Source organism: Salvelinus alpinus, chromosome 12 (genome assembly GCF_045679555.1).
Source record: "Salvelinus alpinus chromosome 12, SLU_Salpinus.1, whole genome shotgun sequence".
NCBI classification, from domain to species: domain Eukaryota; kingdom Metazoa; phylum Chordata; class Actinopteri; order Salmoniformes; family Salmonidae; genus Salvelinus; species Salvelinus alpinus.
This window is the reverse complement of record NC_092097.1, coordinates 42,626,682-42,761,596: the sequence shown is the minus strand read 5'-3', so window position 1 is coordinate 42,761,596 and position 134,915 is coordinate 42,626,682. Positions and strand designations below refer to the sequence as shown.

The 134,915-nt window shown below is 43.6% G+C and overlaps 4 protein-coding genes across 7 annotated transcripts; 2 read left to right on the top strand and 2 right to left on the bottom strand.

The window, feature by feature from the left end:
* Positions 1 to 22,717: 22,717 nt before the first annotated feature.
* On the top strand, positions 22,718 to 73,376 carry ell2 (elongation factor for RNA polymerase II 2). 4 transcript variants are annotated; one of them, XR_011667267.1, is made up of 13 exons: positions 22,718 to 23,052; positions 30,129 to 30,176; positions 31,007 to 31,128; positions 31,349 to 31,500; positions 35,470 to 35,729; positions 44,480 to 44,604; positions 44,716 to 44,788; positions 45,010 to 45,739; positions 47,847 to 47,910; positions 48,101 to 48,272; positions 56,096 to 56,140; positions 67,447 to 67,670; positions 68,018 to 73,376. XR_011667267.1 is itself a non-coding variant. In XM_071336444.1 (12 exons), the coding sequence occupies exons 2-12, from the start codon at positions 30,153 to 30,155 to the stop codon at positions 68,132 to 68,134; spliced, it is 1,884 nt and encodes a 627-aa protein (XP_071192545.1). In that variant the 5' UTR covers positions 22,720 to 22,946; positions 30,129 to 30,152; the 3' UTR covers positions 68,135 to 73,376. The 4 variants fall into 4 exon arrangements, 3 of the variants coding, with proteins under 3 accessions (XP_071192545.1, XP_071192543.1, XP_071192544.1); XM_071336444.1 differs by lacking the exon at positions 67,447 to 67,670 and having other exon boundaries at positions 22,720 to 22,946; XM_071336442.1 differs by lacking the exon at positions 67,447 to 67,670 and having other exon boundaries at positions 22,720 to 23,052.
* A 3,639-nt stretch (positions 73,377 to 77,015) lies between these two features.
* glrx (glutaredoxin (thioltransferase)) lies at positions 77,016 to 79,368 on the top strand. Its single transcript, XM_071336448.1, has 3 exons — positions 77,016 to 77,925; positions 78,621 to 78,753; positions 78,867 to 79,368. The coding sequence occupies exons 1-2, from the start codon at positions 77,722 to 77,724 to the stop codon at positions 78,732 to 78,734; spliced, it is 318 nt and encodes a 105-aa protein (XP_071192549.1). The 5' UTR covers positions 77,016 to 77,721; the 3' UTR covers positions 78,735 to 78,753; positions 78,867 to 79,368.
* A 645-nt stretch (positions 79,369 to 80,013) lies between these two features.
* LOC139536180 (uncharacterized) lies at positions 80,014 to 86,572 on the bottom strand. Its single transcript, XM_071336446.1, has one exon. The coding sequence runs from the start codon at positions 85,735 to 85,737 to the stop codon at positions 84,742 to 84,744; it is 996 nt and encodes a 331-aa protein (XP_071192547.1). The 5' UTR covers positions 85,738 to 86,572; the 3' UTR covers positions 80,014 to 84,741.
* Positions 86,573 to 91,786: 5,214 nt separating this feature from the next.
* On the bottom strand, positions 91,787 to 124,609 carry rhobtb3 (Rho related BTB domain containing 3). Its single transcript, XM_071336445.1, has 12 exons — positions 123,976 to 124,609; positions 123,293 to 123,521; positions 112,337 to 112,529; positions 108,704 to 108,861; positions 108,153 to 108,261; positions 106,174 to 106,578; positions 100,749 to 100,858; positions 99,955 to 100,064; positions 98,774 to 98,943; positions 97,529 to 97,695; positions 94,150 to 94,246; positions 91,787 to 93,305 (listed from the first exon to the last, which is right to left on the bottom strand). Coding segments are annotated over exons 1-12 (1,869 nt in total). The 5' UTR covers positions 123,978 to 124,609; the 3' UTR covers positions 91,787 to 93,186.
* Positions 124,610 to 134,915: the final 10,306 nt, after the last annotated feature.

The following is a 134,915-nucleotide window of genomic DNA, read 5'->3' as shown; positions in this document are numbered from 1 at the left end:
ATGAAAAGCCAACTGACATTTGCTCCTGAGGTGCTGACTTGTTGCACCCTCGACAACTACTGTGATTATTATTATTTGACCATGCTGGTAATTTATGAACATTTGAACATCTTGGCCATGTTCTGTTATAATCTCCACCCGACACAGCCAGAAGAGGACTGGCCACCCCTCATAGCCTGGTTCCTCTCTAGGTTTCTTCCTAGGTTTTGGCCTTTCTAGGGAGTTTTTCCTAGCCACCGTGCTTCTACACCTGCATTGCTTGCTGTTTGGTGTTTTAGGCTGGGTTTCTGTACAGCACTTTGAGATATCAGCTGATGTAAGAAGGGCTATATAAATACATTTGATTTGGTTAAGACAGGGTAAGCAGGTCCGGAGGGGAATCCAAGGGAATAGTAGAGTGGGGAATCCAGGACAGAGTAGCAGGATGACGAGACGTGGAGACTGGAGACAGGGACCAAAGTCAGAGTGGGCAGAACTGTAGCGGAGAGGAAAACGGCGTCGGTCAAGGAAAACAGGCACAACAGGATCTGAATAGTAACAAACGGCTAGAAACGTAGACTGACTGAGCAGAGATTACGATCTGGTAGCGTGGAAGTGGCAGGGCTGAGTATTTGTAGTGGTCTTGATTATGGAACAGGTTAGCTGGTGGGGATCTGCTCTGACTCCAGCACACCTGTCTCCACACACACACACACACACACACACACACACACACACACAGAGAGCGGCAGAGGGAGAGAGCACTGGGGGAGTGGCGGCAGGTCAAGGAGACACAGGATAAGCAGTAGAGGGCATTGCAGGAGCAGATGTGACAGGACAGTGAAGCATTTTTTGTTCTTTTGGCTGTAAACTTATGGGACCAAATACTTAATTTTTTACTACTTTAAATACACATAAGTGAATTTGTCCCAATACTTTTGCTCTTCTAAAATGGGGGACCATGAACAAAAAGTGCTGTAATTTCTAAACGATATGGATGAAAATACCATCAAATTAAAGCTGACTGTTATTTTTCATAACTTTTTTACAAATGTTCCAATTTTTCTTCCACAAGAATAACATTTTAATCCTACTTTGTAACACAGCAAAATTTTGAAAAAATCAAGAGGTGTGAATACTTTCGGAAGGCACTGTATGCTATCTGCATATCTGTTGGTTTAATCTTCAAACAAACAGCTACGGTCCTTTTTATACACTGATTAACGTTGAACACTGATTAAAGGGATAAGTGATTTAGACATGCTACTTGAAGAATGCTGACAGGGGTCCTATACCACTAGTTTTAACTCAATAATGCTAAGCTGTTGCTTAGACAAACCCAGATGTAGGATCACGGACTCTCTCTCCTTAGCCTACTTTCTCATTACATGATATGACTAGGTTAGACCAGTTGTACCTCACCTTGCAGCCTCTAGCATGATGGCCAGCAGCCTCTAGAATGATGGCTAGCAGCACACGGTGACTGATTGATGTAAATAATTTCACATTTCTTTAAATGTGGTTCTGTCAAAGGGGCATTTTATTCTGACAGAAAACATATTTTGAGAACGATACATCTCAATAAACACGACCACAAGAAAATTCATCGTTGAGCACACTTTTTCCCCCCCAATAATTCTGTAAAATCTATTATTGGGCCAACTAAGAACTATTCATCATTGCATTTATGACCTGGACAAGAGTCTGAAACTCTTGAGGGTCTCAATTTCAGAATAAGTACAAAGGCGGCCTATAAACCCATATGAAAACATACTACAGTTTGCTATAGAATTCTGTAGTAAACTGTAGTATACTGCAGAATACTATACTACAAATTGTAGTATCCCTTGATCATGTGTAGTACTTACTATATAATGCTGTAGTATACTGTAGAATACTATAGTAAATACTACAGTGTTATCGACAAAAAAACACTGCAGTAAATATTACAGTAATGTTCGCAAGAACGCTACAGTCCACAAAAACAGTACACTTTTTATCTATAGTAAATACTAAAGTATTTTATTTGCATATATTCCCTACAGGTTATCCGTTCAGACCCCAGTCCTAACTACCTACAGGTTATGGTACATTATTTCTCCAGTAGGTGTCCTTAAGGAGAAAGCCTCCACTTCTATGTCAAAGATAATAAAACAAAAACACTATAGTAAATACAACAGTAATGTTCGCATATATACAACAGTAAATACTACAGTATACTACAACCTACAAAAACTGTAACGGGCTTCCTCCTTCTCCTCATCCGAAGAGGAGTAGCAGGGATTTGACCAAAATGCAGCGGGTTGTGAATACATATTGATTTAATAGACAAAACGGAAAAACACGACAAACACTTGAATAATTACAAAACAAATAAACGAATGTAGACAGACCTGGACACGAACTTACATACAACGTGAAGAACGCATGAACCAGGAAAACAGACTACATAAAACGAACGAACTAACAAAAAACCGGAACAGTCCCGTGTGGCGTAACATACAGACACTGACACAGGAGACAATCACCCACAAACAAACAGTGAGAACAACCTACCTTAATATGACTCTCAATCAGAGGAAATGCCAAACACCTGCCTCTAATTGAGAGCCATACCAGGCAACCCTTTAACCCAACATACAAACACAACACATAGAAATGCCCACCCCGCTCACGCCCTGACCAATAAACACATACAAAACAAGAGAAAACAGGTCAGGAACGTGACATAACCCGCCCCTTAAGGTGCGAACGCCGGGCGCACCAGCACAAAGTCTAGGGGAGGGTCTGGGTGGGCATCTGACCACGGTGGTGGCTCAGGCTCCGGACGCTGTCCCCACACCACCATAGTCACTCCCCGCTTCTGTATCCCCCTCCCAATGACCACCCTCCAACTAAACCCACCTAAATGAAGGGGCAGCATCGGGATAAGGGGCAGCAGCTCCGGGCTGAGGGACCCTGGCAGGTCCTGGCTGAGGGACTCTGGCAGGTCCGGGCTGAGGGACTCTGGCAGGTCCGGGCTGAGGGACTCTGGCAGGTCCGGGCTGAGGGACTCTGGCAGGTCCGGGCTGAGGGACTCTGGCAGGTCCGGGCTGAGGGACTCTGGCAGGTCCGGGCTGACGGAAGGCTCTGGCAGGTCCGGGATGACGGAAGGCTCTGGCTGATCCGATCTGGCGGAAGGCTCTGGCTGATCCGATCTGGCGGAAGGCTCTGGCTGATCCGATCTGGCGGAAGGCTCTGGCTGATCCGATCTGGCGGAAGGCTCTGGCTGATCCGGTCTGGCGGAAGGCTCTGGCTGATCCGGTCTGGCGGAAGGCTCTGGCTGATCCGGTCTGGCGGAAGGCGCTGGCTGATCCGGTCTGGCGGAAGGCTCTGGCTGATCCGGTCTGGCGGAAGGCTCTGGCTGATCCGGTCTGGCGGAAGGCTCTGGCTGATCCGGTCTGGCGGAAGGCTCTGGCTGATCCGGTCTGGCGGAAGGCTCTGGCTGATCCGGTCTGGCGGAAGGCTCTGGCTGATCCGGTCTGGCGGAAGGCTCTGGCTGATCCGGTCTGGCGGAAGGCTCTGGCTGATCCGGTCTGGCGGAAGGCTCTAGCTGATCCGGTCTGGCGGAAGGCTCTAGCGGCTCCTGTCTGGCGGACGGCTCTGTAGGCTCTTGGCAGACGGGCGGCTTTGCAGGCTCATGACAGACGGGCAGCTTTGCAGGCTCATGACAGACGAACAGTTCAGGCGCCGTTGGGCAGACGGGCAGTTCAGGTGCCGCTGGGCAGACGGGCAGTTCAGGTGCCGCTGGGCAGACGGGCAGTTCAGGCGCCGCTGGGCAGACGGGCAGTTCAGGCGCCACTGGGCAGACGGGCAGTTCAGGCGCCGCTGGGCAGACGGGCAGTTCAGGCGCCGCTGGGCAGACGGGCAGTTCAGGCGCCGCTGGGCAGACGGGCAGTTCTGTAGGGAGGAGACGGAGAGACAGCCTGGTGCGCGGTACCGGAACTGGAGGCACTGGGCTGGAGACACGCACCATAGGGAGAGTGCGTGGAGGAGGAACAGGGCTCTGGAGATGCACTGGAAGCCTGGTGCGTGGTGTCGGCACTGGTGGTACTAGGCTGGGGCGGGAAGGTGGCGCCGGATATACCGGACCGTGAAGGAGGACACGTGCTCTTGAGCACCGAGCCTCCCCAACCTTACCAGGTTGAATGGTCCCCGTAGCCCTGCCAGTGCGGCGAGGTGGAATAGCCCGCACTGGGCTATGCAGGCGAACCGGGGACACCATTCGTAAGGCTGGTGCCATGTATGCCGGCCCGAGGAGACGTACTGGAGACCAGATACGTTGGGCCGGCTTCATGACATCTGGCTCGATGCCCAACCTAGCCCTCCCAGTGCGGCAAGGTGGAATAGCCCGCACTGGGCTAAGCACGCGTACTGGGGACACCGTGCGCTTTACCGCATAACACGGTGTCTGACCAGTACGACGCTCTCTCACTCCACGGTAAGCACGGGGAGTTGGCTCAGGTATCCTACCCGGCTTTGCCACACTCCTCGTGTGCCCCCCCCCCAAGAAATTTTTGGGTCTGACTCTCGGGCTTCCAGCCTCTCATACGTGCTGCCTCCTCAATCCACCGCTCCTGGGCTGTGGCTGCCTTCTTCTCCTCCCGCGAGCGGCGATTCCCACCAACCTTAGCCCAGGGTCCTTCTCCGTTGAATATTTGTTCCCAACTCCATTCCTCTTCTCTCCATTGCTTTAGTTCCTTTCCTCCGGCTCCAATCCGCTTGGTCCTGTTGTGGTGGGTGTTTCTGTAACGGGCTTCCTCCTTCTCCTCATCCGAAGAGGAGTAGCAGGGATTTGACCAAAATGCAGCGGGTTGTGAATACATATTGATTTAATAGACAAAACGGAAAAACACGACAAACACTTGAATAATTACAAAACAAATAAACGAATGTAGACAGACCTGGACACGAACTTACATACAACGTGAAGAACGCATGAACCAGGAAAACAGACTACATAAAACGAACAAACTAACAAAAAACCGGAACAGTCCCGTGTGGCGTAACATACAGACACTGACACAGGAGACAATCACCCACAAACAAACAGTGAGAACAACCTACCTTAATATGACTCTCAATCAGAGGAAATGCCAAACACCTGCCTCTAATTGAGAGCCATACCAGGCAACCCTTTAACCCAACATACAAACACAACACATAGAAATGCCCACCCCGCTCACACCCTGACCAATAAACACATACAAAACAAGAGAAAACAGGTCAGGAACGTGACAAAAACGTTCATTACTATGGTATACAGTGCCTTCGGAAAGTATTCAGACCCCTTGACTTTTTCCACATTTTGTTACGTTACAGCCTTATTCTAAAATTGATCAATTCGTTTTTTCCCCCTCATCAATCTACACACAATATCCCATAATGATAAAGCAAAAACAGGTTTAGAATTTTTTGCTAATTTATGGTTAAACCGGATATATGACATTTACATAAGTATTCGGGCACTTTACTCATTACTTTGTTGAATCCCTTTTGGCAACGATTACAGCATCGAGTCTTTTTGGGTATGATGCTACAAGCCTGGCACACCTGTATTTGGGGAGTTCTTCCCATTCTTCTCTGCAGATCCTCTCAAGCTCTGTCAGGTTGGATGGGGAGCGTTGCTGCACCAGCTATTTTCAAGTCTCTCCAGAGATGTTAGATCGGGTTCAAGTCCGGGCTCTGGCTGGGCCACTCAGACATTCAGAGACTTGTCCCAAAGCCACTCCTGCGTTGTCTTGGCTGTGTGCTTAGGGTCATTGTCCTGTTGACAGTCTGAGGTCCTGAGTGCTCTGGAGCAGGTTTTCATCAAGGATCTCTGTACTTTGCGCCGTTCATCTTTGCCTCTACCCTGACTAGTCTCCCAGTCCCTGCCACTAAAAAACATCCCCACAGTATGATGCTGCCACCACCATGCTTCCCCGTAGGGATGGTGCCAGGTTTCCTCCAGACGTGACACTTGGCATTCAGTCCAAAGAGTTCAATCTTGAATTCATCAGACCAGAGAATCTTGTTTCTCATGGTCTGAGAGTCTTTAGGTGCCTTTTGGCAAACTCCAAGCGGGCTGTAATGTGCCTTTTACTGAGGAGTGGCTTCCTTCTGGCCACTCTATCATAAAGGCCTGATTGGTGGAGTGCTGCAGAGATGTTTGTCCTTCTGGAAGTTTCTCCCATCTCCACAGAGGAACTCTAGAGCTCTGTCAGAGTGACCATCGGGTTCTTGGTCACCTTCCTGACCAAGGCCCTTCTCCCCCAATTGCTCAGTTTGGCCAAGTACCCAGCTCTAGTAAGTCTTGGTGGTTCCAAACTTCTTCCATTTTAAGAATGATGGAGGCCACTGTGTTCTTGGGGACCTTCAATGCTGCAGTAACTTTTTGGTACCCTTCCCCAGATCTCTGCCTCGACACAGTCCTGTCTCGGAGCTCAATTCCTTTGACCTCATGGCTTGGTTTTTGCTCCGACAACAGTGGGACCTTATACAGACAGGTGTGTGCCTTTCCAAATCATGTCCAATCAATTGAATTTACCACAGGATGACTCCAATCAAGTTGTAGAAACATCTCAAGGATGATCAATAGAAACAAGATGCATCTGAGATCAATTTCGAGTCTCATAGCAAAGGGTCTGAATATTTTTTAAATATTTCTTTTTATACATTTGCCCCCAAAAATGTTAACCTGTTTTTGCTTTGTCATTATGACGTATTGTGTGTAGATTGCTGAGGATTTTTTTATTTAATACATGTTAGAATAAAGCTATAACGTAACAAAATATGGAAAAAGTGAAGGGGTCAAAATGATATAAATGAGATAACAACAAAAAGCAAGCTGTCGATGAAAACAAAAAGTCCACTCACCATTTTGATTATCATTTAAAAACGAAGTTCATTCTCCTGTCCTTCTTTATGAAATGGGCAATGGCAGGTTCATATAGATTGTCTTTTGATTTTAAATCCGAAATAAGTTATATTTCGATTGCGATCAAAGCCAGGGCTGACAGTCGGGCCTGTCCAGTGGTGTTCCTGGAATATGTCTTGATCCATTTTAGTGCAGAAAATGTTATTTCTACTGATGCAGTGGACACTGGAATGGTCACAACTAGACAGGTAAGCAGATACAATTGGTGCATACTATCAATTAGTCTCTTCTACTGGAGAAAGTGGAGCAGATCAGCCAGGCTCTTACCCTCGAAGTCAGACATTGAGTACATAACGTTGAGTTCTGTTTTAAGCTGCGGCAAATCAAAATTAGGGCCATAACTTTCCTCAAGACTTGAACACATTGTTTGGAAAGTTTGGTGTTTCCCTATATATTGGGAACTTTTGTGGGTCAAGGAGGGCAAGGAACATGAGCCTTTCATGGTCATTGAACCTGTTTCTTAGCTGAGTGAAAATGTTGTCGATGATCGCACTGTGTAGCTGTTGGTACTGCCCGCAAACGTCTCGTTGCATATGTGTCCTGCGCCCCTTTGGAACTCCGGTCTCACTCACAGTGTCCTCGCAGATGGAATCGAATTTTCCTTTTTCCCTTTCTGTGGTGTTGCAGAAGTCGTCCACCCTGGACAAGCAGAACTGCATGTCAAACTCCCTGTTCTGCAATATTCCAAACAGCATGTCGAAGAATGCAAATATGGAGTAGAACGCGGATAGCAGGAAGTAGAACTCTAAGCTTGTCAGGTGCATCATGTATCCAACTGCGCTGTGATTGATGTCTTCATCAGAGTCATCGTGATGGTCCACTATGTATTCAAAGAGTTCAGTGGGTTCCGCCTTTTTTTTCATACACAGTGCAAACTAACGGTGAGGAAAAGTTCCATCGTGTTGGTGCCACTCTGGGTAGTCTTCGCTGGCATATTTCATCTAGTAACTTAACTTCCGGCGCCGACAGAGATGGCCGCCTCGCTTCGCTTCACGTTCCTAGGAAACTATGCAGTATTTTGTTTTTTTATGTGTTATTTCTTACATTGTTACCCCAGGTAATCTTAGGTTTTATTACATACAGTCGGGAGGAACTATTGGATGTAAGAGCAACGTCAACTCAACAACATTACGACCAGGAATACGACTTTCCCGAAGCGGATCCTGTGTTTGGCCTACCACCCAGGACAATGGATCGGATCCCAGCCGGCGACCCAAAACAACGACGCCGTAGAAGAAGGGGCACATCACGCACCGCTTCCGAGCATACTACTCGCCAATGTCCAGTCTCTTGACAACAAGGTAGACGAAATCCGAGCAAGGGTAGCATCCCAGAGAGACATCCAAGACTGTAACGTTTTTTGTTTCACGGAAACATGGCTCACTCGAGACACGCTATCTGAGTCGGTACAGCCACCTGGTTTCTTCACGCATCGCGCCGACAGAAACAAGCATCTCTCTGGTAAGAAGAAGGGCGGGGGTGTATGCCTTATGATTAACGAGACGTGATGTGATCATAACAACTAACAGGAACTCAAGTCCTTTTGTTCACCTGACTTAGAATTCCTCACAATCAAATGCCGACCGCATTATCTACCAAGAGAATTCTCTTCAGTCATAATCACAGTCGTGTATATTCCCCCCCAAGCAGACACATCAACGGCACTGAAAGAACTTCATTGGACTCTATGTAAACTGGAAACCACTTATCCTGAGGATGCATTTATTGTAGCCGGGGATTTTAGCCGGGGATTTTAAAGGCTAATCTGAAAACAAGTCTCCCCAAATTCTATCAGCATATCGATTGTGCTACCAGGGCTGGCAAAACCCTAGACCACTGTTATTCTAACTTCAGCGATGCATATAAGTCCCTCCCCCGCCCTCCCTTCGGAAAAGCTGACCATGACTCCATTTTGTTTTTCCCTGCCTATAGACAGAAACTAAAACAGGAAGCTCCCGCGCTCAGGTCTGTTCAACGCTGGTCCGACCAATCGGATTCCACGCTTCAAGATTGCTTCGATCACATGGACTAGGATGTGTTCCACATTGCGGCGAACAACAACATTGATGAATACGCTGATTCGGTGTGCGAGTTTATTAATAAGTGCATCGGTGATGTTGTACCCACAGCGTCTATTAGAACATTCCCCAACCAGAAATTGTGGATTGATGGCAGCAATCGCGCAAAAATGAACGGCGAACCACTGATTTTAATCAGGGCAAGGTGACCGGAAACATGACCGAATACAAACAGTGTAGCTATTCCCTCCGCAAGGCAATCAAACAAGCTAAGCATCAGTACAGAGACAAAGTGGAGTCGCAATTCAATGGCTCAGACACGAGAGGTATTTGGCAGGGTCTACAGTCAATCACGGACTACAAAAGAAAAAAACAGCCCCGTCGCGGATCACGATGCCTTGCTCCCAGACAGACTAAATAACTTTTTTGCTCGCTTTGAGGACAATACAGTGCCACTGACACGGCCCGCTACCAAAACCTGCGGGCTCTCCTTCACTGTAGCCAACGTGAGTAAAACATTTAAACGTGTTAACCCTCGCAAGGCTGCAGGCCCAGACGGCATCCCCGGCCGCGTACTCAGAGCATGCACAGACCAGCTGGCTGATGTGTTTACAGACACATTCAATCAATCCTTATCCCAGTCTGCTGTCCCCACATGCTTCAAGAGGGCCACCATTGTTCCTGTTCCCAAGAAAGCTAAGGTAACTGAGCTAAATGACTACCGCCCTGTAGCACTCACTTCCGTCATCATGAAGTGCTTTGAGAGACTAGTCAAGGACCATATCACCTCCACCCACTCCAATTTGCTTACCGCCCCAATAGGTCCACAGACGACGCAATCGCCATCACACTGCCCTAACCCATCTGGACAAGAGGAATACCTATTTTAATGCTGTTCATCGATTACAGCTCAGTATTTAACACCATAGTACCCTCCAAACTCGTCATTAAATCAGCAAACTGGATGCAGTTTATCACAGTGCCATTCGTTTTGTTACTAAAGCACCTTATACGACCCACCACTGCGACCTGTATGCCCTAGTCGGCTGGCCCTCGCTACATGTTCGTCGTCAGACCCACTGGCTCCAGGTCATCTACAAGGCTATGCTAGGTAAAGTGCCGCCTTATCTCAGTTCACTGGTCACGATGGCTACACCCACCCGCAGCACGCGCTCCAGCAGGTGTATCTCACTGATCATCCCTAAAGCTAAAACCTCATTTGGACGCCTTTCCTTCCAGTTCTCTGCTGCCTGCGACTGGAACGAATTGCAAAAATCTCTGAAGTTGGAGACTTTTATCTCCCTCAACAACTTTAAAAATCTGCTATCCGAGCAGCTAACCGATCGCTGCAACTGTACATAGTCCATCTGTAAACTACCCACCCAATTTACCTACCTCACCCCCCATACTGCTTTTATTTATTTACTTTTCTGCTCTTTTGCACACCAGTATCTCTTCTTGCACATGATCATCTGATGATTTATCACTCCAGTGTTAATCTGCTAAATTGTAATTATTGGATTTATTGCCTACCTCATGCCTTTTGCACACATTGTATATAGATTCTCTTTCTTTCTACCATGTTATTGACTTGTTTATTGTTTACTCCATGTGTAACTCTGTGTTGTCTGTTCACACTGCTATGCTTTATCTTGGCCAGGTCGCAGTTGCAAATGAGAACTTGTTCTCAACTAGCCTACCTGGTTAAATAAAGGTGAAATTAAAATTTTTTTAAAAAATTAAGCTCGAGACCCTGGGTCTCGACCCCGCCCTGTGCAACTGGGTCCTGGACTTCCTGACGGGCCGCCCCCAGGTGGTGAGGGTAGGTAACAACATCTCCACCCCGCTGATCCTCAACACTGGCTCCCCACAAGGGTGCGTTCTCAGCCCTTTCCTGTACTCCCTGTTAACCCACGACTGTGTGGCCATGCACGACTCCAACTCAATCATCAAGTTTGCAGAAGACACTACAGTGGTAGGCTTGATTACCAACAACGACGAGACGGCCTACAGGGAGGAGATGAGGGCACTTCAGCTGAGGGAGCAGCCCCCTATCTAAATTGACGTGACAGTAGTGGAGAGGGTGGAGAGTTTTAAGTTCTTCGGGGTACACATCACGGACAAATTGAAATCGTCCACCCTCACAGACAGCGTGGTGAAGAAGGTGCAGCAGCGCCTCAGGAGGCTGAAGAAATTTGGCTTGTCACCAAAAACACTCAAACTTTTACAGATGCACAATCGAAAGCATCCTGTCGGGCTGTATCACCGCCTGGTAGGGCAACTGCTCCGCCCACAACCGCAAGGCTCTCCAGAGGGTAGTGAGGTCTGCACAACGCATCACCGGGGGCAAACTACCTGCCCTCCAGGACACCTACACCACCCGATATCACAGGAAGGCCATAAAGATCATCAAGGACAACAACCACCCGAGCCACTGCCTGTTCACCCCGCTATCATCCAGAAGGCCAGGTCAGTACAGGTGCATCAAAGCGGGGACCGAGAGCCTGAAAAGCACCTTCTATCTCAAGGCCATCAGACTGTTCAACAGCCATCACTAACATTGAGTGGCTGCTGCCAACATACTGACTCAACTCCAGCCACTTTAATAATGGAAAAATTGATGTCACAATTTGTGATTGGTTGATTCTACTGTCATTCCAAAATGCTGCTCTAATTGAAGTCAATGTCAATGACGTTGGCTGGTGCCTTCTATTCAAAGCCTGAGGACCTAGTCAATGAGCATTGAGCCCAGCTAGATTATTTCTACCAAGAGACTACCAAAGAAGAATTCTGATTGGATATTTTTTTTCTCTTGGATATTAACCCTTCTTTTTCCAACACAAATTGAAGAACTTCAATAGGGAGATCATTACAATTAAGACAAAAAAAGATTAAATCAATGAAAACAAAATCACAAATTATAAAATATAAAAATTCAGATTTGTATCTATCCAAAGGCCCTCTCTGAGGGCGTAGAGGGCCCTGACGGTTCTCCACTGGTGAATACTACAGTAAAGTCAGCAAAAACACTACAGTGAATACTATAGTACTTATACCATATTATAAACTGGGTGGTTCGAGCCCTGAATGCTGATTGGCTGACAGCCGTGGTATATCAGACCGTATACCACGTGTATGACAAAACATTTATTTTTACTGCTCTAATTATGTTGGTATCCAGTTTATAATAGCAGCAAGGCACCTCGTGGTATATGGCCAATATACCACGGCTAAGGGCTGTGTCCAGGCACTCAGCTATGCGTCGTGCATAAGAACAGCCCTTAGCCGTGGTATTTTGGCCATATACCACACCCCCTCGTGCCTTATTGCTTAAGTATACAGTTGTGGCCAAAGGTTTTGAGAATGACACAAATATTAATTTCCACAAAGTTTGCTGCTTCAGTGTCTTTAGGTATTTTTGTCAGATGTTACTATGGAATACTGAAGTATAATTACAAGCATTTCATAAGTGTCAAAGGCTTTTATTGACAGTTACATGAAGTTGATGCAAAGAGTCAATATTTGCAGTGTTGACCCTTCTTTTTCAAGACCTCTGCAATCTGCCCTGGCATGCTGTCAATTAACTTCTGGGCCACCTCCTGACTGATGGCAGCCCATTCTTGCATAATCAATGCTTGGAGTTTGTCAGAATTTGTGGGTTTTTGTTTGTCCACCCGCCTCTTGAGGATTTACCACAAGTTCTCAATGGAATTAAGGTCTGGGGAGTTTCCTGGCCATGGCCCCAAAATATTGATGTTTTGTTCACCGAGCCACTTAGTTATCACCTTTGTCTTATGGCAAGGTGCTCCATCATGCTGGAAAAGGCATTGTTCATCACCAAACTGTTCCTGGATGGTTGGGAGAAGTTGCTCTCGGAGGATGTGTTGGTACCATTCTTTATTCCTGGCTGTGTTCTTATGCCAAATTGTGAGTGAGCCCACTCCCTTGGCTGAGAACCAACACCACACATGAATGGTCTCAGGATGCTTTACTGTTGGCATGACGCAAGACTGATGGTAGCGCTCACCTTGTCTTCTCTGGACAATCTTTTTTCCGGATGCCCCAAACAATCGGAAAGGGGATTCATTAGAGAAAATGACTTTACCCCAGTCCTCAGCAGTCCAATCCCTGTACCTTTTGCAGAATATCAGTCTGTTCCTGATGTTTTTCCTGGAGAGAAGTGGCTTCTTTGCTGCCCTTCTTGACACCAGGCCATCCTCCAAAAGTCTTCGCCTCACTGTGCGTGCAGATGCACTCACACCTGCCTTCTGCCATTCCTGAGCAAGCTCTGTACTGGTGGTGCCCCGATTCCGCAGCTGAATCAACTTTAGGAGACGGTCCTGGCGCTTGCTGGACTTTCTTGGGCGCCCTGAAGCCTTCGTCACAATAATTGAACAACTCTCCTTGAAGTTCTTGATGATCCGATAAATGGTTGATTTATGTGCAATCTTACTGGCGGCAATATCCTTGCCTGTGAAGCCCTTTTTGTGCAAAGCAATGATGATGCAACGTGTTTCTTTGCAGGTAACCATGTTTGACAGAGGAAGAACAATGATTCTAAGCACCACCCTCCTTTTGAAGCTTCCAGTCTGTTATTCGAACTCAATCAGCATGACAGAGTGATCTCCAGCTTTGTCCTCGTCAACACTCACACCTGTGTTAACGAGAGAATCACTGACATGATGTCAGCTGGTCCATTTGTTGCAGGGCTGAAATGCAGTGGAAATGTTTTTTGGGGATTCAGTTAATTTGAATGGCAAAGAGGGATTTTCCAATGAATTGCAATTCATCTGATCACTCTTCATAACATTCTGGAGTATATGCAAATTTCCATCATACAACTGAGGCAGCAGACTTTGTGAAAATGAATATTTGTGTCATTCTCAACTTTTGGCCACGACTGTACTATAGTATTTTTTCATGTGGGAAGTGGTTTTAGTAAAACCCTGTGAAGGTGGGGGGAAACACAAATTAATATATCCACATTCTGGATGTGTTACAAATGATATTTCCAATCCAAATTCAGGCTTGTGATGAAACATCAATATCCTAGAATTGACCTCAGTTCTGGGACATAACCCATTCATTAACAGCACCTCTGGGTATTGGCAATGGAGAAAGAACATCTTTATCTCTTTGTGTACTGATTAGAGGCTTCAGTGGCAGTCCAGTGAGCATGTACTGTTGTTGATTATCACCGATGAGGGAACCTGTCCAAATAGCACAGTGATTAATGATTGACTTCTCTTGTCCCTCAAACTAGAATCAGGTGGGAGGAGAGTCTGAGTGCCAGACAGGTGGAGAAGGAGTGTGTATTACAAAATGAATGACAATTGTAAGAAAAGAGTTCTACTATGTGCATATGGATATAGCCCATTCAGCCACAACCTGTCTCTCTGTGATGCACATTTCCCAGCTGTCAAGAATCATTGTGCTGAATTTTACCTACCGGCATTCACAACACATTGTGAAATTAGCATAATGATTCCAAAGAAGCCATTTTGGATAAAAAACTGACAAAGACAATTTAGGGTTAGGCTATGTATTTTATTATTAGTTCGGCATATTTAGGTCAATGTCATGATCACTTTCACTATAAAATCAACATAAACAAAGAGAGGAGTGCTCAGTACTCAAACGGATGTCTTTCTTTGTCTAACATTATGCAAATGTTAATGAATTATGCCCAAAGCCTTGTTGCTTTCTTCAGTGACACACAGTGTACAGTAGATGCTGTAGGATGGGTTACGCTGTTGTAAAAACAATGGCTGTTAAGTGAATTAGTCCAATCCCATCCATTGCACATTATGTGCCAGGCATGGGTGCCTGGTTGGGATAGGAGCAGTCTTCAGGACCTCTTCTGTCCTCACACAGTACTGACAACCTGGGACAATGAGCACTTGTGTCATCAAAGAACGGGCACGATACAGAGGAAATGTAATCATTTGAGATGACGTGACTGTAATCAATGTAGTCATATGAGATTATCTGAATTTCACTCTGTGATAAGAGTCACTGACTCAAAGCCACAAGAGTGTAGAACATATTTAATTATCACTGTAATTGTGCAATAATTCCTGTAAGACAATGAGGACAATATGTCATCCGGGTATGTTGGTTGGTTGGTTTATCGAGTCCGGATGACTGTTTCAGGTAGGTGTGTGTGTGTGTGTGTGTGTGTGTGTGTGTGTGTGTGTGTGTGTGTGTGTGTGTGTGTGTGTGTGTGTGTGTGTGTGTGTGTGTGTGTGTGTGTGTGTGTTCTTGTCTGTCTTTTCGTTTGAGTAATCTGCTGGATTCAAACAGGCTTTCCCACACCCTGCCTGAGGCTACACCACACCAAAACACTCCCTTCTGTAGGGACTGACAGCAGGGAGAGATAGTGCAGGTGTGTACAGACAAGGAGATGTGCTTTAATGACCTTTTGAGTCCACTTCCCAAGCCTGATTTTAAAAAATTGCATTATACACCAGCGGTTGTCAACCTGGGCTAGCCTAGATGGACCCCTGGAGGTACTTGGCCTATCCACAAAAGGTACTTACTTGCGAATAAGTTTCAAGTTTCATGTTTTATTGTCACATGCACAAGTACAGTGAAATGCCTTTCTAGCTCTTTCCCAACAATGCAGTACTCAATATCAGTAGTACTATAAAACAAATTAAAGTAGAACAAAAACACATCGGAAAGAACACGATATATGATATATATATGATGATCGTATGTGAGTGAGTGTGTGTGCGTGCGTGTGTGTAGAGTCAGTATGAATGTGTGTGCGCGTGTGTGTGGGCATATCAAGTGTTTTTGTGTGAGTGTGTGTGTATGTGTGTTGGAGTGTCAGTATGAGTTTGTGTGTGTGAGTGAGTGTGTAGAGTCCTGTGAGTGTGCAAAGTCTGCAAAAATAAAAAATAAAAGGGTCAATGCAGACAGTCCGTATAGCCATTTTGTTAGCTATTTAGCAGTCATGGCTTGGGGATAGAAGCTGTTCAGGAGCCTGTTGGTATCAGACTCGATGCTCCAGTACCGCTTGCCATGCAGAAACAGAGAGAACAGTCTATGGCTTGGGTGGCTGGAGTCTAACAATTTTCCGGACCTTCCTTTAGAGGTCCTGGATGTCAGGGAGCTCGGTCCCAGTGATGTACAGGGCTGTCCACACCACCCGCTGTACGACTGTGTGCCTGGACCATTTTAAGTCCTCACTGCAAAAAGTTAAATATAAGCAAGCCTAAATATCTTATATTGAATCTTGAAATATATCTTCAAATAAGATACATTTCTTGTATTAAGCCTTTTTTAAGTTAAAATTGTCGTGCAATCAGACTTGTCTATATGTGAGTAAAATAACTACTAACCGTGTATCTTTATGAAGGCTAATGTATTGCTAACTTGACGTTGCTTCACATTACAAGCCACAATGAGCGAGAGAGACGCTTTCCTCGTGAACCCCTAAATTCCCACAAGTCTGCATTAGCATATGGCCAATCAGGATGCAAAAAGCAAATAACACCACATCTCCCCTTTTCAGAGAACAAAGGGTAGACTGCCTCAAGGGATTATTCAAATCAAATGTATTTATATTGCCTACAATAAATGTGCTTTAGCTGTAACACTGATATATCAAAGTGCTGTACAGAAACCCAGCCTAAAACCCCAAACAGCAAGCAATGCAGGTGTAGAAGCACCTGCATTGCCCTTCTGTCTCTCTTCCTGACTAGTTACATAGTCATGAACATAAAATAATTTTTGTAAACTTGAACCCAAAATGCATCTCACACTTCTGTTAACACAAATCTACCCTACAGGTAAGTTAGAACTGTAACAACTTGTCAGCTGTTTAAAAAAAAAAAAAATCCTTAAAGCTCAGTCTTTTGTTCTTGTTTGCTGACTTATAAGTCCAGTCTTTGAGGTTTAACTAATGCTCGCCCAGACCTTGTTCTGAGTGTAGCAGGTACATCCATGATTACCTTGTGTGTTGGTGGTATAAGAATATTTTGAAGATAAATACACAATGCAGAGGATGAGAGGATGAGAGTACTAAAAACTAAATAGAGTACTCACGGTCAATAGGGAATTGTCAATGTAAATAGGAGTTGGTTTTCAGTTCAACAGCTGTTTAGAATCTGTGGAATCTCAGTCCTGAACTCAGAGCTACATGTGCTACGTGTACTATGTTCTGTACATTGAGTCTGGAGCAGGATACTTGTTATTTGGCCATTGTCCCAGTTGTACTGCAAGGACTTCTGATTGGTCAACCCCAGGCTAGGGTGGGGGGTTATAAGTGGCATCCTGTTTCTTTGTTCTGGGGAGAAAAGCTGAGGACAGTTCTGGATCTGGCAATTCTGTGTGTTAGAGTGGTGAAGACACTTGAATCTTCTCCTGCGTAGCGTTGTTGTTCTTGGGTCCATCCATAGAGATGAGGTGATGTCTGTTCCTGCGGACAGACCCATGAAGAACTTCCATCATGTAGGATCGTGGTGCTGCATGTTCCCTCAGCACTGTTCCCGTGACTTTTGAGTCAGTCACTGCTCAGGTAGCTGACTCTGTGATGCTTATTGAAGCGTTGCTGATCTGCACTCCTTCTTTCCTTTTCCTTTGAGCTGACCGCAGCTGTGTTTCGGAGTGATGGATTTAGCAGCGATGGGAGTGTTGGCACTGTGGTACGAAACTGTCATCTCATCAGTTGCACCGGGTTAAAGCCATTCTGGAGTGGAGTTGACAGATAGGCCAGCAAAGCAAGGTAAGGGTCAGCTGCTTTCTTGAGGAGGTTCTTCACGGTCTGAACGGTGTGTTCCGCATCTCTGTTGCTTTGCGGGAACTTTGGACTGCTGGTGACATGGAAAAATCCATACTCTGCAGCAAAGTCAGAAAGGGGTCTTCCAGAGAACTGAGGCCCAGTGTCCGTAACCAGGACCTCAGGTACCCCATGCGGGCGAAGATGGACTTCAGATGGAGTACGATGTCCAGAGACTTTGTTAGTGACAGGTTTGTGATTTCCACATACCTTGAGAAGTAGCTCACAACTAGCAGGTAGGTGGTGCTTTTCAGAGTGAACAAGTCCGCTCCCAATCTTTGCCAGGGTCTCACAGGAAGTAGTGATGGTATGAGTGGTTCTGTGTGGTTTGTGTGCTCTTTGATTCATGTCCTGCAGTTATGCACAATTAGTTCAGTTGCTGGATGAGTCCAGGCCAACACACAGCCTGTTGAGCACATTCTCTGCACTTGACCACACCTTGATGACCCTCGTGCAGCTTAGTGAGGACATCATTTTGTAAGGCTGATGGAATGTTCTTGTTCCTTTCAACAGGAGACCATTGTGCACTGTGAGAAAAGCACGTTCTGCCCAGTAGAGTTTCAGTGGTCCTTCGCATTCAGATCATCCTTCCTGACACATTGTCATGACTTTTGAGCACACACTGTTGGCTTTGAGTTGTTCTCTCATATTATCCATGTAGAAAACACTCACTGGAAGCTGTTTTATGATGGCATCTACATAGATATTTGTGCACAGTAGCTTTAGTAGAAGACTCAGGAGAGGTTTGTGATCAGTTCCCAACAAAGTGTTGATCAATGAGAAAGTCTTTGAGTCTTTCACATGCCCATGTCAGCTTCAGAGCTTCTTTTTCCACTTGAGCTTATCTCTGCTCGGTCGGTGTGAGAGACCGGGAAGTGTAGGCAATGGGTCTACATTCCTCACTATTCTTCTGCAGCAGCACTAGTCCTAGTCCGTAGGAAGAGGCATCGGCTGACACCTTGATCTCTTTGTTTGGGACTTACAGGGCTAGCACGGGTGTGGATGTCAGCTCCTTCAGCTCTTTGAAGGCTCTGACTTGGTCGGCCCCCCAGTACCAGTGTTTTTTCTTTGAGAGTAGGTCTCTGAGAGGTTTGTCCTTTTCTGCTAACTGAGGGATGAACTTTCCCAGCTGGTTCACCATTCCTAGGAAACTCCGCAGCTCGCCGACTTTGGATGGCTCCGCCATCTCCTTGACAGCCTCTGTCTTTGTCGGTCGGGCTGTACTACTTTGTCCAAGATAATGAGGCCCAGGAACTTGTTTATTTATTACAAGTTTTGATTTGGTGCATCGGTGGAGAGAAGACCAAAGTCTCTTTTCCTGTACTGTCTAGAGACACTTTGTTTTGTTCCCTGTTGGGTCATCAGATTATGGAGGTGAGTTGTCTTTGTAATGTATGACAGTGAGAAGTTTTGAGGCGACATAATCATGTAAAAGTCCATAGTTGCAATTCTCTGCTAGGGCATATAAGGCTGTGACAAAATAATTCAGTTTAATTTCCCCTCTGTCTCCACATGTTAAAGCGGGCTCACTCATAGATCACATTCTTTTTCACAATAAAGAATGTATGTATCTGTCTCTTACTTGTCCATACTGTTGTTGCTCGAGTTTGTTTAGGTTTGGACCTCAAAACGTCACCTGCTTCATCGCCCAAACAGTATATGAGGTTGTTCCCCTGATTCTCCTCGGTAGATGTGTGAAGATTACTCATCTGACAAAAGCGCTCGCAACTCCTAATCGGTTTAGAAAAATCAAACAGCTCTAGTGGCTGTAAACTGAATGTAGCACTTGGGCCTGTATGCGTGAGTATCTGTGCCCCTCCCGCTGCACATTGAACAGGAGCCTGGCCTCTTCCTCTACCCACTGCTGCCAGTGGCTGCTGCGCTTCTCCTGCGACGTCTTCCATGCTGATTAGCCTCTTCAATTTTCTTCCCAAAACTTTTCAACCCGGTAAGCTAAACTCTGTTAGTAAATACGCTCGTTTTAGTCCACTTCTGAAACCATATCGTGTAATCAGACTTGTCTATACGTTCACATTACAAGCCACATGAGAGAGAGAGAGAGACGCTTTCTTCATGAACCTCTAAATTCCCACTTCATTAGCATATGGCCAATCAGGATGCAATATGTAAATAACACCGAAAAAATGACATTAGATCATTTCACTTGGTATGAAAAAACAAGAAAAAATGACATTTTAAGAGAATTATAAATCACTATAAGATATTTAGACTCGTTTAGATTTCACTTTTTGCAGTGTAGGGTTTGGACACCGAGGAACTGGATGCTCTCGACCCGCTCACCTACAGCCCTGTTGAGGTGGATAGGGGTGTGCACGCCCCCCGTTTCCTGTAGTTCACGATCAGCTCCTTGGTCTTACTGACGTTGAGGGAGAGGTTGCTGTCCTGGCACCACACTGCCATGGAGAGGCTATACAGACACCTTGGTGCCCAAATTGATGATGTATGTCGTGTAGCTGAGATCCAAGTCTGGAGATGAATGGATTCGGTTCAGTTTTCCTGATGAGCCCTTCCCAGCTAGCTAGTTTATATGCAGGGCTGGCTAGCTGGCAACAACAGCATCATGGCGCTAGTTAAAACGTGTTTAGTTTGATGGGAGAGGTCCACCTTCACATTTACCGCTACCCCAGTAATCACTCCTTTCAATGGGGCCCTGTTCCTAAGAGCAAAGCAAGAAACCGATCTTGCCCTGAGTTGCGTGACACAAAGCGCCTGCTCCGTCTGGTTGGAAGAAAAACACAAATATCACAAGCCCACTACGGGTTACTTTAACTGACTCAACTGCACCCAACTCCTTTTCCATCCACCCTGAAACCACAAATGGATCTGCCAAAAGGCAAGGATCTACTTTTCAAAAATGTCACTCCTACTGGACCAGATTCTTCTTTCTCATGTCCATCGATGCAAGGCTCGGGCTCTGAGCTCTTCACCACACCTTCCCCTTCACGTAGCTTGCCCTAACTAACTTCCATTTCACCTCTAGCACTCGACCTGGCATACTGCTCACTCTGTTTGTACTTGCCACCAGTCTTCACCCCCCTATCTCCCTTTCTATCACCATTTTCATCAAAATCAACCTCAACCATCCTCATTTTCTTCAATGCCTCCTTCCTCTTTTTCCTCTTCCATTCCTCACAGCTGAAACAGAAGACTGTCTCGTGCAGCAGTAAGTCCCCACACTCATAACAGAAGTTCCTGTGGTTCCCGCTTGTCTCTGTAGCCTTTTTACACTCAACTGTCCCCACAAAATCAACGCTCTTCTGCTCCTGCAGTAAGGAGAGGGAAGTACCTAGATAGTGCCTCCAAAATCAGGCCAGTGTTACAGCTAAAGCACATTTATTGTAGGCAAGTTATTTTCACAGAAAATGTACAAATCATTTTTTTTTTTTTACAATTACACTGATAATAATTGAATGATTCTGAACACTCTCCCAAGTCCCAACTTTGGCAGACAAGTTTCAAATTCTTGCTGAAGCCACAAGCACCAACTAGCTAGCTGGGAATGGCTCATCAGAACGACTGACTGAACCAAATCCGTTCCGTCTCTACTCGACTCTTGCTGCGTGACATATGTCATCAACTTAGGCACCAGGCGTGTCCATTTAGCCTCTTCCACACTGCCAGGTCACTTTTTGCTTTCAAGACATCTGGGAACTCCAAAAGATCTGAGGTCAAATCATGACGTCAGTGATCTTCAAGTCAGAAATTCAGACCTCTAGAAAGATGCCTGAGTTTCCGTCTTGGAATTCCGAGTTTGATGAATGTTCAAAAAATAAATCCCAGTTTGGATCTTTTTTATTTCTCCCAGAGTTCACAGTTGTCTTGAATGCACTGAAGTCAGAAGTCGGAGATCTGAGTTCCCTGTTGTTTTGAACGCGGAAACAATACAATCATCAAGTTTGCGGATGACACGACGATGGTAGGCCTGATCACCGGCAACTGGGAACTTGAATCTGGGAAATCTCTGACTTCCAACTTCAGTCCGTTCAAGACAACTGGGAACTCCGGGAAAAAAACAAGCTCCGAATGGGACTAATCATTTTGAACTGTCATCCAAGTCGGAATTCCAAGTCGGAAACTCTGGCATCTTTCGAGAGCTCTGATCTGAAGGTCACTGACATCATGATTTTACCTTGTTTATTCCCAGAGTTCCCAGTTGTCTTGAAAGCACCATTTCAGTCTTGCATGGCCACCCGCAAGTTAGCGTTTTTCGGCATAAATCTTGTTCTGGAGGCAGCTCTGCAGAGTGATCACTAGCCGGCACAGCCACAAAGTCATAAAATCTGATTTTAAACCTAACCCTGACCTTAACCACACTGCTAACCCTAATGCCTAACCTTAAATTAGGACCAAAAAGCTTTTTTGTTGTCATAATATTTTACAATAAAGCCAAATTTGACTTTGCGGCTGGCATATCTAAGGGAAAATGACTCAGTTCTGCCTCCAGGGCAATACCTGCTGGCCACACAGTCTTGGGTGAACAAGCAGTACAGGATGGGACTAAGCACACCCCCTTGAGCTTCATAACAACATAGGCCTACTGGTAAATGCACGAGGGGGTACTTCGGGGGTACTCTGGTATAAGCAAAATATGTAACCAAAAAAGGTTGAGACAACTGCTCTTCCATGGTTACTGGTTTGGCCAGTATGCCTCTAATATTCTTTACTATGGGGGTCTCATCTTTATGAAACCCTACAATGAATATATATTGTTTTCACTATAAATTATTGTAAGAGAATCTGGATCGTGTCATTGAAAAGCAATGGGAAAAAATCTTTGAATTTAATGTAATACCTGTCAGTAGTAAATAAATGTCAACGATAAAAACGTTGTAGGTGTCAGCAGCATACATTTCCACTAATTCCAAGTGGACATTATGATACCGTATTTTTCTATGACATAGTAGTGGACAGACCACAGCTGATTCGATCCATTACTTTCACTTCTCAAAAGAAAGTTATACAATGACAAACCCTAGCATTCATACACTGAAGGTGTGAAGACTGAGTAGGGCTGAAATTACATATGGAAATCACAAATTACATATGGACAAAAGAAAATTGAACAAGCCCTTGGGGGAGTCCCTCCCTTGAATTTGTGTTAGGTAGAGTATCTAAATGCTCGGACATAAGACCAAGACGATGGTAGAGGGTTGGTAAAGATGGCGGCGCTCTCCGTGGATGGAAGGTATGGACTGAATTGTGGCCGACGGAATACAGACCAAGTCACTGTATTGCACGTAAAATTGACAGAGACAGCTTTCAGAGCGATAGAAAGGTACCAAACCTCTAAGGTAAGTTGAATACATGTCTTATAGCTTACCTTATACAACTACCGATGCTATCAAAACTGGTGAACTAACTGCCACGCACAGTCAGGTTGGTCAAACGTTATTCAAATTACCTTGCTAGTTAACGTAACTTACTGTCATACCAATAATGCATATGCCATGAAGTGAGTTAGCAATTTGTGGATTACAAATCAAAGTTTGAGAGAAATGGATTTGTGTAGTCGATGTACTATAGTTAGCTACATTTGGTAATGTAGTTAACGTTAGCTGGCTAACCAAATGTAATTTCCCCAACAACAAAAAATTAACGTTTTCCCCAGCCAAGTCCACTTTTTTTCCTACTCAAGTCAGTACTGAAATGTGACGACAATTGCACTGTTTGGTGAAATCGATGACTATTTTGATGGCAATTTCGCGTGACATCTTTACTTAACTTTAGCTAACTTACCGTATGTTCTTAAGCCAAGGATTGGCACTGTAGTCAGTGTTTTGGAGATGTTAGGAAATATATATATATATATTTATTATTATTATTATTTTTTGGCTAGCTAAGGTAACTATCGTAACCCTTGATCATGAATGACTCTGTTCCATTACACATTACAGTAGCTAAGTCATTGGACGAAGGCGTCTTCTGTACGGGGGAGTTTTGTTAAGCGCACCGATGCTTGGTCTGAACATTAACACGCATCAGTTGTGGTAGCATGATAAGGACCTTATCTTTCATATCAGCGAGAAACAATTTTCAAAAAACATAACGTTAAATGAATACACGCCATTATAGGGTTAGTGTTCCCACACGGCCATATCCCCATGTTACAGCGCGTGTTTACGGAAGACGGCCAAAACAGCAAAATACTCCCATCTAAACGTGAAGTCGAATATCAATTGCGATATGGTTCTAGAAACATAAAGCCCTTTACTTTCATATCACATCAAAATAATTTCACAAATTCAAAATACACACATACTGTACTTTTCAGTGACAACACCTTTTTGGCTGCCTTCCATTACACACAGGAGTTCAGAGCATGCTAGATAGTAAATTAGCAGTAGCTCTGAAAATAAGATAGAATAAGGTCCTTGGACCTTAAAGGTGCAATATGCAGAAAACGTTGCTAAAATCATAATAGTTTGCCTAATGTCAGTTTGTGACAAAACAAGCTGTCATTGTGTGGAAAATAATTGTACCATCTGCTGTGAAATATATTTTCCATAACAGAAAATATTGTATTTTCAGTTGTTTGAAGCTGGTGTACAAAACCGAAAGTAAAAGATGCAAAAACAAAATAAGAACAGGAAGCATAGAAATAACGCACATAGAACAGATCTACCGCACCTGCTTTCAATGAGAATGACAGCTTTATAACTCACATTTCTATGTGAATTTGGTCAGGTCACCCAAAAAGTTACATATTGCAGCTTTAAGGAGTAATGGTAACAGGCTCCTAAAGAGTACATCTTTGGTTAGGGTCTATCGGTGACAAACGTCCTATAATACTATAATAAAGGAGATTGCAATCATAAGCTGAATTTATGACAATAGTCAAAAGTTAGACCGCCAATCTAGCTAGTTCAGAAAGCAATTATTCTGACTAGCTAGCTTGCTAGTTAACATCAACTTGCTGGCTAGCTATACTAAAAGTTTTAGTGGATACATTAAAGTGACAGTCCACTTAAATTATAAAATAAGTTGGCTAATGTTCCTTTTACCTTGAAAGTAGTCAGGGGTACTGTTGTCAACAGTGGATGTTAGTTTACTTAGCTAGCCATTGTCACCAGCTGCTACCATTAGGTCAAACCTGTTTAAGATTACTAAATGTGTATTTTACAAATTCACACCACCATGGTCTACCATTTTTTTAAATTATTATTATTATTTTTTACATGTGTAGCTAGCTATGTTAGCACGTTTTATGAAATTCTCACCCAAAAATCACCTTTTATACAAAAAAAAGTCTAATTCACTCCGTTGTTACTTCTTATCATCTTATCTAATTCACTCCGTTGTTACTTCTTATCCGTTGTTACTTCTTATCATCAATACATTGGTTTCATGCCAAACTATTTTTGGAATAGCAATACACCTTATTATAACAATATTTTGGCTACAGACCTATCCAGTTCCTCCACACTGAGTTTGTCAGTGTACGTTATGTTCATGATTCAACTATGTTCATGACTTAATTCTTGACTTAAATGTGAATGTTACATTGGCAAGCTCCCCAGGCAAGAAACTTTATTGCCAATCTTTATAATAAGCATATAGCATAGGCTACTTGACTGTGTTTTTATATAGAAATTATAGGCCTATTTAATGTTTGATCGGGTTATATGCTGTTTTCTTCAAAATACTCGTCGCTAGGGTTTTCACTCCTTTTACTTCTAATCTTGTGCTTGTTCTCTTAAAGCTACAGTAAAAGTTCATGACAGCATGAACCCTTTTAAACTAGTGCTTTTCAAGGACTTTCTGGATGGGAGAGGTTCCATTTGCACACAGATTAATATAACTAAGCTATTTTATGGTAAGAAAACATTACATATGTTTGCAAAACAGTTCACACATTAGACCTACAAGATATTCACAGAAAAGGGCTAACAGCAATATATATTTTTTAACATAGTTTTGCCCAAATTTAGAAAATCTGAGGCTAAAATGTTTTTTCTTCTGTATTGGCCAATACATTTCCTCTGTCTAATCTAGTGTCCTGGTGGGCAGTAGTGTTGGTATGTGATTTGGATTTGGTCTCATTCCATGGCTTTGCATACCAGGCTTTTCTCAGTGGCAAACACAGAATCATGACTCAGGGAAAAAAAATGTTGTCACAGTTGCGCAAATTCCTATCACGTCAGCCTCTGGTGATTGTGGGCCCTTACGGACTCTTACCAAACCAATCTGTCGGGACCAAATAAAGCTAGCGTGTTAATCCCATGGCCGTACAACCTGTATTATCTGGAAGCACCTCAACAGAGATGCACTTAACGGGCCTCTGGGGCCTGTGATTAACTGGGGCCAGGAGTCCTGGGAAGTTCAATGGACTGTCAACAACACTTACATAATTCCAGAAACAAGCTAGTCAGACTCTGTAGCATATTCCCAGAATGTTCAGGCCATGGACCAATAAAACATTTTTTTTAAATCCTAATCCAAATTATTGGATTTGAAGTTGAGAAACTGGGCCTAAAGGATTTCATTCAGGGACGGTTGGGACTTAAAGTGTGTTGAATTAAGAAGTTAAGATCTTGGCCTGTTAAGTAGCCTAATTCAAGTCAGTGGTAGAAAGGGTGTCAGGAGGGGTGTCAGGAGCTGCCTTGGCCAATAGGAGCTTAGAACAAGCTGACAACAAGCCAATCGAAGTTGGAAGAAGAAGATGGCGCCGAAGAACATGGCTGACGTTTTACATTCTCCCAACCAATTGTGCAATTATTATTATTTTTGCATTTTGTGTAACTTATTTTTTAACCTATTGTGTACATAACGTTGCTGCTACCGTCTCTTATGACCGAAAATAACTTCTGGACATCAGTTTCACACCTTTTGTGTGAAGAAAAGATGCCGGAAAAGGGGACGCAGATCGGGGATCCTTCTGAGAAGCCGGAGGCGAGCGAGTGAACTTTCAATGCCTTCCTCAAACATGCCCACCCCTTCCACATTCCTCAAACATACAAGTATTATACACCATTTTAAATATAAACTTCTTGTTAATCCAACAACAGTGTCCGATTTCAAAAAGGCTTTATTGCGAAAGCATACCTTGCGATTATGTTAGGTCAGCGCCTAGTCACAGAAAAACACAGCCATTTTCCAGCCAAAGAGAGGAGTCACAAAAAGCAGAAATCAAGAAAATGAATAAACAAACCTTTGATCTTCATCAGATGGCACTCATAGGAATTCATGTTACGCAATACATGTATGTTTTGTTCGATAAAGTTAATATTTATATCCAAAAATCTCAGTTTACATTGGCGCGTTATGTTCAGTAATGTTTTGCCTCTAAAAACCATCCGGTGAATTTGTAGAGAGCCACATCAATTTACAGAATTACTCATAAACTTTGATATAAGATGCAAGTGTTATACATAGGATTAGAGAAACTTCTCCTTAATGCAACCGCTCTGTCAGATTTCAAAACTTTACGGTGAAAGCACACCATGCAATAATCTGAGTTCAGCGACCAAAACAAGCCATACAGATACCCGCCATGTTGTGGAGTCAACAAAAGTCAGAAATAGCGTTATAAATATTCACTTATCTTTGATCTTCATCGGAATGCACTCCCAGGAATGCCAGCTCCACAATAAATGTTTGTTTTGTTCGATAAAGTCCATATTTATGTCCAAATACCTCCTTTTTGTTCGCGTTTAGTTCACTCATCCAAATGCACAAGGCGTGAGCACAAAGTCCAGACAAAGTCAAAAAAGTTCCATTACAGTTTGTAGAAACATGTTAAACGATGTATATAATAAATCTTTAGGATGTTTTTATCATAAATCTTCAATAATGTTTCAACCGAACAATTCCTTTGTCATTAGAAAGGAAACGGAATGGAGTTCGTGCTCACGGCCACGTGCGATAAACAACTCATAGCTTTCAGCTGAGGCACCTACTGTGACTGGTCTTATTCGCTCCCCTTTCACAATAAAACCCTCAAACAACTTTATAAAGACTGTTGACATCTAGTGGAAGCCTTGGGAAGTGCAATCTGACCCCATTTACACTGTCTATTGGATAGGCAATCACTTGAAAAACTACAAACCTCAGATTTCCCATTTCCTGGTTGGATTTTTCTCAGGTTTTTGCCTGCCATATGAGTTCTGTTATACTCACAGACATCATTCAAACAGTTTTAGAAACTTCAGAGTGTTTTCTATCCAAATCTACTAATAATATGCATATCCTAGCTTCTGGGCCTGAGTAGCAGGCAGTTTACTCTGGGCATGCTTTTCATCCGGATGTGAAAATACTGCCCCCTTGCATAACAGGTTAAATTAAGGTGAAATAAAATAAATAAAATAAAATCGTGATGGTAAGCCTGGTATGTGTATTGTGACAACACGAGCAAGTTTACTTGCGCTTATCATTTTTAGTGTACACTGTAAAGGGACATTTGCTGAAGGGAAGTTCCTGAAGTTTCAAAACAGCCAGGGAAGAACCTATTCTGCCGTGCCAATGTTTACTCATGTAGCTACCATTATCCGCAACCTGTTGATGTAATCTGACTACATGTGATTTACTTTATTATGATCAGACATACAGTGCCTTCGGAAAGTATTCAGACCCGTTGACTTTTTCCACATTTTGTTACGTTACAGCCTTATTCTTAAATGGATGAAATAAAAATACATCTTCAGCAAACAGGTTGATGTAAATCTTTGCAAATGTATTACCTAAGTATCCTGCTTCCATTGATCACCCTTGAAATGTTTCTACAACTTGATTGGAGTCCATCAATCTTAAATGGAAGAAGTTTGGAACCACCAAGACTCTTCCCAAGACTTTCAGACCATGAGAAACAAGATTATTTGGTCTGATGAAACCAAGATCGAACCCTTTGGCCTGAATGCCAAGCGTCACTTCTGGAGGAAACCTGGCACCATCTCTACGGTGAAGCATGGTGGTGGCAACATCATGCTTTAGCGATGCTTTTCAGTGGCAGGGACTGGGAGACTAGTCAGGATTGAGGGAAAGATAAACGGAGCAAAGTACAGAGATCCTTGATAACCTGCTCCAGAGTGCTCAGGACCTCAGACTGGGGTGAAGGTTCACCTTCCAACAGGACAACGATCTTAAGCACACAGCCAAGACAACGCAGGAGTGGCTTTGGGACAAGTCTGAGTGGCCTAGCCAGCGCCCGGACCTGAACCCGATCGAACATCTCTGGAGAGACCTGAAAATAGCTGTGTAGCAATGCTCCCCATCCAACCTGACAGCTTGAGATGATCTGCAGAGAAGAATGGGAAGAACTCCCCAAATACAGGTGTGCCAAGCTTGTACTGAGTAAATGGTCTGAATACTTATGTAAATGTAATATTTCTGTTTATTTTATAAACTAGCAAAAATGTCTCATCCTGTTTTGCTTTGTCGTTATGGGGTATTGTGTGTAGGTTGAGGGGGGGGGGATGTAATCAATTTTAGAATAAGGCTGTAACCTAACACAAAATGTGGAAAAAGTCCAGGTCTGAATACTCGCTAATTCTGAGGTAATGCTGATATGTGACCATTTTGTCTGAGATGCCTATTATTTACACCGCTTTCAACATAAGAGGGAGTTCCATATTCCTACTCTTACTGTACTTTTTGCTCGTTGCAAATTCATGAAACTATAAACATGCTTTTGCTAGCTAGCTTCTTAGCTAGTTGATTTGCCAGATGAAACACAATATATGCTTACCAATAGCATATCAGCTGTGACTGGTTGACAGAATGGCCTGCTTTTGTCACTTAATGAGAAACGTGTAACGATACTCTAAATCCTCCTCCGACGAGGAGAGGAGAGAGGGATCTGAAGACCAATGTGCAGCGAGGTATGATGACATGATTTATTTAAGACACGACAAAACAACGAAGACAGAAAACGAACTATACTTGAATAAACTACAAAACAAATAAACGATGAAAACAGACCTGGACACGAACTTACATATAACGTGAAGAACGCACGAACAGGTACACGACTACAAACAAACGCTACAGTCCCGTGTGGCACGAACATACATACAGACACAGGAGACAACCACCCACCACAACCAATGTGAAACAACCTCCCTATGTATGTCTCTCAATCAGAGGAAAACGAAAACACCTGCCTCTGATTGAGAGCCATACAAGGTCAATTAAACCTGACACTTAACATAGAACAAACAACACAGACTGCCCACCCAGCTCACGTCCTGACCCACTAAACACAACAATACAAAAGGAAAACAAGGTCAGGAACGTGACAAAACGGCTCTTTTTTTTGTGATAATCCAGTTGTAACTGAGTGACATTCACATTATTGTTATGATGGAACAACTTACAATCAATGCTTATATTGAAAATGTGATTGTAGAGTCTAATCCCTTCCTCTCTTTTTCAGAATGTAACGTCCTCGCGGCCAACAATGCAATTCACGGGACTCCAAGGGGTAAGTATGTTCACATGTCAAATCTTCATTTTGACTTGAGAACTACAGTACTAGTTATGGGTCAACCCTGTGGGGGGTAAACCAAAATTTTAATGCAACCATTATTGAAGACTTAAGCAACCTATCATTTGAGCGCTGGTGGTATACACATTAAATACAATTCCTACCCTAGCTGGTGTAGACCCAAGGTTTTGTGTTTTCAGTGAAATATACATTTGTTAAGCTACGAGTTATATTTAGAGGCTTGTGGCCTAACTCTTTCCACCCTTCTAAAAGCATCTGGTTAACCTCTGACTACCTGGGCTGTACACTATGAATAGTTGAACTCTCCAATGTGTCTATCTATAAATACTTCTCTGGCAGTCTGCAGCTGTGCCCAGAGCAGAGGGAACACACACACACACAGAACAACTCAGACCTCTAAGATCTGCTTGTGTCATGCAAGCTCACGTTCTAATTAGTCTCAGATATCACCTCTCAGATCAGTCTATATTGACAGATGCAACACACTGAACATCACTGTAAAGGGTTAATGTTACAAGACCTTGAGAAATTAGACCCAGTTGAGTGTTTTTTACAGATGGTTTGCTATTTGGCATGACTGACTCTGTCACATTCAAATATGAGCAAAATCTCTTCTTCCCGCCACCGGGCACTATAGCAGTAGAGGGAAATGAAATCCCATTTCCCTTCAGAATGATCGAGTACCTCTGTGCAATATGTCACTCCTGGCAGTTTCATGCATATAGGGAAGAGAGATGCTCCTTGTTTTCTGTGGTTGATTAATATTTTTTTTATTAATTGATCTCCTTTTGATGTGAACCCCACAGCGTATTAAGATCCCAAGGACTGACTCTCCAGATGGATCTCAGAACTTTGACTTCTACCTATCCAATGTGGGCAAGGACAACCCTCAGGGAAGCTTTGAGTGCATCCAACAGTATGTGTCCAGGTAAGCACCCTCTGGAATGAAACCAAGCATGTATCAAATGCTCGCTACTGAAGACCCAGTGTAAATTGTTGTAAGCTGTTTCGTTAACTGAAATAATTGTCACTCTGGTGTCAGAATTTAATGTCATTGAGCCTTGTTAATGAGTAATTGGTTGAATTGAGATGGGTCCATGTTGAGAAACCCTGTGCTGTATGACTGAAACCCCCCCTGTCCTCTCCAGTTCGGGGACACCCCACCTGGTGTCCCTGGGGGTGGTTCAAGACAAAGTCACGTTGTGTGCCACCAACGACTCCTACCAGGTGACTCGGGAGCGCATGACGCTGGCTGAGGAGGATGGGACCAAAGTCCTCAAGCCTGGAGGCCAGTTCAAAGGCAAGTTCCATCCATTTAAGCCCACATTTCCATTGTTTGCGCCTGACTAAGCCCTTTGGGTCCAGCCCTTTTTAAGGCTTGTTCACATTGGCAATTTGAAGTGAATCCACTCCAAAATCTTTGCATATCCGATTCAAATTTGTTGTTTTTCCTGCAGTCTAAACAGCCAAAATGCACATGGAATCAGATATTTCAAGACCCATTTCAAACCACATTCGTAGGTGGTTTGAAATCGGATACAAATCTGATTCCTGGCCATGACTTGTCTGAATGCATATAAATCAGATGTAAGTGGTTTTTAGAACTATTTGGCATATCTTGTTGCTTGCTAGCTACTCTGACAGTTTAACAAGAACGTGTGGTAGTTAACTAGCTTGTTAATTGTTTACGAACAAGTTAGTAAATGTGCTAGAAAGCTAGCTAGGTAGCTGATTAGCTTGTTGACTGCTGTGGTTAGCCAAAAAGGACTGATTTTGAAAGCTAGCATTAGTGCACTAACATGCTAGCTGTTCCCATAGACTTCCTATCATTGAATGACTATCCATTTAAAAGCGCGTCTCGGCAGATATAATTACGTATTTTTTTTGTAGCGGTGGCAACAATTCAGCAGTGTTTGGCCACCACTCCTAAATTAATATAGGGGAAACACTCACTTTGAGTATTGACACTGTCTGCCACCACAGCCATATCTGGGTTAGTCGCACTCTGCAAATAGTTCTTATTTAACGACAACACTGGTCTACAGCCAAACCAATTGTCTTGCCTTTCTATTTCTAATACACTACGACTGGATTAAGGTCGGCCACGTGTAAACGGGAAAGTAAATCTTGGGCTAATCTAATTTGGCTCACTCATCACGTTTTGCCGGTGGAGATACGCTGCACATTCTCTCAATCTCCTTTCCCCTCGTAACAGCTCACTGTTGCTGTAACTGGCCATGCAAAATCTACCTCCACTGACCTGGGAGTGGACGGAGTTCTCCCACAGCAGAGGGCCATAAACTTAGTTTCACTGGCAAAGATTTTTTCTTCAAGCGCCATGCAACAACATAGATTTGATGTCACCCAAATGGCCCATTTGCCACCAGTTATGTTTTTCTAAAAGGCAGTGTGCCCTATAGGCTTCTTTGTATGTGATTATAATTTTAGTACCTTGTGTTTTGCGCAACTATTTGACATGCCTGGATTTCAAACGTTTATTGAAAGATTTTTCATCAAACTGTTCGCTTTTCATTATGCCAGATGGTCCAGCACCATCATCAGACAATTGCTTTAATTTTTGGTGTGATTCTCATTACGGGATAAGGCCTAAAATACAGGATAAAATTTTTCTATGTCGCATGATTGCTCAAAACACAGCCAAACACAGTCTGAATAGGCGTTACAGTTTAGACGATCGTATAGCAACGTTCGTAAAGGGGTAGATGTTCAGGGCTTGTCCACAGTTTCTAATAGAAATAGAGTTCCAGTTATCTACATGAATTGGTATTGTTTATTTAACATGGCATTGCATGTTTTCTCAACAGTAAGCAGATGTGCGTCTTTGCTGGGATGGTTTTTACCTCCTAGGGCTGCTCTGGAACTATATTTAATTCTGCAATATGCAAGTTTAGGTGACCTGACCAAATTTGCAGATGTGTTTTTAGAAATGTCATTCTCAATGAAAGCAAGTCTAAGAAATGGTAGATCTGCTCTATGTATGCTATTTATATGCTTCCCATTCTCAAGTTTTGTTTTTGCATCTTTCACTTTTGGTGTTGTACACCAGCTTCAAACACCTGAAAGTACAATATTTTTGCTTATGGAAAATGTATTTCACAGCAGTTTAGATGGTACAATGATTCTCTACACTAGCTTGTTTATTCACAAACCGAAATTAGGCAAACTATTAGAATTTTAGCAACCAGGAAATGGCTGGATAGTGCATCTTTAACTGCAGGAATCCATGAAATCTTTGCTCTCCGTACTCTCAAACTAGAAAAGTCAGTTAAACCAACCTTTCGGTCTAGTTTCTGCCTGTGGGGATTAATTTGCATATTGTGTCCCAGATGGAAACTGAGAGGGGAGCAGAGGAAAGGGGTAGAGTTTGGGCATGTAACAGCTGGCTCAGTAGAAGCACTCCTATTAACATGTGAAAAATTAGCCCTAACCTTCATTTATTTAGTTTGTTTAGGCTTTGTCCGTTATGTATGTTGGCCTGGGACCTTATGCAATGTTTGTTTTAAATGGGAGACCCATTTACTTGATGCCATTCAGAGTTTAGTACGCCAAAGTGAAATCATAAACACACAGCACTGCTACACGACACGGCAGGTCTGTTGGTTTGAATGACATGCATCAAATTTTATTGGTCATGTTGTGAATTGTTAGATACTACTGCACTGTTGGAGCTAGGAACACAAGCTTTCGCTAAACCCGCAATAACATCTGCTAAATGTGTGTATATGACCCATGAAATTGAATTTGATGCATGTCATGGCAGAAACTGTAATTCTGATAGCAAGCCAACAGAGCTGCTGTGATGGGTAGCTGTGTTTTTATTGTCTCCCATGTAAAGTCACTAGGCTGGCCAGCGCTGAAAGCAAAGCTGATTAGCAGCTGACGCAAGCAACTCACCTACTCCAGTCACTCACCAGGCCTTGAGACAGCAAAAATGTATGTGTGGTTTGTGCACATAGACTGCGAGATCTCTATCAGCATTTGCCCGGAGGAGGCGGCAGACAAGGGTACACGTTTTTCTCTAACCTTTAATCTTGTAGAGCGCTTTAGAATTTCATAATCACTGGAGAGCATTATGGAGAAATGTCAAGGCATCCTGACTAATCAGACAACTTATGAGCTGGGGGCCAGATTCTCTGGATCCTCTTAATGACATTGACTTTTACATTGGGAACTCAGTCTCTCCAAATCAGGCTTCTATGATGTATCTTGTACTAGTAACGTACAGTCAGTTCAAATTCAGTCCACATACAGTTCCGAACACACAATAGTTAAGTAGCAACTTTGACTCTTTAGGGCAGGGTTCCCCAACTGGCAGCACCCGGGCTGAATTTGGCCCACAGGTGGTTTTATTTGGCCCAACAACAAATAACTCTGAGCATTTAAAAATATATATTTTTATTGTTTGTCATAAGACTGTAAAAACACCAGGGAATCATCTCCAAGTGATTTTAATTTTGGAAATCTATTCAAGTATTCCCACGCATAATAGTGAGATACATGATCTTATGCAAATGTAAGCAATATTTGAAATTGTTTTAGTCATATTATACTTAACGAAAATATAAACACAACATGTAAAGTGTTGGTCCCATGTTTCATGAGCTAAAATTAAAGATCCCAGAAATGTTCCATACATACAAAGGTTATTTCCATAAAATGTTGTTCACAAATTTGTTTATCCCTGTTAGTGAGCATTTCTCCTTCACCAAGATATGCCACACCTGTCAAGTGGATTATCAAGAAGCTGATTTAAACAGCATGATCATTACACAGGTGTACTTTGTGTGGGAACAATAATGGCCACTCTAAAATTGTGTTTATATTTTTGTTCAGTGTATATCTGTTTCGACTTTCAATTTGACCAACCATCCACTCAAGAAGAAATCTGCCTGCTGCTGAATGTAATTGATTTATCCCTGCTCTAGTGTTCCAAGTGCCTGCTGGCTTTCGTACTCATCTTTCAGTCAGTGTTCAATAACATTATTATGTTGTCATATTAATAATAAAAACGTTTTAGTTAGTGACTAAGCTGCTAGTTAGCGAGGAGTGCCGTTTCTGCTGTAAACTCAATTGAGGTAAGCAATACAACATTTAACTGATTCATTTAAATGTCAGTGAAACAAATGATCAAATAAATGGATTGTGGACTTCTTAGGTTCCATAATGCCATGGTCTCAACGGATATTGGTTTTGGGCAGATTGTGTGCCATTTTTCTCAGCGTCACCTCCTTCGCCCCTCTAACTTCAGGTAAGAAAGTCCAGATCCGCAAGCCAGCGCCGTCAGGCTCTGAACCAGTCGCGGAGCGCAAGCGCTCCACCCCTATCAACCCAGCCAAGACCATCCGCAAGTGCCTTGCCAACAACCTGGTTTCCCAGCGCCCGTACCGCGACCGCCTCGTCCACCTGCTGGCATTGCGCTCCTACAAGAAGCTGGAGCTACTGGCCAGGCTGCAGCGGGACGGGGTCAGTCAGAAGGACCGCAGCTCTCTTGGGAGCACCCTGCAACAAGTAAGGCTAAGGCTAGCGCCTTGCAACAAGTGAGGCTGAGGCTAGCGCCTTGCAACAAGTGAGGCTGAGGCTAGCGCCTTGCAACAAGTGAGGCTGAGGCTGGCGCCCTGCAACAAGGCTGGTCTGAAAATGTGGTTTGATGCTCCGTATAGAGGGTGTGATGTAATTGCGGCACCTACAGAGGCATGCAGAGGCCAAAATTAAGCTCCGCACTACTGTGCGCCTTCCAAATTTTGTAACAATGTGGAAGGGCTAGCTCCGCATTGACATGATTGGTTAACGGTAGGTGGGGGCGGGAGGTCCTGTATAAACACAAACTCACTTCCTTCACAACTGCTCTGCGAAGCGCAAGAAGTATGAATGCCCTGCCTTCTGCAGAGGCAGTATCGCAGTAAATGCTGTACGCCACTGCAGACACCAGATTGACCATGCAAATCCTTTGAGGCTAGTAGTACCCCTGCAACAAGTAAGGAGGCGGCTAGTACCCCTGCAACAAGTAAGACTAGCAGCCTGCAACAAGTTTGGTTACAACTCTGCAACCATTATGGCTAGCATCCTGCAACAACAAAAGGGGGGTAGAACCCTAAAACAAGTAAGAGGGAGGAGAATAGTACTTTATTGGTTTCATATGAAACTGGGGGGGTTCCTAGCTATTTATGGCAAGTATGAGTAACTGGCAGCACTGTGTATTTTACATTTACATTTAAGTCATTTAGCAGACGCTCTTATCCAGAGCGACTTACAAATTGGTGCATTCACCTTATGATATCCAGTGGAACAACCACTTTACAATAGTGCATCTAACTCTTTTAAGGGGGGGGGGGGTTAGAAGGATTACTTTATCCTATCCTAGGTATTCCTTAAAGAGTTGGGGTTTCAGGTGTCTCCGGTCGTTCCAAGATGGCTTAGCAGTTCAGACGTCATTTCTGTTTCGTATTGTCGTGTCCTGTATATATATATATTTACACCTTTCTTCGCATATCTTTTATATATTTTATTATCCAAGAACTCAACTACAAAAGCTTCCCTGCAAAAGCTTTCCTGCAACCCGCTTCACCAATTACAAAAAAGTATTATTTACCTCAAATCTGAAAAACCACCGTGGAAGCTAGCCAGGGGCTAATTCAGAAGCTAGCCAGAAAGCTAACCAGAAGCTATCCGATAGCTAGCCAAAAGCTAATCTGTAGCTGCCCAGAAATTAGCCGGTCTGCTGGCTAGCGTTGGTGTTTCAGCTGCCCACGTTTTGTGGTCATCAGCTATTCCTTTAGCTCGATAATCTACCGGCACTTTTGTGCAACGCGACTCGGACCGGAGCATTCCGGGACTTTTTTTCTCTCAGTTTCCCCGGATTTCAGCCGCAGGCTCTGGACATTTGCAGCTAGCTAGCTGCAAACCGTGTGACTACTGGCTTACGTCGATCCCGGAGCAAACTCAAATCATTCCGGAGCTAGCCAGCTGAGGAGTTCCATCAGCCATTCCTGGGCTACAGCCACCTATCCGGACCCGTTTTTTTTGTTGTTTTGTTGTTGCTGCAGATACGGAGCCCCACCGGGCCTTCACGACTGACTGCCGACGTTATCTGCCCGAGGGAGTTATCCAACTGGCACCTCCGTCCCGACGTTACCTGAACGCTCATCTGGGGCCCGCTAACCGTTAGCTGTCTTATCGGCTGCTATCTGAATAAGTATATCGGACAATTATTATTATTCTTTTTTTTTTCTTTTTTTTTTCTTGGGTCACTATATCTATTTTGCCAATTTGGATTGATCCCCTCTACCACACGGAACCCCACTAACCTACCAACGGAAACGCACGAGGTATCTACAAATAGACTTCCATACTATGCTATCTTGCTACCGATAGCCATCTACCCGGCCAGCTGTCTGGATCGCCGTGACCCCAACCAACCTCTACTCACTGGACCCTTATTGATCACTCGATTAAGCATGCCTCTCCTTAATGTAAATATGCCTTGTCCATTGCTGTTCTGGTTAGTGTTTATTGGCTTATTTCACTGTAGAGCCTCTAGCCCTGACCACTATACCATATCCAACCTCACAGTTCCACCACCCACATATGCGATGACATCACCTGGTTTCAATGATGTTTCTAGAGACAATATCTCTCTCATCATCACTCAATACCTAGGTTTACCTCCACTGTATTCACATCCTACCATACCTTTGTCTGTACATTATTCCTTTAAGCTATTTTATCGCCCCCAGAAACTTCCTTTTACTCTCTGCTCTAGAAGTTCTAGACGACCAATTCTCATAGCTTTTAGCCGTACCCTTATCCTACTCCTCCTCTGTTCCTCTGGTGATGTAGAGGTGAATCCAGGCCCTGCAGTACCTAGCTCCACTCCTATTCCCCAGGCGCTCTCTTTTGATGACTTCTGTAACCGTAATAGCCTTGGCTTCATGCATGTTAACATTAGAAGCCTCCTCCCTAAGTTTGTTTTGTTCACTGCTTTAGCACACTCTGCCAACCCGGATGTTTTAGCCGTGTCTGAATCCTGGCTTAGAAAGACCACCAAAAATTCTGACATTTTCATCCCCAACTACAAGATTTTCAGACAAGATAGAACGGCCAAAGGGGGCGGTGTTGCAATCTATTGCAAAGATTGCCTGCAGAGTTCTGTTTTACTATCCAGGTCTGTTCCCAAACAATTTGAACTTCTACTTTTAAAAATCCACCTCTCTAAAAACAAGTCTCTCACCGTTGCCGCCTGCTATAGACCACCCTCTGCCCCCAGCTGTGCTCTGGACACTATATGTGAACTGATTGCCCCCCATCTATCTTCAGAGCTCGTGCTGCTAGGCGACCTAAATTTTGATGCCCTCAATCTCACACAAATTATCAATGAACCTACCAGGTACCACCCCAATTCCGTAAACACGGGTACCCTCATAGATATCATCCTAACAAACTTGCCCTCCAAATACACCTCTGCTGTTTTCAACCAAGATCTCAGCGATCACTGCCTCATTGCCTGCATCCGTAATGGGTCAGCGGTCAAACGACCTCCACTCATCACTGTCAAACGCTCCCTGAAACACTTCAGCGAGCAGGCCTTTCTAATCGACCTGGCCGAGGTATCCTGGAAGGATATTGATCTCATCCCGTCAGTAGAGGATGCCTGGACATTTTTTTAAAATGCCTTCCTCACCATCTTGAATAAGCATGCCCCATTCAAGAAATTTAGAACCAGGAACAGATATAGCCCTTGGTTCTCTCCTGACCTGACTGCCCTTAACCAACAGAAAAACATCCTATGGCGTTCTGCATTAGCATCGAACAGCCCCCGTGATATGCAACTTTTCAGGGAAGCTAGAAACCAGTATACACAGGCAGTTAGAAAAGCCAAGGCTAGCTTTTTCAAGCAGAAATTTGCTTCCTGCAACACAAATTCAAAAAAGTTCTGGGACACTGTAAAGTCCATGGAGAATAAGAACACCTCCTCCCAGCTTCCAACTGCTCTGAAGATAGGAAACACTGTCACCACCGACAAATCCACTATAATTGAGAATTTCAATAAGCATTTTTCTACGGCTGGCCATGCTTTCCACCTGGCTACCCCTACCCCGGACAACAGCACTGCCCTCCCCTCTGCTACTCGCCCAAGCCTTCCCCATTTCTCTTTCTCCCAAATACAGTCAGCTGATGTTCTAAAAGAGCTGCAAAATCTGGACCCTTACAAATCAGCCGGGCTAGATAATCTGGACCCTTTCTTTCTAAAACTATCTGCTGAAATTGTTGCCACCCCTATTACTAGCCTTTTCAACCTCTCTTTCGTGTCGTCTGAGATTCCCAAAGATTGGAAAGCAGCTGCGGTTATCCCCCTCTTCAAAGGGGGGGACACTCTTGACCCTAACAGCTACAGACCTATATCTATCCTACCCTGCCTTTCTAAGGTCTTCGAAAGCCAAGTCAACAAACAGATTACCGACCATTTCGAATCCCACCATACCTTCTCCGCTATGCAATCTGGTTTCAGAGCTGGTCATGGGTGCACCTCAGCCACGCTCAAGGTCATAAACGATATCTTAACCGCCATCGATAGGAAACAATACTGTGCAGCCGTATTCATTGACCTGGCCAAGGCTTTTGACTCTGTCAATCACCACATCCTCATCGGCAGACTCGACAGCCTTGGTTTCTCTAATGATTGCCTCGCCTGGTTCACCAACTACTTCTCTGATCGAGTTCAGTGTGTCAAATCGGAGGGTCTGTTGTCCGGGCCTCTGGCAGTCTCCATGGGGGTGCCACAGGGTTCAATTCTTGGACCGACTCTCTTCTCTGTATACATCAATGATGTCGCTCTTGCTGCTGGTGATTCTCTGATCCACCTCTACGCAGACGACACTATTCTGTATACTTCTGGCCCTTCTTTTGACACTGTGTTAACAACCCTCCAGGCGAGCTTCAATGCCATACAACTCTCCTTCCGTGGCCTCCAATTGCTCTTAAATACAAGTAAAACTAAATGCATGCTCTTCAACCGATCGCTGCCTGCACCTGCCCGCCTGTCCAACATCACTACTCTGGACGGCTCTGACCTAGAATATGTGGACAACTACAAATACCTAGGTGTCTGGTTAGACTGTAAACTCTCCTTCCAGACTCACATCAAACATCTCCAATCCAAAGTTAAATCTAGAATTGGCTTCCTATTCCGCAACAAAGCATCCTTCACTCATGCTGCCAAACATACCCTTGTAAAACTGACCATCCTACCAATCCTCGACTTCGGTGATGTCATTTACAAAATAGCCTCCAAAACCCTACTCAATAAATTGGATGCAGTCTATCACAGTGCCATCCGTTTTGTCACCAAAGCCCCATATACTACCCACCACTGCGACCTGTACACTCTCGTTGGCTGGCCCTCGCTTCATACTCGTCGCCAAACCCACTGGTTCCAGGTCATCTACAAGACCCTGCTAGGTAAAGTCCCCCCTTATCTCAGCTCGCTGGTCACCATAGCAACACCTACCTGTAGCACGCGCTCCAGCAGGTTTATCTCTCTGGTCACCCCCAAAACCAATTCTTCCTTTGGCCGCCTCTCCTTCCAGTTCTCTGCTGCCAATGACTGGAACGAACTACAAAAATCTCTGAAACTGGAAACACTTATCTCCCTCACTAGCTTTAAGCACCAGCTGTCAGAGCAGCTCATAGATTACTGCACCTGTACATAGCCCATCTATAATTTAGCCCAAACAACTACCTCTTTACCTACTGTATTTATTTATTTATTTTGCTCCTTTGCACCCCATTATTTCTGTCTCTACTTTGCGCTTTCTTCCACTGCAAACCAACCATTCCAGTGTTTTTAGTTTTATTTTACTTGCTGTGTTGTATTTACTTCGCCACCATGGCCTTTTTATATTTTTATTTATTTATACATATATTTGTTTGCCTTCACCTCCCTTATCTCACCTCACTTGCTCACATTGTATATAGACTTATTTTTTTTTCACTGTATCATTGACTATATGTTTGTTTTACTCCATGTGTAACTATGTGTTGTTGTATGTGTCGAACTGCTTTGCTTTATCTTGGCCAGGTCGCAATTGTAAATGAGAACGTGTTCTCAATTTGCCTACCTGGTTAAATAAAGGTTAAATAAATAAAAATAAAATAAATAAAAAAGGTGGTGATTGACTCCGCTGACCTGGCGTCGTGAGGGAGTTTGTTCCACCATTGGGGTGCCAGAGCAGCGAACAGTTTTGACTGGGCTGAGCGGGAACTGTACTTCCTCAGAGGTAGGGAGGCGAGCAGGCCAGAGGTGGATGAACGCAGTGCCCTTGTTTGGGTGTAGGGCCTGATCAGAGCCTGAAGGTACGGAGGTGCCGTTCCCCTCACAGCTCCGTAGGCAAGCACCATGGTCTTGTAGCGGATGCGAGCTTCAACTGGAAGCCAGTGGAGAGAGCGGAGGAGCGGGGTGACGTGAGAGAACTTGGGAAAGTTGAACACCAGACGGGCTGCGGCGTTCTGGATGAGTTGTAGGGGTTTAATGGCACAGGCAGGGAGCCCAGCCAACAGCGAGTTGCAGTAATCCAGACGGGAGATGACAAGTGCCTGGATTAGGACCTGCGCCGCTTCCTGCGTGAGGCAGGGTCGTACTCTGCGAATGTTGTAGAGCATGAACCTACAGGAACGGGTCACCGCCTTGATGTTAGTTGAGAACGACAGGGTGTTGTCCAGGATCACGCCAAGGTTCTTAGCACTCTGGGAGGAGGACACAATGGAGTTGTCAACCGTGATGGCGAGATCATGGAACGGGCAGTCCTTCCCCGGGAGGAAGAGCAGCTCCGTCTTGCCGAGGTTCAGCTTGAGGTGGTGATCCGTCATCCACACTGATATGTCTGCCAGACATGCAGAGAACCAGGTGGTGAATCGCATATCAGAGGGGGGAAAGGAGAAGATTAATTGTGTGTCGTCTGCATAGCAATGATAGGAGAGACCATGTGAGGATATGACAGAGCCAAGTGACTTGGTGTATAGCGAGAATAGGAGAGGGCCTAGAACAGAGCCCTGGGGGACACCCCCAGGAACAGAGCCCTGGGGGACACCACTCGCCACGCCACCTGGTAGGAGCGACCTGTCAGGTAGGACGCAATCCAAGCGTGGGCCGCGCCGGAGATGCCCAGCTCGGAGAGGGTGGAGAGGAGGATCTGATGGTTCACAGTATCAAAGGCAGCCGATAGGTCTAGAAGGATGAGAGCAGAGGAGAGAGAGTTAGCTTTAGCAGTGCGGAGCGCCTCCGTGACACAGAGAAGAGCAGTCTCAGTTGAATGACTAGTCTTGAAACCTGACTGATTTGGATCAAGAAGGTCATTCTGAGAGAGATAGCAGGAGAGCTGGCCAAGGACGGCACGTTCAAGAGTTTTGGAGAGAAAAGAAAGAAGGGATACTGGTCTGTAGTTGTTGACATCGGAGGGATCGAGTGTAGGTTTTTTCAGAAGGGGTGCAACTCTCGCTCTCTTGAAGACGGAAGGGACGTAGCCAGCGGTCAAGGATGAGTTGATGAGCGAGGTGAGGTAAGGGAGAAGGTCTCCGGAAATGGTCTGGAGAAGAGAGGAGGGGATAGGGTCAAGCGGGCAGGTTGTTGGGCGGCCGGCCGTCACAAGACGCGAGATTTCATCTGGAGAGAGAGGGGAGAAAGAGGTCAAAGCACAGGGTAGGGCAGTGTGAGCAGAACCAGCGGTGTCATTTGACTTAGCAAACGAGGATCGGATGTCGTCGACCTTCTTTTCAAAATGGTTGACGAAGTCATCAGCAGAGAGGGAGGAGGGGGGAGGAGGGGGAGGAGGATTCAGGAGGGAGGAGAAGGTGGCAAAGAGCTTCCTAGGGTTAGAGGCAGATGCTTGGAATTTAGAGTGGTAGAAATTGGCTTTAGCAGCAGAGACAGAAGAGGAGAATGTAGAGAGGAGGGAGTGAAAGGATGCCAGGTCCGCAGGGAGGCGAGTTTTCCTCCATTTCCGCTCGGCTGCCCGGAGCCCTGTTCTGTGAGCTCGCAATGAGTCGTCGAGCCACGGAGCAGGAGGGGAGGACCGAGCCGGCCTGGAGGATAGGGGACATAGAGAGTCAAAGGATGCAGAAAGGGAGGAGAGGAGGGTTGAGGAGGCAGAATCAGGAGATAGGTTGGAGAAGGTTTGAGCAGAGGGAAGAGATGATAGGATGGAAGAGGAGAGAGTAGCGGGGGAGAGAGAGCGAAGGTTGGGACGGCGCGATACCATCCGAGTAGGGGCAGTGTGGGAAGTGTTGGATGAGAGCGAGAGGGAAAAGGATACAAGGTAGTGGTCGGAGACTTGGAGGGGAGTTGCAATGAGATTAGTGGAAGAACAGCATCTAGTAAAGATGAGGTCAAGCGTATTGCCTGCCTTGTGAGTAGGGGGGGAAGGTGAGAGGGTGAGGTCAAAAGAGGAGAGGAGTGGAAAGAAGGAGGCAGAGAGGAATGAGTCAAAGGTAGACGTGGGGAGGTTAAAGTCACCCAGAACTGTGAGAGGTGAGCCATCCTCAGGAAAGGAACTTATCAGGGCGTCAAGCTCATTGATGAACTCTCCAAGGGAACCTGGAGGGCGATAAATGATAAGGATGTTAAGCTTGAAAGAAAGTGTATGAGAAGACAAATGTTCCTGTTTACCCTTAGGACCCATTACCCTTCTTAGGCATTAAACACCAAATGCAAATCAGTCTAGGAGACCAATTCCCTGTAATACAAAGACCTTCATTCACAATTACTGAATTGTGAATGAAGAACCAAGCAGCAAGAACCAAGCAGCCATACATTAAAGTCAGTAGTCTTATTAGACACACACACACACACACACACATATAGCAAGAACCAAGCACGCACAGATCACACAGCAAGAATCAAGCACACAGACACACTTATACTAGCTATTGGAGATGATGTACTGAACTACTCAGACTGGTTTACTTTGCAACAGCAACTGTGGTAAGCTGACTATCCATGCTTGGTATACAGAAAACACAATACTCATACTTTGTTTGGGGATTTGCCTAGTGTTGTGATTGAATACAGAGATGCTGGATTTGAAATGCAGTGATTTCATACCCAGGTTGAGATGCAAGTAGGGCAGGCATTAATGGAAGAAAAGTCTAACTCTTAGGGAAAAAAATAATACCAGCGGTTGTATTTGAATTGCTTTTAATGCTCCCAAATGATTGGAGAGCACTTTTTTTCAAATGGAAATCTTTTTTGTGGGTATATTTGTTCACAGGTGGCCAACCTGAACCCCAAAGATAACTCGTACACTATGAAGGACTTTGTGTACCGTGAGGTGCAGAGGGACTGGCCAGGCTACTCTGAGGACGACCGCGTTCAGGTTAATGGAATTCTGGCCCGGTAGGTCACAATACATTTCACCCTCCTGAACAGGCCCCTGCATTTCTTGCAAGCAGAACCTCGTGGTGACTATGTAGCAGCGACTCACAGTTGGTTCTCCCTCTCTCTCAGGAAACTGGGCCTTCCCACTGAGCCGCTTTCCTCCAGCAGTCCTCCTAAAGATGGCTTCCCGGGCTCCCCACAGGTAACGCTTCAACTCTACACTCTGTTAGACACACACCTTCAGTATTACTTGCACAAACCAGCGTGTAAGCTAACAGACAAGCCAAACCTGATGACCAGGTCTCCTGTAAAGAGACATTTTATCTCAAACCAAATGCTAATGTTTACTAAGATCAAAAATAGCCTTTTATCACTAATTCACAAAAGAGATATTTTGTGTTTTGAATTGTTTGTGTCTTTCAGAAGTGCCAGGCCGAGTTGCCGAGTCACTTCACTGACCCCTTGATGCCCAAGAAGCCCCGCATTTCCCATGTCACCAGCCAAGGGCCACCCACCGCCCCCCCCTCGTCCTCTAGAGAGCGCCGCAGCGCCACTAAGGGGGACAACAGCCACCACAGCTCCGCTGCCACCACCAAATGCTCGTCTCTCCCAGCCAGGCCCACCACGGCTGGCCCGCCCCTCAACCACCTCCCCCCTCCCTCCCAGCTGCCCGTTTCTCACCGCCGTCGTCTGTCTCATCACCCTGGCCTGGACTCCAACTCCAACTCGCCCAGCACGCCTGAGGGCCGTGGCACCCAGGACCTGCCCCTTGACCAGAGCTCAACCTGCCTGGACCACTCCTTCTCACCGATAGCCAGGCCCCCAGGCAGGACCGCCAACCGCTATGGCTCCGGCATGCCGCCCCCGGCCAGCTCCAGCCGCCCAGCCCTCACCATCTCCTCTTCATCATCCTGTTCCTCTACCATTATCCCCCCTCCCTTGCCCAGCAGTAGCAAGAAGTCAAATAAGCACAAAGAGAAGGACAGAGAGAAGGAGCGGTGTAGGGAGGGGCGCAGCATCACATACGATGGCGTCAGCCCCCGAGAGGTACAGGTTGAGGACGGCCAAAGGCCCAGGAAGAGACACCGCGCCAAGGGGGAGGAAAGACGAAGGCCAGTCATCCCCGCCAAAAGCCCAGTCTGCTCAGAGGAAGGTAGTCTACCTTAATGCCTTGGTTCGGCTCCATGCTTGAATGCCTTGTTAAGAAGGGAAAGGGATGAGTGCTTGCTCATCATGCAAGGCCTGATTCCAATCCATGGTTTTGTAATGACAGCAATGCACTACTGTATTAGACAACCAGGCATTGAAAGTGCACTGATGGTGTGAATGCTTGGAAAGGGCAAAGTGTATGCATGCTTTGAACACGATGGGCTGCTTGCGTATTGGAGTACGTTTCTCACTTGAGTTGTATGTATGTATGTACAGTTGAAGTCGAAGTTTACATGCATACACTTAGGTTGGAGTCATTAAAACTCGTTTTTCAACCACTCAACAAATTTCTTAACAAACTATCGTTTTGGCAAGTCGGTTAGGACATCTACTTTGTGCACGACACAAGTAATTTTTACAACAATTGCTTACAGACCGATTATTTCACTTATAATTCACTGTATCACAATTCCAGTGGGTCAGAAGTTTACTGTGCCTTTTTTAAACAGCTTGGAAAATTCCAGAAAATGATGTCATGGCTTTAGAAGCTTCTGGTAGGCTAATTGACATCATTTGAGTCAATTGGAGGTGTACTTGTGGATGTATTTCAAGCCCTACCTTCAAACTCAGTGCCTCTTTGCTTGACATCATGGGAAAATGAAAAGAAATCAGCCAAGACCTCAGAAGAAAAATTGTAGACCTCCACATGTCTGGTTCATCCTTGGGAGAAATTTCCAAACGCCTGAAGGTACCACGTTCATCTGTACAAACAATAGTACGCAAGTATAAACACCATGGTACCATGCAGCCGTCATACCGCTCAGAAAGGAGACGTATTCTGTCTCTTAGAGATGAACGTACTTTGGTGTGAAAAGTGCAAATCAATCCCAGAACAACAGCAAAGGACCTTGTGAAGATGCTGGAGGAAACGGGTACAAAAGTATCTATATCCACAGTAAAACGAGTCCTATATCGACATAACCTGAAACGCCGCTCAGCAAGGAAGAAGCCACTGCTCAAAACCCGCCGTGGAAAAGCCAGACTACGGTTTGCAACTGCACATGGGGACATAGAAATAGAACTGTTTGGCCATAATGACCATCATTATGTTTGGAGGGAAAAGGGGGACGCTTGCAAGCCGAAGAACACCATCCCAACTTTGAAGCACGGAGGTGGCAGCATTATGTTGTGGGTGTGCTTTGCTGCAGGAGGGACTGGTGCACTTCACAAAATAGATGGCATCACGAGGAGGAAAATTTGGTGGATATATTGAAGCAACATCTCAAGACATCAGTCAGGAAGTTAAAGCTTGGTTGCAAATGGGTCTTACAAATGGACAATGACCCCAAGCATACTTCCAACGTTGTGGCAAAATGGCTTAAGGACAACAAATTCAAGGTATTGGAGTGGCCATCACAAAGCCCTGACCTCAATCTTATAGAAAATGTGTGGGCAGAATTGAAAAAGCGTGTATGAGCAAGGAGGCCTGCAAACCTGAGTCAGTTACACCAGCTCTGTCAGGAGGAATGGGCCAAAATTCAAGCTTGTGGAAGGCTACCTGAAATGTTTGACCCAAGTTAAACAATTTAAAGCCAATGCTACCAAATACTAATTGAGTGAATGCAAACTTCTGACCCACTGGGAATGTGATGAAATAAATAAAAGCTAAAATAAATAATTTCACATTCTTAAAATAAAGTGGTGATCCTAACTGACCTACGACAGGGACTTTTTACTAGGATGAAATGTCAGGATTTGTGAAACTGGGTTCACTCTGACAACTGTTTCAAGACCAGTACTTTTGAATAGTTTGTTTTACATTTATGTTAGTTTAGTCATTTAGCAGGAGCTCTTATCCAGAGTGACGTATAGTTCATTTTAAGATGGGTGGGACAACCACATTAGTCATAGTAAATACATTTTTCCTCATAGTAGCTTTCAGCAAATTTAGAGCTAGTAAGAGGGAACAGAGTCAAGTGTGAGTGTTAGTTTACAAAAAAGAAATTGTGTGGGGGGGGTGCGAGTCATTATTTTAAGGCTAGTAAAGAGAGCTGTTCTGATGTCAGTTGATGAAGAATTATTGTCCGATGTGTGTCTTTGTTATTCCCCAGACAATAAAAAGAGGCCAGTCCACTCCACAGACTTCTCCACCACTGTGATGCCAGATTACATATGGTGATTACTTTTATTTACTGACTTAATCCTCTTTGTTCTATGTTGAACATGAAGCTTCCATAAGAATGCCACTGCTGCCAATCAACCTTGTTTGGGATGGTACCCCCTTTTAGCCCTCTCAAATACAATTGAATGGCACGTGTGTGTGAATGTTTCCTGATCACTGTCCTGTGCTGCTGTCCCCCTACAGTAAGTACATGGCAGTGGTGTCCATGGACCAGAGGCAGATTTACAAGGACAACTTCAACGCCGAGTATGAGGAGTACCGCATCCTGCATGCCCGTGTGGAGAAGATCACTCGCCACTTCACCCAGCTAGACGCTCAGTGCAGGAGGCTGCCGCCTGGCACCAGAGAGTACCAGGTCAGATTATAACAAACTACACCACAGAACACCAGGTCAAAATACAAGACTACACCACAGGTACAACCAGGTCAAAATACAAGACTACACCACAGGTACAACCAGGTCAAAACACAACAAGCTATGCCACATAACTTGAGGGGTATACTACAATGCAGGTTCAATGAGTTAGCCAGCTAATTTCATTAAACAACCAGAAATTACTATTGATTTTCTGGTTCATTTAAGAAAGCTAAACTTTGATACTTTTTTTATTTCACTTTTATTTAACCAGGTAGGCTAGTTGAGAACAAGTTCTCATTTGCAACTGTGACCCGGCCAAGATAAAGCATAGCAATTCGACACATACAACAACAGAGTTACACATGGAATAAACAAAACATAGTCAATAATACAGTAGAAGAAAAGAAAACAAAAAGTATATATACAGTGAGTGCAAATGAGGTAAGATAAGGGAGTTAAGGCAATAAATAGGCGATGGTGGCGAAGTGATTACAATATAGCAATTAAACACTGGAATAGTAGATATGCAGAAGATGAATGTGCAAGTAGAGATACTGGGGTGCAAAGGAGGAAGATAAATAAATACAGTATGGGGATGAGGTAGGTAGATGGGCCAACCAACGAGAGCGTACAGGTCACAATGGTGGGTAGTGTATGGGGCTTTGGTGATAAAACAGGTGGCACTGTGATAGACTGCATCCAGTTTGTTGAGTAGAGTGTTGGAGGCTATTTTATAGATGACATCACCGAAGTTGAGGATCGTTAGTATGGTCAGTTTTAAAAGGGTATGTTTGGCAGCATGAGTGAAGGATGCTTTGTTGTGATATAGGAAGCCAATTCTAGATTTAATTTTATGATTGGAGATGCTTAATGTGAGTCTGGAAGGAGAGTTTACAGTCTAACCAGACACCTAGGTATTTGTAGTTGTCCGCGTATTCTAAGTCAGAGCCGTCCAGAGTAGTAATGCTGGATGGGCGAGCAGGTGCGGGCAGTGATCGGTTGAATAGCATGCATTTAGTTTTACTTGCGTTTTAAGAGCAGTTGGAGGCCACGGAAGGAGAGTTGTATGGCATTGCAGCTCGTCTGGAGGTTAGTTAAGTGTCCAAAGAAGGGCCAGAGGTATACAGAATGGTGTCGTCTGCGTAGAGGTGTATCGGAGAATTGCCATCAGCAAGAGCAACATCATTGATGTATACAGAGAAGAGAGTCGGCCCGAGGATTGAACCCTGTGGCACCCCCATAGAGACTGCCAGAGGTCAGGACAACAGGCCCTCCGATTTGACACACTGAACTCTATCAGAGAAGTAGTTGGTGAACCAGGCGAGGCAGTCATTTGAGAATCCAAGGCTGTCGAGTCTGCCAATAAGAATGTGGTGATTGATTGAGTCGAAAGCCTTGGCCAGGTCGATGAATACGGCTGCACAGTAATGTCTCTTATCGATGGCGGTTATGATGTCGTTTAGGACCTTGAGCGTGGCTGAGGTGCACCCATGACCAGCTCTGAAACCAGATTGCATAGCGGAGAAGGTACTGTTGGATTCGAAATGGTCGGTAATCTGTTTGTTAACTTGGCTTTCGAAGACCTTAGAAAGACAGGGTAGGATAGATATAGGTCTGTAGCAGTTTGGGTCTAGAGTGTCACCCCCTTTGAAGAGGGGGATGACCGCGGAAGCTTTCCAATCTTTGGGAATCTCGGACGATACGAAAGAGGTTGAACAGGCTAGTAATAGGGGTTGCAACAATTTCGGCAGATCATTTTAGAAAGAGAGGGTCCAGATTGTCTAGCCTGGCTGATTTGTAGGGGTCCAGATTTTGCAGCCCTTTCAGAACATCAGCTCTCTGGATTTGGGTGAAGGAGATATGGTGGGGGCTTTGGCAGGTTGCTGTGGAGGATGCCGGGCAGTTGACCGGGGTAGGGATAGCCAGGTGGAAAGCATGGCCAGCCGTAGAGAGATGCTTATTGAAATTCTCAATTATAGTGGATTTATCGGTGGTGACAGTGTTTTCTAGCCTCAGAGCAGTGGGCAGCTGGGAGGAGGTGTTCTTATTCTCCATGGACTTTACAGTGTCCCAGAACTCTTTTGAGTTAGTACTACAGGATGCAAATTTCTGTTTGAAAAAGCTAGCCTTAGCTTTCCTAACTGCCTGTATATTTGTTCCTAACTTCCCTGAAAAGTTGCATATCACGGGGGCTATTCGATGCTAATGCAGAACGCCACAGGATGTTTTTGTGCTGGTCAAAGGCAGACAGATCTGGAGTGAACCATAGACTCTATCTATTCCTAATTCTACATTTTTTGAATGGGGCATGCTTATTTAAGTGAGGAAGGCACTTTTAAAGAATAGCCAGGCATCATCTACTGATGGGATGAGGTCAATGTCATTCCAGGATACCCCGGCCAGGTCGATTTAGAAAGCCTGCTCGCAGAAGTGTTTTAGGGAGCGTTTGACAGTGATGAGGGGTGGTCGTTTGGTCGCAGACCCATTACGGATGCAGGCAATGAGGCAGTGTTCGCTGAGATCTTGATTAATACAGTGCCTGGATATCTGAGCATGTCTTTCTCCAAGCTGATACAGTTTCTTCAGAAAGTATTCACACCCCTTGATTTATTCCACATTTTGTTGTTGGAGCCTGAATTCAAAATGGATTACGTTTGTTTTTTCTAACCCATCTACACACAATTCCCCATAATGACAAAGTGAAAACATGCTTTTAGAAATGTTGTAAATTAAATACTTTGTCATGTAGTCTGTGGACACCTGCTTGTCGAACATCTCATTCCAAAATCATGGGCCTTAAATGGAGTTGTTAACCCCCCCCCCCCCCCCCCCTTTCTGCTAAAACAGCCTCTACTCTTCTGGGAAGGCTTTCCACTAGATGTTGGAACATGGATGCGGGGACTTGCTTCCATTCAGCCACGAGCATTAGTGAGGTCAGGCACTGATGTTGGTCGGTTAGCCCTGGCTCACAGTCTGTGTTCCAATTCATTCCAAAGGTATTCAATGGGGTTGAGGTCAGGGCTCTGTTCAGGCCAGTCAAGTTCTTCCATACCGATCTCGACAGACCATTTCTGTATGGACCTCGCTTTGTGCGCTGGGGCATTGTCATTCTGATACAGGAAAGGGCCTTCCCCAAATTGTTGCCACAACGTTGGAAGCACAGAATCGTCTAGAATGTAATTTTATGCTTTTACGTTAAGATTTCCCTTCACTGGAACTAAGGGGCCTAGCCCAAACCACGAAAAACAGCCGCAGACCATTATTCCTCCTCCACCAAACTTTACAGTTGGCACTATGCATTCGGGCAGGTAGCATTCTCCTGGCATCCGCCAAACCAGATTCATCTGTCGGACGGCCAGATGGTGAAGCGTGATCCATCACTCCAGAGAATACGTTTCCACTGCTCCAGAGTCCAATGGCGGTGAGATTTACACCACTCCAGCCAGCACTTTGTATTGGGCATGGTGATGTTAGGCTTGTGTGGCTGCACGGCCATGGAAACCCATTTCATTATGCTTTGGTCATTTTCCTGTTGGAACGTAAATCTTCGCCCCAGTCACTTGCATTCTGAAGCAGGATCTCGTCAAGATCTGGTCACATGTGCCGAATACAACAGGTGAAGACTACCGTTGTTGTAAATATTTAACGCAATAAAATAACAATAACGAGGCTATACAAGGTATCAGTACCGAGTCAATGTGCAGTGGTACGGGGTAATACAGTGTATAAACATTATGTAGGTGTAAAAGTGACGAGGCAATCTGGATATTTAAGAGTTTGGCTCCATTCATTGTTCCCGCCATCCATCCAGTCCCTGCCGCTGAAAAGCATCCCTATAGAATGATGCTGCCACCATCATGCTTGACGGTAGGGACGGTGTTTGACAGGTGATGAGCTGTGCCAGGTTTTCTCCAGACGTAATGCTTTGTGTTCGACCAAAGATAAACTTTTTACCATAATCTTTTGCCTTTATGATCGGTGTCTTTCACTGGCCTTTTTGCATACTCCAGTCGTGCCTTTTTCTCAGGACTGGCTTCTGTCTGGCCACTCTTTCATAAAGCCCAGATTGGTGAAGTGCTGTAGATTGTCCTTCTGGCAGGTTCTCCCATCTCAGCCAAGGAACTCTGTAGTTCTGTCAGGGTGGTCATTGTGTTCTTGGTTATCTCCCTGACCAAGGTCTTTCTTGCCTGGTTGCTCAGATGGCCAGCTCTATGCGGAGTCTGTGTAGTTCCATCTTTTTTTTTCAATTTCCCAATGATGTAGACCACTGTACTTCAACATTTTAGAAATTGTTTTAAACATTTTCCCAGATTGATGCCTCATCACAATTCTATCTTGAAATCCAAGGAACTGTCCGTAGATCTCAATGGTATAGTTTCTGCTCTAACCTTTTTTTATTTTAGACGTGTGTTTCTTTCTAAATCATGTCTAAACAATTGAATTGCCCACAGATGTACTCCAAGTTGTAGTGACATCTCAAGGATAATCAAAGGAAATTGGATGCACTGGATCTCAATTTGGAGCATCATAGCAAAGGGGTGTGAATACTTATGTAAATATAGATTTATGTATTTCATTTTCAGTTAATTGGCTAAACATTTTTTGCATGTTTTCACTCTGTCGTTATGGGGTATTATGTGTGTGTCGATCTCTGAGAGAAATAATCCATTTTGAATTCAAGCTGTGAAATGTAAGGGGTATGAAGTCAAGGGGTGTAAATTAGAGGTCTTCACGGATCCACATTTACCTAAATACCCGAACTGGTCCGGATCCAGAATTATAAATGTCACGGGTCTGGATTGGATCTAATATGATTGTCTCAGGTATGTGTAATTTGAACTGACTTGTCCGGAAGGGCCCGTACAGATCCGAACGAGACTGCTGCAGTAGAGGGGGAGAGAGAAATTAGATATTTTATGTTGATGCTCTTGCTTTTTCATGAGTATGGTGTGTAGCTTGTTGTTGGCCAATCATAAGTTATCAAAATCATCCTTAGCGCCTACTAACTTGATGAGACTCTCACAAACATGCAGTGATGGAAAAAGTACCCAATTGTCATACTTGAGAAAACAGTATAGATGCCTTTTTAATAGAAAGTTTCTCAAGTAAGTCAGCCAGTAAAATACTACATGGGTAAAATTATTTGGTTTTAAATATACTTAAGTATCAAAAGTAAAAGTATAAATCACTTAAAATGCCTTATATTAAGCAAAGCAGACAGCACCATTTTCTTGTTTTTAAAATTTAAGGATAACCAAGGGCACACTCCAACACTTACAAAAGATGCATTTGTGCTAAGTGAGTGCGCCAAGCCAGAGGCTTGCTCTAGGACACCCACAGGCCTCACAAGACTCGTCTGAAGGTCCCCCAGTACCAGTTGAAAACATTAATGGAAGTATATGAGACCGTTTTTAGTCCCAAAAAGAAGGGGTTAAATACATGTAAAATAAAAAATGGAGAGGGAGAGACTGAACAAGTTCCACAGATGTGGAATAATGTGTCCCTGAACAAAAGGGGAGGGGGGGGGTCAAAAGTAACAGTCAGTATCTGGTGTGGCCACCAGAGCATTAAGTACTGCAGTGCATCTCCTCCTGATGGACTGCACCAGATTTGCCAGTTCTTGCTGTGAGATGTTAACCAACTCTTCCACCAAGGCACCTGCAAGTTCCTGGACATTTCTGGGGCGAATGGCCCTCACCCTCCGATCCAACAGGTCCCAGACGTGCTCAATGGGATTGAGATCCGGGCTCTTCGCTGGCCATGGCGGAACACTGACATTCCTGTCTTGCAGGAAATCAAGCACAGAACGAGCAGTATAGCTGGTGACATTGTCATGCTGGAGGGTCATGTCAGGATGAGCCTGCAGGAAGGGTACCACATGAGGGAGGAGGATGTTTTCCCTGTAACGCACAACGTTGATTGCCTGCAATGACAAGCTCAGTCCGATGATGCTGTGACACAGCATGACGGACCCTCCACCTCCAAATCGATCCCGCTCCAGAGTACAGGCCTCGGTGTAACACTCATTCCTTTGACGATAAACACGAATCCGACCATCACCCCTGGTGAGACAAAACCTCGACTCGTCAGTGAAGAGCACTTTTTGCCAGTCCTGTCTGGTCCAGCGATGGTGGGTTTGTGCCATTAGGCGACGTTGTTGCCGGTGATGTCTGGTGAGGACCTGCCTTACAACAGGCCTACAAGCCCTCAGTCCACCCTATTGCGGACAGTCTGAGCACTGATGGAGGGATTGTGCGTTCTTGGTGTAACGCAGGCAGTTGTTGTTGCCATCCTGTACCTGTCCCGCAGGTGTGATGTTCAGATGTACCGATCCTGTCCGTCCTGTCTCCCTGTAGAGCTGTCTTAGGCGTCTCACAGAAAGACATTGCAATTTATTGCCCTGGCCACGTCTGCAGTCCTCATGCCTTCTTGCAGCATGCCTAAGGAACGTTCACGCAGATGAGCAGGGACCCTGGGCATCTTTCTTTTGGTGTTTTTCAGAGTCAGTAGAAAGGCCTCTTTTGTGTTCTAAGTTTTCATAACTGTGACCTTAATTGCCTATTGTCTGTAAGCTGTTAGTGTCTTAACGACATTCCACAGGTGCATGTTCATTAATTGTTTATGGTTCATTGAACAAGCATGGGAAACAGTGTTTAAACCCTTTACAATGAAGATCTGTGAAGTTATTTGGATTTGTACAAATTCTTTGAGAGACAGGGTCCTGAAAAAAGGACATTGTTTTTGTGTTAATTTTTTTTATAAAAAATATATTTCCTCAGCTTTTTTATATCCTAAATATAGGACAAACACTTCAAAACCTTGTTATTTTTTTTAACCTTTTTCTGTTTATGAATGTTATTCAATGTTTTTCTGGGCTATAGTAGTAAAGGCCAAATTCAATATTTGAAGAAATTTCTATTTAAAAAAAATAAAAAAAATAAAAAAAATGTCTTTACCTAAAGTCCTGAAATTCCAAATCGAATAGTATGACTATGGATCATATAGCTATCTTAAAACAATTCCATATGTCAGCTTAGAACCCTCTGTCTCCCAATGGACTTTTAAGAATTAATTTTCTGACTTTTTATTTGAAACTATAGGCTGAGAATGCGCATGCACTGCAGACTCAATTAGCCTAGCTAGCTTAACTAGCTTTTCCCAGTTTGATGCAATCAAGACATACTACATAATCATATTTGATGATAAATAACCTAGCTATGATAGCTATTAGTCTACTGTAGCGTGAGTCGGCCTGGTTGGTTGCTGTCTCTTCCACCCTGCTCCCCGTGTCACTCGCTCACAGTATAGCCCTTCCCCCGCCTGCTAGAGCTACACCTATCTCCTTCCTCTCGGGCTTTATCAGCTCCGATTTTAATAAAGTAGCTTAAAATACATATTCTGCTTCCCGCACTCTGATCGGACCGGGTCTGGATCCGACCAGGTCTCTATAAAAAAAATAATAATAATAATAATGCATATCGGGTCTGGGTGGGAAAGCCCCAGGTCCATTTCAAAATGGGTCCAACTTTTTGGACCCTTGAAGACCTAGTATGATTACTTTCTGAAGGCACTGTATGCATTTTTGGTTGTTGAGTCAATTATACCATGTCCATTTTCAAGCTTGTCTTTCAAAAAATATATATAATTAAGAATATTTAGACAAATTTAGCTGGCTACCTCATTGATCCTGCTTTGTAGTATACCCCTCAGGTCATATAACAACTAGGTCTACACCAAAGAGTACCAGGTCAGATTTAAAGTCTGGTCTCAATGGAACACATGCTCATGTAAATGAAAGCAACGTTTTTCAACTTTTGCAGGAGGTACATGAAGACGTGGTGAAAGAGTACAACAAAATGAGACTAGTAAGTAAAACAAATACTTAAATAGCAAACTTAGTCAATTAGCTAGCTAATGTGTGTAAAACTGAATTTGCTAGGCAAAATAGTGTTTCCTTGCGTAGTTGCATCAAGACCCAATTTTGGGTCAAGCACTTGTTTTTGTGATGCAACTACGCAGCATAGCCATTTTGCGTCTTTGCATTACACACTTAGTGCATTCGGAAGGAATTCAGACCACTTGACTTTCTCCACATTTTGTTACGTTATGGCCTTATTCTAAAATTGATTAAATAAAACATTTTTGCTCATCAATCTATACACAGTACGCCATAATGACACAGCGAAAACAGGTTTTTATAAAATTATACAAAAAAAAGTACTGCTGTGCTAGCTGTACCACTAGAGATTCTGGGTTTGAGTCCAGGCTCTGTCATAGCCAACCGCGACCGGGAGACCCATGGGGCAGCGCACAATTGGCCCAGCGTCGTCCAGGTTAGGGGAAGCTTTGGCCATCAGGGATGTCCTTGTCCCATCGTGCACTAGGGACTCCTGTGGCTGGCCGGGCGCAGTGCACGCTGACACGGTCGCCAGGTGTATGGTGTTTCTTCCTGACACATTTGTGCGGCTGGCTTCCGGGTTAAGTAGGCATTGTGTCAAGAAGCAGTGCGGCTTGGTTGGGTGGTGTTTCGGAGGACGCACGGCTCTCGACCTTCGCCTCTCCCGAGACCGTACAGGTGTTCCAGCGATGAGAAGACATTAACTGCCAATTGGATTCCACGGAATTGGGGAGAGAAAGGGGTAAAAAAAATATATATATATTATACCTTTACATAATTTCAGACCCTTCGCTATGAGACTCGAAATTGCGCTCCGGTGCATCCTGTTTCCATTGATCATCCTTGACATGTTTCTACAATTTGTTCGGAATCCACCTCTGGTAAATTCAATTGATTGGGCATGATTTGGAAAGGCATATCTGTCTATTTAAGGTCCCACAGTTGACAGTGCATGTCAGAGCAAAAACCAAGCCATGAGGTCAAAGGAATTGTCCGTAGAGCTCCGAGACAGGATTGTGTCGAGGCACAGATCTGGGGAAGGGTACCAAAACATTTCTGCAGCATTGAAGGTCCCCAAGAACCCAGTGGCCTCCATTCCTAAATAGAAGAAGTTTGGAACCACCAAGACTCTTCCTAGAGCTGGCCGCCCTGCCAAACTAAGCAATCGGGGGAGAAGGTCCTTGGTCAGGGAGGTGACCAAGAACCCGATGGTCACTCTGACAGAGCTCCAGAGTTTCTCTGTAGAGACAGGAGAATCTTCCAGAAGGACAACCATCTCTACAGAGCTTCACCAATCATGCCTTTATGGTAGTGGCCAGACAGAAGCCATTCCTCAGTAAAAGGCACATGACAGCTCGCATGGAGTTTGCCATAAGGCACCTAAAGACTCTCAGACCATGAGAAACAAGATTCTCTGGTCTGATGAATTCAAGATTGAACTCTTTGGACTGAATGCCAAGTGTCCCGTCTGGAGGTATGCTGGCACCATCCCTATGTTGAAGCATGGTGGTGGCAGCAGCATGCTGTGGGGATGTTTTTCAGTGGCAGGGAATGGGAGACTAGTCAGTATCGAGGGAAAGATGGACGGAGCAAAGTACAGAGATCCTTAATGAAAACCTGCTCCAGAGCGCTCAAGACCTGACTGAGGTGAAGGTTCACCCTTCCAACAGGACAGCGAACCTAAGCACACAGGCAAGACAACGCAGGCGTGGCTTCGGGACAATGTCCTTGAGTGGCCCGGACTAGAACCTGATCGAACATCTATGGAGAGACCTGAAAGTAGCTGTGCGGCGACACTTCCCATCCAACCTAAAAGAGCTTGAGAGGATCTGCAGAAAAGAATGGGAGGAAGTCCCCAAATACAGGTGTGCCAAGCTTATCGCGTCATACCGAAGAAGACTGAAGGCTCTAATCGCTGCCAAAGGTGCTTCAACAAAGTACTGAGTGAAGGGTCTGAATACTTATGTAAATGTGATTTCCATTTTTGCTTTGTCATTGTGTGTGTGTGTGGATTGATGAGGGGACATTTTAGAATAAGGCTGTAATGTAACAAAGTTGGAAAAAGTCAAGGGGTCTGGATACTTCCCGAATGTACTGTACATGTGGTATAAATTAGCAATGACACTAATCACTAGCTACACTAGCGTTCAAAAGTTTGAGGTCACTTAGGAAATTGCTTGTTTTAAAGAAAAGCACTTTTTTGTCCATTTAAAATAACATCAAATTGATCAGAAATAGTGTAGACAATGTTGTAAATGACTATTGTAGCTTGAAACGGCTGATTTTCTAATGGAATATCTACATAGGCGTAGAGGCCCATTATCAGCAACCATCACTCCTGTGTTCCAATGGCACGTTGTGTTAGCTAATCCAAGTTTTATTATATTTTAAACGGCTAATTGATCGTTAGAAATCTCTTACTGCCCTAAATGCCTCTGCTGATCCTACAGCTATTGTATGCAGTAATCATATGCCTATGAATAAGAGTAATACTGTTAGCATGGAGTTGGTGTGCCCAATTAGGAAGTCCATTGTGTGCAGCTCACCCTGCACTAATAAAAATAACCTGAACATGTCTACCTCTGCTAAGTTTCCCATTAAAGCAAGAAAACCCATTAAGCGTCCCAGAAAGTGTTTAAATATAGCCCACATTAACATACAGTGGGGAGAACAAGTATTTGATACACTGCCGATTTTGCAGGTTTTCCTACTTACAAAGCATGTAGAGGTCTGTCATTTTTATCATAGGTACACTTCAACTGTGAGAGACGGAATCTAAAACAAAAATCCAGAAAATCACATTGTATGATTTTTAAGTAATTCATTTGCATTTTATTGCATGACATAAGTATTTGATCACCTACCAACCAGTAAGAATTCCGGCTCTCACAGACCTGTTAGTTTTTCTTTAAGAAGCCCTCCTGTTCTCCACTCATTACCTGTATTAACTGCACCTGTTTGAACTCGTTACCTGTATAAAAGACACCTGTCCACACACTCAATCAAACAGACTCCAACCTCTCCACAATGGCCAAGACCAGAGAGCTGTGTAAGGACATCAGGGATAAATTGTAGACCTGTACAAGGCTGGGATGGGCTACAGGACAATAGCCAAGCAGCTTGGTGAGAAGGCAACAACTGTTGGCACAATTATTAGAAAATGGAAGAAGTTCAAGATGACGGTCAATCACCCTCGGTCTGGGGCTCCATGCAAGATCTCACCTCGTGGGGCATCAATGATCATGAGGAATGTGAGGGATCAGCCCAGAACTACACGGCAGGACCTGGTCAATGACCTGAAGAGAGCTGGGACCACAGTCTCAAAGAAAACCATTAGTAACACACTACGCCGTCATGGATTAAAATCCTGCAGCGCACGCAAGGTCCCCCTGCTCAAGCCAGCGCATGTCCAGGCCCGTCTGAAGTTTGCCAATGACCATCTGGATGATCCAGAGGAGGAATGGGAGAAGGTCATGTGGTCTGATGAGACAAAAATAGAGCTTTTTGCTCTAAACTCCACTCGCCGTGTTTGGAGGAATAGAAGGATGAGTACAACCCCAAGAACACCATCCCAACCGTGAAGCATGGAGGTGGAAACATCATTCTTTGGGGATGCTTTTCTGCAAAGGGGACAGGACGACTGCACCGTATTGAAGGGAGGATGGATGGGGCCATGTATCGCGAGATCTTGACCAACAACCTCCTTCCCTCAGTAAGAGCATTGAAGATGGGTCGTGGCTGGGTCTTCCAGCATGACAACGACCCGAAACACACAGCCAGGGCAACTAAGGAGTGGCTCCGTAAGAAGCATCTCAAGGTCCTGGAGTGGCCTAGCCAGTCTCCAGACCTGAACCCAATAGAAAATCTTTGGAGGGAGCCGAAAGTCCGTATTGCCCAGCGACAGCCCCGAAACCTGAAGGATCTGGAGAAGGTCTGTATGGAGGAGTGGGCCAAAATCCCTGCTGCAGTGTGTGCAAACCTGGTCAAGAACTACAGGAAACGTATGATCTCTGTAATTGCAAACTAAGGTTTCTGTACCAAATATTCAGTTCTGCTTTTCTGATGTATCAAATACTTATGTCATGCAATAAAATGCAAATTAATTACTTAAAAATCATACAATGTGATTTTCTGGATTTTTGTTTTAGATTCCGTCTCTCACAGTTGAAGTGTACCTATGATAAAAATTACAGACCTCTACATGCTTTGTAAGTAGGAAAACCTGCAAAATTGTCAGTGTATCAAATACTTGTTCTCCCCACTGTATGTAGCTTAAGAAACAAGGTTCATTAAATCAATTATTTTGCTATTAACAGATGACATTCATATTCTGACAATCTCTGAAACTCACTTAGATAATACCTTTTATCCAGGGGTTAGCAATACATGGTCGTAAGACCTATTGAAAAGACAGAAATGCCAAAGGTGGAGGTGTGGCTGTTTTTTAAATTCAGAACCACATTCCTGTAAAGCTTAGCGAGGATCTCATGTTAAATACCGTTGAAGTAATATGGCTACAGGTTCATTTGTCTCACCTAAAGCCCATTCTGGTGGGATGCTGCTATAGACCACCAAGGGCTAACAGTCAGTATCTGAATAACTTGTGAAATGCTTGATAATGTGTGTCATACCAATAGAGGGGTGTACTTTCTGGGTGATTTTAAATATTGATTGGCTTTCATCAGGCTGCCCACTCAAGAGAAAGCTTCAAACTTTAACTAGTGCCCGCAACCTGGTTCAGGTTATCAATTAACCTACCAGGGTAGTTACAAACAGTACAGGAATGACATCATCAACATGTATTGATCATCTCTTTACTAATGCTGCAGAAATTTGTTTGAAAGAAGTATCCAAATCCATTGATGTAGTGATCACAATATAGTAGCCATATCTAGGAAAACCAAAGTTCCTAAGGCTGGGCCTAATATTGTGAATGAGGTCATACAAGACATTTGTAGTGATTCCTATGTTGTGAAGAATATTTGTTGGTTCGTAGTGTGTAATGACGAGCAACCAGAACACTGCCCTTGACACATTTATGAAATTGCTTATCCCAGTTACTAATAAGCATGCACCTATTAAGAAAATGATTGGACTTAAATCCCAGTGGATTGAGGAATTTAAAAAGTGTATGGTTGAAAGAGATGGCAAATAGGTCTGGCTGTACAACTGATTGGCAAACAGTGCAAATTTAGAAATCATGTGACCTAAACTGAATTTAAAGAAGAAACTACACCAAAACAAAGATAAATGACAAAGAATGCTAGTAAAAAGCTTTGGAGTACCTTAACCTCTCTGGGGCAGGTGGGACGCAAACGTCCCACCGGCCAATAGCCAGGGAAAATACAGCGCGCCATATTCAAATAACATGATATAAAAATCTAACTTTCATTAAATCACACATGTAAGATACCAAATTAAAGCTACACTCGTTGTGAATCCAGCCAACATGTCAGATTTCAAAAAGGCTTTTCGGCAAAAGCATAAGATGCTATTATCTGATGCTAGCACAACAGTAAACAAACAGAGTAGCATATTTCAACACTGCAAGCACGACACAAAACACAGAAATAAAATATAAATCGTGCCTTTGACGAAATTCTTTTGTTGGCACTCCAATATGTCCCATAAACATCACAAATGGTCCTTTTGTTCGATTAATTCCGTCGATATATATCCAAAATGTCAATTTATTTGGACCGTTTCATCCAGAAAAACACAGCTTCCAACTATCGCCACTTCTCTACAAAATATATCAAAAGTTACATGTAAATTTTACCAAAACATTTCAAACTAATTTTGTAATACAACGTTAGGTATTTTTAAACTTTAATAATCTATCAATTTGAAGACGGGATGATCTGTGTCCAATACAAAAGAAAACAAACTGACGCAACTTTTTTCGTAACGTGGCTCTCTCAAAAAATGTACTTCATGTGACCCTCATTTACTTCTTCAGTACACAAAGGAATAACCTCAACCAATTTCCAAGGACTGGTGACATCCAGTGGAAGCGGTAGGAACTGCAAGCAAGTCCATTAGAAATCTGTTGTCTCTAAGATAACTCATTGAAAAGACAGTGACATCAAAAAAATACAAATTCTGAATGGTTTGTCCTCCGGGTTTTGCCTGCTACATAAGTTCTGTTATTCTCACAGATATGATTCAAACAGTTTTAGAAGCTTCAGAGTGATTTCTATCCAAATCTACTAATAATATGCATATCTTATATTCTGGGGATGAGTAGCAGGCAGTTGAATCTTTGCATGCTTTTTTCCCGAAAGTGAAAATGCTGGCCCCTGCCCACAAGAAGTTAAATTACATTTTTCGCAAAAAGCCAAACTTCGCTCCATCATTCAATGAATCAGATGGCTCATTCATCACAGAACCTACTGATATTGCCGACTACTTTCAATGATTTTTTTTAATTGGAAAGATTAGCAAACTTAGGCATGACATGCCAGCAACAGACGCTGACCTATATCTGACCAAATTATGATATCTGACCAATTATAAATTATTATAAGTCTAGCATTGTAATTTTGAATTCCGTAAAGTAAGTATGGAAGAGGTGAAAAAATTGTCTATCAACAATGACAAGCCACTGGGGACTGACAACTTGGAATGAACATTTCTTGAGGATAATAGCGGATGATATTGCCACCCCTATTTGCCATATTTTCGATTGAAGTCTACTAGAAAGTGTGTGCCCTCAGGCCTGAAGGGAAGCAAAAGTTATTCCCCTACCCAAGAATAGTAAAGGCCCCTTTGGTCGACTATTTGAGCCAGTAATCAGCCTGTTATCAACCCTTAGTATTCCTTTGTAAAGAATTGTGTTTGACCCAGATACAATGCTATTTTACAGTAAACAAATTGACAACAGACTTTCAGCACGCTTATAGGGAAGGACATTCAACAAGCACAGCACTTACACAAATGACTGATTAGCTGAGAGAAATTGATGATAAAAAGATTGGGGGCTGTTAGACTTCAGTGCGGCTTTTGACATTATGGATTTACACCCCCAGCTATATTTTGGATAAAGAGTTACCTGTCTAACAGTACACAGAGGGCGTTCTTTTAATGGAAGCCTCCAAAAAAATCCAGGTAGAATCAGGAATTCCTCAGGGCAGCTGTCTAGGTCCCTTTTTTCAATCTTTACTAATGACATGCCAGTCTGTCTATGTATGCGGATGACTCAGCACTGTACACGTCAGCTACCACAGCGACTGATGTGACAGCAACACTTAACAGTTAGTTTCAGAATGGGTGGCAAGGAATAAGTTAGTCATACATTTTTCAAAAACTGAAAGCATTGTATTTGGGACAAATCATTCAGTAAACCTCAACTAAATCTGGTAATGAATAATGTTCAGTCGTGTGGTCAGGTGCCACAGAGGGACTTAGGAAAATTGCAATTGGCTCCGAACAGGGCATCACGGCTTGCCCTTGTAATGTTAGCTCTCTGTGTACATCCAACTATGCATGGCAATCTCTCCTGGCTCAAAGTGGAGGAGAGATTTAACTTCCTCACTGCTTGTATTTGTGAGCGGTGTTGAATGCACTGTCTGTTTGAACTACTGGCACACAGCTCGGACAACCATGCCCCACAAGACATGCCACCAGAGGTCTCTTCACAGTTCCCAAGTCCAGAACAGGCTATGGGAGGCGCACAGTATTTATTTGATATTTTTAAGGGGTGGAATCAGCTTTAATATTGTGGATAGATTGTTGCTTCCATCAATGTAATTGTCTGCATCATTTCCAATCCCCCATATACAGTGGGGAGAACAAGTATTTGAAACACTGCCGATTTTGCAGGTTTTCCTACTTACAAAGCATGTAGAGGTCTGTAATTTGTATCATAGGTACACTTCAACTGTGAGAGACGGAATCTAAAACAAAAATCCAGAAAATCACATTGTATGATTTTTAAGTAATTAATTTGCATTTTATTGCATGACATAAGTATTTGATCACCTACCAACCAGTAACAATTCCGGCTCTCACAGACCTGTTAGTTTTTCTTTAAGAAGCCCTCCTGTTCTCCACTCATTACCTGTATTAACTGCACCTGTTTGACTCGTTACCTGTATAAAAGACACCTGTCCACACACTCAATCAAACAGACTCCAACCTCTCCACAATGGCCAAGACCAGAGAGCTGTGTAAGGACATCAGGGATAAAATTGTAGACCTGCACAAGGCTGGGATGGGCTACAGGACAATAGGCAAGCAGCTTGGTGAGAAGGCAACAACTGTTGGCGCAATTATTAGAAAATGGAAGAAGTTCAAGATGACGGTCAATCATCCTCGGTCTGGGGCTCCATGCAAGATCTCACCTCGTGGGGCATCAATGATCATGAGGAAGGTGAGGGATCAGCCCAGAACTACACGGCAGGACCTGGTCAATGACCTGAAGAGAGCTGGGACCACAGTCTCAAAGAAAACCATTAGTAACACACTACGCCGTCATGGATTAAAATCCTGCAGCGCACGCAAGGTCCCCCTGCTCAAGCCAGCGCATGTCCAGGCCCGTCTGAAGTTTGCCAATGACCACCTGGATGATCCAGAGGTGGAATGGGAGAAGGTCATGTGGTCTAATGAGACAAAAATAGAGCTTTCTGGTCCAAACTCCACTCGCCGTGTTTGGAGGAAGAAGAAGGATGAGTACATCCCCAAGAACACCATCCCAACCGTGAAGCATGGAGGTGGAAACATCATTCTTTGGGGATGCTTTTCTGCAAAGGGGACAGGACGACTGCACCGTATTGAGGGGAGGATGGATGGGGCCATGTATCGCGAGATCTTGGCCAACAACCTCCTTCCCTCAGTAAGAGCATTGAAGATGGGTCGTGGCTGGGTCTTCCAGCATGTCAACGACCCGAAACGCACAGCCAGGGCAACTAAGGAGTGGCTCCATAAGAAGCATCTCAATGTCCTGGAGTGGCCTAGCCAGTCTCCAGACCTGAACCCAATAGAAAATCTTTGGAGGGAGCTGAAAGTCCGTATTGCCCAGCGACAGCCCCAAAACCTGAAGGATCTGGAGAAGGTCTGTATGGAGGAGTGGGCCAAAATCCCTGCTGCAGTGTGTGCAAACCTGGTCAAGAACTACAGGAAACGTATGATCTCTGTAATTGCAAACAAAGGTTTCTGTACCAAATATTAAGTTCTGCTTTTCTGATGTATCAAATACTTATGTCATGCAATAAAATGCAAATTAATTACTTAAAAATCATACAATGTGATTTTCTAGATTTTTGTTTTAGATTCCGTCTCTCACAGTTGAAGTGTACCTATGATAACAATTACAGACCTCTACATGCTTTGTAAGTAGGAAAACCTGCAAAATCGGCAGTGTATCCAATACTTGTTCCCCCTACTGTATATATTTACCCCCAAAATATAAGCATATACACTTTTTTTTAATATACCTTTATTCCCTGCAACCCCCCCCCCCCCCCCCCAAAAATGAAGTAAACTAATAAACAGTAACACTTTTTATTTTTTATTTATCCATTATTTTACCAGGTAAGTTGACTGAGAACACGTTCTCATTTGCAGCAACGACCTGGGGAATAGTTACAGGGGAGAGGAGGGGGATGAATGAGCCAATTGTAAACTTAGGCTTCTACCTTCAGATTATACATATTTTACAGACACAATAGTTATATATTGTTTGTTTTTAGTCCTTCCTCTATTTCTGATGTGCATCCATCTATTTGTAACTGTGCTATTTCACAAAATTTCTGAACCTTTTATACATTTTTCAAACACCGTATGTTTTACAATGGTTATCTTGTTGTTATTAGTCCCACCCTTCAGCTCCATTCAACCCCTCACATCTATCTCTTCACACCATCCATTTTGGATTTCTATTTGCCATATTTTTCAACTGTGCTGTGATGCTTCACAAAAGTACTGAACCTTTCTATTCTCATAGCTACTACAGATTGTAAATTTAAAGAAACATTTTTGCTAAAATAATGATTTATATTATTGATCGATTGACTGACTTTTCAAATCACCCAGTATTGTTATCTGCAGCGTTAGTACTTGGTAAATGATGCAAATCTTCAGCCGGACCTGTGACCAAAAACGAGCTACATATGGACAGTACCAAAATAAATGATCTAATGACTCTGCCTCTTTGCAGAAAAATCTGCAGAGCTGGGAAGATTGTATCCCCCATATATAACGTTCTATTGGTTGCAAGAATTTTGTATAATTTAATATTTCGAAGTTTTGAATCCGACGTTGTTTTGCGTGTCAATTCATAAACCATGTGCCATGGAATCGGTACATCAAAAATCGCAGTATTACATAGAGCCATGACTACATGGAACTCTACTACACCAAGTAACTTGTGCCAGTAAAATGTTCTTTAAAATGTGATAATACACCTTATGGAACAGTGGGGACTGTGAAGCAACACAAACAAACATAGACACATGCATACAAACACACGATAACATACGCATTATACACAAATGTACACACAGATTAGATATGTGAGAGTAGAGGCCTGAGGGCATTTTAAAAATGTATAATTGCCTTAATTTTGCTGGAGCCCAGGAAGAGTGCCTTGGCAGCAGCTAATGGGTATCCATAATAAATACAAATACAGCCAAAGGGTGGGCTGGCTGGCTAGCTAAAGTACTCATTATGCATTAGTTTGCTAGTAATTAGCGCTGGCCACATTAGCTAAATATTAAAGGGATATTTTGGCAATGAGGCCGTTTTATCTATTTCTCCAGAGTCAGATTAACTCATGCATACCATTTTTGTGTCTGTCCAGTATGAAGGATGTTAGAGGTAGTTTCTGGAAGACTATGGGTATCTACTAGCATGTTTGCGAAACTACCTAGAACTTACTTCATACTGGACATTGAGACACACAAATGGTGTACACAAGTTTATCAGACTCTAGGGAAATAGATAAAGGGCCTCATTGCCAAAATCCTGACATATCCCTTTAATGACTTTAAAAATGGGCTAACCAAGGCTAAATCTTAATCATTCATTGGATTTATATAGCGCTTTTCTGTAACTTTACATGGTAGGGAGAAACTCCCCTCATCCACCACCAATATGTAGCACCCACCTGGGTGATGCACGGCAACCATTTTTGTCAGAACGCTCACCACACATCCGCTCTCAGGTGGAGAGAAGTGAGATATGCCAATTAGGAATGAGGTTAGGTTGGGAACTTATCGTATGAGTGTTGACCCCAGGGTCATTGATAAGTGCCATGGGATTTTTTTATGACCACAGATTCAGGACACCTGTGTAATGTCCCATCTGAAAGACTGCACCCTATGCAGGGCAATGTCCCCTTCACTGCCCTAGGGCATTGGGATCTCCTTAGACCAGAGAGAAGACTGCCCCCTACTGGCCCTCCAACACCACTTCCAGCAGCAGCTGGTCTCCCAACCAGGACCGACCCTGCTTGGCTTCAGAAGCAAGCCAGCAGTGGGATGCAGGGTGGTATGCTGCTGGTGTGTTCTGTTGATGGTGTATTTATTTATTTTTCAATTTATTCCTCGTGTAATTATTTTTATTTGTTTCTCTCTGCATTGTTGGGAAGGGCCCGTAAGTAACATTAGATGATTAATTGACTTTGCTAAGCTTGGTTACAGCTGTCCAGGGAGGCAGACAAACAAAACAAGCATTCTGTACAGTTCAAGGCACTGTGTTTTATGAACCAAACACGACGTCGGAACGTTGAGCGATCAAGTAACAGTAATTCAACCCCCCCAAAAAAACGTTATGAATGGCTCTCTAAACACTGCATATCAGGTAACATTATGGAGTCTAATTTCTTTGTGTATGTGTCACCCTGCAGCACAGCCCAAACTACCAGGTGGAGAAGCAGCGCTGCGAGTACCTGCATAACAAGCTGGCCCACATCAAGCACCTCATCGCTGACTTTGACCAGCGCAGTTCCCAATCCTGGAGCTAGAGCACCAGTTTCAAGACCACACAGTTTTGAGGTGGTTTAAGGGGTGTGCGGAGCAAGGGGGTTTCAACTGGCTTTTATTTATTCAGACCCCCTTGTCTCTGCTGCCCCCCCTTCTCGTAATGGTTTCTCCTGAAGCTCCTCTTCAATTCTACAACACTGGTCTACGAGGAAGGGAACTACATGCGTGTGGGGGTAGGGGGGATACTTAACACTTCTTGCTTACGAAGGACTTTATCCAAAAATGTAACTTATTTTTGAAAGCAGAGAAAATATTATACTTGTATTTAAGTTTTTAAAAAAGGGAGATGTATTTATTTTGGACTGTTCAGATGTGTGTGTGGTCCACACATGATTTATTGTTTAAAAAGTTTATATTTTCCGAAACCAATGCAAAAAACATGGGCCTTATGTGTTTGACTTTCTGAAGCCATTTTGCACACGAGAGGAGATCCCGAGTGGCGCAGTGGTCTAAGACACTGCATCTCAGTGCTAGAGGCATCACTACAGACACTGGTTCAAATCTAGGCTGTATTGCAACTGGCTGTGATTGAGAGTCCCATAGGGCGGCGCACAATTGGTCCAGCGTCGTCCGGGTTTGGCCGGTGTAAGCCGTCAATGTAAATAAGAATTTGTTAACGGACTTGCCTAGTTTAAAAAAAGAAAATCCAATGTATCGTCCCAATTGTCAGAAGTTGCTTATCTTCCCTTCACCCTCTTCCTTCATGGTGAAGTAGATGGAGAGGAATCCACTTTAGACCATTGAGACGCAACACCAATATGTGTGTATGGGTTATAAGGGCCATGGGGGGGGGGGTAAATTTAGGAGTATTGTCCCCTGATAGCAGGGGGGCGCTACCCTGTGCAACATCAGTGTTTCTGTTCTCTGTGCAAAAGGGTGCCTTAAGGTGTTAGTTTACATGGGGGAATTACAACCACCTGGCTACAGGTCTCACACACACCAGCATGTGGGGGGGGGGGGGGTCAAAAAGGGAATACAAAGGTCAGGGAGGTTTGTGTGTGAATGTGTGTGTGGGCGGCTATGTAAAATGGGGGGAGTAAGAGATTTTGGGGGGAACACGTGGGGGGGTGAGAAAATAGCTAGGTTTCCATCCAATTCATGACCGATTTTCTTGCAAATATTCTGAAATCGTCATTTTCCCACCAGACATGTTGCGGATAAAAGTCTGCGTGATGACGTAGTGCACATTTATTAAAACAAAAAAAAAAAAAAAAGTTTAGTTGGTTTCCATCGCATTTTCAACTACTGATGGTTTTGTCAGAGAAATGTTCCACTGGCAGTGGCATGTGCGCTCTAGCCAACAGCTAGCAGATACAGTGCTAGTAGGCTACCTACATGAGAGCGATTTTATTATTTTTATTTGTCAAACGGCAGCCAAGCATCGATCATTGTTACTAGAATAAGACCCTCAATATTTATTGGAAAAGAGCATCAAGCTCATCACTGTGCACTTTCACCAGCCTGTGAAGTAAATACCTTATTTCATCTGTAGCATAAACTGTATGCTTTCCCGAGGTGTAGTGGGAGGACCACATGATATGATTGCGTGACTCCCAAGTTTACATCGATATGATGGTTATATCAATATTTGCGCATAAAGGCAACCGCCATTTCTCACATCAATTTTATTGAAACAAAAAGATCCCACCTTGTCTAGTGTATTTTGTTTTGTCGACATTTGGAAAGTTGACCGACAAATAAGTTGTTGGATAGAAAGCATGTTGGGGAAAAAGCTGCTGTAGTCTTTTTTTTGTTTGACTAGCCAGAGCACCCAGGATCAACCTGGCTAAGGTTCGTGTTCGTAATTGGGGGGCTGTTCTAGAGTAGCCAATCTCTGGAAGGACTAGAGCGTTTCTTCGCCAGTTTATTTACTGGAAAACAGGCTGTTCTGTTTGATAAATTAATGCATCCACTAGAGGACAAATCTGTATTACGAAGACAAATGTATTATTTTCTCCTTGATTCCAGTTTTGTCAGTGCAGCAGAACTATGGAAGAACTGCGAATAGCATTTCTGTTTTAGTTTTTGAATTCAACTCATGCCGATTTAGTTTGACAGACAGATGAAGGCATGGATTGAGGATGAAAATCAACATCTTTATTTCATGATATCATTAATAAACAAGGTCTTGAGCTCAAGGGAAATATTATGTTTACAAACCTGTGTTAGAATGTTTGTCCCCAAAAAAATGAAATACTGTTCTGGTATATATCTGCATACTGGTTCAGCCTTTATTTATGAGACACTGATACTGGAGACAGGATATAAAATGTGTTCCCTGGAAGATGACATTTCTGTTTTGGGGTAGCATTCTAGTACTTATTTGAACTTTTTCTCTCTCTGCGTTCCAAGTGGGTGGGAAGGAACAAATCCAAAATTGTAAGTAAGAAACTGAAGATGATGCACTCTTGTGCATGATGTAAGGTCTGATAGTACTGTCGTCATATGATTGGGGCTTCTTTTGGATGGGTCTCTGCAGCAGAGGTAGTGTCACTTTTTAAAACAGGAAGGCCCTCTTCAGTCACAATTCAAACTATATTCCATCGTTACTACATTTCAGTTTGAAAGTCAAACTCTGCAAGGACCATGAGCTCAACATGCTTTAGAGGGATTTGTAGACATGAAAAATACTTATTTGGAGATCTCTGAAGCATCTTGACTAGAGGTCGACAGATTATGATTTTTTGACACCGATACCGATTATTGGAGGACCAAAAAAAAAACGATGCCGATTTGTATTATTTGTTTTATTTGTAATAATGACTGTTACAACAATACTGAATGAACACTTATTTTAACTTAATACATCAATAAAATCAATTTAGCCTCAAATAAATAATGAAACATGTTCAATTTGGTTTAAATAATGCAAAAAGAAAGTGTTGGAAAAGAGAAAAAGTGCAATATGTGCCATGTAAGAAAGCTAACGTTTAAGTTCCTTGCTCAGAACATGAGAACATATGAAAGCTGGTGGTTCCTTTTAACATGAGTCTTCAATATTCCCAGGTAAGAAGTTTTAGGTTGTAGTTATTATAGGAATTATAGGACTATTTCTCTCTATACCATTTGTATTTCATATACCTTTGACTATTGGATGTTCTTATAGGCACGTTAGTATTGCCAGTGTAACAGTATAGCTTCCGTCCCTCTCCTCGCTCCTACCTGGGCTCGAACCAGGAACACATCGACAACAGCCACCCTCGAAGCAGCGTTACACATGCAGAGCAAGGGGAACAACCACTCCAAGTCTCAGAGCGAGTGACGTTTGAAACGCTATTAGCGCGCACCCCGCTAACTAGCTAGCCATTTCACATTGGTTACACCAGCCTAATCTCGGGAGTTTATAGGCTTGAAATCATAAACAGCGCAATGCTTGAAGCACAACGAAGAGCTGCTGGCAAAACGCACAAAAGTATGGTTTGAATGAATGCTTACGAGCATGCTGCTGCCTACCACCGCTCAGTCAGACTGCTCTATCAAATCATAGACTTAATTATAACATAATAACACACAGAAATTTGAGCCGTAGGTCATTAATATGGTCGAATCCGGAAACTATCATCTCGAAAACAAGACGTTTATTCTTTCAGTGAAATATGAAACCGTTCCGTATTTTATCTAACGGGTGGCATCCATAAGTCTAAATATTCCTGTTACATTGCACAACCTTCAATGTTATGTCATATTTACGTAAAATTCTGGCAAATTAGGTGGCCCAAACTGTTGCATATACACTGACTGCGTGCAATGAACGCAAGAGAAGTGACACAATTTCACCTGGTAAATATTGCCTGCTAACCTGGATTTCTTTTAGCTAAATATGCAGGTTTAAAAAATATATACTTCTGTGTATTGATTTTAAGAAAGGCATTGATGTTTATGGTTAGGTACACATTGGAGCAACGATACGCACCGCATCGATTATATGCAACGCAGGACACGCTAGATAAACTAGTAATATCATCAACCATGTGTAGTTAACTAGTGATTATGATTGATTAATTGATTGTTTTTTTATAAGATAAGTTTAATGCTAGCTAGCAACTTACCTTGGCTTACTGCATTCGCGTAACAGGCAAGCTCCTCGTGGAGTGCAATGTAATCAGGTGGTTAGAGTGTTGGACTAGTTAACTGTAAGGTTGCAAGATTGAATCCCCCGAGCTGACAAGGTAAAAATCTGTCGTTCTGCCCCTGAATGAGGCAACTATCATTGAAAATAAGAATGTGTTCTTAACTAACTTGCCTAGTTAAATAAAGATTAAATAAAGGTGTAAAAAAAATAATCGGTGTCCAAAAATACCGATTACTTGAAATCGGCCCTAATTAATCGGTCGACCTCTAATCTTGACACTCATGAGTCCCAGCAGACTACTACAGTACAGGGTCCACTCCCAGCAAAATGGTGACTTTGTTGGAGCCTCACTCAAATAACTTGAGTGAATGGCTCGGTTTTATTTTTTTTATTTTTTTATGCTAGGCTACACACAACTCCCATGGTCTAGTCCGTCTCACTGCTCCCTCCTTCCTCCTTTTAAAGACTGCTCAGAAAACGCAGCAGCGTTGCTACTAACAGTGCGTTTACACTAGGAAGCGGCATTGCGTGTGGAAACATTGGAAGCCATTCACTCTCAATGGAAGGAAAGCAAGAGAAAGTGGGCAGGGGGACCGTTGAGCGACGCGAGCATGGCCGAGGGAGCTATACAGGGTGGTACTAAAATTGGGGAAAGCTGAACTTCTATTCTAATCCTCTGCAATATCGTGACACGAATGACCAATCGAAGCGCACCGTAGCTTCCAAACCCTACTGGATTGGCTGACAATGGCTGTTTATACGTTTCACGACCTAGCTTGCTTGTTAGCACCCACATGAGGGTGAGGCTAGCGTGAGAGGCTGGGGGAGAGGCTGTCCTCTCCGCGACCCTGCAGCAGCCAATTGACTGGTCAAAGGACATTCATTTAATGGGTCTTAGCAGCCTGCCATGTTAAGTGACTCATCAGAACTGCCAGGAAGGAAGGAGGGCTGGGGGAGCAGAAGCGGATTTTTTTTGGGGGGGGGGTTCAGCAGTCTTACTGAGAAGTTGTAAAGGGCAAACAAGTGTTTTAAACACATCTCAATGTTTTGGTGTGAAAGATGACTCAGAACTGTATGGATTGTGAAGGAGTACTGAACCTGCCCACCTGAAAATGCATTAAATCTGTCAAATAAAAGTCTACTTGGCTTTACATTGAAGATTGTAGACTTTCTTTTCAGTTGTATGCCATCTGCATATCCGTGTGATTATGGGCCTTGACCCCTGGTTAAGAGTTCTGTATGAATGCAACCCATGGTTATGAAGGCATGATTGGAAGCTTTGGAATGTTGTTTGATCATTTCCATGGTTATGAAGGCATGATTGGAAGCTTTGGAATGTTGTTTGATCATTTCGGGCTACCGAGACTTCACATTTTGTTTCATCATGATTAATGTGAAAAATCATACTGTTTAATATACTTGTCATGGAATGAACAGTCAGTCTCCTGGTTAGAATTGTAGACTGTTGAACAGCAGCAAACTGGACACTCCCACTGGCTTAATCTGTGCAAAGGTATGCAGATACTGCACTAGTGCACGCATGGAAAGGTCTTTTTTTGAATAGTTACAAGCAACATTGGTTGTACAGGGATTTTTGGGGGGGTTGTCCTTAAAATGTCCTTTAATATTTTCACACATGCAATGCATGCATGTTCCAGGGATTTCAAATTCTAGGACTGAGAAAATAATTTTCCATAATATATTTCACTTAACTATTGTAACTGAGGTGGTTCAGTGAACCACAGGGATGAGTAACCTTGCCTGAAGATGTGCTGGCTCCTAGAGAAAATGCCTACAGGCTTTAGCTCTACGGCCTAGCAGACTTATGGCACACAACTGACCCGGGTTCAAATCCAGCTAGTCACATTGGTGCAGCAACTTTGATTAAGTCAGTTGATTCCGAGGAGGTGGTCAAAAGCGGGTGAATTGTAGCAGAGGTAGTTTGGTGAACCACCCTCATGAGTAACCAACCTTTCCTGAGATCTGAGGACTTGCGTTAGTTCCCCTAACACAGCCTTGTGCAGATGAGATGGGTTCAAAGTCAGTCACACGCTATCAACAAATATACAGTGTACAAAACATTATGAACACCTGCTCTTTCCATGACAGACTGACCTGGTGAATCCAGGTGAAAGCTATGATCTCTTATTGATGTCACTTGTTAAATCATTTTCAGTCAGTGTAGATGAAGGGGAGGAGACGGGTTAAAGAAGGATTTTTAAGCCTTGAGACATGGATTGTGTATGTGCCATTCAGAGGGTGAATGGGCAAGACAAATATTTAAGTGCCTTTTGAATGGGGTATGGTGGTAGTAGGTGCCAGGTGCACCAGTTAGGGTCAAGAACTGCTACGCTGCTGGGTTTTTCACACACAACAGTTTCCCATGTGTTTCAACAATGGTCCATCACCCAAAGGACATCCAGCCAACTTGACACAACTTTGGGAAGCGTTGGCGTCAACATGGGCCAGCATTCCTGTGAAATGCTTTCGACACCTTGACGAAATGAGACTGTTCTGAGTGCAAAAGGGAGGGTGGATGCAACTCAATATTGGGAAAGTGTTCTTAATGTTTTGTACAGTCTTTTTTAAAATCATTATTCCTTATGGCACCAGCGGTGGCCAACCCTGCACTAACACACACCAGGAATGTGCAATGCTGTCATCAAAGGAAAGGGTGGCTACTTTTGAAGAATCTAAAATATATTTTGCATTAACGCTTTTTTTGGTTACTACATGAGTGTGTTATTTCATAATTTTGATATCTAAACTTTTTTATTTATTTTTATTTCACCTTTATTTAACCAGGTAGGCTAGTTGAGAACAAGTTCTCATTTGCAACTGCGACCTGGCCAAGATAAAGCATAGCAATTCGACACGAAACAAAACATACAGTCAATAATACAGTAGAAAAAATAAGTCTATATACAATGTGAGCAAATGAGGTGAGATAAGAGAGGTAAAGGCAAAAAAGGCCATGGTGGCGAGGTAAATACAATATAGCAAGTAAAACACTGGAATGGTAGATTTGCAGTGGAAGAATGTGCAAAGTAGAAATAATGGGGTGCAAAGGAGCAAAATAAATAAATACAGTAGGGGAAGTGGCAGTTGTTTGGGCTAAATTATAGATGGGCTATGTACATGTGCAGTAATCTGTGAGCTGCTCTGACAGCTGGTGCTTAAAGCTAGTGAGGGAGATAAGTGTTTCCAGCTTCAGTGATTTTTGTAGTTCGTTCCAGTCATTGGCAGCAGAGAACTGGAAGGAAAGATGACCAAAGGAGGAATTGGCTTTGGGGGTGACCAGTGAGATATACCTGCTGGAGCGCGTGCTACGAGTGGGTGCTGCTATGGTGACCAGTGAGCTGAGATAAGGCGGGGCTTTACCTAGCAGAGACTTGTAGATAACCTGTAGCCAGTGGGTTTGGCGACGAGTATGAAGCGAGGGCCAACCAACGAGAGTGTACAGGTCACAATGGTGGGTAGTGTATGGGGCTTTGGTGACAAAACGAATGGCACTGTGATAGACTGCATCCAGTTTGTTGAGTAGAGTGTTGGAGACTATTTTATAGATGACATCACCAAAGTCGAGGATTGGTAGGATGGTCAGTTTTACGAGGGTATGTTTGGCAGCATGAGTGAAGGATGCTTTGTTGCGATATAGGAAGCCAATTCTAGATTTAATTTTGGATTGGAGATGCTTAATGTGAGTCTGGAAGGAGAGTTTACAGTCTAACCAGACACCTAGGTATTTGTAGTTGTCCACGTATTCTAAGTCAGAGCCGTCCAGAGTAGTGATGCTGGACGGGCGAGCAGGTGCGGGCAGTGATCGGTTGAATAGCATGCATTTAGTTTTACTTGCGTTTAAGAGCAGTTGGAGGCCACGGAAGGAGAGTTGTATGGCATTGAAGCTCATCTGGAGGTTAGTTAACAGTGTCCAAAGAAGGGCCAGAGGTATACAGAATGGTGTCGTCTGCATAGAGGTGTATCAGAGAATTGCCAGCAGCAAGAGCAACATCATTGATGTATACAGAGAAGAGATTCGGCCCGAGGATTGAACCCTGTGGCACCCCCATAGAGACTGCCAGAGGTCAGGACAACAGGCCCTCCGATTTGACACACTGAACTCTATCAGAGAAGTAGTTGGTAAACCAGGCGAGGCAGTCATTTGAGAAACCAAGGCTGTCGAGTCTGCCAATAAGAATGTGGTGATTGACAGAGTCGAAAGCCTTGGCCAGGTCGATGAATACGGCTGCACAGTAATGCCTCTTATCGATGGCGGTTATGATGTCGTTTAGGACCTTGAGCGTGGCTGAGGTGCACCCATGACCAGCTCTGAAACCAGATTGCATAGCGGAGAAGGTACGGTGGGATTCAAAATGGTCGGTAATCTGTTTGTTAACTTGGCTTTCGGATGACCTTAGAAAGACAGGGTAGGATAGATATAGGTCTGTAGCAGTTTGGGTCTAGAGTGTCACCCCCTTTGAAGAGGGGGATGACCACGGCAGCTTTCCAATCTTTGGGAATCTCAGATGATTGAAGCAACATCTCAAGACATTAGTCAGGAAGTTTGGTCGCAAATGGGTCTTCCAAATGGGACAATGAACCCAAGCATACTTCCAAAGTTGTGGCAAATGGCTTAAGGACAGCAAAGTCAAGGTATTGGAGTGGCCATCACAAAGCGAAAGATAGGTTAAACAGGCTAGTAATTGGGGTTGCAACAATTTCGGAAGATCATTTTAGAAAGAGAGGGTCCAGATTGTCTAGCCCGGCTGATTTGTAGGGGTCCAGATTTTGCAGTTCTTTCAGAACATCAGCTATCTGGATTTGGGTGAAGGAGATATGGTGGGGGCTTTGGAGGGTGCCGGGCAGTTGACCAGGGTAGGGGTAGCCAGGTGGAAAGCATGGCCAGCCGTAGAGAAATGCTTATTGAAATTCTCAATTATAGTGGATTTATCGGTGGTGACAGTGTTTCCTAGCCTCAGAGCAGTGGGCAGCTGGGAGGAGGTGCTCTTATTCTCCATGGACTTTACAGTGTCCCAGAACTTTTTTGAGTTAGTACTACAGGATGCAAATTTCTGTTTGAAAAAGCTAGCCTAAGAAAAACCCTTGAATGAGTAGGTTGGTCCAAACTTTTGACTGGTACTGTACACGCCTAACATGTAAATGGGAAGTAAATCAATCTGTAGAGATAGTGAAGCCTTATGACTGCAGCTGCAGCTGCCTACATTAGATGTGGTTGAATGATTTGTTGTTGTTTTTTCTTTACACTGCCCCCCAAAAAATCGGATAACAAAATTGCTATTTCAGTGTTCTAATTGGAAAAAATGACAGGGTATCAAAAATAATACCATACTGCAGCTTTAGTAAGTGGGATATCCTTCGTTATATAAACACACCTTTTTTTAGACGCTATACCGAAGTTGACTGATCAATAGTTTGTCCGAGCGTTTCATATAACATTTCCAAGACATTATTTGTTGTCTTTTAACCAACGTCAGAATGGCACAGGAATTTGTGGAAACTAAACTTAGGGTAGACAGAGTTACAATATTTCTAAAACCATTGTGCCCGTATTGCGTGACGGCTAAAGAGATCTTGTCAAAGTATACATTCAAAGCTGGGCATTTAGAATTTAGAATCACAGGACGGAGAGATATGAGCAGTTTACAGGACTACTTTTTGGAGATAACTGGGGCTCGGACGGTGAGTTTCTTATTCGAGTCTTGTCAGTATTTCAATACCTTATTCATTTGTTGTTGTGGGTGCAATACTGCATGCAAATTTGTATCTAGACAGTTGCGCGCGAGTTCAAATATAGATGTCGCTCAATTTAAGCTTTTTGAGAAGTACTTTTCGGAGTTCACGACGAGCGTAATAACTCGACGTCTCATTTTTTTGCAATGTCATTTGTATTGTTGTTCCAACAATAAGCAAACGAATATTGTACATGTTTTTATTTTTTTGTTTGTGTTTTGATCAGCCATCTCAATGACAACGCAATCCATGAACGTTGATTGGCTTGAAGCTCATAAACTATTCATATTCATTTCACTAGCCGTCATCACTGAATTCTGAATCCGTAATGAAGGTAGCATTTTGCTCATGCACAGCTTCACATTCACCTGTCCTCAAGTAAATTGTCATGCTTGCATGGATACATTACACAGTAATTTGATATATTGATTTCAGTCTGTTACATATCCCATCAACAATGAATAGGGCAGCGATCATCAAACTATTTGTTCTAGTCCTCCTAAGTGTCATTTTTGGTTAATGCTGGCCAGTTGATGGACATTATGAGGATTCCGCATCTCATGAAGAACTTTACATGGCCTAAGAAATGCTGGTTCTGCTTTTGCGATTCTTAATGACATTTTGCTGTGTGTGTGTGTTTGTAGGTCCCACGGGTGTTTATCGGTGAGGAATATGTGGGAGGGTGCAGTGAAGTGGCAGAGCTGGGTGAGAGTGGGAAATTGGAGGGGATGCTGCAGTCCATTGGCGCTCTGCAGTGATGCACACACACTACCCCAGGTATGTGCACAGACACACACGAAAGGGAGTGAGGAGAGGGAAGCGCAAAGGATTAATTTGTAGAGCTGGAAGATGGGGAGAGAGTATGAGGGAGTCATTTGTCTCTTTGGTAGGCCCCCAGACTGGGTGGAGCCGTGGTGGTGCTTCAGGAGGCTGGAGACCAGAGTTCAGGGACCAGAGAACCACACCACCTGCTGGCCAAACAGGTCCTCTACAACCACCTTGGGACAACACATAGCCTAAGTCCCTAATGTAGATTTAAATAATATTTCTGTCCTTTTAGTTTACCCTTTTTGGCTCAGGATTGCCCCCAGAGGCAAAACTTCTCTATATTTTCTTTGTCATAAGCTTCCACCAAGGTACAGCATATGGATATTCTTCTCCAATAACTGAATAAAAAATGCATGGGTTGAATTGTTGGTAGCATCGGTCCAGCCCTCCTCCTTCAGAGCAAATGTGAGATTAGTGAGTCTGGCAACGCAAGATTAGATTGTTTGCAATGCATGTGCCATACGCAGTATATAAGGCAGAATGAAGTGAAGAGTGAAACAAGCTCTTTTACCTGCATCAAGGTATCCCTCAGCCTCTGTGCTTCTATGATTTTCATTTATTGGATGAAATAAAATGCATCACAACATGCATTTTCAGGATGCCCAGCCCACATAGGCTTATAAGACACTGTATTTGCTGTAGCAAAATAAATATTTGTATATGCATATGTAACAGTATAACTTTAGTCCGTCCCCTCACCCCGACCCGGGCGCGAACCAGGGACCCTCTGCACACATCAACAACAGTCACCCACGAAGCATCGTTACCCATCGCTCCACAAAAGCCGCGGCCCTTGTAGAGCAAGGGGAACCACTACTTCAAGGTCTCAAAGCGAGTGACGTAACCGATTGAAACGCTATTATCGCGCACCACCGCTAACTAGCTAGCCATTTCACATCCGTTACACATAGAGATCCCTATGTACATACAGTATGTCTAATATACACCAGTTGAGCTGTCAGTCACAACTGCTGCCATGGGCGGATTGGTCGTCTGGCAATTCTGGGCTGGTCGAAATTCACAAAAAAAGAAATATATATATATTTCATTTTCACACATTCTCACACACACACACACACACACACACACACACACACACACACACACACACACACACACACACACACACACACACAGTTGAAGTCAGAAGTTTACATACACCTTAGCCAAATACATTTTAACTCAGGTTTTCACAATTCCTGACATTTAATCCGAGTACAAATTCAATCAATCAATCAATTTTATTTTATATAGCCCTTCGTACATCAGCTAATATCTCGAAGTGCTGTACAGACACCCAGCCTAAAACCCCAAACAGCTAGTAATGCAGGTGTAGAAGCACGGTGGCTAGGAAAAACTCCCTAGAAAGGCCAAAACCTAGGAAGAAACCTAGAGAGGAACCAGGCTATGAGGGGTGGCCAGTCCTCTTCTGGCTGTGCCGGGTGGAGATTATAACAGAACTATGCCAAGATGTTCAAAAATGTTCATAAGTGACAAGCATGGTCAAATAATAATCATGAATAATTTTCAGTTGGCTTTTCATAGCCGATCATCAAGAGTTGAAAAACAACAGGTCTGGGACAGGTGGCGGTTCCATAACCGCAGGCAGAACAGCTGAAACTGGAATAGCAGCAAGGCCAGGCGGACTGGGGACAGCAAGGAGTCACCACGGGCGGCAGTCCCGACGCATGGTCCTAGGGCCCAGGTCCTCCGAGAGAAAGAAAGAGAGAAGGAGAAAATTAGAGAGAGCCAAGATTTTCAAAATTTCCATAAATGACAAGCATGGTCAAATAATAATCAGGAATAAATCTGTTGGCTTTTCATAGCCGATCATTAAGAGTTGAAAACAGCAGGTCTGGGACAGGTAGGGGTTCCATAACCGCAGGCAGAACAGTTGAAACTGGAATAGCAGCAAGGCCAGGCGGACTGGGGACAGCAAGGAGTCACCACGGCCGGTAGTCCCGACGTATGGTCCTAGGGCTCAGGTCCTCCGAGAGAAAGAAAGAGAGAAGGAGAAAATTAGAGAGAGCCAAGATTTTCAAAATGTTCATAAATGACAAGCATGGTCAAATAATAATCAGGAATAAATCTCAGTTGGCTTTTCATAGCCGATCATTAAGAGTTGAAAACAGCAGGTCTGGGACAGGTAGGGGTTCCGTAACCACAGGCAGAACAGTTGAAACTGGAATAGCAGCAAGGCCAGGCGGACTGGGGACAGCAAGGTGTCATCATGCCCGGTAGTCCTGACGTATGGTCCTAGGGCTCAGGTTCACAGAGAGAAAGAGAGAACGAGAGAATTAGAGAGAGCATACTTAAATTCACACAGGACACTGGATAAGACAGGAGAAGTACTCCAGGTAACCAACTGACCCTAGCCCCCCGACACAAACTACTGCAGCATAAATACTGGAGGCTGAGACAGGAGCGGTCAGGAGACACTGTGGCCCCATCCGAAGAAACCCCCGGACAGGGCCAAATAGGAAGGATATAACCCCACCCACTTTGCCAAAGCACAGCCCCCGCACCACTAGAGGGAAATCCTCAACCACCAACTTACAATCCTGAGACAAGGCCGAGTATAGCCCACAAAGGTCTCCACCACAGCACAAACCAAGGGGGGGCGCCAACCCAGACAGGAAGATCACGTCAGTAACTCAACCCACTCAAGTGACGCACCCCTCCTAGGGACGGCATGAAAGAGCACCAGCAAGCCAGTGACTCAGCCCCTGTAACAGGGTTAGAGGCAGAGAATCCCAGTGGAGAGAGGGGAACCGGCCTGGCAGAGACAGCAAGGGCGGTTCGTTGCTCCAGAGCCTTTCCGTTCACCTTCACACTCCTGGGCCAGGCTACACTCAATCATATGACCTACTGAAGAGATAAGTCTTCAGTAAAGACTTAAAGGTTGAGACCGAGTCTGCGTCTCTCACATGGGTAGGCAGACTGTTCCATAAAAATGGAGATCTATAGGAGAAAGCCCTGCCTCCCGCTGTTTGCTTAGAAATTCTAGGGACAATTAGGAGGCCTGCGTCTTGTGACCGTAGCGTACGTATTGGTATTGTACGGCAGGACCAACTCGGAAAGATAGGTAGGAGCAAGCCCATGTAACGCTTTATAGGTTAACAGTAAAACCTTGAAATCAGCCCTTGCCTTAACAGGAAGCCAGTGTAGGGAAGCTAGCACTGGAGTAATATGATCAAATTTCTTGGTTCTAGTCAGGATTCTAGCAGCCGTATTTAGCACTAACTGAAGTTTATTTAGTGCTTTATCCGGGTAGCCGGAAAGTAGAGCATTGCAGTAGTCTAACCTAGAAGTAACAAATGCATGGATTAATTTTTCTGCATCATTTTTGGACAGAAAATTTCTGATTTTTGCAATGTTACGTAGATGGAAAAAAGCTGTCCTTGAAACAGTCTTGATATGTTCGTCAAAAGAGAGATCAGGGTCAAGAGTAACGCCGAGGTCCTTCACAGTTTTATTTGAGACGACTTTACAACCATCAAGATGAATTGTCAGATTTAACAGAAGATCTCTTTGTTTCTTGGGACCTAGAACAAGCATCTCTGTTTTGTCCGAGTTTAAAAGTAGAAAGTTTTCAGCCATCCACTTCCTTATGTCTGAAACACAGGCTTCTAGCGAGGGCAATTTTGGGGCTTCACCATGTTTCATTGAAATGTACAGCTGTGTGTCATCCGCATAGCAGTGAAAGTTAACATTATGTTTTCGAATAACATCCCCAAGAGGTAAAATATATAGTGAAAACAATAGTGGTCCTAAAACGGAACCTTGAGGAACACCGAAATGTACAGTTGATTTGTCAGAGGACAGACCATTCACAGAGACAAACTGATATCTTTCCGACAGGTAAGATCTAAACCAGGCCAGAACTTGTCCGTGTAGACCAATTTGGGTTTCCAGTCTCTCCAAAAGAATGTGGTGATCGATGGTGTCAAAGGCAGCACTAAGGTCTAGTAGCACGAGGACAGATGCAGAGCCTCGGTCTGACGCCATTAAAAGGTCATTTACCACCTTCACAAGTGCAGTCTCAGTGCTATGATGGGGTCTAAAACCAGACTGAAGCATTTCGTATACATTATTTGTCTTCAGAAAGGCAGTGAGTTGCTGCGCAACAGCTTTTTCTAAAATCTTTGAGAGGAATGGAAGATTCGATATAGGCCGATAGTTTTTTATATTTTCCGGGTCAAGGTTTGGCTTTTTCAAGAGAGGCTTTATCACTGCCACTTTTAGTGAGTTTGGTACACATCCGGTGGATAGAGAGCTGTTTATTATGTTCAACATAGGAGGGCCAAGCACAGGAAGCAGCTCCTTCAGCAGTTTAGTAGGAATAGGATCCAGTATGCAGCTTGAAGGTTTAGAGGCCATGATTATTTTCATCATTGTGTCAAGAGATATAGTACTAAAACACTTAAGTGTCTCTCCCGATCCCAGGCCCTCGCAGAGCTGTGCAGATCCAGGACAGCTAAGCCCTGGAGGAATACGCAGATTCAAAGAGGAGTCCGTAATTTGCTTTCTAATGGTCATGATCTTTTCCTCAAAGAAGTTCATGAATTTATTACTGCTGAAGTGAAAGCCATCCTCTCTTGGGGAATGCTGCTTTTTAGTTAGTTTCGCAACAGTATCAAAAAGAAATTTTGGATTGTTCTTATTTTCCTCGATTAAGTTGGAAAAGTAGGATGAGCGAGCAGCAGTGAGGGCTCTTCGGTACTGCACGGTACTGTCTTTCCAAGCTAGTCGGAAGACTTCCAGTTTGGTGTGGCGCCATTTCCGTTCCAATTTCCTGGAAGCTTGCTTCAAAGCTCGGGTATTTTCTGTATACCAGGGAGCTAGTTTCTTATGACAAATGTTTTTCGTTTTTAGGGGTGCAACTGCATCTAGGGTATTGCGCAAGGTTAAATTGAGTTCCTCAGTTAGGTGGTTAACTGATTTTTGTCCTCTGACGTCCTTGGGTAGGCAGAAGGAGTCTGGAAGGGCATCAAGGAATTTTTGTGTTGTCTGAGAATTTATAGCACGACTTTTGATGCTCCTTGGTTGGGGTCTGAGCAGATTATTTGTTGCGATTGCAAACGTAATAAAATGGTGGTCCGATAGTCCAGGATTATGTGGAAAAACATTAAGATCTACAACATTTATTCCATGGGACAAAACTAGGTCCAGAGTATGACTGTGGCAGTGAGTAGGTCCAGAGACATGTTGGACAAAACCCACTGAGTCGATAATGGCTCCGAAAGACTTTTGGAGTGGGTCTGTGGACTTCTCCATGTGAATATTAAAATCACCAAAAATTAGAATATGATCTGCTATGACTACAAGGTCAGATAGGAATTCAGGAAACTCAGAGAGGAACGCTGTATATGGCCCAGGAGGCCTGTAAACAGTAGCTATAAAAAGTGATTGAGTAGGCTGCATAGATTTCATGACTAGAAGCTCAAAAGACGAAAACGCCATTTTTTTTTTTGTAAATTGAAATTTGCTATCGTAAATGTTAGCAACACCTCCGCCTTTGCGGGATGCACGGGGGATATGGTCACTAGTGTAACCAGGAGGTGAGGCCTCATTTAACACAGTAAATTCATCAGGCTTAAGCCATGTTTCAGTCAGGCCAATCACATCAAGATTATGATCAGTGATTAGTTCATTGACTATGACTGCCTTTGAAGTGAGGGACCTAACATTAAGTAACCCTATTTTGAGATGTGAGGTATCACGATCTCTTTCAATGATGGCAGGAATGGAGGAGGTCTTTATCCTAATAAGATTGCTAAGGCGAACACCGCCATGTTTAGTTTTGCCCAACCTAGGTCGAGGCACAGACACAGTCTCAATGGGTATGGCTGAGCTGACTACACTGACTGTGCTATTGGCAGACTCCACTAAGCTGGCAGGTTGGCTAACAGCCTGCTGCCTGGCCTGCACCCTATTTCATTGTGGGGCTAGAGGAGTTAGAGCCCTGTCTATGTTGGTAGATAAGATGAGAGCACCCCTCCAGCTAGGATGGAGTCCGTCACTCCTCAGCAGGTCAGGCTTGGTCCTGTTTGTGGGTGAGTCCCAGAAAGAGGGCCAATTATCTACAAATTCTATCTTTTGGGAGGGGCAGAAAACAGTTTTCAACCAGCGATTGAGTGCTGAGACTCTGCTGTAGAGCTCGTCACTCCCCCTAACTGGGAGGGGGCCAGAGACAATTACTCGATGCCGACACATCTTTCTAGCTGATTTACACGCTGAAGCTATGTTGCACTTGGTGACCTCTGACTGTTTCATCCTAACATCGTTGGTGCCGACGTGGATAACAATATCTCTATACTCTCTACACTCGCCAGATTTAGCTTTAGCCAGCACCATCTTTAGATTAGCCTTAACGTCGGTAGCCCTGCCCCCTGGTAAACAGTGTATGATCGCTGGGTGATTCGCTTTAAGTCTAATACTGCGGGTAATGGAGTCGCCAATGACTAGGGTTTTCAATTTGTCAGAGCTAATGGTGGGAGCCTTCGGCGTCTCAGACCCCGTAACGGGAGGAGTAGAGACAAGAGAAGACTCAGACTCAGACTCCGACTCGCTACATAATGGGGAGAACCGGTTGAAAGTTTCTGTCGGCTGAATGAGCGACACCGGTTGAGCATTCCAACAGCATTTCCCTCCAGAAGCCATGAGAAAGTTGTCCGGCTGCGGGGACTGTGCGAGGGGATTTATACTAACGTTACTATCTGTACTTACTGGTGGCACAGACGCTGTTTCTTCCTTTCCTACACTGAAATTACCCTTGCCTAACGATTGCGTCTGAAGCTGGGCTTGTAGCACAGCTATTCTCGCCGTAAGGCGATCGTTCTCCTGTATATTATGAGTACAGCGACTGCAATTAGAAGACATCATGTTAATGTTACTACTTAGCTTCGGCTGTTGAAGGTGTTGACGAACCATGTCCAGATAAAGCGTCCGGAGTGAAAAAGTTGAATGAGGGAAAAAAGTTGCGATGGAAAAAAACTAAAAATATAAACGGTAATTAAAAACAAAAACAAAACAAAAAAACGTAAAGTTGTCAGCTAGCAAAGTAAAGTTGGCAGCAAAACGCACAGCAACAAAACGCACAGCAACACGTCTGCAGATTCCTTGTCTTAGGTCAGTTAGGATCACCACTTTATTTTAAGAATGTGAAATGTCAGAATAATAATAGAGAGAATGATTTATTTCAGCTTTTAATTCTTTCATCACATTCCCAGTGGGTCAGAAGTTTACATACACTCAATTAGTATTTGGCAGCATTGCCTTTAAATTGTTTAACTTGGGTCAAACGTTTCAGGTAGCCTTCCACAAGCTTCCCACAATAAGTTGGGTGAATTTTGGCCCATTCCTCCTGACAGAGCTGATATAACTGAGTCAGGTTTGTAGGCCTTCTTACTCGCACATGCTTTTTAAGCTATGCCCACATATTTTCTAAAAGATTGAGGTCAGGGCTTTGTGATGGCCACTCCAATACCTTGACTTTGCTGTCCTTAAGCCATTTTGCCACAACTTTGGAAGTATGCTTGGGTTCATTGTCCCATTTGGAAGACCCATTTGCAGCCAAACTTCCTGACTAATGTCTTGAGATGTTGCTTCAATCGTCTGAGATTCCCAAAGATTGGAAAGCTGCCGTGGTCATCCCCCTCTTCAAAGGGGGAGACACTCTAGACCCAAACTGCTACAGAACTATATCTATCCTACCTTGCCTTTCTAAGGTCTTCGAAAGCCAAGTTAACAAACAGATTACCGACCATTTTGAATCCCACCGTACCTTCTCCGCTATGCAATCTGGTTTCAGAGCTGGTCATGGGTGCACCTCAGCCACGCTGAAGGTCCTAAACGATATCATAAACGCCATCGATAAGAGACATTACTGTGCAGCCATATTCATTGACCTGGCCAAGGCTTTCGACTCTGTCAATCACCACATTCTTATCGGCAGACTCAATAGCCTTGGTTTCTCAAATGACTGCCTCGCCTGGTTCACCAACTACTTCTCAGACAGAGTTCAGTGTGTCAAATCGGAGGGTCTGTTGCCCAGACCTCTGGCAGTCTCTATGGGGGTGCCACAGGGTTCAATTCTCAGGCCGACTCTTTTCTCTGTATTCATCAATGATGTCACTCTTGCTGCTGGTGTTTAACTAATCCACCTCTACGCAGACGACACCATTCTGTATACCTCTGGCCCTTCTTTGGACACTGTTAACTAACCTCCAGACAAGCTTCAATGCCATACAACTCTCCTTCCGTGGCCTCCAACTGCTCTTAAATGCAAGTAAAACTAAATGCATGCTCTTCAACCGATCGCTGCCTGCACCTGCCCGCCCGTCCAGCATCACTACTCTGGACGGTTCTGACTTAGAATATGTGGACAACTACAAATACCTAGGTGTCTGGTTAGACTATAAACTCTCCTTCAAGACTCACATTAAGCATCTCCAATCCAAAATTAAATCTAGAATCGGCTTCCTATTTCGCAACAAAGCATTCTTCACTCATGCTGCCAAACATACCCTCGTAAAACTGACCATCCTACCGATCCTCAACTTCGGCGATGTCATTTACAAAATAGCCTCCAACACTCTACTCAACAAATTGGATGCAGTCTATCACAGTGCCATCCGTTTTGTCACCAAAGCCCCATATACTACCCACCACTGCGACCTGTATGCTCTCGTTGGCTGGCCCTCGTTTCATACTCGTCGCCAAACCCACTGGCTCCCGGGCACCTACAAGTCTCTGCTAGGTAAAGCCCCACCTTATCTCAGCTCACTGGTCACCATAGCAGCACCCACCTGTAGCACGCGCTCCAGCAGGTATATCTCACTGGTCACCCCCAAAGCCAATTCTTCATTTGGCCGCCTTTCCTTCCAGTTCTCTGCTGCCAATGACTGGAACGAACTGCAAAAATCACTGAAGCTCGAGACTCATATCTCCCTCACTAGCTTTAAGCACCAGCTGTCACAGCAGCTCACAGATCACTGCACCTGTACATAGCCCATCCAACTACCTCATCACCATACTGTATTTATTTATTTATTTTGCTCCTTTGCACCCCAGGATCTCTACTTGCACATTCATCTTCTGCACATCTACCATTCCAGTGTTTAATTGCTATATTGTAATTACTTCGCCACCATGGCCTATTTATTGCCTTACCTCCCTTATCCTACCTCATTTGCACACACTGTATATTGACTTTTTCTACTGTAATATTGACTGTATGTTTGTTTATTCCATGTGTAACTCTGTGTTGTTGTATGTGTCGACTTGCTTTGCTTCATCTTGGCCAGGTCGCAGTTGTAAATAAGAACTTGTTCTCAACTAGCCTACCTGGTTAAATAAAGGTGAAATAAATAAAAATATCCACATAATTTTCCTACCTCATGATACCATCAATTTTGTGAAGTGCACCAGTTCCCTCTTTGTCCCCATGTGCAGTTGCAAACTGTATTCTGGCTTTTTTAGGGCCGTTTTGGAGCAGTGGCTTCATCCTTACTGAGTGGCGTTTCAGGTTATGTCGATATAGGACTTGTTTTACTGTGGATATAGATAATTTTGTACCTGTTTCCTCCAGAATCTTCACAAGGTCTTTTGCTTTTGTTCTGGGATTGATTTGCACTTTTCGCACCAAGTACGTTCATCTCTAGGAGACGGAATGCGTCTCTTTCCTGAGCGGTATGACGGCTGCATGGTCCCATGGTTCTTGTACTTGCGTACTATTGTTTGTACAGATGAACTTGGTACCTTCAGGTGTTTGGAAATTGTTCCCAAGGATGAACCAGACATGTGGAGGTCTACAATTTTTTTTTCTGAGGTCTTGGCTGATTTTCCCATGATGTCAAGCAAAGAGGCACTGAGTTTGAAGGTAGGTCTTGAAATACATCCACAGGTACACCTCCAATTGACTCAAATTATGTCAATTAGCCTACCAGAAGCTTCTAAATCCATGATATCATTTTCTGGAATTTTCCAAGCTGTTTAAAGACACAGTCAACTTAGTGTATGTAAACTTCTGACCCACTGGAATTGTCATACAGTGAATTATAAGTGAAATGATCTGACTGTAAACAATTGTTGGAAAAAATACTTGTGTCATGCACAACGTAGATGTCCTAACTGACTAACAGTTGTAATGACTCCAACCGAAGTATATGTAAACTTCCGACTTCAACTGTGTTGAGTGTGTGTGACCAGATTTCCACTGGTCTAATGTCCTTTGCTCATGTTTCTTGGCCCAAGCAAGTCTCTTATTTTATTTATTTAACTAGGCAAGTCAGTTAAGAACAAATTCTTATTTACATTGACGGCCTAGCTAGGAACAGTGGGTTAACTGCCTTGTTCAGTGGCAGAACAACAGATTTTTACCTTGTCAGCTCGGGGATTCGATCTCGCAACCTTTCGGTTACTGGCACAACACTCTAACCACTAGGCTACCTGCCGCCCAAATTATTATTGGTGTCCTTGAGTAGTGGATTCTTTGCAGCAATTTGACCATGAATGCCTGATTCACGCAGTTTCCTCAACATCAACTGTTCAGAGATGTCTTACTTAAATTCTGCAAAGCATTTATTTGAGCTGGTAACTCTAATGAACTCTGGGTCTTCCTTTCCTGTGGCAGTCCTCATGAGAGCCAATTTCATCATAGTGCTTGATAGTTTTTGCGATAGCACTTGAAGAAACTTTCAGTTCTAGACAATTTCCGGATTGACTGACCTTCATGTCTTAAAGTAATAATGGACTGTTTTTTCTCTTTGCTTATTTGAGCTGTTCTTGCCATAATATGGACTTGGTATTTTACCAAGTAGGGCTATCTTCTGTATACCACCCCTACCTTTTCAAAACACAACTGATTGGCTTAAACGCATTAAGAAAGAAAAATTCCACAAATGTATCTTTTAACAAGGCCCACCTGTTAATTGAAATTCCACGTGACTACCTCAAAGCTGGTTGAGAGAATGCCAAGAGTGTGCAAAGCTGTTATCAAGGCAAAGGGTGGCTACTTTGAAGAATCTCAAATATAATATTTGTTTAACACTTTTGGTTACTACATGATTCCATGTGTTATTTCATAGTTTTGATGTCTTCACTATTATTCTACAATGTAGAAAATAGTCAAAATAAAGAAAAACCCTTGAGTAGGTGTGTCCAAACTTTTGACTGGTACTGTAATAGTAATTAACCCTTAGGATAGGGAGAGACATAACAGCCCGGCATTTATATTTGCAATATAAGTAGTTGGGCTTTCTTAAGGTATTATGAGCCAATGGTAATCTATAAGGCATTTATACAGTAGTTTTTCTGCTTCATCTTATGTGTTTATTCATTCACTAGGATGTTGCTGGGCCCAGCACAAGCATTGTGTTCCCCTGGTCTTCTGGTACAATTGCTGTGGGAAAGTATGCTAAGCTTAGCAGAGACAGCTCAGAGGTCAGTGCAGTGGAGGTAGGATGAAAACAGAGACACAGATGTACTGCCAGTTCCTTAATATGTTGGCTCTATATGGAATAGCAATTAACACAGGGAGGTAACAGAGGCACAGTTATAGTGGTGAGTTGTATCTCCAGTGGTGCTTTTACATGTTGTATGTGTCTTAAACATGAGCTAGTTAAAAAACGAGGAAGACTTTCACTGGTACAGTAAATGTTGAGAAACGCTGTACTATAGTGTACTGCAGCCATACTCAACGAACGGGGTCAATATAGACCGAAGGTCCCGGCTTAAAAAAATAATACTTTTAACTTGCTGCTGTTGAGAATTGTAATAGTACAATGCACAAGCATTCATTTCGAAATGAATTTGGTAGTGCGTGGGTATATTTCCTCTTATATCATTTACTGACAGAACCTAGAGCTAATTTTAACGTGTCAGCTAAGTAGTGGAACTGGACATTTCTATCTAAGTATTGTAGTTATCATTGCCAGTTTACATGCCCAGGGGCCTCAACCCCCAGAGGGCCCACATTGATTTTGTTGAGTCACTCAGGTATCCCAACACACCCAAGACATGGCAAAATGTTTAGAATTGCAGGACAATTGCTTCAAAATGGCAACATTTCTAAAAAGGGGTGGGAACAGTTTTGTGTCGCATCGGTCGCGAGGTGTTTTTTTTTCACTGAGCCAATAAATGACAATATACATCCAGACCTTTGCCATCTAAGAAATGTGTGACCCGGACCTTCTCAAATAGTAGTTGATGTACTGCCTATGTCATGTAGCAATTACTGCCTGTGTGTGGACTACCTGGCCTGATGACTCCTTGCTGTCCCCAGTCCACCTAGCCTTGGTGCTACTCCAGTTTCAACTGTTCTGACTGCGGCTATGGAACCCTGACCTGTTCACCGGATGTGCTACCTGTCCCAGACCTGCTGTTTTCAACTCTCTAGAGACACCAGGAGCGGTAGAGATACTCTGAATGATCGGCTATGAAAAGCCAACTGACATTTACTCCTGAGGTGCTGACCTGTTGCACCCTCGACAACCACTGTGTAATTATTATTATTTGACCCTGCTGGTCACCTATGAACATCTTGGCCATGTTCTGTTACAATTTCCACCCGGCACAGCCAGAAGAGGACTGGCCACCCCTCATAGCCTGGTTCCTCTCTAGGTTTCTTCCTAGGTCCTGGCCTTTCTTGGGAGTTTTTCCTAGCCACTGTTTCTACACCTGCATTGCTTGCTGTTTGGGGTTTTAGGCTGGGTTTCTGTTCAGCACTTTGAGATATCAGAAGGGCTGTATAAATACATTTGATTTGTGTGTGTATGTAGCATGGGGGGGTTAGAAATTGTTTCAAGTCATATTGTGTGTGAGTTTATACAGTTTAAATTCAAGAGAAGCAACTAAGCTTCAGACTAACCTTCAACACATGACGTACTGTATGTGCATTATTAATGCATACTAACACACTCGTGACTGCTCAGTAAGAGATGTCTTCAGATGTACAATAACGATTCAGTAGGCGGTGTGCCAACGTGTACTTCTAAAACATGTTTTTATTCCGAGTGACTCAGGTCACCATTATCACTGTACACAACCATCCCCCATGGCCGGCTGGTCACCAAATAAAACACCTACACCCTCTAGTCTCCACATGCAGTTAGCTCTTCTCCAGACGTTACAAAACACCCCCTGGTACAGGCAGTACACAGTACAAAAATAGTTGCAGCACCATCAAATTATAATCTCATGGCAAAAAAAATACACATTTGAGGTGTGGTCAAACCAGAGGTGTTGTTTGGCTAGGGTTTCAATGATCGTGTGTGTGCGCGTGTGTGTGTTAAGTCTCCAGGTGCCCCAATGCTGTTAAACATGGGTGCTCTCTTTTTGAGGATTTAGCATTGCAGAAGAACCCAGTAAGACAACCATGTAGGTCCACTATGTACTCAGTTATGGTGGCCTCGACCCAAATCAACTCCTATAGCCCTAGACATTTCTGGATGAAACATTATGGATATGAAGGAAGGGGACATTAACAAGTGTGTAGGGTGTAGTGCCATGGGTTGATTTGGGACTGGAGGATTGTGTCCCTAGATTAAATAGACATCCTCTATAGATGCACAATCAATGGTCACGTTCATTAGACAAAACACTCCCAAACGTTTTAGATGCGTTTCAGCCTGTTCCTTTGAACGTTTCCCGTGCATATATGTTCATTTGAGCACCATCTTCACTTAAATAAAAAATATATGCATCTCCTGTGTGGAGATGGCAAAGATGATCACTGTCCATTCTACATGGATACACAGTTAATTTGCCTTGAAAAGGGTTAGGGTTCGCCATGGACACAGCCATTTCTCTACCAATAATCTCCGGGCCATAGATGCATCCTCTATGGACAGGTTATGTTTTTGCAGCTGCACAGTGCCTGAAGAAGGCTTTACATCTCAGGAACCACAAGTATGCTATAGCAATCTTCTGAAATATGCAGCCACCGCGACTGCAAAGATAAACCTGGAATGTAGCCATTTTCTTTTTTCCACCCTAGTATGTCATTTTGAAATTCTCCCTGGTTAAATAGATCAGTCATTTTGTCCCAAAGACAGTCAGGTGTTGATCTTAAAGGACCAGGGTGCGTCAGTCTTGCATTTCACCTCCCGTTGACGTCGCCTTTTGACCTTTTCTGCTCCACGCTCAACCCTCTGGGTCTTCTTTTCCCAAGCTGCCTAGCTTTCTGTTCCCCTTATTCACTGTCCAATTCAGGCAGATAGCTTGGAATTAAAGTCTGGTTTGTTTATAGCGTCTTCTCTCCTTCTCTCTCAAGTCCTCCCTGCCAACCTTTTCCCCCTCTTCTTTGTCCTCTGTCTCTTGACCCACACCTTCTCCTCTCGGTCTCTCACTATTTCTCCAGGGTGTGGCGGCGGGTGGGTGTCACATGACGAGGCAGCGGGACTTCTTGAGTTTGCGTCGGCGCTGCTGATACTCGCTCAGCTCCTGCAGGTAGCCTCGGGACGGCCAGCGCAGTCTCTCCACCTGTTCCCGCTCCTCCTCTGTCAACCGAGACGACAAAAACACAAGGTTGCCGTGATGATATCACCATGGCGGCATGTTAACCTCTCGCTCTCGCACACAAACAGTGCCAGGATACATTTTTCTGTCATTGCCTAAACAAACATTTTCAATGAAGCCATCAAGCCGCCTAAGTGTTCTGCCTGATACCCCTGTGCTTACATACACCTGAGAACTGCACCAGTGTGAATAATGTGTAGTAGGCCTACTGTCTAGTCTTTGTATCTCTTCACTTGTGCCCTTCCAGACCCGTCCATTTGACCTGATATATGCACTTGTGTACGATGACATTGTTAATGGAAATAAACCTGTTGTAGATGCTACTAAACGTGCATTGTGTGCTTATTAACCAGTGTGTCTTCTAAATCTGTCATAACCACAGACCCCGTGGCTTGACAGGCATTAGGAAAGGTAAACGCCAATTTAGCGTCGTAGGTGTGCAAGCCCTATTTTACAAAATTGTACGGTGTAAATGTTTTTTTACACGCTTTAGCAATCCACTATTCCACTACATCGGCAGTCATAATTATTAATGTCACTTGTAATATGTCCCCTTTCAGAATTTGTCCTCTACATAATAATCTGTGCTATTAAAACTGACAGTATGTCTACTGAATGGGTTTGCAGTTCACTTTATCATATGATAAATTATATACAAAAACCCATTAGCTTTCACAACAGCTTGCATCAGCCATAGCTTATGGTGACTGTCATGCAGGTCCAATTGCTCAGTTGGTTGACGCATGGGGCTTGCAACACCAGTTGTACTTAGTAAGTAGCTTTGACTTATTAATATGCCCTGTGATCTGCCCTATGGTTTCTCACCTGAGAGCTCCAGGAAGTCAGGCTTGTGGCTGAAGATTAGGTAGTTATTGGCTATGAAGTGGAGTAGCCATACATACAGCTGCTCTGCATTGTGGCACTGTGAGAGAGGGGAACAGTGACCATGTTTACATACTCACAGTATTCCTGATAGTAAGTAGCTCATATCCCGCTTCAGGTTTTATTTGATATCCCACTCACGAGTATGCCTGTATCCATGAACCGAATATTCCAAATGTTTAAATGGCTTAGTTACTGAAGTATGGACACTGACTGTAGGCTTATAACCTCTCATATGTACCGTAATATTAACTCCTGCAGAAGTATGCATTTCTTGCATTAAAATGATCGAACAAATATTAATTTTATCTCGAACAGGAGTGGATAAATAATTTCTTTCAGCATCTCATGAGAAAATGCAAATGTACTGTAACTTTTGTTACATTTGACACTTCTACAAGCAGACAGTATTTCAACCGCATAAAATATGCACACCAGACCAACTGAAATCTTATCAGAAATGTGTTAAATCGTTTTCTCAGCTTTTCATTCTCTTAAAACCAGTCAAACTGATGACATTTTGCACAGGAATCTTTTCACTGTTTGAGTTAATGCGTTTTTCTCCCCGGTCCCTAAACGAAAGACAACTTTACCGTTGTTACATCGATATAATTCATTAGTAATCTAGTTAAGCACTACTTTATGGCAACAAGTTATAACAGAAGAGAAGATGCATGTATCTAACTATAGTTGATAAATAAATGGCCTACCAAATGTCGGGAATTATAAACAGAAACTAGGGGTGAAAGTAGCCAGTAGGCTATATGGTCCAATACGGACTATCAGCCAAATTAATTATTATGGTGGATCAAACTACTCAGATAGGTTACTTTAAGTTATTTGTTTCACAATCAGATGAAAACATCAACACACAACATCCATGATATGCAAAACGGACTCCGCAGACTGTGAAAAACAGTAAACGGGCTAAGATGTTTACATGCCATAGTATCAAGTCTAAAATCGGCATAGCCCAGGCTTCTTATCCAAGTTTCTCATAACTGAGATTTTAACTAAATATAGGGATATGATGTTTATATGCATCAACTCAAAACAGAATACTTGAGTATCCCGAATAACAATGGGTCATTGGTAGTAAATGTGGTACGTGTCAGCTGTTTGAGGAAATATGTACTGTCACTAAAAAGAGAGGGATATGGAGGAGGTAAGTCAGCTATGTTGTAGCTTTTAAAATAGAAACTAGAAGACAGAATACAACAATGACTTCCACATGGAAATGTCATTTTCCAACCCTGTGAAATGTGCATGCATGCATATGCTCTCCTTGCCTCAAGCTTTTTTAACTAATGACCTGAAAGCTGGATAGGTGACAGCACAATGGTAGAAACGCTTCACAGCTTAGGATACAAGTGGCTTTCACCAACCACATCCTCTCAGGTTTGTGGTAAGGATTGTAAAAAAATATATAAAAAATACTAGCATTATTTAATAATTTCTCTCTTTATTGGCACAGAGTTATAAACCTTGTTGAAACCAAGGGGTGCATCTCAATAGTCAATTGTTTTCTCCTTGTCTCATCTCTCTGGAAAGCAATGTGGAGGATGCTGCTGGAGAAGTTTGTCAGTGCAGATAAGGAATGGATACAAGCAGAGGAATATTATTTAGAACCATGGTCAGATGATAGACCCATGGTCTTTGTCAGGTTGTGAAGGAAAGGAGACCATTGAGGATTGTGGGAGCTAGCCACATACACAGAAAAGAGAACACATACATACTCTTGCTGAATACCAAATCCTTCCCCTAGGACAGGGCTGTTCAATTCTGGTCCTGGAGGGCCAAAACACATCTGGTTTTCATGCCCTCCTTCAAACCAGGGACTGATTCAGACCTGGGACACCAGGTGAGTGCAATTTACTACCAGTTAAAAATATGAACCAGAAGTGATTTGGCCCACAGGGACCGGAATTGAACAGCCCTGCTCTAGGCACTCCTGTATATCTGAATATGAGTTTATGGTTGTGAGAATCTTCACCATATTGCTTCCAATGTTTTGGAGACGTTAAGGAGTAGGGGTCGATTTGGAATGGAGTCGGAAGTTCACATACACTTAGGTTGGTGTCATTAAAACTTGTTTTTCAACCACTCCACAAATTTCTTGTTAACAAACTATAGTTTTGGCAAATCGGTTAGGACATCTACGTTGTGCATGACAATAATTTTTCCCAAAAATTGTTCACAGACAAAATATTTCACTTATAATTCACTGTATCACAATTCCAGTTGGTCAGAAGTTTACATACACTAAATTGACAGTGCCTTTAAACAGCTTTGAAAAATCCAGAAAATTATGTCATGTCTTTAGAAGCTTCTGGTAGGCTAATTGACATCATTTGAGTCAATTGGAGGTATACCTGTGGATGTATTTCAAGGCCTACCTTCAAACTCAGTGCCTCTTTGCTTGACATCATGGGAAAATCAAAAGAAATTAGCCAAGACCTCCACAAGTCTTGTTCATCCTTGGGAGCAATTTCCAAACGCCTGAAGGTACCACGTTCATCTGTACAAACAATAGTACACACGTATAAACACCATGGGACCACGCAGCCGTCATACCGCTCAGGAAGGAGACGCGTTCTGGAGACGCGTTCAGGAAGGAGATTCGTACTTTGGTGTGAATAGTGCAAATCAATCCCAGAACAACAGCAAAGGATCTTGTGAAGATGCTGGAGGAAACCAGTACAAAAGTATTTATATCCACAGTAAAACAAGTCCTATATCGACATAACCTGAACGTTCGCTCAGCAAGGAAGAAGCCACTGCTCCAAAACCTCCATTAAAAAAGCCAGACTACGGTTTGCAACTGCACATGGGGACAAAGATCGTACTTTTTGGAGAAATGTCCTCTGGTAAAAATAAATAAATAAATAAATAAACCTCAATCCTATAAAACATTTGTGGGCAGAAATAGCGTGTGCGAGCAAGGAGGCCTACAAACCTGACTCAGTTACACCAGCTCTGTCAGGAGGAATGGGCCAAAATTCACCCAACTTATTGTGGGAAGCTTGTGGAAGACTACCTGAAACGTTTGACCCAAGTTATACTATTTGAAGGCAATGCTACCAAATATTAATTGAGTGTATGTAAACTTCTGACCCTCTAGGAATGTGATGAAAGAAATAAAAGCTTAAATAAATCCCTACTATTATTCTGACATATCACATTCTTAAAATAAACTGACCTAAGATGGAATTTTTACTAGGATTAAATGTCAGGAATTGTGAAACTGAGTTTAAATGTATTTGGCTAAGGTATATGTAAACTTCCGACTTCAACTGTATATCTCTCACACACATACACTAACCTTAGCCCTGCGGAGAAGGCGGATCACACTGATGCTGGTTGATGCCAGCTCTCGGCTAGGCATGCTCTGGAGGTAGGCGCATACACACACCTCACACAGGTGCTGCAGACGCTTCACCTGGTACATCTCTGCACAGACCAGCACGGCCATGGCCTGCAATACACTGGCTGGACACACACACACACACACTCAGTCAAACATACTGGAACCTCGTTTAGAAAATGATCATACTCATGCACAAATTTGATTGTAAATTGTGGTTGAAATGCACACTTGTGATTTATAACACACACACACACACGTCGCTGTACTGTCATATCACATTAACCAGCTGGGAAACATATCAACCCCAAGATAACATCACAAACACACAAAATCCCTCCTGCTTCAAACAAATCGGCCTACAGTACTATCCTTCATATCGTAGTGTCACGGTGTCCACTCCAATTGCTCTTGATCTTCCCCCAGCCTGTCAATCATTTTGGGGGAGCTGTCAGTCAAATCCCTCTGGGGCTTATGAGATACTGTTAGTTCCATCTGAGAGTAAATCCACCGCCATTCATTTTCCCAGCCTGTACTGAGCAGCACTGAGGACCTGGGGCATGTTCACTGACAGGTTGCAGATAGAAATACATCTTTATCTTAAGTTTAGGATTCTGTTCTCCTGGGTTTGTAAGCTTTTGCTCCAGCCCTGCTGAATCACACCTGCTTCTAGAGAATCAGCTGCTCATAATAATGACCTTAATTTGCTGAATCCAAGTGTTAGTTAGAGCAGGGTTTCCCAAACTTGGTCCTGTGTCCCCTCCTGGGTGCACGTTAAATTGTTTTGCCCTAATACTACACAGCTGATTCAAATAACCAACTCATCAAGCTTGAAACACTGAGTGAGAGCAAGGCTGCAGCAAAAGAGTGCATACTCCGTAGTTGTCCAGGAGGAGGGTAAGCCACCCCTGGGCTGTGTGCGAAAACGTTTCTAGCCCTCAAATTCTTGCTTCACACGTCCTTGTTTCCTCAATTACACACACTCCCCTAATAGCACATTGGCGGAGAGGATCCACGGTCCCTCCCTCGGACCTCCTCTTCCAATGAACTTAGAGAGTGAGGTGAGGAATTGAGGAAACAAGGGCGGAGGAAGAAAGGATTTGACAGCTACCGGTAGTAGCGTTTTCAGATACAGCAGTCTAAAGTGGGTGGGCCCCGGCCTATAATGAGCCTGTTTTTGTTCCTGCACTGCAGTGGACCCACCAGGACAGCAGGTGTCAGTGTAAAGGTACTCCAGGAAGGAGAGGAAGGTGTCAGAGGAGACTCCGTGGATGGGCACCACCCGACTCCGTGCCTCCGCATACTTCCCGCTGAACATAGCCGCCATGACATCACAGCGGGCCACCAGGACCGCCCGGTGAGCCGGTAACACACTCCCTGAAACACAGTCTGTTTTTAAATTGAATCCTTATTTTGACCAACTTACTGAGAATTAGAATCCATTCTCCTTTATACAGTCTCCTTCACAGCAAGACCTCCGGGAGAGGTTGCTGGAGGAGAGGGGTTGAATGGTGGTTTTCGGTAACATGCTGCTAATCGTTTCCCTGACAGACCCCAGTTGTAAGACGGAAGGTTTTCACGATACAGCTGAGGATAATAGCTACAGCTATTGTCGGTTTCTTGTACTTTTCTGACAAGCTTCCACATTACAGCTTCACATCAGCCAATCATATCTACTGAATGATCTTCTCATACACAGTCTAGGTGCAAGGTGAATTTAATCTAAAACTGTCATAGTTATAAATTGATGCCTTTCAGGAATGGGTCATTTTAATTAACCCAGACCTTATGACCGCTATAAAGCATGACATAATGGTTGTCTTGAAGTATTTTCCATCTAATGACAGGCATTGTTACACTCATGAAAGTGCTCTCTACAGTTGGATGCAGCACAGGTGAAGCAAAGTGGACATTTTGAAGTGTCAGGAGCAGAAAATAAATGCATTTCATTATATGGGTTATTGTAGATGATTGCTAATGCACTTGGAGCCTGGCGTCACCATGCAGTAGTTTCTCATTGTTAAAAAGAAAAATGTACAGTTGCTGCATCAAAGGCATTAAAAAAATGTACACACATATCTGTAACATAATATCAGGGGATTTTTAACATTACTGAGTGTTTATACCCCAAAAAAGATACAATAATTGCACATAAAGACATGAATTGTACATGCATTTCTAAAGGACCTTGTTGCACTGTGGTTATTGTATAGCAAGTGTATGTCATACGAAGCACCCTGAATTATGTTGACGGCATTTTCTCTATTCGGTGCAATAATGAAATGGACTGACTCCCTGAGAGCCCCCAATGAAGGAATCAGCTAATCATGTTTAATAAAAAAAGGTGACCTGGCACTACATGTAATTGTCTGGGGTGTGTGAACTTGCCTTGCACCATAAAAATTACATCAGAGTAGAGAGGAGAATTGAAGAGGTTGACCAGAGACTGAGGACCAAGCTGGGCGGCTCGGGCGTTGGGCGTGTCCCTGGGACCCTACAAACACAGACGCGCACATGCACGCACACACAAACCAACACACACACACACACAGCGTGGGTTAAGTCTGAGAATTCCGCCACTGTTGGTGTTTACAAGCATAAGTGCCATTTCATTCTGAGCTTCCACATCCAGCTCCCCCGTGGCATCAAAATAGCCTGTCTAACAGCCTGCCTCAGCAGCAGGTAACTCCACTGTCCCTGGCCTCACTGCCAAGACCGCCTCAATGGAGCTGGCTAATGCTGAAACAGACTGGCAGGCAGGCTCGCTTCCAGAGCAGTCTGCATATCAAACCCATGGCTTCATTATGCTGCATTTTGTTATAACATCGCATGGATCATTGATTTTCAGCTGCTTAGTCAATTCCACTGATGGTTTGAAACCAAACATATGAAATGCTCCTTGATAAGAACTAGTGCAAAAGTGACACTTCGTTTTTGATGGAATTGAAAAAGAATGAACTCAACCCTCATCACCAGATCTAATTATGACCCTGCATGTCACGTGTCTCCTGATGTTAAGTCCCACATCACATTGCCTTGGCTCAATCTGAGAGTTTACCCTATCCCAAATGAATCATTTAGTGCACTGCTTTTGACCAGAGCCACATATTGTGTTATATCGGGGTTAGGGTGTGTGCGTGCGTGCGTGCATTTGTATCTGTTCAAGCCTCTGGGTCACCTTGTCTCTGCCCAGGAAGGAGCGGATGCGGTCCATGAGTTGAGCCACGGCCAGAGAGTTGTTAAGCTTCTCCCCCATGGCCTCCTGGAGGTGCTCCCACTCCCACGCCCCTGGATCACACCAGAACCACAGGCACACAAACACTCATATATACCACAGAAACAGACAGACTTATATATAAACATTAACATATATATACAGTGGGGAGAACAAGTATTTGATACACTGCCGATTTTGCAGGTTTTCCTACTTACAAAGCATGTAGAGGTCTGTAATTTTTATCATAGGTACACTTCAACTATGAGAGACGGAATCTAAAACAAAAATCCAGAAAATCACATTGTATGATTTTTAAGTAATTAATTTGCATTTTATTGCATGACATAAGTATTTGATACATCAGAAAAGCAGAACTTAATATTTGGTACAGAAACCTTTGTTTGCAATTACAGAGATCCTACGTTTCCTGTAGTTCTTGACCAGGTTTGCACACACTCCAGCAGGGATTTTGGCCCACTCCTCCATACAGACCTTCTCCAGATCCTTCAGGTTTCGGGGCTGTCGCTGGGCAATACGGACTTTCAGCTCCCTCCAAAGATTTTCTATTGGGTTCAGGTCTGGAGACTGGCTAGGCCACTGCAGGACCTTGAGATGCTTCTTACGGAGCCACTCCTTAGTAGCCCTGGCTGTGTGTTTTGGGTCGTTGTCATGCTGGAAGACCCAGCCACGACCCATCTTCAATGCTCTTACTGAGGGAAGGAGGTTGTTGGCCAAGATCTCGCAATACATGGCCCCATCCATCCTCCCCTCAATACGGTGCAGTCGTCCTGTCCCCTTTGCAGAAAAGCATCCCCAAAGAATGATGTTTCCACCTCCATGCTTCACGGTTGGGATGGTGTTCTTGGGGTTGTCCTCCAAACACGGCGAGTGGAGTTTAGACCAAAAAGCTCTATTTTTGTCTCATCAGACCACATGACCTTCTCCCATTCCTCCTCTGGATCATCCAGATGTTCATTGGCAAACTTCTGACGGGCCTGGACATGCGCTGGCTTGAGCAGGGGGACCTTGCGTGCGCTGCAGGATTTTAATCCATGACGGTGTAGTGTGTTACTAATGGTTTTCTTTGAGACTGTGGTCCCAGCTCTCTTCAGGTCATTGACCAGGTCCTGCAGTGTAGTTCTGGGCTGATCCCTCACCTTCCTCATGATCATTGATGCCCCCACGAGGTGAGATCTTGCATGGAGCCCCAGACTGAGGGTGATTGACCGTCATCTTGAACTTCTTCCATTTTCTAATAATTGGGCCAACAGTTGTTGCCTTCTCACTAAGCTGCTTGCCTATTGTCCTGTAGCCCATCCCAGCCTTGTGCAGGTCTACAATTTTATCCCTGATGTCCTTACACAGCTCTCTGGTCTTGGCCATTGTGGAGAGGTTGGAGTCTGTTTGATTGAGTGTGTGGACAGGTGTCTTTTATACAGGTAACGAGTTCAAACAGGTGCAGTTAATACAGGTAATTAGTGGAGAACAGGAGGGCTTCTTAAAGAAAAACTAACAGGTCTGTGAGAGCCGGAATTCTTACTGGTTGGTAGGTGATCAAATACTTATGTCATGCAATAAAATGCAAATTAATTACTTAAAAATCATACAATGTGATTTTCTGGATTTTTGTTTTAGATTCCGTCTCTCACAGTTGAAGTGTACCTATGATAAAAATTACAGACCTCTACATGCTTTGTAAGTAGGAAAACCTGCAAAATCGGCAGTGTATCAAATACTTGTTCTCCCCACTGTATATACACACACACACGTTTGGTGTCACTTAGAAAATGTCCTTGTTTTTTAAAGAAAAGCAAATCTTTTGTCCATTAAAATAACATCAAATTGATCAGAAATACAGTGTAGACATAGTTAATGTTGTAAATGACTATTGTAGCTGGAAACATCAGATTTTCGTGGAATACCTACATAGGCGTACAGAGGCCCATTATCTGCAACAATCCCTCCTGTGTTTCAATGGAAAGTTGTGTTAGCTAATCCAAGTTTACCATTTTAAAAGGCTAATTGATCATTAGAAAACTATTTTGCAATTATGCTAGCACAGCTGAAAATTGTTGTTTTGATTAAAAAGCAATAAAACTGGCCTTCTTTAGACTAGTTGATTATCTGGAGCATCATCATTTGTGGGTTCGATTACAGGCTCAAAATGGCCAGAAACAAAGAACTCTCTTCCGAAACTCGTCAGTCTTTTCTTGTTCTGAGAAATGAAGGCTATTCCATGCAAGAAATTGCCAGGAAACTGAAGATCTCGTACAACGCTGTGTACTACTCCCTTCACAGAACAGCACAAACTGGCTCTAACCAGAATAGAAAGAGGAGTGGGAGGCCCCGGTGCACAACTGAGCAAGAGGACAAGTACATTAGCGTGTCTAGTTTGAGAAACAGACGCCTCACAAGTCCTCAACTGACAGCTTCATTAAATAGTACCCGCAAAACACCAGTCTCAACTTCAACAGTGAAGAGGCGACTCCGGAATGCTGGCCTTCTGGGCAGAGTTCCTCTGTCCAGTGTCTGTGTTCTTTTACCCATCTTAATCTTTCATTTTTATTGGCCAGTCTGAGATATGGCTTTTTCTTTGCAACTCTGCCTAGAAGGCCAGCATCCCAGAGTCGCCTCTTCACTGTTGACGTTGAGACGGGTGTTTTAATAAGTGTAGTTATTCCATTGCATTCTGTTTCTCAAATATCCCCACTTTCTCTCACACACAGGTGTGCATGTGAGCCCACACACAAGCAATTCACAGAGATGCCATTTAGACAAATATATTTAGCTGCAGACACACATACACACACACACATGCTCAGCCAGTCACTCTTGCTCGGCCATGGAAACCCATTTCAGGAAGCTCGAACAGGTCTTGTGCTGACGATGCTGCCAGAGGAAGTTTGTAACACGGTAGTGAGTGATGCAACTGAGGACAGACAATTTTTACACGCTACGTGTTCCAGCACCCTGCGGTCCCATTCTGTGAGCTTGTGTGGCCTACCACTTTGTTGCTGAGCCGTTGTTGCTCCTAGACTTTTCCACTTCACAATAACAGCACTTACAGTTGACTGGGGCAGCTCTAGTAGGGCAGAAATTTGACAAACTGACCAGTCGGAAAGGTAGCATCCTATGACGGTACTATGTTGAAAGTCACTGAGCTCTTCAGTAAGGCCATTCTACTAACAGTGTTTGTCTATGGAGATTGCATGGCTGTGTGCTCAAGTTTATACACCTGTCAGCAACAGGTGTGGCTGAAATAGCCAAATCCAATAATTTGAAGAGGTGTCCACGTACTTTTGTATATATAGTGTACATGTACATTGATTAAAGTACTATCACCTAACCTAAATGTACATATTACCTCAATCATTCATCCCAACTACCTTGTACCCCAGTACACTGACTCGGTACCAGTGCTCCTTGTATACAGCCTGTAAATAGCCTCGTTATTGTTATTTTATTGTGTATTTTATTATTTAATTTTTATCTATTTGATAATTGTATTTTTAACTGCATTGTTGGGAAAGTATACACTTGTTGTATTCGGCACGTGACAAATAAAATTAGATTAGAAACACACAGAATGGAGACTGCAGATAGTCGTAGCAGTAGGTTTCATACAGTGATGGTAAATTATCCATTGTAAAAGAAGACAACATTATCTCACTTACAGTGGGCTCCAAAATTACTGGCACCCCTGACTGGCAATGCACAAACAATACTTATATAATAATAATAATAATATAATTATAGAGAAACTCAAAATACCAACATGTGAAAAATACTGTACTTTATTAATGTTTCAATGGAACCCAACTAAATAATTAATTGATTTAATTAAAAATCAATGTCTTCCAAATCAAGGTTTCAAAATGAATGGCACCCTTAAATATTATTGTAAATAACATCTACCAAAATTAAACCAGGAATTAAATTCCACTTATTTAAGTGTATCTAAGTGTCAAGGAACTACGTATATTGAGCCATTACATCACTTCCTTTTTTGCTAGGTTATAAAAATGAGGTAACACGCATGCAATATCCCTTTGTCATCCAACATCATGAAGAAAACAAAATAACTGGCAGTTCAAAAAAGACAGATGGTCGTAGACCTTCATTAATCTGGTAATTAATTAATTAATTAATCATTAATCTGGTAAAGAAGATCCACAAACGACTGAATATACCACTGAGCAGTGTTGGGGCAATTATTAAAAATGTAAAAAGATATGGAACAGTTGAAAACCTCACGGGTAGAAGACGCAAATGCATTTTGCCCCCCAGGATAGGGAGGGGGATCGTGAGAGAAGCAACAAAATCCCCAAGAATCACTGTGAAAGAATTGCAGGCCTTGGTGGCGTCTTGGGGTCACCAGATTTAAAAAAGCACTATCAGACGCCACCTCCACAACCACAGGCTTTTTGGAAGGGTTGCCAGAAGAAAGCCCTTAATGACCCCAAGACACAGACGCAAGCGCTTGGAGTTTGCCAAACGTAATTTAAATTATGATTGGAAGAAGGTGCTCTGGTCAGATGAGACCAAAATGTAACGTTTTGGTCAGATACAGCATCAGCATGTTTGGCGTCGAAACAGAGATGCATACAAGGAGAGGCACCTCATACTCACGGTGAAATATGGTGGTGGGTCAGTGATGTTTTGGGGCTGTTTTAATTCCAGAGGTCCAGGGGCACTGGTTAAGATTGATGGCATAATGAATTCCACCAAGTACCAGGCAATTTTGGCTGACAATCTGGTTGCCTCTGCCAGAAGGCTGGAACTTGGCCGTATGTGGACTTTCCAACAAGACAATGACCCAAAACATACCTCAAGATCCACACAGAAATGGTTCTGTGACAACAAAATCAATGTTCTGCCATGGCCATCTCAGTCGCCGGACCTCAATCCAATCGAAAACCTGTGGGCTGAGTTGAAGAGGGCAGTTGATAAGCACAAACCCAAGAATGTGAAGGATCTTGAAAGGATCTGCATAGAGGAATGGTCCAAAATCCCTCCAAATGTGTTCCTTAACCTTGTCAAACATTACAGGAAAAGACCATGCTGTTATCCTTGCCAGAGGTGGTGGCACTAAGTACTAAATGAGGAGTGCCAATAATTATGAAACCTTGATTTTGGTGAAATGTATTTTGTATTAAATAATTGTATGATTTTGGTGGGTTCCATTGAAACATTAAAGTACAGTATTTCTCACATGTTGGTATTTTGAGTTTATCTCTATAATTATATTGTTAATATTTTTTTAAGTATTGTTTGTGCATTGCCAGTCAGGGGTGCCAGTAATTGTGGAGCCCACTGTAGCTACAGCCTCGCTTTCTATCTCTGCTCCATGTGCTTATAGCAAACAGCACTTGAACCAGTAGTTTACCTCGGTAGAGGAACATGAGCGTCTCCCACAGGCACAGGCACAGCAGCGGGTCCTTTACCACCAGGCGTGATAGCCGTCCAGCCAGATGCCCATCAGGCCGCAACCCGTCCTCTTTGCCCAGACCCCCATCCCAGGTGGAGAGCAGTGATGGGGGTCCCCCGTCTCCCCGGCCGTCCCCCCGGCAGGCGCAACGAGAGATGGGCCTTTCCCTGGCCTTGGGCCCCAGCAACAGCTGTCTGAAGTAGGGGCTGACAGCACAGAGGACGGCGGCATGCCCCCAGCCCAGCTCCTTCCCAGAGTCCCCAGCGTAGAAGGCTACATCGGCAAACTGGACGCCGCGCTCCAGCAGCCACTGTAGGTCCTGAGAGAAGCTGGACTCCTCCACTCGGATGGGCGGAAGACGTGCTGGATGGATGGATGGCGAGAGGGAGAGAAAGAGAGAGATTAGAGAGTTGGGCGAGGGGATGAGGGAAAAGCAGAGTATTAGCTGGAAGGTAAACAGAGACAGTGTTAAGGTAAATCAATGTCCTATTATAATCCTATTTCTGCTTAATCCACGCTGCACCCCTGTGCACCTCATCACTTTTTTATTGCCACTCAGTTTTAGCCTGGTTTACAGGAAAGCTTCTCCAGGAACCAATGCACTTCATATTTAATGGATGTTGCACTACAGAGCGAGAGAGAGTTAAGTAGAGTTGGACGGGCCCCAGGCAAGTCAACCCACCCACCCACCTACTTTGGCAGTGCTGCTCTTCGCTGTCAATCACCAAGTCAAAGTTGTCAAACATAGTGGCTAAATGGCAAGGCTGCTATATTTAGTATGTTTACTGTAGCTTAGCCGTGTGCTCTGTACATGAACACAGATAGGTGTAGTATTTGTACTACACATTCACAGGAATAAACAAACAAAGAATGAACCCTATAGGGTGAGGGGCTGACTAAAAGATAATTCTAAACTTTGATAAAGCAGTGAAAGTTTATGTTCTATATTGAGAAAAGGAAGCAAATGTGCAATCACAGTTTGCTACAACCAAAATGTGATCATCTACTGAAGCTTAAGATACAGCGACAAAGTTTAAACAACGTTTCAACCAGCATGATATGATCTTCGTCAGGTCACCTGTATAATGATGTATTTTCACTAACCTTCAGTCGAAGATCCCATTTGGGCAGGAAACTCCCCAATTATTTATTCAGCTCCTCTGGCATGTTTGGATATGCACAATTACTCTCTTTTCATAATTCCTAATTAATCTCATGAGCTAAAAATAGTCCTGATATTCTCATCTCAGATCTCACAGATCTTGAATCCAAGCTAAATAAATCCCCCAAAAGTAAGGTATCTATTAGATTGGTCCAGCTGTATACATTTTGTAATTTGACTATTCTGTGTCTACTATACATTTGGTTAAAACACCCAACTGTGTAATTGATTGGTTAAAATGTAGTCACATATAGTTGGGTGATTATCAGAAGAAAAAATATATGTATAATTCAAAACATCTAGTGGCATGTTTATAACAACAGTAGCATGTGCAGGGAGAACAAGAAAGGGTTGAGAATTATACCCTGAGGAACACCACAAGTAAAGTTGATATAATAGAAAGGGTTGAGAATTAAACCCCGAGGAACACCACAAGTAAAGTTGATATAATAGAAAGGGTTGAGAATTAAACCCCGAGGAACACCACAAGTAAAGTTGATATAATATAAAGGGTTGAGAATTAAACCCCGAGGAACACCACAAGTAAAGTTGATATAATAGAAAGGGTTGAGAATTAAACCCCGAGGAACACCACAAGTAAAGTTGATATAATAGAAAGGGTTGAGAATTAAACCCAGAGGAACACCACAAGTAAAGTTGATATAATAGAAAGGGTTGAGAATTATACCCTGAGGAACACCACAAGTAAAGTTGATATAATATACACATAGAACTGATTTAAAGTTGTCCCTATTCTAGTATTACAGTCTCTCACCTGGTTGTTCCAGATGAGGGGGGCGTGGCTCATTCAGCTTGTTGCCACGCCTCTTTTCTGGACGGTCGTTGGCCTTCTGCTTCAAACATTGAATCATGAAGTACTCCAGCTGTACTCCATACATACACAAACACACCCTAGTTAGCATAAACATACACACCAAGATAAAATTGTGACATAATTAAAACATTTTATAATCACACAGCATCCAGTCCCATTCTTATCTCCACTAGCACTATGGCCAATAACATAATACTCTGGCATCTAAATCAGGGATGAGCAAATTCAGTCCTCAGGGGCTGGAGTGGTGTGACACTGTTTCCCGACCCCTAGCAAACACAGCTAATTGCATTCTATACTGAAGATCATATGATTAGTTGATTAATGGAGTTAGCTGGGGCAAAGGTTTGACACCAATCAGGCCCCTGAGGCCTGGCATTGCATCCCTGCTCTACATCATCAATGATGAATGATAACATTGATCACACACCAGTCATAAATCACACCATCAAACAATGATCACTTCATAACTGGCAGATGCCGACACTCACCACGCTGCCAAAGTAGCGGCTCACAAATACATGGTTGAGGGAGGGTAGCTCCAGATAAGTGGCCCCCAGGTCCCTAGAGAGCTGCAGGCCCTCGCTGTGGGGGACGCAGCTGCTCCAGTCTGATGCACATAGGGGGCATGTGCAGGGGGGCCCCTCATCTAGACAGTGAGAGGACAGGAGAGGTGAGTGAGACAGGATGAAATGTACCTCCTCTAAATGTCCACCACAGGAGGCTGCTGAGGGGAGGACAGCTCATAATAATGGCCGGAACAAAGTCGAATGGAATGACATCAAACACATGGAAACCATGTGTTAGATGTATTTGATACCATTCCACAAATTCCGCTCCAGCCATTACCACAAGCCCGTCCTCCCCAATTAAGGTGCCACCAACTTCCTGTGATGTACACACACTCAGTGCACAAAAACACGGTACCACCCACAAAACTTCCAGCAGAAAATCTCACGATTATATGTTATCCATCATAGATATAAGCACATACTGACATTCAGATGGATTTACAATGCATGCATAGACATACCCTGCATATGCATACTTCAGCCTACATTCAGAGAGACAAAGTCAGAGAGCGAGAATATAAAGAAAAAATTACGCATCTATCAGAATCCTAAATGTGTACTTGTAAGCACAGCAGTGTTCTAGAATATTGCACCGTTCATACTTTTCGAATTCTCAGTGCGGTGTAGCAATTTCTCCAACAGTCACCCCATTCAAATTAATAGAGGACACGTACGCAGAGCCGTGTTGGTTGGGATTTTTGGGGAGGTGTGCGTTTGGGCTTTTGAGTCCCTTGCGGATGGTGGACTCAGAGCCACGCAGCTATGTCACAATGGGAAGCCGGATTATCGCATCTCTGTGTCTGTGGACTCTGGATTACATTTAAGAGGGAAATGTAGGGAGAAGTAAAAAGACGCTGTGAAGGAGCTAGAGAGCGAGACAGAGTGGGGCGGTCTGCTCAGTGCCAAATGCAAGGAATAAATCACTCTGCTAATAAAACTGCAGGCATAGAGTGAAAGGTAGACACTGTCTGTTGTGCGTTTGTGCGTGTGTGTGTGATGTGTGCTGCAATGATTTTGCCCTAAGTCACCTAACCAAGGCAACAGGAAACAACTGCACACAGCTGTCATCCACCACATTCATTTGGGGATAGCTTTAGCACAGACAATAAAGCAGTGACAAAACAATACAAAAACAGGGTGTCAGATCTACCACCATCCCACAAGCCCCCTCTCTCACCACCAAAGAGTTATCAAATACTATTATGATCTTGCAATGAAGCTCTGGCAAGATCTTAAAGCATCTCACCAAGCTAAAAATAACCCATCATGAATGTGGTGTATTCGTTTACACCACTGAAATAAAAAAGATGGGGACACACAGAAGCATAGACATTAAAGTGGGCATGATGGTTAATACTTTGCTAGTTTAACACCACTGACCTGGGTGATACCAGGTGTCACTGTACCACACAAAGTGTGTGTGGGTGTGTGTGTCAGGGTTTGGACTGTTTGTTGTTTAAACCATGAAGACACATTACTTAGATGCAAAAGCCTGGGGCCTGTTTGAGATTTAATCATAAAATGAGAATCATCCTCTTAACTGAAAAGACAAATCCACTCCTTCAGCTATTTCCTCTGCTCCTACAGTATGTAATGTAGCCATACTTTCAAAAGACACAAAATGCTATAGATTATATTTTTGGATGCTATTAGTTTAGTTTCAGTTTATTGCATCGTAACAGAGTTATGTCAGATGGCATTAACATGGTTGGAAGCCATAACCTATTATGACTGGTGTGAGAGGCCTCATATCCAGTCAATGTCAGTGTTTCTAAAAGTGCTTTGAGTGAACCATTGACTGCAATGGATTGTAAGACTGCCGAGCAAAACTTCCCCACTCGACTCATTATACAAAATGTCATCTTTATTTAACCAGGCAGATTAATAAAGACAATGACAACCTGGCATGTGGTAAGTACATGGCAGTGGAGGATCCTCAGATGAGGAAGGGGAGGACCATCCTCCTCAGTGAATTTAATAAAAAAATACACATTTTAAAACATTTAAAAAGTTCAACTTTTTAGATAAAACTATACTAAATATAATCATGTCACCAAATAATTGATTAAAACACACTATTTTCCAAATAAGGTCTGCAGTAGCCTCAACAGCACTCTACAGAGTAGCACCATGGTGTAGCCGGAGGACAGATAGCTTCTGTCCTCCTCTGAGTACATTGACTTCAATACAAAACCTAGGAGGCTCACGTTTCTCACACCCTGCCATAGACTTACACCGTAATTATGATAACTTCCGGAGGACATCCTCCAACCTATCAGAGCTCTTGCAGCATGAACTGACATGTTGTCCACCCAATCAAAAGATCAGAGAATGAATCTAGTACTGAAAGCATAAGCTACAGCCAACTAGCACTGCAGTGCATAAAATGTGGTGGGTAGTTGACTCAAGGGGAGATAAAGAAAATAGTTGAACAGTTTTTAACAAATGAATTTATTCCTAAATGAAGGAGAAGCAAGAGAGAAATAGAGAGAGAGAGAGAGAGAGAGTGTGTCATTTTTTTCAGTTTCACTTACTTAGCTAGCTAATGCAGCTAGCTAGTTTAGCCTACAAAAACACCCTGCTCAAACAGAGCATGTTGCTATGTTAGCTAGCTGGCTATGACTATCCAACAAAACACTGGAACTGTTCCAAGTCAAGGTAAGCTTTTGGTTTAACTAATTTATTGCCACCGGGGCCTGCCGGGGTAACTGCTTACTGACTGTACACTGTAACGTTACTGCATGATTGTAGCGAGTTCACGAACGCGTTAGTTCTATTAGCCTAGCTGACTATGACGTTACTTTAGCTAATATGGTGACAACGATCTAGGCTGTGTGTAGCGGTTTGGCTTGGAAAAAATGTTCCGCTTGGTCCCATAAAGCTGATGTGTTGTGCATTGAAGTCCACAGGCGATGGGAAGAGGTGAAAGGAGGAGAGTGCATAATGTAGACGCAAGAAGGAATACAACGTGGCTGCTATGAAACTGTGAACTGTGTGTGCGTGTGATCAGGGGTGTATTCATTCCGCCAATTCTGTTGAAAAACGTTTCTTCAACAGAAGCAAACGGCACAAAACGGGGATAAACATACCTGAATTTGTCCAATAGAAACTCTTGTTTGCAACTGTAGGGCTAAGGATTACACCCTAGATCAGCTAGATGCAGGCAAGAGTGTGCAAGGCGGTATTGAATGTCACTGTCTGTCCATGTGTCACTGTTTGTCACCTCAAATGTGTCTCTCAACCTGTGTGCAACTACGTTGTAAACTTTCATTCATAGGCTAGGTTGTTGCAACCTCATGATGGGTATAGGGAACATTTAATGTAGTGTAGTAGCCTAAACCTATCGCTGTTACATTTAACTGGGTGAATGGAATATGATGACAGTCACCCAATATGTTGTAGTAGAAATAAGGCCATGCTCATAAAACAAATTGTCCTCCCTCATCTGAAACGGCACTGACCGTCACTGGTACACGGCAATACAAAATATAGCACAAAAACACAACGGGACAAAATGGTGTTGTGGTCGAGGATAGACCAATGTTATCTCACCATTTAGGCGGGCGCCTACAGCAACCAGAATAACAGGCATGCCCCAGTGGTGTAGGAGGGGGCGAAGTCTAGGGGCGTATCCGTTGCGCACTTGCTGGAAGGCCAGCTTGTCGTTGACCGAGTACTTGATAACAAGGATGTCAGCCTGTTCTAGAACGCTCCGCACGCTGGCCCAGTCACTGTCCAACAGATCCTGTCCACACACACACCAATCTCATTAGTAATGCATGAACATTATAGGGGACATTTCCCGGACCCAGATTAAGCCTCATCCTGGACTAAAAAGAAATGCAAATTGAGACTTGCAATCAGTCTCCATCAGACCTGGGTTCAAATATTTTGGAAATCATTTCAATTTCCTTAGTTGTGCTTGATTCAGCTTGCCTGTCTTAAAGGAACCAATAGAGTGGCCTCAAAAAGTTATACCCCACCCATCTGATACTGCAGGCAGGCTAAAGCCAACGCTCACATATTTAAGAGATTTCAAATAGAATTTGAACCCAGGTCTGGCCTAAACCAAACAGGCCCCAAAGGTTTTATACTGGAAAAAGATTGAAAATAGTAACAGTAGCTGTGGTATGCTTAATTACATGCTATCTCATCTACGCCCTCAGAGAAGTGGTTAGATTTGTTCCGCTGCCCTTGCTAAAAACGGTTTTGGAATTCAAAAATGCGGTTACATCTCAAGAGCAAGCGTCACAATCAAGCCAGCCGGGTAAACAAACATCAACAGTGGCTGGCAGAGTGACTCACTAACTCCTTTATGATGACAATGGTCTTGTGACAAAACAAAGGCCTTTCTTCCCTGCCTGCTTATTGGACTGGCTTGGCTTGGCCCCTGATAACCTCCGTCTGTCTCCACTAATCAAATCTATCCTGAAAGGGAAAAGATTAGCCATCGTTGTGGAGAAGACAATGGTCTGCCTATTTCCAGCCATTCTAAACATTTTGTCATGGGGTGCAGAGAAAATGTTGCAGTTTTAAAACATATTTTCTTGCAATTCTATACATTTTACCATGTCTAATGTGTACTCGTGATATTTGAGTGACTTGAACATTACTACAAAATCTATGGGCTAAAAAACCTAGCTACAAAACGTAGCTGACAATGCCTAGTTGATCTGGACATTTATGACAAGTTATAAATAGCTCTCTAAGGTGCTTCATTCTATAGCTAGAGGACTCCTAATATCTCTAGGATACATCTCCAGGAGTGATAAGTATATTTTTTGTCTTTATCTGTTGTTGTTTAGTACTGTCTTTTCATTTGCAAGGGCCATCCACTTTAACTGCTGCCTGACTTCACAGTAGCCTACTTGATGTGTGAACTGCTGACCGCTCATAACATCAACCAGGAATAAGGTGCAGGGCACTTTGTGACTTGTTTTGGTAATCAGTTGCTGTATTGGAGGGGGAGTGGTTTCTCCTCTCCTAGGCAATCATCAATTAATACTGGGAGCTTTGCTCTTCACCTCTGCTAGGCAATTAGCAATTAGTGTTAGTACTTCAGTCTCCCCTGGTTGCTCAGCAGCAGCTGTAAGAGGCGGTCTCATCGGAAATACTAAGACCGTTGGGAAAACAAAGACTGCTCTGTGAAGTTATTTGAGGAAGGAAAGAGAGGAAGGCTCCACACCACTCTCTCACTTATCTTGCCTAGTACCTAGTTACACTACATGACCAAAAGTATGTGGACACCTGCTCGTCGAACATCTCATTCCAAAATCATGGGCTTTAATATGGATTTGGTCCCCCCTTTGCCGCTATAACAGCCTCCACTCTTCTGGGAAGGCTTTCCACTAGATGTTGGAACATTCCTGTGGGGACTTACTTCCATTCAGCCACAAGAGCATTAGTGAGGTTGGGCACTGATGTTGGGCGATTAGGCCTGGCTTGCAGTCGTCGTTCCAATTCATCCCAAAGGTGTTTGATCGGGTTGAGGTCAGGGCTCTGTGCAGGCCAGTCAAGTTCTTCCACATCCATCTCGACAGACCATTTCTGTATGGACCTCGCTTTGTGCACAGGGGCATTGTCATGCTGAAACAGGAAAGGGCCTTCCCCAAACTGTTGCCACAAAGTTCTAGACAAATCGTCTAGAATGTCATTGTATGCTGTAAAGTTAAGATTTCCCTTCACTGGAACTAAGAGGCCTAGCCCGAACCATGAAAAACAGCTCCAGAACATTATTCCTCCTCCACCAAACTGTACAGTTGGCACTATGCAGTTGGGCAGGTAGCGTTCTTCTGGCATCTGCCATTCTCAGATTCATTCGTCGGACTGCCAAATGGTGAAGCGTGATTCATCCCTCCAGAGAACATTTCCACTGCCCCGGTAAGCTGGTAACTGGTAAGCTTTACACCCCTCCAGCCGACGCTTGGCATTGCACATGGTGATGTTAGGCTTGTGTGCGGCTGCTCGGCCATGGAAACCCATTTCATATAGCTCCCAACGAACAGGTCTTGTGCTGACATTGCTACCAGAGGAAGTTTGGAACTCGGTAGTGAGTGTTGCAACTGAGTACAGACGATTTTTACACGCTACGTGCTTCAGCATTCGGCAGTCCTATTCTGTGAGCTTGTATGGCTTACCACTTCGTGGCTGAGCCGTTGTTGCTCCTAGATGTTTCCACTTCACAATAACATCACTTACAGTTGAGCGGGCAGCTCTAACACTGACTTGATGTGAAGGTGGCATCCTATGACAGTGCCACGTTGAAAGTCACTGAGCTCTTCAGTACGGGTCATTTATTTATTTTTTTACCTTTATTTAACTAGGCAAGTCAGTTAAGAACAAATTCTTATTTACAATGACAGCCTACCAAAAGGCCTACTGCGGGGACGGGGGCCTGGGATAAAAAATAAATACAATATAAATATAGGACAAAACACATCACAACAAGAGAGACAACACTACATAAAGTGAGACCTAAGACAACAACATAGCATGGTAGCAACACAACATGGTAGCAGCACAAAACATGGTGCAAACATTGGGCACAGACAACAGCACAAAGGGCAAGAAGGTAGAGACAACAATACATCCGTCAAAGCAGCCACAACTGTCAGTAAGAGTGTCCATGATTGAGTCTTTTAATGAAGAGATTGAGATAAAACTGTCCAGTTTGAGTGTTTGTTGCAGCTCGTTCCAGTCCCTAGCTGCAGCGAACTGAAAAGACGAGCGACCCAGGGATGTGTGTGCTTTGGGGACCTTTAACAGAATGTGACTGGTAGAACGGGTGTTGTATGTGGAGGATGAGGGCTGCAGTAGATATCCCAGATGGGGGGAGTGAGGCCTAAGAGGGTTTTATAAATAAGCATCAACCGGTGGGTCTTGCGATGGGTATAGTTTACAGAGGAGTATAGAGTGCAGTGAAGTGTCCTATAAGGAGCATTGGTGACAAAACTGATGGCCGAATGGTAAAGCACATCTAGCCGCTCGAGAGCACCCTTACCTGCCGATCTATAAATTATGTCTCCGTAATCTAGCATAGGTAGGATGGTCATCTGAATCAGGTTTAGTTTGGCAGATGGGGTGAAAGAGGAGTGATTACGATAGAGGAAACCAAGTCTAGATTTATCTTTAGCCTGCAGCTTTGATATGTGCTGAGAGAAGGACAGTGCACCGTCTAGCCATACTCCAAGTACTTGTATGAGGTGACTACCTTAAACTCTTAACCCTCAAAGGTAGTAATAACACCTGTGGGAAGAGGGGCATTCTTCTTACCAAACCACATGACCTTTGTTTTGGAGGTGTTCAGAACAAGGTTAAGGATTGAGAAAGCTTGTTGGACACTAAGAAAGCTTTGTTGTTGAGCATTTAACACAAAATCCAGGGAGGGGCCAGCTGAGTATAAGACTATCATCTGCATATAAATGGATGAGAGAGCTTCCTACTGCCTGAGCTATGTTGTTGATGTAAATTGAGGAGAGCGTGGGGCCTAGGATCGAGCCTTGGGGTACTCCCTTGGTGACAGGCAGTGGCTGAGACAGCAGATTTTCTGACCTTATACACCTCACTCTTTGGGAAAGGTAGTTAGCAAACCAGGCCAAAGACCCCTCAGAGACACCAATACTCCTTAGCCGGCCCACAGGAATGGAATGGTCTACCGTATCAAAAGCTTTGGCCAAGTCAATACAAATAGCAGCACAATATTGCTTAGATAGAATCAAGGGCAATAGTGGCTTCATTGATTAAGGTTGCAGTGACACATCCATAACCTAAGCGGAAACCAGATCGCATACCCGAGAGAATACTATAGACATCAAGAAAGCCAGTCAGTTGATTATTGACAAGTTTTTCCAACACTTTTGATAAACAGGGCAAAATAGAAATAAGCCTATAACAGTTAGGATCAGCTTGATCTCCCCTTTAAAGGACGAACTGTGGCTGCCTTCCAAGCAATGGGAACCTCCCCAGAAAGGAGAGACAGGCTTGGCGATGATAGGGGCAGCAACCTTAAAGAAGAAAGGGTCTAAACCATCTGACCCAGATGGCTTTTTGGGGTCAAGTTTAAGGATCTCCTTTAGCATGTCGAACTCAGTGACTGCCTGCAGGGAGAAACTTTGTAACAGGGCAGGGGGAAAAGAGGGAGAAGCATCAGAGATAGTCGCATTAGAAGGGGTGGGAGATGAGGAAATGTTGGACAGGCAAGGAGGCATGGCTGAGTCAAATAGGAATCCTGACTTAATGAAGTGGTGATTAAAGAGCTCAGCCATGTGCTTTTTGTCAGTAACAACCACATCATCAACATTAAGGGACATGGGCAGCTGTGAGGAGGAGGGTTTATTCTCCAGGTCATTAACCGTTTCCAGATCTTCTTGGGGTTAGACCCACAGAGAAAGAACTGCTTCTTTAAGTAACTAACTTTGGCCTTCCGTATAGCCTTAGTGCACCTATTTCTAATTTGCCTGAACGATAGTCAGTCAGCCTGAGTATGTGTGTACCGAACCTTTCACCAAATCCAATTCTTGAGGTGGAGAACTCTGCAAAATCACGGTCGAACCAGGGGCTGAACCTGTTTAATTCTCATTTTCTTTATGGTGGTGTGTTTGTTAACAATACCACTGAAAATATCAAATGCCATTGTCAGTAACAACCATTCTACTGCCAATGTTTGTCTATGAAGATTGCATTGCTGTGTGCTCGACTTTATACCCGTCAGCATTGTTTGTGGCTGAAATAGTCGAATCCACTAATTTGAAGGGTGTCCAAATACTTTTGTTTATATAGTGTATTTTCTGATGATTTCCTTTTGTTCTTTTGTAGCTTTGTCAGCTGTATGTGTTTTATCTATACCCTGTTTGCTCCTCTCCCTGCAGGCTTTACAGACACTCCCCAGCCCTTGGCTGCAACCCTTCTATACTGAACAAAATTATAAACGCAACATGCAACAATTTTACTGAGTTACAGTTCATATGAGGAAATCAGTCAATTGAAATCAATTCATTAGGCCCTACACTAAGAATTTCATATGACTGGGAATACAGATATGCATCTGTTGGTCACAGATACCTTAATAAAAATGGGCCTCAGGATCACATCATGGTATTTCTGTGCATTCAAATTGCCATCGATAAAATGCAATTGTGTTCGTTGTCCTTAGATTATGCCTTCCCATACCATAACCCCACCGCCACCATGTGGCACTCTGTTCCCAACGTTGACATCAGCACACCGCTCACCCCCACACAACGCCATACACGTGGTCTGCGGTTGTGAGCCGAGTTGGATGTACTGCCAAATTCTCTAAATGACGTTGGAGGCGGCTCATGGTAGAGAAAATGACATTCAATTCTCTGGCAACAGCTCTGGTGAACATTCCTGCAGTCAGCATGCCAATTGCACACTCCCTCAAAACATCTGTGGCATTGTGTTGTGTGACAAAACTGCACATTTTAGAGTGGCCTTTTATTGTCCCTAGGACAAGATGCACCTGTGTAATGATCATTCTGTTTAATCAGCTTCTTGATATGCCACACCTGTCAGGTGGATGGATTATCTTGGCAAAGGAGAAATGCTCACTAACAAGGATGTAAACAAATGTATGCACAACATATGAGAGAAATAAGTTTTTTGTGCATATGGAACATTTCTGGGATCTTTTATTTCACCTCATGAAACATGGGACCAACACTTTACATGTTGCGTTTATATTTTTGTTCAGTGTAATTTAGTGTATCCTATGCACACAACCCATGTGAAACTCCAGGTCTCTGGCCGTGTTTGGAACTGCCGATCTGCAGTCAAGAACGCAGAGTTCATCTCAGCCTATGCTACCCCTATGCTACCCAGTCCCTTGACTTTTTTGCCCTGACAGATCACCCCAGAGAACACTGCTACTCCAGCTGCTCTCTCTTCATCTGACTACGTTTTCCCTCATAGACCAAGAGCATCTGGTCGTCGCGGTGGTGGCACAGGGCTACTAATTTCTCCTAAGTGGAGATTTTCTCTTTTCTCCCTCTTTTACCTGTCCATCTCCTCATTTGAATTCCATGCTGTCACTGTTACTTGTCTACTCAAGCATAACATTGTTATCATCTATCGCCCACCAGGTGCCCTTGGAGAGTCCCTCAATGAGCTTGACACCTTGATAAGCTAATTTCCTGACGATGGCTCACCACTCTTCGTACTTGGAGACTTCAACCTCCTGACATTTCCAGATCTCTCTTTTCCCCTCCTTACCTCTTCTGACCTCACCCTTTCCCAATCCCCTCCAATTCACAAGGCAGGCAATACGCTTGACCTCATCTTTACTAGAGTCTGTTCTCCTACTAATGTCACTGCAACCCCCTTTCAGGTCTCTGATCATTACTTTCTTTCCGTTTCTGTCTCCCTTTCTCCAACCCTAGCCACTCAGCCCCTACCCAGATGGTCATGCGCCGTCATAATCTTCGCTCTCTATCTCCCACTACTCTTCTATCCTATCATCTCTCCCTTCTGCTAAATCCTTCTCCCTCCTTTCTCCGGATTCTGTCTCTTCGACCCTACTCTCCTCCCTTTCTGCATCCTATGAGTCACTCGCACTGCCCCCTTTCCTCCCGGCCGGCTTGGCCCTCCCCTCCTGCTCCATGGCTGAGTTACTCATTGCGAACTTACAGAACAAGGCTGCAGGCATCTGAGCGAAAATGGAGGTAAACTTCCGGAGGACCTATCATCTTTTCACTTCCTCCTCTCTACCTTCTCTTCCTCTGTATCTGCTGCTAAAGCCACTTTCTATCCCTCTAAATGTCAAGGTTCTTCCTCTAACCCTAGGAAACTATTTTCCACCTTCTCAACCCTTCTTAATCCTCCACCCCCTCCTTCCTCCCTCTCTGAGGATGACTTTATCAACCACTTTTTAAAAAAGGTTGACGACATCTGCTGACACAGAACTACCGTACGCCTTGACTTCTTTCTCCCTCTTTCTCCAGACAAAATCCTGTGACTAGTGAGGTCTGGCCGCCCAACAACCTGCCAGATTGATCCCATCCCCTCCTCCCTTCTCCAAACCATCTCTGGAGATCTTCTCACTTCTCACAAACAACAATGCAAAAACATTTACAAATATTAAAAATAAACAAAGGACATCAAGGACGACTAAAATCATAACAGCGATGCCAACTGTATATGTTTGAATGCATGTCTGGCACTATTACATGTGTGTGTGTTCGTGTATGTGTGTATTTGAATGAGAGTGTGTGTGTATATGCATGTGTACAAACACCTGCACGGCATCAGCCTCTGGCAAACCGGCATTAGCTGTAAAAACACTGCCTCTCAATGTCATTCAAACTTACTTTATATTATGTTTTATTTTGACTTTATTTTTGACTTTTATCTTTGACCATCATTCACAGCAACTCCACTCCCACTTGTCTCCAATTCCACCCACATCCCAACCCTCAGCTTCCCTCAGCCCATCCCACCTATCTCTGCTGGCCACCCTCTTCGGATTTCTACGCAACATATCTTTCAACTGTGCTGTGATGTTTAACGTACAATTTCAATCTATCTAATTGAATAGAATCCACAGAGTTGTTGAAGATAAATACTTTTACTAAGAGTATTAGTATATTAGTAATTGACTGACCCGGTCTCTCCAGATCTCCTAACAGTACTATTTCTAGGGTCAATTTTAGATCAATGCTATGCATTTTCAGCCATTCCTGAACCTGAGACCAGAAAAAGGCTACCTGAGGGCAATACCAAAATAAATGGTCTATTGATTCTGTATTCTTAAAACAAAATCTGCAGAGCTTCAATGATTTTATGCCCCAAATATTCCACATTTTGCTGGTGACAAGAATTCTATATAATAATTTTAGCTGAAAAGCACGAAGTCTTGAATCTTGTGTCGTTTTATATATCAACTCATACACCCTGTACCATGGAATCGGTACATCAAAAATCTCTTCCCAACTACTTTGCAATCTGTATGGCACAGTTGTCAACATCCTGGTCATCAAATGAAACTGGTATACTTTCCTATTTATGCCATTTTTATTCCTTCGCCAGTTTTGATCCTTTATATTGGGCAGACAGACCAGTTCCCTACCGCCCCCTCCTGCCACCTGCCTCCTCCATTTTGGGGGTAATGCTGTAATCAATTGGTTGTACTCTTGGATTGAGTAGACCTTCCCATACAATTCTGATAACTCCATGAAGCACATAACTCTACCATTCCAATTTACAATATCATTTAAGAACAATATACCTTTACAAACATCTTTCTCATAAATACAGGTATTTTATCAACCAGCACATTTGAGTTCAGCCATAATATTTGTTGTAATATTTGTTCTATCTTTTCATTGGAATGAAATTGAAATTGTAGCCAGCTCTGCAATGCTTGTTTGAAAAAGAGAGAAATTTTGAAAAAGTAGCATTTTCAATTAATCGAAAATGTGACATGGTAATCTGCACAAAGGCAAAAATGCCATTTTTAAACAATGGATTAACTTTTCTTAGTAATCTACTTGAGAACCATTTAGGGTTCAAGTAAAACGTTTGAATAAGTGAAGCTTTTAGAGAGAGGTGTAGTGCTTTTATATTTAATAATCTCAACCCACCCAATTCCTATTCATTATATAGATAGGCATGCTTTATCCTGTATCACTTCTTTTTTTTCTTTCCAAATCACTTGAGAATGCTGTCTCTGATCAACTCTCTCATTATCTCTCTCAGAACGATCTTCTTGAACCTAACCAGTCAGGCTTCAAGACGTGCCACACAACCGAGATTGCTCTTCTCTGTGTCACGGAGGCTCTCCGCACTGCCAAAGCTAACGCTCTTTCCTCATCCTCCTAGATCTATCCACTGCCTTCGAGAAACGTGAACCATCAGATCTTCCTCTCCACCCTCTCAGGGCTGGGCGTCTCAGGCTCTGCACACTCTTCGATTGCATCCTACCTAGCAGGCCACTCCTACCAGGTGATGTGGAGAGGATCTGTGTCTGCACCACGTATTCTCATTACTGGTGTCCCCCAGGGCTCGGTTCTATGCCCTCTTCTTTTTATACACCAAGTCACTCGGCTTTGTCATATCCTCACATGGTCTCTCCTATCATTGCTATGCGGATGACACTCAACTACTTTTCTCCCCCCCCCCCCCCCGACACCCAGGTGGCAACATGCATCTCTGCGTGCCTGGCAGGTATCTCAGCTTGGGTGTCACCACCTCAAGCTCAACCTTCACAAAACCGAGCATCTCTTCCTCCCAGGGAAAGCCTGCCCGCTCAAAGACCTCTCCATCACGGTTGACAACTCCCCAGTGTCGCCCTCCCAGAGTGCAAAGAACCTTGGCGTTACCCTGGACAACACCCTGTCATTCTCTGCAAACATCAAAGCAGTGACTCGCTCCTGTAGGTTCATGCTCTACAACATCCGTAGAGTACGACCCTACCTCACACAGGAAGCGGTGCAGGTCCTAATCCAGACACTTGTCATCTCCAGTCTGGACTTCTGCCAACTCGCTGTTGGCTGGGCTCCCTGCTTGTGCATCAAACCCCTGCAATTTATCCAGAACACAGCAGCCTGCCTGCTTTTCAACCTTCCCAAGTTCTCCCATGTCACCCCACTCCTCTGCACACTCCACTGGCTACCAGTCAAAGCTCACATCCAATACAAGACTATGGTGCTTGCCTACGGAGCAGCCAGAGGAACTGCCCCTACACCCACAAACCCTATACCCCAACCCGAGCACTACGTTCTGCGACCTCTGGTCTCTTGGCCCTCCCACCCCTACGGGAAGGCAGCTCCCGCTCAGCCCAGTCCAAGCTCTTCTCTGTCCTGGCACCCCATTGGTGGAACCAGCTTCCCCCTGAATCTAGGACAGCAGATTCCCATCTTCCAAAAGCACCTGAAACCCTAACTCTTCAAAGAGTTTCTTAAATAATCCCCTTTCTCACCCCCCCACTTATTTATTTTTTTCCTAAACCAACACTTGCACTTCACTCTACCCCCCCCCCCCCCCCCATTCTAGCTGGGATTTTGCTGATATGTGGTTGTCCCACCTAGCTATTTTAAGATGAATGCACTAAATGTTAGTCGCTCTGGATAAGAGCGTCCGCTAAATGACTAAAATGCTAAATGCAAATGACAAGAGAAAAACTGATGATGCACTATCCAATTTCGAAATTGCACCTTGTGCATTCTACTATTACAACTTTCAAGAGTAAGTTAAATGCCGGACTGAGTTCATTTGCAAAAAAAATAAAACACTCCCATAGGGGACGACGCTTGTCTGTTTTAACTCTCAATAATTTCTTATCACATTACAGAACTGTGCAAGTAATTTGGTCTCTCACTTGCAACACTCTCAAACCCTATTTCTTGTACTCCCCCTTTTCCAGCCCCCCTTCCCTTTACTCTATCACAGCCCCCCACACACTCACCCACCCTAACAGCTCCAGGGCCAAACCTACATAACAACCCTCTGACTCACCACACACACACACACACACACACACACACACACACACACCCAGCTAGGGCAGTCCTGCACCACCACAGTGACGTCTCCAAACACGCGGGATGTGTACTCCATGAAGGCCGAGTTGGACAGACTGCTCTCCTCAGGTCCTCCAGCCACAGCTCCATGGCCCAAGTAGCTCCACAGCAGGCCCCCCTGGAGCTGGCCCTGACCCATGGCCTCTTCCCCGGGCCTCACTCCCCCAGGGCACTCGCTGCCCAGCGCAACAATATGAATGGACCTGTAAGCAAAGCACACCAGCGGGGGACACAGTGAAAGTCGGAACCTGGTACACCATGGGGGTGAATGTCATGTGTCTCTCAAATGCATTGTTGAATGCAGCAAAGGAGGGAATGTAATTTAGGGGGAAAGTGTGGTGAACATGTCTCTAATGCTGTACCTGTGAGGGATGCAGCAAGGAGGAAATTAAGAAGTGCATTTTTCCCTTATTATACATGTCTATCACGGAGACAATGCATCACGTTGTGTCATTGAGCGAATGACACTTGACAGGCGATGCTCCGTCTGAATTTTTTAGATTAGAAAATAATTGGAGAATTGCATTATTATTATTATTATTACTATAAATATTATTATTATTATCATTAGGCTATTGCCTAATCCTATAACCTATTTTTGGCAAAACGTGTGGTGCACGCACATACATGCAAGGGGAGGTACAGAGAGCAACTTACATGGTCACCACGGTTTTCCGCTGGTCAATGCCTCTTAAACACGTTCTCCCCCGATGCGTTTTCACATGAGTCCGCAGTGAAAGGCTTTTCCGCAATGAGTCTCTGGTACAGGGATGCTAATCCCTCATATCGGTGGCTCCTCACCGCGATCACGTTTGGATTGTTGTATTTCCTTCTCGTTGTTCATTCATAAAGCACAACCTCCTACAGTTTACGGTAATGTCCTGTCCGCATAGAGACGCTGCGTCCAGGCATGCAAGAATGTAAACACCGCTTGGATCTAGCCGGCGACATGGACTACCAATGCGCTAAAAAAAGAAACAAGTTGTAAATTGGTTAAAAAAAATGAAAATAAAAAACTAGGCGGAGAAAGCAGAACATGAGGCTCGTGCCACGGCTCGATCCAATGAAAATTGACGTCACCTTATAAAACAAAGTCCCCTGGGCAGAGGAAGAAAAGTGGGGAGATAATGTACAGAGAGAGACCGAGAGCGAGAGAGGGGGAGGGAGAAGGGGGAAAGAATGGAAAAGAGCAACAGACCTGGAGAGTGGACTCGCCTGACTCAGCAACAAAGACTAGACACACACTTACAGTGCATACACACACACACGCCAACAACACCACACGTCCACAAATGACGCGCAGCCCAAATTGCATTGTTATGTTCACACTCTACGCGGCCCTCTCAACACACCCACTGTTTCCTCCATAGTCTGTATAAAAAAACTCGCCCATTCGTTGACCTAATCTTATTTATTCTTATTATTCCAGCTGATAATAATGAATGCAAGTGATTGGGTTTGACAACATGGTCTTTGATTTGCATTATTCAGTGGCTGTGAACACAAATAAATCCAACAGAAGCTAAATTAGGAGGGATTATCGTTAAAACATGTCACTTCGACAAAGTGACAAACACTGGACCGCTCTATTCTCACAATAATAATATAGTGATTGCAAGATAATTGTCTATTCCAACATTGCGCCTCTCAGCAATTTATGATCATGTATAATGAATGAGGCTAATTTACTCTCCCAATCAATGTATGGAATTGACTTGCAATTCTTGAAGTCGTGACATGATCGCCAATAGGGCCTATACACCAAGACACTGCATTATGCAATGATAATGACATGATCATGGTATGGTAATTGAATGATAACGGTGTGATAATGTCATGATAATGAAGCAGTGTTGAAGCTGGCATATATGCTAATTAAGCTTGAGTCGATGGAACAATTGGTGTTAATTGATTGATGCAGTGTGATACTGTAGTATTTGTATTTATTACAGATCCCTATTGACAGCAGCTACTCTTCCTGGGGTCCAGCAAAATGAAGACAATTTATACAATTTTTAAAACATTACAATACATTCACAGGTTTCACAACACAATGTGTGCCCTCGGGCCCCTACTCCACCACTAACACATATCTACAATACAAAATCCATGTGTACCTGTGTATAGTGTGTGTGTTAAAGTGTGTGTGTATGCATGTGGCTGTGCCTATGTTTGTGTAGCTCCACCGTCCCCACTGTTCCATAAGGTGTATTTTTATCAGTTTTTTAAATCAAATTTTTCTGCTTGCATCAGTTACTTGATGTGGAATAGAGTTCCATGTACTCATGGCTCTATGTAGTACTGTGCCCATCCCATAGTCTGTTCTGGACTTGGGGACTGTGAAGAGACCTCTTGTGGCATGTCTTGTAGGGTATGCATGAGTGAACGAGCTGTGTGCCAGTAGTTCAAACAGACAGCTCGGTGCACTTAACATGTCAATACCTCTCACTTTTAATGAGTTATGTGCAGTAGGTAGAGTCCCCTTTGGACAAACCCCAGGATCTTAATGGGGTTGTTCTCTCAGGGGGACAGACATGAAGACAAATCAAATCAAATTTGATTTGTCACATGCGCCAAATACAACAGGTGTAGACCTTACCGTGAAATGCTTACAAGCCCTTAACCAACAATGCAGTTCAAGAAATAGAGTAAAGAAAAGATTTACTAAATAAATTAAAGTAAAAAATGTTATAAAAAGTAACACAATAAAATAACAGTAACGAGGCTATATTCAGGGGTACTGGTACCGAGTCATTGTGCGGGGGTACAGGTTAGTCGAGGTAATTTGTACATGTAGATGGGGGTAAAGTGACTATGCATAGATAATAAACAGCAAGTAGCAGCAGTGTAATGTAAATAGTCCGGGTGGCCATTTGATTAATTGCTCAGCAGTCTAATGGCTTGGGGGTAGCCATTAGGCCTATATGTAACAGGAGTTGTTCGGTGAACCGCGCTCATGTGAAGAGCATCTTGCCTAAGTGAGACCTGAAGATTTGCATTGACTCCCAGAGCAAATGCCTTTGCACCTTAGCTCAGCGGGCTAACACTGTCCGAGCCCAGGGTCACGTTGGTGTTCTGACTTGGATGGATCTCTGCGAGGAACAAGAGGTCAAAGCGGGGGGTGAAGTGTAATGCAGGTGTTTCAGCTTGCGCGATAAGTAGCCTTTAGCTTAGTGGGCTAACACAGTCTTCTGCATAGAAGAACAGGGTTCAAACAGAGTTGGTGAACTCAGACCTGCACTATGACTGACATAGCGAATAATGTTTTCTATTTTATATTCATGCCTTCAAAAGAAACAGTCGTATACTTTGCACTGGAATGCTTACCAAATGTGCCCTTGTCTGGAACCAAATAAATCCTAAGAGCCTATTAACCTACCTTTCCATGACATGACTCTCCTAAAAATAACATCTATAACTCAACATTGTTTGATTGTGCATGCCTACGTTTGTGAATTGCATTACCATATTATAATATTTAATTTCTTAGTTATTATTGTGCTCAGCTTTATGTTACCTTGGGCATTTGTCATGTCTTGATGAAATGCAATGCGTCACATAAGGGCTTGTGGCTCTATTCGCGTGCATCGGAGGTTACTGCAGGTCAGCAGAAGAAAACAGGATCATTCACGCACGAGAGCATATTAATATGCCCCCCACACAAATTCCCGGACCACTGACTTCTGCTATTCAAAGGGCGATAGAGTACAACTATGTCGATCACTCTCAACTCGAAGCATAATAATGCTCCTTTGTGGTGAGAAATTGGCTGGTAATATGTGGATTCGATTTTCAAAGGAACAATACATTTTCTTCTAAATAGTACCAGATAGGGGTTCTTTGTCTTGTAACCATAGCGGAACTCTTTTTGGTGCTACAGTATATAGAACCCTTTTTTTAAGGTTCAATAAAGAACCATGCTCATAAGGTTCTAAATGGAAACTGTATGGTGCTATAAATAACCCGTTCATAAGGTTCTAGAAAGAAACATTAAAAAAGGTTCTATATAGCACCAAAACAGGCTTTCACTATGGTTACAAACATTTTGGGGATATACAGAACCCTTTCTTATGGTACTTTATATAACCTTTATGGAGAAGGGTTCTATAAATAACCTTTCTCAATCTCTAAGGTTCTTTGTAGATCCTTTTGAAGAACCATACAGGGTTTTTTATTCTGGACAGCCATATTATATTGTTAAAATTCCATAGGTGGTATTATTGTGTTAAGGTGAATCAAGTGAGCTACCTCTGGAACAGCTGGGGGTCCCTGAGGAGGTCATTGAGAACCACTGACTGATTTAGTCAACCGTTCACAATTGACACAATTCCATTCACTGGTCATAGTGATTAGATCAACCGGAATGAGCTATGAGTAAACCACGCTCCAAAACATTCTAATGAGCCGCCTACCCTACATTTTAATTATCACAAAAAGTTTAAAAACCCTTTGGTGGACTGCTAAGCACCATTGAAGAGCTCAAAGGGTTATTTGAGGCATTATGGTTCCACATTGAACCATCACCCTTCCCAAAGAAACCAAGATTTCTTTGTGTGTACTGTCACCTCTTTAGTTTGAATTTGAAATCTCATTGCATTATTCTATAGACTATAGCCTGGCATTGCATTATTCTATAGGCTATAGCCTGGCAGGGAAATGGAAGCCTGGTGTCTTAATCACATCATAGGGCCATTTATTTGGGCTTGAAACTACACTGAACTAAAATATACAGTACCAGTCAAAAGTTTGGACACACCTACTCATTCAAGGGTTTTTCTTTATTTTTACTATTTTCTACATTGCAGAATAATAGTGAAGACATCAAAACTATGAAATAACACATATGGAATCATGTACTAACCAAAAAAGCGTTAAACAAATCAAAATATATTCTTCAAAGTAGCCACCCTTTACCTTGATGACAGCATTCTCTCAACCAGCTTCATAAGGTAGTCTGGAATGCATTTCAATTACCAGGTGTGCCTTGTTAAAAGTTAATGTGTGGAATTTCTTTCCTTCTTAATGTGTTTCAGCCAATCAGTTATGTTTTGACAAGGTAGGGGTGGTGTACAGAAGATAGCCCTATTTGGTAAAAGACAAAGTCCATATTATGGCAAGAACAGCTCAAATAAGCAAAGAGTAACAACAGTCCATCATTACTTTAAGACATGAAGGTCAATCAATCTGGAAAATTTAAAGAACTGAAAGTTTCTTCAAGTACAGTCGCAAAAACCATCAAGCGCTATGATGAAACTGGCTCTCATGAGGACTGCCACAGCTAAGGAAGCACCAGAGTTACCTCTGCAGCGGAGGATAGGTTCATTAGAGTTAACTGCACCTCAGATTGCAGCCCAAATAAATGCATCACAGAATTCAAGTAACAGACACATCTCAACATCAACAGTTCAGAGGAGACTGCATGAATCAGGCCTTCATGGTTGAATTGCTGCAAAGAAACCACTACTAAAGGACAACAATAAGAAGAAGAGACTTGCTTGGGCCAAGAAACACGAGCAATGGACATCAGACCAGTGGAGATATGTCCTTTGGTCTGATGAGTCCAAATTTGAGATTGTTTTGTTCCAACTGTCGTGTCTTTGTGAGACGCAGAGTAGGTGAACAGATGATCTCCACATGGCAGCATTCGCGCAAAACTGAAACCGTGAACCACCACATTTAACCATGGAAAGGTGACTGGGAATATGGCCGAATACAAACAGTGTAGTTATTCCCTCCGCCTTCCCCACGTTTCAAGATGGCCACCATTGTTCCTGTACCCAAGAAGGCAAAGGTAGCTGAACTAAATTACTATCGCCCCGTAACACTCACTTCTGTCATCATGAAGTGCTTTGAGAGGCTAGTCAAGGATCATATCACCTCCACCTTACCTTTCACCCTAGACCCACTTCAATTTGCTTACCGCCCCAATAGGTACACAGACGATGCAATCGCCATCACACTGCACACTGCCCTATCCCATCTAGACAAGAGGAATACCTATGTAAGAATGCTGTTCATTGACTACAGCTCAGCTCACCTGACATGGACTCTGATCCCCCCGACCAAGCCATGGTAATGGCGCCTATCATTCAATCTGAACAGACTGCTGGCTAAGGTGGAGTCACTATTCACTGACCTATCCACACAAATAGCTATTCTCGCCACCGAGGTCAACATAAAGATCAACTCTGTTAAGGAAGCGAGACATGACATCCGTCTGAATAGCCTGGAAGATGGCGCAAATATTTACTCCGACAAAGTGGTGACACTGGAATAGCAAGTCACCCTGCTATCATCAGATGTCGTCAAACTCACTTCCAAGGTTGAGGACCTCGAGAACAGACAGCGCCGGGGGAACGGTCACATTTTCGGCATGAGAGAGGGACTCGAGACCGTAGGCGGAATGCGGCCTAGCCTGTCCATAGCTAAACTTTTACAGGAAAGTCTAGGCCTCGATTACGCCCCCACCCTTGACCATGCGGACAGAAGCATACAGTCCGCACTGAAGAATGGGGAGCTGTCCAGACCCATAGTAGTTAAATGCCACTATCTTCAGGAGAAGGAGGATGTCTTCCGTAAGGCAGCGCAAGCGGCTCCATCACCCATGGTAATCAAGGCCAAAAAGATAATCAAGGACAAGAACCACCCAAGCCACTGCCTGTTCACCCCGCTATTATCCAGAAATCAAGGTCAGTACAGGTGCATCAAAGCTTGGACCGAGAGACTGAAAAACAGCTTCTATCTCAAGGTCATCAGACTGTTAAACAGCCATCACTAACACAGAGAGGCTGCTGCCTACATACAGACTTGAAATCATTGGCCACTTTATTTAATGGATCACTAGTCACTTTAATAATGTTTACATATCTTGCATTACTCATCTCATATGTACACTACCGTTCAAAAGTTTGGGGTCACTTAGAAATGTTATTTTTTATTGAAAGAAATGCACATTAAGAATAGATTAAGATGGGCAAAAGAACACAGACACTGGGCAGAGGAACTCTGTGTTCTTTTGCCCATCTTAATCTTTTCTTTTTATTGGCCAGTCTGAGATTTGGCTTTTTCTTTGCAACTCTGCCTAGAAGGCCAGCATCCCGGAGTCGCCTCTTCACTGTTGACGTTGAGACTGGTGTTTTGCGGGTACTATTTAATGAAGCTGCCAGTTGAGGACTTGTGAGGTGTCTGTTTATCAAACCAGACACTCTAATGTACTTGTCCTCTTGCTCAGTTGCAGGAATGTCCAACAGAGCTGTTGCCAGATAATTGAATGTTTGTTTCTCTACCATAAGCTGCCTCCAACGTTGTTTTAGAGGATTTGGCAGTACGTCCAACCGGGGGGGGGGGGGGGGGGGGGGGGGGGTTGAGGAGTATTTCTGTCTGTAATAAAGCCCTTTTGTGGTGAAAAATCTCATTCTGATTGGCTGGGCCCGACTCCCCAGACTCCCCAGCCTGGCTCCCCAGTGGGGGCCTATGCCCTCCCAGGCCCACCCGCGGCTGCGCCCCTGCCCAGTCATGTGAAATCCATAGACTAGGGCCTAAGGAATTTATTTCAATTGACTGATTTCCCTCTATGAACTGTAATTCAGTAAAATCTTTGAAATGGTTGCGTTTATATTTTTGTTCACTATAGATTGCCAAAGAACATAATTTATTTAAGCATGTAGCTGCCAGGAGGGCTGCAACAGCAGTTTACTAGCCCCAGGCACAAACATTCAGTAGCCTACCATGGACAGTGCCTTGATCAGTGCAAACTAAAATAACATCACCATGACCATGCAACAATGGGTGGGGCTAGGGCGGTAGGAAGCTTGGCCTGCTGACAGACTCTGCCATGGTTTTGCTATTGTTCCCATTCCCCTGACAATTTAAATTGTGAAATAAATAGGCTAAAAATCTATTGCAATACTGCTATTGGACTCTTTTTGGTAGACTCATCCCACTACTAAACATGAGTAGACCTACACATTGCGTAGGTCCACTAAGCTTACTGTCCACTATGACATCTAGATGGACGTCATCTCTTTATGTTATGTGCGTTGTTTTTCTATTTCGCTGTTTTTCTTCTTCTGGTGTTGAACACCCGGGACACATGCAAGGTTAGAACATGTAGGATGTTTCATATAAATATCATATGGTTATGTCCATGTCAAAATTCTTTCCCCCATGTTTTTGGTTCACATTTCATCTCATTAGAACGTTTTTCTTGTAATTTATATATTTTTCTTAAATAAATAACCTGGGGATAATGTTAATTTGCTGCTTAGGCTATAATAATAGTTCATTTAATCTTGTAGGCAACACATTCGCAGTTAAAAGTTAAAATTGCAGTATAGGTCTATATAGATAAATATTTTGTTATTATTGCAGGTCATCAATGCAGCAGCTGGGTTGGTTTTGCGGCAACCTGCTGAAAGCGTTCTCAGAGAGAGGTAACCGACACAGGTCTATTGGCTATCCTTTCTAGACCCAAATGTACCATATTAACCTATATTGCAATAATACACTTGCCTTATTATAGCCCAGGTGTTGCAGCGGATCGTCATCAATGTGTTTGACGAGGTCAAAGAGGAATGGTCCAAACTGACCGGAGACAACACATTCAACCACTCCCAGGTGAATATAGCCTAGGCCTACCCATATTTCTGAAATTATAGCGATGACATAAACATCTCAACAGCCAAGTGGTCAAATTAACTTTGACTAGGTAGGGCCTATACAATGTTACACGAGTTCTTCTCAATAGGCCTGTCTATTTCAACCGTACAGAAACCTTTAGCCTACTCTAGAAACAAGGGTGCTTCACCTACCAAAAATAGGCTAACCTGAGTAAATGGGATAAAACACTTCACGTATTTTGGTGACACACAAGGACTGAACTTCAGTTGTTAACCCCCTCACAGCAAAATGAGCTTTCCCAGAGGTCGTGCACGGCCAACCTCGGGCGCAGGAGCGAGCCGGGGACCATGTGGGCTTTTCCAGCGGCTGGAAGTGCGGGGATGCACCAAGCATCTCAGCTAACCCCAGCGCTGCCGTGAGGGATGCCTTGGTGAGGGAGAGCATGGGACCGGTCTCAATCTCCCATGTCGACCAAGGACTGATGAGTTAACTGTGCGCTACCCCAGCCTGTGGAGAGAAACATCATCCCGTGACCGCCTCATGCAGTCCAATCATAACATCGACATGAAAAACAATTAAATCCCAAGACGTGTTATTTTTTATTTTTTTGTCAATAGCTTATATTAGCTTAGAGAACCACTTCAAGTGTAGAATCATAGATTTTTGTAGGTAGTTTGAATCACTGGCCTAGTTTTCCTTTCCACACATTCAGTTTAATGGTAACAATATCAATATGTACCTATTCCTAAGAACGAGAGAGAGGGGATTTCAATGCTGCCTTAAAGCACTGAATACACATTTTATGTGGGCCTACTTACTTACTCATGCTCATCCTTATTGGAATATAAGGCCATTAGATTATAGGCTGCTACAGATGTAGGATCTTAATTGTATCGCCCTGTTGTTGCAAGAAACTGTTAAGAGAATTTTGTTCTCATGTTCATTAACCAATTCAATTAAACTACTCAGTCTGCTATATCAGGATTTGTAGGATACTGATATAAATGAAAACAGACAGAGGCCAGTCTACAATAGTCAGAATGTTTATTTACGAGAGCTCTGCTTATCATTTCCTGTACATTGGTCTATATACCTCACATTTCATTATAAATGTCCCTCCTCCTCTCCGAGACAATGACAATATAGTTCACAAGTCTTCTCCTACTCATACATTGTCTGTCACCTGTTATACAATCTACTACAAGCCCAAGGTCTCTCCCCTCCCTGGGTGGGGACAGAATGTCCTGTAAGGAACACAGTAGTCCAGCTTGTCTGTCGATAGCTCCTCTTATCATTTGTTTCACACTTGCACCCTGCTTACATACTAAAAAGGAACAAAAAGTCCTTGTTCTAATTCTGACTAAAACTACACACATCAGATTTATAGATTTATGATTCTAATAAATGTCATACAATCATACAATAACAGGGTAGAATTCTGTTAGTTATAGTTCTACTTAAATATATACATCATTTAGTCATTATTCATAAAATTCATAACAATCCACCCTTTGACTAAATATTATACACACAATCCCACATCTATTTTTATTAGAAATATCAATTATACCCAAAAAATCTAAATCAATATCAACCACAAAATCAATATATTTATTTACAATGACTGTTCTAGGCCTACATCAGAATCATAACTCTTCTTGTCAGGATTTTTGTTATAATCTTCATCAAAAAACAGTCTAAACATCAAAACAAGAAGGAACCTAAACATAAAAAATGGTTTAATCTAACATAGGCTCCTCGTAAGTGAAGGAGCCGGGTCCATCTACTAGGTCTGGGGGCATGTATTCATCATTCCACTGGTCCGAGCTCGGAATCGGTCCGTATCTCACCATCTGTTGCGTCATTGATTTCTCCAGAGTCCTGGAAATGAGACCTCTCCCACACAGAATCAAACAACATCCGCACAAAACCAACACAGTCACACAGGTGAAGGTTGCCCACAACACAGTGATTATGACATTTTTCCATTTCCCAAACACACTATCAAACCAATTTGTTAGAGCATTATCTACCCCAGAGTTCTCTGCCAGGGCTTTGGTCACTGATTCGTCTGGAGCTGTGTGATTGGGGATGAAAGTACAACATTCTGCTCCGAAACTCATACACCCCCCACCCTTTTCAGCCAGTAACATATCCAAGGCTATTCTATTCTTGCAATACCATCAAACTAATTGCAGCTGTTATCACCTCCCTAGTATCGCATCTCTAGTATAGTTGCTGAAACGCTGTGGGTTATAGTAGATATAATTAATTAATTGAATTTGTTGAGAGTTGACCACCAGAAGATGTTTGATTCCAATCTAGAACTCATCAGGTACCCCCCTTGGAACTCCAATGCTATCAATTAAAACTCTATTGTCAAAAGATCCTGACGGAGCACTCCTTCTTTCTCTTCTACCTGGCCCTAGGTCTTTGTGTTTGATAAGGGTGAAGGGCATGCCTAACTGCACTAGTGCACAAATACCGGTCCAATTGGTAGGCAGGTTGGGCCACAGCTTCATACCTCCACACAACCACCAGACCTCCGCTCTAGGCCTCTTTATCTTATTAAATTCCTGGAACTCAACCACCCAGTCAGGTCCCTCATTGTCTTGTCGGTTGTAACGTTCTCTGTCCTATTGCATGTTCTTACTTCCCCTACGTGTGTGATGTAGCGAGCCATACAATAATAATGTCCTCCTGTAACTGTGAAAGGGGGAAGTCTGGATGTAATGGGCACCTGGGGATACAGATAATGCAGATCAATGCAACTGTCATTGTCTGGCTTCCCTGCCTTCATCAACAGCTTTACCATACAGACCATTCCCCTGGGTGAATCAATTCCATCAAATGGAAAGGGGATAGTTGTCAACTGAGGTTTTGCTGTGGTGCAGGCATAACATTCTTATTTCGCTACTGATCTGGCTGTATACTGAATCCATTCTAACCATAGGTTAGAATCCCCATAACCAGTTTCC

What these genes read in the sequence shown, in the direction of transcription:
- ell2 (XM_071336442.1), top strand. Translation starts at nt 22,921, where the DNA reads ATGGCGGCGCTCTCCGTGGATGGAAGGTATGGACTGAATTGTGGCCGA. An exon ending in ATCCAACAGTATGTGTCCAG is followed by an intron (nt 31,129 to 31,348) that starts GTAAGCACCCTC and finishes TGTCCTCTCCAG; the next exon opens with TTCGGGGACACCCCACCTGG. An exon ending in CCCAGTCTGCTCAGAGGAAG is followed by an intron (nt 45,740 to 47,846) that starts GTAGTCTACCTT and finishes GTTATTCCCCAG; the next exon opens with ACAATAAAAAGAGGCCAGTC.
- glrx (XM_071336448.1), top strand. Translation starts at nt 77,722, where the DNA reads ATGGCACAGGAATTTGTGGAAACTAAACTTAGGGTAGACAGAGTTACA. An exon ending in AGATAACTGGGGCTCGGACG is followed by an intron (nt 77,926 to 78,620) that starts GTGAGTTTCTTA and finishes GTGTGTTTGTAG; the next exon opens with GTCCCACGGGTGTTTATCGG.
- LOC139536180 (XM_071336446.1), bottom strand. Translation starts at nt 85,737, where the DNA reads ATGGTTCGTCAACACCTTCAACAGCCGAAGCTAAGTAGTAACATTAAC.
- rhobtb3 (XM_071336445.1), bottom strand. An exon ending in GCCGCTACTTTGGCAGCGTG is followed by an intron (nt 108,262 to 108,703) that starts GTGAGTGTCGGC and finishes TATGGAGTACAG; the next exon opens with CTGGAGTACTTCATGATTCA. An exon ending in CACTGACACCTGCTGTCCTG is followed by an intron (nt 97,696 to 98,773) that starts GTGGGTCCACTG and finishes GTGTGTGTCCAG; the next exon opens with CCAGTGTATTGCAGGCCATG.